Here is a 144179-nt window from a genome sequence, read left to right as displayed (position 1 = left end):
CAAACCTTATCTGGTCCACTTTATATTGTGTCTCTAATTACTGTGTAGTTACATAGGAATAACATATGCAACAACAATGTAACTAGTAATGATTTAGTCACTGTTACAGATGAATTACAGAACTTCACCTTATGTTGTTATAAATACACATCAACTTCAGTTTTGCCTGATTGTAATTACACAGGTGTATCTTGATAATTGTAACAGCCTATTTTCCATCATGTAATTACACAAAAGTAGTACCAAATGTAATTACATTTGTAATCAGACTCGAACAGTTTCTTTTCACCAGTGTTTTTTCCAGCAGTCAAAGGAAGTCTGTAATAGCTTACATTAAGACACCACTTTACATTGTATCTGCCAGCTTTCCTAACACAGTTAGCATTTTTGTTGCTAGTGCTGTCACACTCTAACCAGTTTCAGCTTTAAACCATTCTTTGTGACAGAACAGCAGAGGTACATTACTAAATATACTTTGACCTACATTACACAAAAATGGTACAGAGACAAGATCATTAAACTTCACTGTTTTTGTAAATATACACTCATTCTGAAACTGATACCTGCCAGACTTTACAAATAAAAGTCAGGACAGTGTGAGTTTAAGACTAGGATTGTTGTGAAATTGTTAAAAAAAATCTTAAACAAGTGATCGTGTAATTGTGTAAGTGTATAAAACAAGCATCATTTATGAAAAAGGATGAGTTGAAACCAAAACTGACTGCACGGGACCTTCGATCCCTTAGATGGAGGGAGGAAAAACCTTCCTGATTCTGTGAGGAATATCACCACATGGACTCAGGAATACTTTGACAAACCATTGTCAATAAACACAGCTCAAAATACAGTCAGTATTTGTGGTCTGAAGCTCATCTGAAATGGAGCGACACAAAACGTACATGTATGCCAGTAACCTGTGTTCAAAAGCCAGGGTCTGTCATAGTCTGGATCGCCATTATTGGGTAACTTGCACACATGGGAAAACATCAACACTGAAAGAAACTTACATGTTTTAGAGCATCATTTCTATTGGCTTTGCCCAGCAGGCACACTGGTCATGACTAATCAGTGTTTTCAGTTCAGTTAGCATCTCAAATGTCCCAACTTTTTGGGATTAAGGTTTCTATATATGTATATTATCTATGATGTTTGAATTGTGTGGTTTCTTAATCTGAATAAATTTTGTCCACTTACTAGCCTGAGCAGAGAGCGTCCATTTACAGATCAGAAGAAAAAGAAAAATAACAGTTCACCATAAACTTCATCTTCTGTCTGACATCAGGGACACCTGCAGGGTAACGACTGGAGGATCAGCTCAAAAATGTCAAAACTTACTGAAGTATGCATTGTTGTTCCTTAACTTCAAATCAGTTTGTAGAACACACGCAAAACAAGCAGGAAGCCAAACCACAAAGTCTGACCACTACAATCTGTACATCTGTCTCCACTTCACACTGTCAGCACACATCTTTGTTAATAACCGATGTACTGGTAGTTTATCTAGCTGGATCTCACATGAGTTTTATTAAATCTCACTAAATAATGAACAAAGTTGGATGGTGTTTTCTTCAGGGTCTTGATATATCTTTGTCTCTCAGCAGACCACAGTATTTCCCCAGAAGGAACTTCCAGAATACTCTTTATGTGTGGGTTTTATGGCATAATAGATTAACCATCATATACAAACAGGGTTCGTAATGATACACATGTCAATGGTACTCTTTTAAAGTCAAAACAGCCATTAAGATTTAATAAAGTTATACAGAAGCCTCAACAACTGAATCTAATAAATGTTCTGTATTTATTGTGTCCACATTTTACCTTTATTCCAGCCTCCATTCTTTTCAGGAGACTCACTTTCAGTTTCTCTAATAAACCTGCAGGGATATTTTCCACACCTCCAAAGTTCAGTGTTAGATGTTATTTTTGCATTTTTAAATAAATCCAAACAAATCTTCAAACTTCACAAATAAATCTAAAAATAAATTCTGAATTTCACAATAGTCTTTACATAATACTTCATTTTTTCCCCAAAGTTAAAATAGAAATTGCTCCAATAATTTGGATAGACAGGTTTACATGTTTTTAAATGTAGTTCAATTCAGTTCAGTGTGTAACGAGGAGCGATGAAGCGGACGCATATGCTGAGATAAGCGAGATTTATTAAGGGCAAATCCAAGGTCATAGTCGAGACAGTCCAGGTTCATATAGCCAACACGTAGAGATTGGGGAACAGACATGACAAAAAGGAGCAGAGCCTCAAACAAGAATCAAACACTTCAAACAACACAGCGATTCAAACAAAGACCAGCAAACACAGGGCTTAAGTACACAGGGAAAACGAGGGACAGGTGCAAACAATCAGGGGCGGAGTTACAAAACCAAAACAAAAACGCACATGGACAGGACTGGGAGGGGCCAACCGTGACACAGTTGTTTTTGGCTACAACTTGGTCTCAGAGACCCACAGAGGAAAACCACATTACATTGAGTGTTCAATGTCACAGTCTCACACTAGATCACAATCAATTTTATCTACTAATGTGATGTCTGGTGCTTTCATTGGTAAGACATGACCACAGTCCTGACCACAGCATCATTTCAGAGCTCGAGAGAAGTTACACATTTTTACTGATTATGGTAATAAATAAGGGTTTGACAGACAAACCATGGAAGAGTTTCTGGTGAGTAACTGAGCAGTCAGACCAACTCCACCAAACATCAGCACTGTTTCTACTACACTCACTCCACCTAGAGAGAGAGAGAGAGAGAAAGAGAAAGAGAGAGAATATATATTACAGAATATATTACAGAAAATCTAGAATGTTCAAATTCATTTAAATGAAAAGAGTATAACAGTCTGTCTGGGTTTAGTCCAGTTTCACTATTTTCACTCATTGAAAATAGTACAAAGACAATAAATCAAATGTTGAAACTGGGAAATTTTATTGTTTTTTTTTAAAATTAATTTTCAATTTGATGCCAACAATACATTTAAAAAAAGTTGGGATGGGGCAACAAAAGGCTGGTAAAGTTGTTTAATGCTAAAAAAGAAAAACTTGTGGTTGACTGGCAACAGGTCAGTAACATGATTGGGTATAAAAAGAGAATCTCAGAGAGTCTGAGTCTTTCAGAAGTAAAGATGAGGAGGGGTTCACCACTCTGTGAAAGTCTGCAAGAGGAAAGTTTGACAATTCAAGAATAACTTTTCTCAACATAACGCAGCAAAGAACTTTTGCTTTTCATCATCTACAATACATAATAACTTTAAAAGATGCAGAGACTCTGGAGAAATCTCTGAATGTAAAGGACAAGGCCAAAAACAAGTATTCGCTGGCGGTGATCTTATGCCCTCAGGCTGCGTAAAAAACGAATATGATTTTGTAGTGGAAATTACTGCATGATCTCAGAAACACTTCTGAAAACCACTGTCTGTGAACATAGTTCATTGCTGCCTCCACAAATGTAAGATAAACTCTAAAATGCAAAGAACAAACTGTACATAAACAGGATCCAGAAATGGTGCCAACTTCTCTGGGCCCAAGCTCATTTAAAATGGACTGAGGCAAAGTGGAAAAGTCCTGTGGTCTGATGAATCAACATTTGAAATTATTTTTAGAAATCACAGACACCGTGTCCTCCGGGCTAAAGACCACTCTGCTTGTCATCACGTTCGAAAGTTCAAAAGCCAGTGTTCATGGTGGTACAGGGGTGCATTAGTGCACATGGCATCATGACAACTGTGAAGGCATCATTAATACTGAACAATATATATATTTATAGTTTTGGCAACGTATGCTGCCATTCAGATGACAATGACAAACCACATTATGCATGTATTACAATAGCATGGCTCCATATTAAATGGGTCTATGTGCTAAACTGACCTGCCTGCAGTCCAAACCTGTCACCACTGATAACATTTGGTGCATTATAAAACAGAAAATACAACAAAGAACTGAACTGAAAATGAACAAAAAACAATAAACATTCTCAGATTCAACATTTGATATGTTGTCTTTGTACTACTTTCAGTGAAATATAGGGTTTCATTATTTGCGCATTATTGTATTTTGTTTTGTATTTGTATTAGCTAAAACACATTTTTGATGAAGTTTTCAGACTTACCTCCTGATGTCACAGTGAGCTCCACTGTAGCTCCACTGCAGTAGTATCTACCAGCGTCTGACTGAGAGACTCTGACTATAACCAGTGCTAGACTTGCTCCTGAGCTGTAACGTCTGTCTGGATCAGCAATGTGTTTGGTCATCTCTCCATTGTGAGTGCTCAGAATGTCCACACTCTGTCCATTGATGTCTCTGCTCCAGGTCACTGGGCCTTAAGTTAGTGTTCCACACTTAAGTACGGCAATGTTTCCTTCTCTCTGACTCACATGTAGAACCACTGTTAGGAAGAACATGAGAGATTTACTGTAAGTCTGTATGTTTGTCTGTTTGTTTGTTTCAGTGATGCTACTGGCAATTTCAAATAAGCCATGAAATTTAAATGTCTTTTTAAAAGAGTGCAAAGAGTGTTTTTACGTGCACTTAATAATCCAATTATAATAGGATTTCAGCAGTTATGTCATTCAGTGGGCATTTACACAGCAAACTCTGATCCTTTATCTTGGGTCTTATCAGATAAACGTGGTCACAACTTTCAGAGGAATTACCTTTCAACACTGCGACAATGTTGTGGGTACCAAAACAATAGATTGTCACAATTTTGTCACAACATAACTGTCTTTTCTGGGTACTACTACTAATATTAATGAATTATTATTTGTAGTGGTAGTAATAATAGTTCAAGTATTAATATATTAAGTCCGATTCAAAAGCACAGCACCTGATTTACAGTCACAGTAAGAGTAAGCAGCGTGACTTGTTTGATGATTCATAAATGAGGATGAGTGGTACGTTTTACTGCTTGCATGAAGTGAAGTGTATTCACCCTGTAATCTCATTTACATGTGCCAGTAGGAATTCATAACACAACATAATTATGCAAAAAAAAAATAAAATACACATGAACTACAGATTCTTCTCAAACTTTCAACTTGCACTTCATGCATCGGATTCTGTGTTTGGCGAATCCAGCAGAATGAAAGAAGACCAATCTGACACACTGAGATTCTAATTACCTGATTAACTGATTTTATTGCAGTTTTTCAATTTACGATGAATTTTCCAATGGAATTTGCACATGTGAACATGATATTTTACTAGTGAAACTGTATTTCTTATATTTGGAAACTAAATATTTACTAATCAATATTTATCATTTTCTAGTTGACAGTTTCATGTGTAAAATATGTGAATACAATTCCTGAGAAAATAGGAAATATAATCTAAATGTTAGTTTTATAGAGAATTCCCTTTTTAATATGTGACATTTTACTAGGTGGCACCCTCAGACATGTACTGGGCAGCAGTGTGGTCTGCACATGGGGTGTAGCTGTTGGATGGCTGCTGCTCCATTATTTAGATCAGAATCCCTGCATATAAGTTTAGACTCATCAGGATGTGAACATAAAATAACAAACCAGTGACGTCACATCAAGAACATCATCTTCTTCCTTTTGTATCTCCAACTACGGCTTGCCATATCTACTGGGGAAGTGGAGGGGTGGATATGATCCAGTTCTAATGTTTCTTTTATGTTATGATTCATGGCTGCTGACTCAGGAAAAGTGGGTAAATGCTACCTTTAGGTGGGGTGGAGCCTGGTAAGAGTTCTTTTGCACAGTCCCATGGGGATCCAGTATGTCCTCTGCAGGAACCCACGAGTGCTCCTCAGGTCCGTGACCACAAATGTATGTACGTTCTGTGCATATGCGTTGCGTCACAGGTATATACCATTCAACATGGTGGGAACAGAAACTGGTCTGCAGAGGAGATGAAGTTTATGCTCTGATCAATAAAAGATGGTGGTGGGACGGATGTCCAGCTTATGTGTCTCAGAACACGAAATCTACCTCTCGGCCTTCCTTAATAAGGACATGTGAAGGACATTTTTTTAAGTCTGACATCAGTTTAAAGCAATTAAAAACACAAGCGCTGCTCACTGCTGCTCATCTCACTCTGACTGGACCTCACATGCTGTTCACTATCATGATAACATTTACTCTACTCCATGCATGCACATCATTTTGCGTCAGATTACTTGTAGTGAGCATGTAAACGAAGATTTTCCATCAGACTGCTGAATAGAGTGTGCATATAAACACCTCAGTCTGAATCTTTGCACGTAAACACAGCCATTGTCACTAAGACTAGTTTGATGTCAGACACAGAAATATTTAAGCCAGGGGTCTCAAACTCAAATTACCTGGGGGCCACTAACCAGGCTGTGTTTTCAATGAGGGGCCAGATTAAAGGATCACGACAAAAAGCAATGGGAAAAGGGAAAATCGACTATTTTAATATATAATAACTATGTACACATACAGAAATTCAAATACATTTTGTTCAGTGCTTGCTTAGTGCTTGCTACCAGAAACTTGACAGTGCTTCTTCTGACACAAATGAGCCTGGGGTGGAGCCTGGTAAGAGTTCTTTTGCACAGTCCCATGGGGATCCAGTATGTCCTCTGCAGGAACCCACGAGTCCTCAGGTCTGTGACCTTCCTAGTCCATAAATAAATAGTCATGAGAGCACTTTCATTGGGTACAAAAAGAGAGGGCATGATCAGCAGCTGTTTTTCCCCTTGTTTTAACAGTAGTAGTAGTTGAAAACCAGGTTTCAAAGGATGAGTAGATTTGGTAATTGGTAAAGTCCAGGTTCCATGTTGCTGTGGCCCAAGAGAGAGCTCTTCCACTTGGCAGGGAGAGAATAAAAGCAATCGTAACATCATCGGAGGGAAATGACAAAGTTATGTGTTGGAAAACCTCAGAGAAAAGAGACCTGGTGAACCATCATACTTGTCTGGAATGGCCAAGTGAGGGACAGGGGTGCTGGTTTGTGTAACTGGCAAAGGAGTTAGCTCAGGAAGACTAGTTCATCTACTGTTTTGTTCAAATGATGCAATTGTTGTTCATGAGAGCCCAGGAGTGCACCATGTGCTGGTTTTGCTTCCCCTAATCTTATCAAGAACAACTAACAAAATAATGGATCTGATATTAATCAAAAGAATCCACCATGACATGAATAAGAATCACAGTAGCTTCTGCTGAGAGATTTTAGAGTCAGTCACTATTTCCCAGAATGACTCCGTTTGCTGGAGAAATGGGCAAAGGGTTGCAACATGAGTTACATGTAAGCTTGAACTGCAGTCACTGTGTAGGACAAATAGAGCAGTTCAGGTCATATCTCTAGGTTTTCTTGCATAATTGGAAGTGTGTTGTGGTGCTGGCAATAAAAGACGATCAGATGAAGTTAAAATAAACCAAATCGTAGCTTATAATATTGTTCCGTTAAAACTTAAAGAATTAGCATTACTAAGTCAAAATATGTTGTGCGTGCTGTTATGAGTCACCCAGTAAAGCAGGACATAGGCATTTAAAAGTCAGGTGTTGAGTTCTTCATACTAAACTGCTATTCCTGTAGTGTAGCCTTCATTAATTATAACACATCAAAAAGTGGTTTATGAAAATCTGATCTGATGAAACAGATTTACAACATGAACATCAATGTTCTATTGAGCTTAATTTATTAACAGAGCAGGTGGGTCTTCAGAACCTGCTAGCTAGTTAATGTTTAGTGGCTTAACAGATAATTATGAAGTTAGCTATGTAGGTTCAGTGCAAATAAATGACAGCTTTTACAGCAGCATATGGCTGTTGTTGGGACAAAATCTCCATTTTTATAATTTTTTATCTTTTGAGATAATTTGAAAAGGCCAGTTGCCCTTTACGTTGTTTCAAAATTTCATGATGACAGGACCGTCAGAAATATTCCAGAATGACTAAGAGAAAATTATTTCTTCATTAACTTCCATTAAAACTCCATTCCATTAAAAGAAAGCTTTTCCTTCTCCTGTGAAGTTATCTTTTTGGCGACAGAAGGTTTTTTCTGACGGCAGCATTCATTTTAAAGTAGATATTTTGTCATTTTAAAGTAGATTTATTTAAAGTTCTGTGAGACTGAAAATGGACTCCACAGAAGCTACAGTGTATTTGTTTTTAAGTTACTTACCACAGTAAGTGATGTATCAATGTCCATACAGCAGGAGACACAGTAGATATTTCAGCTCCATTTTCTACTGCAGTGAATTAATTCAAAAGAAACTTATGTTTTTAGAGCTGTTTATATTATCAGTGACAGGAATGTACACACATGCAGCAGAGACACAAAGGCTTTTTATTAAATGTATGAACAAATGTATGTACGTTCTGTGCATGTGCGTTGCGTCACAGGTTTATACCATTCAACATGGTGGGAACAGAAACTGGTCTGCAGAGGAGATGAAGTTTATGCTCTGAACAATAAAAGATGGCGGTGGGACAGATGTCCAGTTTATGTGTCTCAGAACACAAAATCTACCTCTCGGCCTTCCTTAATAAGGACGTGTGAAGGACATTTTTCTAATTCTGACATCAGTTTAAAGCAATTAAAAATACAAGTGCTGCTCACTGCTGCTCATCTCACTCTGACTGGACCTCACATGCTGTTCACTGTCATGGTAACTCTAAGCGCTACTCCATGCATGCACATCATTTTGCATCAGATTACTTGTAGTGAGCATGTAAACGAAGATTTTCCATCAGACTGCTGAATAGAGTGTGCATATAAACACCTCAGTCTGAATCTTTGCACGTAAACACAGCCATTGTCACTAAGACTAGTTTGATGTCAGACACAGAAATATTTAAGCCAGGGGTCTCAAACTCAAATTACCTGGGGGCCACTAACCAGGCTATGTTTTCAATGAGGGCCCAGATTAAAGGATCACGACAAAAAGTAATGGGAAAAGGGAAAATCGACTATTTTAATATATAATAACTATGTACACATACAGAAATTCAAAAACATTTTGTTCAGTGCTTGCTACCACAAACTTGACAGTGCTTCTTCTGACACAAACCCATCCAGCAAAAGGTGAAGTTCATGGCCTGATGTCCCCAATAGGACCACATCATCAGCAAACAGCAGCAATGTGACCTTGAGGTCACCAAACCGGACACCCTCCATCCCCTGACTGCGCCTAGGAATTCTATCCATAAAAATTATGAATAGAATCGGTGACAAAGGGCAGCCCTGATGAAGTCCAACTCTCACTGGGAACTAGTCTGACTTACTGACTTACCTGAATGGCGCGTAGCAAAGAGCCATGTACCCTGTACTCCCGAAGCACCTCCCACAGAATACCCTGGGGAACACAGTCGAATGCCTTCTCCAAATCCATAAAGCACACGTGGACTGGTTGGGCAAACTCCCATGAACTCTCCAGAATCCTGTGTTCCACAACCAGGGCAGAACCTATACTGTTCCTCCTGAATCTGAGGTTCGACTATAAGCTGGACTCTTCTCCAGTACCCCTGCATAGAACTTACCAGGGAGGCTGAGGAGTGTGATTCCCCTATAGTTTCAACACACCCTCAGGGCCCCCTTTTTAAAAAGAGGCACCACCAATCAAGAGCCAAGAGCCAATCCAGTGGCACCACCCCCGATGTCCATGCAATGTTGAAAAGGTGTGTCAGCCAAGACAGCCCCACAACATCCAGAGCCTTGAGGAACTCCGGACAGATCTCATCCACCCCTGGAGCCTTGCCACCAAGGAGCTTTTTAACTACCTTAGTGACTTCGGTCTCAGTGATGGACAAGCCTATTCCCGTGTCCCCAGACTCCTCACTGGAGAATGTGTCGGTGGGATTGAGAAGGTCCTCAAAGTATTCCTTTCACCACCCAATGACGTCTTCAGTCGAAGTCAACAGCACACCATCTCCACTATATACAGTGGTAGTGGCACACTGCTTTCCCTTTCTGAGTCGCCCGATGGTTTGCCAGAATCTTTTTGGAGCCGACTTAAAGTCACTTTCCAAGGCCTCAACAAACTCCTCCCACACCCGGGTTTTTGCCTTGGCGACGACTGTAGCCGCAGATTGCTTGGCCTGTCGATACCTGCCAGCTGCCTTTGGTGTCCCACAGGCCAGCCATGCCCGATAGGACTCCTTCTTCAGCTTGACTGCATCTCTCACCTGGGGTGTCCACCACCGGGTTCGAGGATTACTGCCCCAACAGGCACCAAATACCTTGTGGCCAAAGCTACAGTCAGCCGCTTCAACAATGGAGGAACGGAACATGGCCCATTCTGAGTCAATGTCCCTCACCTCCCCCGGTATCTAGTCAAAGTTCTGACGGAGGTGTGAGTTGATCAATCTGACAGGTTCTTCTGCCAGCAAACCTTCACTATACATTTGGGTTTGCCTGGTCTGACCCGAATCTTCCCCCACCACCTGATCCAACTCACCACCAGGTGGTGATCAGTTGACAGCTCAGCTTCCCAAGGACTCTAAGAAGGCTGGGTACTCTGAACTGCTGTTCGGTGCATAAGCACAGACAACAGTCAGGACCCTTTCCCCAACCCGAAGGCGTAGGGAAGCTACCCTCTCATCCACTGGAGAAAACCCCAACATACAGGCGCCGAGTCGAGGGGCTATGAGAAAGCCCACACCTGCCCGCCGACTCTCACCATGGGCAACTCCAGAAAAGAATAAAGTCCAGCCCCTCTCAAGGAGATTGGACCCAGAGCCCAAGCTGTGTGTTGAGGTGAGCCCGACTATATCTAGCCTGTATCTCTCAACCTCGCGCACCAACTCAGGCTCCTTCCCCACCAGTCAGGTAACATTCCAAGTTCCAAAAGCCAGTTTCAGCAACCGAGGATCAGAACGCCAACGCCCACGCCTTTGGACACTCCCCGATCCACAAAGCACTGAACCCCTGCTACATGAGTCCCCCCTCCCATTGATCCACCACAGATGGGAGGGGGGACTCATGTAACCCCTTCGGGCTGGGCCTGGCCGGGCACCATGAATAAATGCCAGGCCACCAGACGCTCACTGGTGAGCCCCTCCCCCAGGCCTGGCTCCAGGGTGGGGCACCGGTAACCCTGATCCGGGCAGGGTACACAAGTCTTTTCATAAGGGTAATTATGGATCTTTTACGATTATTGCCTGGGGCTAATCACCAGACAACGCTGCGTAAGCAGCACATACACACACAAAACACCAAAATACAAGTTAAGATAAAATATAAAAATGAACAAAATAAAGCATAAATAATTCAACTGAATTGTGGGCCAGATTTATGCTTATTTTGTTAACCCGTGAGGGGCCATATGAAACTGCTTCGATTCAAAGATTCATATGAAACGGGCCGGCACTTTGAGACCCCTGATTTAAGCAGAAATAGTACAAATACAGTGAAGGAAATTAGTATTTGATCCCCCACTGACTTTAAAAGTTATAATAAAAAAAATAATGGATAAATGAAACATCTCAATTTTATGCCAGCTTTATTTTAACAGTGACACATTTTCAAAAGAAAAACTGAGAAAATTACATGAAATGAGAAATAAAAATTTATTTGAATTTCATTAAAGGAAATAAGTATTTGACCCCCTAGTAAAACATCATTTAGTACTTGGTGGTAAAACCCTTGTTGGCAAGCACAGCAGTGAGATGTTTCTTGTAGTTTTTATAAGGTTTGCACACACTTCAGGAGTAATTTTGGCCCACTCCTCTCTGCAGATCATCTCCAAATCCTTAAGGTTGTTAGACATGCATTTGGAAACGCGAAGCTTCAGCTCTCTCCATAGATTTTCTATGGGATTGAGGTCAGGAGACTGGCTAGGCCATTCTATGACCTTGATATGCTTCTTATGGAGCCACTCCTTTGTTTCCTTGGCTGTATGTTTTGGGTTGTCATGCTGGAAGACCCATCCACGACCCATTTTCAGTGCACTGGCAGACGCAAAGATTTTGCGATACATGGCCCCGTTCATCTTCCCATAGATGCGGTGAAGTTGGCCTGTACCCTTAGAAGAAAAACACCCTCAAAACATAAAACATTTTATTATATAAAAAATAATAATACGTGAGCCTTCCTGAGTAGAGGAACCTTGTGTGCACTGCAGGATTTTAAACCTTTACATCCCAGTGTATTACCAATGGCTTTTTTGGAGACAGTGGTCCCAGCTGACTTGAGATCATTAACCAACTCCTTCTGTGTAGTTCTTGGCTGATTTTTAATCTTTCTCATGATCAGTGAGACTCCACAAGGTGATATCTTGCATGGAGCTCCAGGCCTAGGTTGGTTGACAGTAATGTTGTACTTCTTCCACTTCCGAATAATTGCACCAACAGTTGTCGCTTTCTCATCCAGCTTCTTACTTATGGCTTTGTAGCCCATTCCAGCCTTGTGTAGGTCAACAATTTTGTCCCTGACATCTTCAGACAGCTCTTTAGTCTTGCCCATGGTGGAGATGGAGTGTCACTGAGTCTGTTGGCAGGTGGCCTTCCTGGAGTAGAAATTTATACCCCAGTTGTTGTCGTCTTTCAGGTGTAGTTCACATCTGGTTCCTATTATAATAGCTTCAGCTTATTCTAAAGCGTGGGGCCCATCTCTCTCCCGGGACCCCAGAGCCCCGAGCTCGGGCTCCGTCGACACACATAGAGCCTTCTCTTTTCAGCCAGGGCTCCGTTGAAACATATGGAGCCTTCTCATAGTACTTTCAGACAGCAAACAGCTACATGTATATTAGAGCCCAATATCATATCAATATCATATATAACATTTTATCAAGCCTGATACACTTCACAAGAAAGGCAGAGTTCTTTTTTAAACGGTTTTAAAGCGACATCTTTTTAAAGATGGGCTGAAACCAAAGCAGAGTGCCTGTGACCTTTGACTCCTCAGACAGCACTGCATTAAATCCACCATGTTTCTATGATGGATATCACTACTTTGGCTCAGGAATACTAAACCATTGTGAATAAACACTACAATAAGCAAATTTTTAGCTGACTTTTCTGAGCTCAGTGGAAAAGTGTGCTGAGGTCTGAAGAACTTTCAGACTGTCTGTAGAAATAATGAACGTTGTGTTCTTTGGCCCGAAGAAGAAAATGACCATTCAGACATGTTACCATGCATGTCTTATCTGAAAGGATGTGTACCTGAGGACTGAGAAGTACTGAAAAGAAAATGCAGAGTCCAAACTAATCACAAAACCAGGAAACTAGACATATGTCTGGAGAATTGAAGTTTATTTCTTGCGCACAGGTACAAGACACCTAGCCAGCCCACAGAACAATGGACTGATGCAGTCTTATAGGATGGATGCCAAGATTAGGCCCAGCCTATCCAAGACAAGTGGTTGTATAGTGTAGTGGGTAACACCACTGCCATCTATGCTGTAGACTGGGGTTCAATCCCCACCTGGGTAAACACCCTATGCTGTACTAAGAGTCCTTGGGCAAGACTCCTTACACTGCCTTCACCTTCCTGTGTAAAAATGATCAAATTGTAAGCCACTCTGGATAAGAGTGCCTTCCAAATAATCTAAAGGACAGGTGTGACTGACATGAGCATGTAGGGTTGAACAAAAATAGGCAGAACAGAATGTCTAGATATACACAGTACTGAATATAATATATCACACACCAATATACACATTTGACAGCAGTACATTCCTTCAAAAGAAAGTGAAGAAGGAAGAAAACAAAAAAGCTGCTGGTATTCTCAGAATAATTGACTGACCACTCCAGAGTCCAGACCTCAACATCACTGAATGTGTTTGGGAATATTTGGACATGTATATGTAAATAATTTTATAATATTCTTACAACATCTCATAATGAGGATTATTAGATAGATGTGATTTCTTGCCAAAGTATTTTTTGGAGTCCTCTTAACAAATATTATAAATACATTTAAATCAACACATAGTTGTTTGCATATTGATTTCCTGTCACATGCACTGTTGCAGGCAAATGTTTAGACACCCCTGGCCACATGAAATGCAACTATTTTGCTGATTTTCTAAAGAAAACGACAACATCTGCAGCAAAGTATTAAAACAACATTTCTGAATGAATGAATCTATGAATGGATGGCTGGATTGATGGATGAATAAATGAATGAATAAATAAATAAATCTTATTATGTAGGGCCTGTTGTTCATCTCCATTTAACATTTGGCCATAGAAAGGTGGACACAGTGTGCTGTCCATCCAAACAATGTTCTAAAAATATTCTACAGTCTACTGGAATGTGATTGCTAGTCCTGGAAGTGTCTGACTCTTGAAGCAGGTGATTATCTGTAAGGTAATTATGCATTAACATTGTCATTATACACATGGGGAGGCATGCAGCTGGGCCTGCATTCAATAATGCACCAATTATTTTGTTGGCTAGATTCATTTGCCAATCAGGACATGAAAGTAGACAGTAGCCTCCATGCTTTTCTGTATATTCTCTTTTGTATTGACTCATTTGACCATTTAGCATGTTGTGCATTTTGATGATAAGTCTGTCTAATAGCTCACTAACCTACTATTCAGTTATATTAGGCTGACTGTGTTTTACTCCATCAATCCTTAGGGAGAGGATATCCATGTTTTTATTCAGCTGGCTTAATGGGTCTTCTTCTCTACTCTGAACTGAGGGCTGCATCCCTCCCTGCTGTCCAGCCTGCCAACCAGGCCTGGTGGAGGATCACTCTGCCTGCAGCTACTGTGGCCAGAAGAAACATCAAAGCAGCCAGACCAACTCCACCAAACATCAGCACGGGCTCTACCACACTCACTCCACCTACAGAGAGAGAGACAGAGAATAATATATGGTAGACAGCATTATCTAAAAACAAGAGCAGGACATGATCAGTCTATCAGGAAAAAAGACCCTAAACAACTAGATAGGAGTAGTAGGGTTGCAGTTCATAAACCCCTCATTACAAAGACTATCCATTTGAGAGTTCACTGGTGTAAACACTGCTCTACAGGGATGTGGAAAATGGTGATATGATCAGATGAGTCATCCCTCATCATATATTCCACAAATAGGCGACTGCATGAGCGGGATACAGCAAGAGAATGATACAGGCCTCAATGTTTGACCCCTACAGTGAGGGGGTCAAGTGACTCAGTTTTGCTATGGGGGCATTTTGCTGGCCTTGTTAGGATCCAGTTAGTTTGAGCCTCAGACGCTCCACCCAGACAGAAATTGACTATCAGGATTATCTCAGATGCAGTCTGATTGGCTCTCCACATGTCTGTGTGTACTTTTATAATTCTGACAGGAAACAAAGTTTTGTTTTTCAGGCTAAATTCTAGTTAGCAGTAATGAACAGCTGCCCGCACCAGGTGCTGTGATGAAAATCAAGCCTTATGGATCCCAGATGTATCTGTGGGACTTTCACAGGTGTCCACTGCGCTAAAACAGTGAGCTCTGATTGGTCGTATCCTTTGTAGTAAAGCAAAAATTAAGATTGTGACCCTTATTAGTCTTACAACAGGGAATTTTCACCTCCGCAGTCTAACCCATCTGTGCAGTGAAACACCACATACACACTAGTGAAGACACACACCAGGGGGCAGTGATCACACTTGCCCAGAGTGGTGGGCAGCCCTATCCGCTGCGCCAGGGGATCAGTTGGGGGTTAGGTGCCGTGCTCAAGGGCACTTCAGTCACATACTTTCTGCTCAGGGGATCAAACCAGCTATCTTCTAGTCACAGAACTGGTTCCCTAACCTCCAGCCAATGACTGCCCCCAAAATGACTAGTTGGTCACTTTCTTGTGCTACTCATTGCAGATGCAGATGTGCGTATATTAGATGAGACCTCTGAGGAAACAGAAGACACAAGCTGTTTATTCTCATCAATGTATGACAATACCAACAGTAGCATGGTTTTGTGTGCTCCAATATGTTGCATTTTTCTCTATTGTATTTCAATATTTTATATCCACGAGTGTCTGATTTGTCAACCCAGTGTTAAAGTAATGATGGTGTTCAGAGACAAAATTTCAAAACTCGTGTCACTGTCCAAATGCTTATGGATCTGACTTTTTTTGGGGGGGTATCTATATTTTGCTAACACCAACATTACACATAAAGCTCAGAAGCTTGTGTTGCAGACATCATGACCCCTGGTTCCTATCAGCAGCACTGTGAACAAAAAATGTTGGAATTTCTATTTAAGCAGGAAACTGTAAGACACACTAATTGAAGAAGTAAGTTTTTCTTCTTTTTACCAGTAGTATAATCACTGGAGGTCACTGAAGAACAGCAGGACACAGGAGGAAAAGTAGTGTCAGGAATATTATCTGCTACAAAATAAACAGAAAAACAAATAAACATTTGTTGAATCAATTCATTTTTAGTTTAAAACTCATGCAAACAAACACTTTCTCAGGTCAAATGTCTGAACATCTTCATTTCTTAAGTCTTACAAAATAAAACTGTTCTAATCAGAACAAAACATAGAGAAATCGATCAGCTCTAAGATGTCTGCAGACACTTTGCGCTGGTGGGGTTGGTCACTTTAGAGGATTATCCACTAAGAACTTCCTTTCAAATGAACACGGCATATATTGACATATTAACTCATGCCTTTTTGTATGAAAGCTTGTTTCTGCCAGGTAGAAGAAAAAAAAAGACATTATCCTTCTCTGATTCTGGTTCAAATTCTGATTCACTAGAAATAAAGAATTATGATCTTAAGACTAAGTTATGTCAATGGGAAATTATGTGATTAATTTGACATAATATGTCATTATTTTGAGTAAATAAGATATTATTTTAACATAATATCTCCTTAATATTTCCTTGCTGGAGATGTAAAAGGTGAGTTTTGCAGCTTAGTAGAGTTTATCACCACCTGATCTGTTCTGTTATATTCAGTAATCATTTATACCGATTTAAATTGTCATCATTATTATTGTTGCAGTGATAATGATATAATAATAATGATAATGATAAGAAAAAGAAAATTGAGACAAAGAAGTATTTTTACTGTGATTTGTTTTTTGTCATAATTAATTCAAATGGAATCATCAAGACATGAATTAATAGAGACCAGTGGTTGGTAAAGTGTAGTGGGTAACACCTCTGCCTTCTACACTGTAGACTGGGGTTCAATCCCTGCCTGGATAAGCCTCCTCCACTATACTATATTGGGCAAGACTCCTAACACTGCCTGCACCTACCTGTATAAAATGATCAAATTGTAAGTCGCTCTGGATAACTGTGTCTGCTAAATGCCATAAATGTAAATGTAAATAAATGTAAATGACCTCAATTTGAATTAGAAAAACATATTTTAGGTGCTGTACCTTGATTAAAAACATTCTTTAAAAAGTTGACAGGCTACAAATTATTTGACATTGAAATGATACATACACAAAACACAGAAAGGCACCCACCTGTTCTCGGTGCAGGACTCACTATCAGAATGGCTACAGGAAAACTGTTGCAGTAGTAAATCCCAGAGTCAGAGGGAGCAAGATTCTTTATGATGAGTGACTGATTAGCCATTACACCATATCGGTCTTCTAGATCTCGTCTGTATTTGGTGACTTTTCCATATTGAGCTGTGAGGATTTTCGATTTTCTTCTTTCACTAAAACCCTTTTCCCAGGTCATTATGCCATTATTTTTACAGGACAGGGTGATGTTGCTGCCCTGTGTTTCATTCTGATGTAATATGCCTGACAAACAAATCAAATTTTAAATATGCAAGAATAATAACAAATACACACCAATGCATGTAATAATGAAGTATTAGCAATGTATTCAGTAAGAAGATGCATCCTCTGCAGGAAACCCAAATGTTTTTGAGGCTAATTTTAGTGCCCAATTTCTACAGATTCACTGAGTTTAACATACTGGAAAAAATAAAACTTTTGCACAGAACACAATTTGTTTTTAATGGCAAGTAAAATGTAAAAGAAATATTTAAGATTCTCAGTTATTTAGGTCACTTCAGATTTAAGCAAATTTGTGACATTGATATTAAAGCCTTTTTACAACAAGGTCAGATTTATTTCCAGTCTTATCACTTCTTATTCAGATGACTCTCTGATGACTGTGGATCTGATCAACCCATCAGAGACTTTGTGACGTTCAGCTCAAGCAACACATGTGTGAGTATATATATATATATATATATATATATATATATATATATATATATATATATATATACATACATATATATATATATATATATATATATATATATACTGCTATACAAGCTGTACACTGACTACTTGAAGCTATACCAAATACATATATACACACATATATATATATATATATATATATATATATATATATATATATATATATATATGTGTGTGTGTGTGTGTGTGTGTGTGTGTGTGTGTGTGTGTATCACTGTTGTTGGAAGAAAACCTTGTATCTCCAAAATGGTAACTTTACAGGAGAAGGAAAAAACATGCACTACATTCAGCATAAGTCACTGGAACCAGATGGTTTTTCAAGTCATTTGTGGTTGTTTATTTTGGCCCAACCTTCATGAAATTTACATACAATGTGAAGGCAAACATGCACTTTAACATCATCTTAAAAACTGAAAATAAACAAAAATGGAGATACAAGGTTTTGCTCCGACAGCAGCTATATGTATACACACACTGGCATTAGAATAGGCCTGTTTTTCAGGCCTCTTAGCTCCAGTGAAGGGTGATGTTAATGCTACTGCACACAAGGATATTTTAGACAATTATTTTGTAGCCTTGTGGGAAATAGGAGTAAGATGAACAACAGAAAGGCACATATCAAGAACAGACCTCAAAGGGGTGGTCATCACTTGCCCCAGGCTTCACCTTCATTGTTGACCTCCCCTCACACCATGACCATAACTAGCTATGAGGACACTGATAAATATTATATTTACAAGGATTACATTATGATCTGCTTATGATCTGATATATACAAAATCGTTATTCATAGGATACTTGACAAGTGTCTGTCCCAAACCACACACCTCACACACACACACACACACACACACACTCACACACACACACACACTTTCTAAGCCGCTTCTCCCTCAGGGTCGCGGGGGGGTGCTGGAGCCCATGCCGGCGGTCATTGGGCAGAAGGCGGGATACACCCTGGACAGGTTGCCAGTCCATTGCAGTTGTCCCAAACCCTCAACCCTAAATTTGCACTTCTGAAAATAATCCTTACATTTTGTTCAATTTTATTTTAAAAAGATCTTTTTTTTATTTATCATGAGCTTAAATAAACTTTTTAAAGTTTTACTGTGTAGGCGGAGCCTTGTTTTAGAGCAGGAGGTGAGACTGCATCCCTGTCCCTCATGGCCACATGGTGAGCAGTTAGATCCTTTTGGTTAGATCCCTGCTTTAAAGTAAATGTTCCTCAAAGTCTGAAAATCATTGTGGAATATTACAAATTGTCACTATTGAAACACATAATTTCTGCAATTAAGTCAATTTTGTAAGTACTAGCTTGCATTTTTGTGTTCTGCTCAAAATGAGCTAAAATTGTCACTACCAAAACAGTCACCACAGAAACATTTGGTAAAGTTTAGTTAGTGTGATGATTGTTTTGGTAGTGACAAAATGGAATGTTCATTCATGTATTTTCACATAGTTAACATAAGTAAGTTATAAAGTCTCTCAAAGCAAAATGATTTTAGTCTAAAGTCCACTCAGTTAAAAGTCTAAAATGAGTTTTGAGCTCTGATTTTGAACCAATTTGATAGGTTGTTCCATATCTACATGTACAATTTGTGGTCAAAAATAAATTTGATCCATTTGATGCAACCATATACAAGTCATATGTATTTTAATGCAAATATTTTAAAATACTTTGCTTGGAAACCTGGTTCAAACAACACAAAATTACATTGAGTTAACTGTGTTTTGCATTGATTTACCAGTTTTGTAGTTACAACTAACCATCTTTCTGTTACAGTTAACCCCAGATATTTACCTATTTGTGACATGTGCCCTCTTTCCACTTTCGGCTGAATTGTTTATAAACAATAGGTGCTCAAAACCATTTATGCTCTTTTTTATAATGTGTTAATTATGTGCAGGATGCTTGTATAAAATGCAAACATCTTGCTGAAAATTTAAAAGTTATTAAGCAAGAAACATTAGGTGGTCCTGTTTTCCTGTACATTTTTCATGGCCTGTTGTTTTTACTTTTACTTGAGCAATTTTTAAGAGTAACAACTCATTTTTGTCTTTGCCTAAATCCAGCGCCATAGAAAGCATTCTTCAGCCTGATCGATAAGGTTGGTACGTTGCCCACTGTTTTCCACTGCTGATCCACCCGTGGACCACACAGATTATTGTTTGAAATGCAAGAACTAACTATTTTTTAAATGCACAAAGCCCTTTTCTGAAAGATTAACTGAGATAAACATTAAAAACAATAAAAAAGAGAGACTGCTAAGAGAAGCCATGCACCATTCTGACCAGCTGCTTTGGGTGAAAAGACACAATATTCTGACAAATACAGAAACTCCTCTGACACATAAACATTAACATATCTTAGTTAACTAGCTAGCTTATTTCAAAAGCATGACTTCATTTAAATAGCGTTAAAGATGATATAACGTATCTGCTAGAAACCACCCAGAAAATGATGAGCTTAAAGCCAGTGCGCCATTGGTGTTGGTTGCCAGTGGGCCGCCAATAGTGGCCCGATATCCTCTTGGGTCAGCGTAACCCATAGATTAACAAACGTTTTGAAAGTTTCAGAGGCGTTTCTTAAACTTAGCACTTCATACCAATACAGAATTCTGTTTTATACAAAACTGAGTGAATTCTGTCCACTTACCAAACTGAGCAGAAACCAGCAGAGAAAGCAAAATCACACAATTCATCAGAAATTCCATCTTCTGTCAGACACACAGGAGACACTGAAGGGATCTGCAGCAATGACAAGAACACCTTTCTGTTATTAGTACCATGTAGAAGATCTGTGGCAAAACAATAAGTAAGAGAAAGTTGAGTGGAAAGCTGGGCAACGGTGTGAAAGAGGAAGCTGTGAACTTCCTGTGGTCAGAGTATGCATGTGTTAGTCTTTTTTCTATGACTCGATCTGTGGTTTTCTTCTGGGTGATGGCTACACAGATGACTTTGATATACACTCACCAGCCACTTTATTAGGTTCAGTTCAGTTGCTTTTTGTCATGGTTTGTCATTGATTATGTGCATACATACACCTGTTCAATTGCTTGTTAACACAGTTAGCTAATCAGCCAGTCACATGCCCACAACTCAATGCATTTAGATGTGTAGAGGTGGTCAAGACAACTTGCTGAAGTGCAGACCGAGCATCAGAATGGGGAGGAAAGGTGAGTTAAGTGACTTTGAATGTGGCATGGTTGTTGGTACCAGAGGGGCTGGTCTGAGTATTTCAGAAACTGCTGATCTACTGGGATTTTCATGCACAACCATCTCTAGTGTTTACAGAGAATGGTCCGAAAAAGAGCAAATATCCATTGAGCGGCGGTTGTGTGGACAAAAATGCCTTGTTGATGTGAGAGGTCAGAGGAGAATGGCTCGAGATGATAGAAAGGCAACAGTAACTCAAATAACCAATCAAAATCTCTGAGGAATGTTTCCAACACCTTGTTGAAAGTATGCCATGAAGAATTAAAGCAGTTCTGAAGGCAAAAGTGGGTCCAACCTTTTACTAGCAAGGTGTACCTAATAAAGTGAGTGTATTTACCAGAGACATTTGCACAAACCTGTGGAAAGACAATGGAGAGAGCACACTAAATTGAAGCGGGTAGACTTTTTGGAGCCCATTGTTTATCTATACTATATATCCAAAAGTATGTGTACACCCCTCTTGATTGAGTTTAGGTGTTTCAGCCACACCCATTGCTAACAGGTGTATAAAATCAACCACACTGCCATGCAAGCAGGGCTGCCAAGTGCTGCAGCTCTTGAATACCTATCTTCTGCTGTAACACTCAGAATTACAGAGTTACAAACTACCTCTGGAAGCAACATTGGAACTGTGTGTCAGGAGCTTCATGAAATGGGTTTCTATAGCAAAGCAGTTGCACACAAGCCTAAGATCCTGTCTGCTAGATTGATGTAAAGCACCCTGCCACTGGACAGTGGGGATGTGTTCTCTGGAGTGATGAATTATGGTTAATTTTCTGGCAGTCTGGTGGAAGAATCAGGGCTAGGCTGATTGCCAGGACAACACTAGTTACCAGAATGCATACTGCCCAGAGTAAGGTTTGGTGGAGGAGGGATAATCATCTGGGGCTGTTTTGGATCGCTTTGATCCAGTGAAGGGTGATTTTAATGCTACAGCCTACAAATACATTTTATGATTTGTGTCAGTTTTATTTTGCTCACTTTGTCTGTGGTTTTCCTGTGGATGATGGCTATGGATGATGGCTGATCTCCACAAGTTATGTCTATATGCTAGGGTTTTGCTAAATGATGGCAAGGCAAGTCTTCCTCTTATATCAAAGAATTTGCAGAAAGCTGTGGTGCAAAAATGAAGTATTTACTTGCATAGGAATCACATACTCTAAAAACATCTGTCTAGATTTAGACCTCATCCTAGTACAGAGGTAGCACTAGTCAAAGTAGTAATCTCTTATTATACTCTGACCTGGTGAAGAATCCAAACCCTAACTTAAGGGCAATGTTTCTTTGCTGGTTCAGCTTAACCTAAGCGCTGCCTTTGATACCACTGATCGCATACTACTACTAGACAGCCTACAAAAGCTTGTGTGAGTAACAAGAATACCTCCATATATTGTCATTCTTAATCTTTCTTGTGTTAACGTTGGCAGAATAATTTGTCCAGACATCTCTGTCCATCATCATTAAATCAAAACTTTTGATTTGCTGGGCTTTAAGTTGTAACTTTACATGACTGCTAATGCAGCTTCATCACATTGCATTTCACCAAACCCAGATATGTATATCATAATATAATGAAGTAGGCAACCATTTCATATAGGCGTCCAATAATAACACTTACAGTTGACTGGTGCAGATCTAGCAGGGCAGAAATTTCTGACAGAGCTGGCATCCTATGACAGTTGTTCCACTTAACCCAAATAGTAGATGAGCCAAAACATGTTTTGAGTCCAAAATTAGCTTCTTTAGTTTAGAGCTGGAGCTGCAAGGCTAAAGCTATTAATCAAAATTAGAACTAACCATCAAAAGACTCAACATGTCTCAACATTATTTGGACTCAGTCTTGCCTCAGTCTCGACATAATTCTGACTCAGTCTTGTAATCTATTCCAACATTGTTTTGACTTGGTCTTGTTTTTCTTTACATCATTCTGACTCAGTCTCATCTGCCCCAGCATCATTTGAACTTGGTCTTCTCTCGGCCTTTACATCATTTTGATTTGGATTTCACTTGATCTTGGGGTAAAACAGCCCCAGAAATTGTGCCATGTGTATTGTTTTGATCTGAGGTATTAATTTTGAATATTACCAAAACTTATAAACAGATTGAAACAGTCCCTTCTCCTCATGTTTAAAGAAAATCTGTTTACTGCAATTTGAGGAATTAATTGATCTTTTCGTGATGGCTTTACTTGGTTTCATTTGTATGTTTATGTTACTTGGTCCCAAAAATCATTCATCTCTGAGGACAGAGCTGAATGTTTTTAATTTAACAATAAAAATGGATGCATGCTATTTGGTTTATATTCAGTTGACTTCAGGCCATACTTCTGAGTAAGTTTTAGAGAAGGACCTCACCATCATTTAGTTGCAAAAGCTATAATGCAGTTGGACTGAGACTGTAATGTAATAGTGAACAATCATTTATATGTTCAATATTACTTCATTATATTTTACTTTACGTATATATCACAGGTTAAGAATAATGACTGTCCTATGAAAATGAAGTTTTCCTCCTTTCTCCCTTTTACTATATATATATATATATATATATATATATATATATATATGTATTTTTTTTTTTTTTTTTTTAAAGCAGGCAACATCAGTTATAAAGCAGAGAGCTGAGATCAGCTCTCCTGCTCCTGAGGTGGTTTGTGGATGTAGTCGTGTGGTCTGTTGTGAGGTTTTGTTCATCTCATAGTGAGTCATACTGTATCCTAAACCACTCTGACAAATCTGAGCAACCTCAATAAGGATCGCAATGCAATTGGGCAGGTTAAGAGAAGCTCTGCTGATGTATTTTGTACAGACAGAAATATGAGGCTTTTTGGGTGACTATTGAAATCTAGTTGTGCTGCCACTGCTGGAGAGCAGTAGCGCCACCGGCCCACTGGGGGAGCAGGTGGGCGGGTTGACCTGAGTTTCTGCGGTTGAATGGGAAGGCAAGTTGAGAGAGTCTGAACTGGTGGCGTCCCGCAGGTTGTTGTTCTCAGTTATTTTTCACACAGAGCATGGGAAATATATGCCTGTAAGTATGAGTGCATTCTAAGTTCATGTAGAGTGATGTAATGTAGTTTGTAGTCTTGTTTATGTTATTACGCAGTCGCGCTCATCAATGCTAAAACTTTTGCCTCTTATTTTGAAGAACTGTTATCTATCTGCATAACTGGACATCCAAGTACAGCGAGGGCAGAATACTAGTGTTATTACTTCTACAGGTGCACCATAGAGAGCATCCTCACAGGCTGCACCACTGTCTGGTACAGCAGCTGCACTGCCTGCAACCGCAAGGCCCTTAGAAGTGTGGTGAGAACGGCAGAAGCCATCATAGGCAACAAATTACCAGCCTTACAAGTCACCTACCAGTCCCGCTGCCTCAAGAAGATCAAAAAGATCCGGTCAGACAGAAGCCATCAAGCACTCGGCCTGTTCACCATCCTGCCATCAGGCAGGAGATTCCACAGCATTCAGGCTAGAACAACCCGGCTAATGAACAGTTTCTACCCACAGGCTGTCAGGCTTCTGAACAAGCTGTGAAGCTGTGTGTCCTTCCCCAACTACCATTTCACTCAGTCACTCTGTCAGTATTATTATTATTATATCACATTACTATTATATTATTATTATATCACATATTATATATGGACAATAACACCTTAACACTACGCCACTTTAAAGAACAACACAGTCACTCAAGTCACTTTATAATAATAATAATAATAAATTACATTTATATAGCACAAACCCAAGGTTGCTTCACATAGCCAAAAAAAACTATACAGAGGAGGAGGAAGAAAAATGTGCATTATCTATCTATGTTTAAACTGTCTAGTTTCTTAATCTGAGTACATTTTGTCCACTTACCAGCCTGAGCAGAGAGCGTCCACTTACAGATCTGAAGATAAACAAAAATAACACAGTTCACCCTAAACTCCCATCAGGAGAAACTGCAGGGAAACGACTGGAGGATCTGTAAAGCTCAGTCATGTGTTGTTCCTTTGCTTCAAACCAGTTCATAGAACACAAGCAAAACAGGCAGGAAGCCAAACCACAAAGACTGACCACTGCAATCTGCACATCTTTCTCCACCTCACACTGTCTGCATCTTTATTAATGAACCAATGAATGAGTCCATCTATCTGGATCTCCAGAGAGTTTTACTAAGTTCTCACTACAGACAGAAGGAACTACCAGAATACTCTTTACATATGTGAGGGTTTTATGGAGACATAGATTAATCATCTTATACAAACAGAATTTGTAAAGATACACATGGGTACAGTACTGTTTAAAAGTCAGAGAGCACCTTCATTTATTTCATTTCCAGTCAAAACAGCCATTATGTACGAGTTATTAATTTATAAAGAATAAGCAGAAAAAAAAAACTTAATAGAAAATGACACAGAAGCCTCAACATCTAAATCTAATAAATGTTTTCAGTGTTCTTTTTTGTTTACTGAACTGGGAAAATCTGCTTTTAGTTACAGTGCACCAGCGAGCTGTAATTCATTACAGGAAACACTAAAACTCAGTGGTGTCATTTTAAACTTTTAATGTCTAACCACCTTCAGACAGCCTGTACCTGTTTTACTTAATCTTATTTATTCTTAACTTTTATTTTTTGTTTTAGTTCTTCTCTTAGTTCTTTATTTATTTATTTATTTTTCTCTCATTTTATTTTTAAAAGTTTTGTATCATTACTTTTAATTTGCATTATTGTATTATTACTTTATTAATCTCTTATCTTCTTTTGATCTTAATCTCTTATCATTTAAACCTTAAGTTTTATTTTTATCTATTTTTATCTTTTATTTATAAATTTCTTTTAATTTAAAATAATTAAATGTAGTTATTATTTTCTTTGTCATGTCAATCCCTGTTTTTGTAAATGCTCAGCTACATTTTGGGGCAGTCGTGGCCTGGAGGTTAGGGATCTGGCCCTGTGACCGGAAGGTTGCCGGTTTGATCCCCAGGGCTGACAGTCCATGACTGAGGTGTCCTTGAGCAAGACACCTAACCCCCAACTGCTCCCCAGGTGCTGTGCATAGGGCTGCCCACCGCTCTGGGCAAGTGTGCTCACTGCCCCCTAGTGTGTGTATGTGGTGTTTCACTTCATGGATGGGTTAAATGCGGAGGTGGAATTTCCCCGGTTGTGGGATCAAAAAGAGGAAAAAAAAGAGGGTTCCAAATGTGTTGCGAACTCCATTTCCCATGAATCCATGGGAGGACATGTGACTTTGGACTTACCGGACTCATCGGAGTCCATATTGGACTGCATATCCCAGGAGACAAAAGGGAATCACATGACCGGTGACGATCGGTCCCGAACCTATCAGCGTTCACAGTTGCCGGATTACTGAATGTTTTCACCTATGTTTACTTGTCATATGATCACCGTAGTTTAGTATATAAACCCGGGTTGTCGAAGGGTTTAGTTGAGAAGCATTGTTTGCCTGTGATCTTACTGAGCATTCTCCTTTGTTGCCTGTATTCTGTTTTTGACTTTGACCCATGATAGTTTCTATCGACTCTAATTTTTGCCTCATACCTTTTGGTTTTGTTTGCTGGTTTGTTGGATTTGTCTTTTGCTTGTTTCGTCTTATGTGAGTTTTGGATTGTCCTTAGAGTTCTGTTTGCCTTGTGAGATGATCACCTTTGTGATCATCAGCATTTTTTTGGTTTTGACCCAGTCAAAGCTTCAATGCTCTGTATTGGAACTTGCTGAAACCTCACACCAAAATTAGTCTTAGAAGCTGTTTAATATTTTTGGCTTCTCACGATTCAAATATTCTCAAACACAAATCCTCAAGTCTCAAAAATAAATCTAAGATGTTATTGTCCATAGCAGAGACGATATGATACAAAGTGACTGACTGAAATTGGTATTTGGGAAAGGACCCACAGCTTCACAGATTGTTCAGAAGCCTGACAGCCTGTGGGTAGAAATTGTTCATTAGCCGGGTTGTTCTAGCCTAGATGCTGCGGAATCTCTGATGAAAAGGCCGAGTGCTGGGTGGCTTCTGTCTGACCGGATCTTTTTGATCTTCCTGACGCAGCGGGACTGCTAGATTTCCTGTAAGGCTGATAGTTTGTTGCCTATGATGTCTTCTGCCATCCTCACCACTCCTCTAAGGGCCTTGCGGTCGCAGGTGGTGCAGCTGCTGTACCAGACAGTGATGCAGCCTGTGAGGATACTCTCTATGGTGCACCTGCAGAAGTTGGTGAGGATCTGAGGAGGCAGACCAAACTTCCTGAGCCTACACAGGAGGAAGAGACGCTGATGGGCAGATCTCACAATAGTGTTGGTGTGGTGGGTCCAGGTGAGGTCATCAGTGAGTTGTATGCCAAGGAACTTCACGCTGCTGATTCTCTCCACTTCGGCTCCATTGATGAACAGGGGAGAGTGACCACCCCTCTGCTGTTTCCTGTAGTCCACAATCGTCTCTTTTGTTTTGTTTTATTTTGTTTTGTTTTAGAGAAGCGTAGAGAATTTATACTGAGAATTGTTCAAGTGGTTGTGATGCAACCCTCACAGAGAGTTATTACATGGAAGGGCTATGAATACACTGCCTGATATCTATCTAAGACACTGTTTTACAGTAGTTTTTAGATTTTAGCCTAAAACATATTGTTTAGATCAACATTTCATATAAAACCAGAAGACTCATGTAGGTTTACTGGTGGATTTGAACAGTTTGAAGAGTTTCACTGATAACTGGTCAATTTAAACACTTATGCCAGAGGAAAGCTCTCCACAGAAAAAGACATGACACACACAAAACTTCCCAAAATACAATATCTTCCTTCATCACATCTCTACAGTAGTTTAACTGTAAATGTACCTGTAGATGTTGTGGTGGGTTCAGTGTGCAGGAGACTGGATTCAGTAGTTAATGGATCATCCAAGTTAAGCATATTGCCAAATATAATGTGCCTAAAATAATAACATAATAAACCATCTGTTGTTCTTGTGTGAAGAAGTGAGTATGTAAAGACAGACAGAGGAACACAGCTTCCAACTTCCTGTGTTTATTAATAGCTGTATGCGCGCACACACACACACACACAGAGCAGGTCCAGGAAGTCACTCATCAGTGTGCCTCAGTGGTGAAGCCTGGCTGAAGTGTTAATATGAGTATCACACATGTAAATTTTCAGCTCAGGTTCCATATTTCAATTAAGACAGGGTGAGGCTGAAATATAAGCTTAAAGATGTCCATAGTTGAACTGCATTTACCTAGTAATTCAGAGATCTCCTTTCATTTAGATCATTTACAGTCAAAACGACCATTAAGTAAAAGTTACGTTATTCATGTTTCAGCAACAGGAAAAAAGTAGACAATATATATTTAACAGAAATTGAGAACAACCATAAAAACCTCATAGATAGTGCTAGTGGAAAAAATACCCTTGAGTTAATGATCTCTAAAAAGCCAATTGGAGTCAGGTGTTAGCGTACCTGGAGTCTTGTTAAGAAAATGAGTTTGGAGGTGTGGACTTTGACTGATATAAACCACTCAAACCTTTTGAGTTTGCTCTGCCTAAGAAGGATATGCGTATTTAAGCCATGCCTCACCAAAAAGAGCTTTCAGAGGATCTACGATCAAAAATTGTTGACTTACATAAAGCTGGAAAGGGTTACAAAGAGACTTCAAAGACTTTACAAATTCACCAGTCTACAGTAAGGCAAACAATCTAAAAATGGAGACAATTTGGAACTGTGGCTACACTGCAAAGAAGTGGGCACCCTGTCAAAATGACCCCAAGAACACAGAGACTCATCACTGAGGTAAAGAAACAACCCTGAGTGACAGCCAAAGATTTGAAGTCATCATTGGTACAGGCTAACATCTGTGGTCATAAGTCTATAGTCTGTAAAACCTTGAACAAACCTCGAACAGTCTATGGCAGGACACCACGAAAGAAGCCACTGCTTACTAAAAAGAATATTGCTGCACGCCAGAAGTTCCTCAAACAGGAAGCACCTGGTTGATGTTATTGCTGCCAACCTCACCAAGAGGCCACAATACAATATGTAATCTAGTATCTATATGCTCATGTGATGCACACGCATGCACAGCCAGAGTTCGGCAACACCAACAGAGCACTTATTGAGCTTGAACATGTCAGCAGCTGTGGAGCTCAAAACCCCTGTCAAACGGTGGGAGTTCTGTTTCTACCCTATATCGTTTCTCTCTTATATAGTTTGCACAGGTCAAATATACAAATACTTATACGAAAAGTAATATAGGCCACCAGATACACCAAATCCACAGGCCTGATTTCTGTCATTTCTGTGATCCTTCCACACCTGCACTCTGCACATTTATTTCCACTTATAATGAGAAATTCTAAATTTGCATCATCAGACTACGAGCCTTTATTTCATAGCTGGTTATTATTATTTTTATTTATTTTATGAATGCTTTGTGATATAAAGTTAAAAAATGAACAGAAGATACATGGACTGGACATGGACCAACCAACAAAACCCAGGACAAATACAAAAACACAGGCTTTAAACAACTACAAGAACACAAAGCACACTTCAACCAAATGCAATATGAATTCAAAATCAAGAACATAGCCAAACCAGAAACAGAAACAACCACTACAAATAACAAAATGCGATTTCAAATTCAATCATATATGCATTATCTTCGCACAACGAAATTGAACGACCATCGTGCGACACAAGTTAAAGACCACTACATATCAAAGATATGAACTTTGTACACCACTAAACCAAGAAAGTCAATACCAAACTTAAACAAATACTCTTTCAACCCTACTTTATCCCTTTACATACAGATATAAAGCATTTCTGATACTATAAAGAAAGAAATTTTAATGCTCACAAATGACGTGCAGTCACATGGTAACACATGACGTAGTGAAAGTCCTCATTGAAAGTTTGAATTACTGCTTTGAAAAGCTTTCTCACGTTTTTTGTGACCTGTGGTGAAGAAATTCTGGACTAACATCCAGAAAGGTCAGCGGTTTCTACCGATTTTGTTGGCGTCAAACTCAATTTCACACGTTTTTCTGGTTTCATCACTTCTCCTACCTGCAGCACGCTATTTAGCCCCCAGATGGCGCTAGACCATTGAAATCAAAACCCCTTAACTTTCATTACCTCTGGGAGCATAATAAACATGTATCTGTAATTTGTCGCACCAATAAAATACAGTGCATCACAAAAGTGAGTACACCCCTCACATTTCTGCAGATATTTAAGTATATCTTTTCATGGGACAACACTGACAAAATGACACTTTGACACAATGAAAAGTAGTCTGTGTGCAGCTTATATAACAGTGTAAATTTATTCTTCCCTCAAAATAACTCAATATACAGACATTAATGTCTAAACCACCGGCAACAAAAGTGAGTACACCCCTAAGAGACTACACCCCTAAATGTCCAAATTGAGCACTGCTTGTCATTTTCCCTCCAAAATGTCATGTCACTCGTTAGTGTTACTAGGTCTCAGGTGTGCATAGGGAGCAGGTGTGTTCAAATTTGTAGTACAGCTCTCACACTCTCTCATACTGGTCACTGAAAGTTCCAACATGGCACCTCATGGCAAAGAACTCTCTGAGGACCTTAAAAGACGAATTGTTGCGCTACATGAAGATGGCCAAGGCTACAAAAAGATTGCCAACAACCTGAAACTGAGCTGCAGCACAGTGGCCAAGATCATACAGCGTTTTAAAAGAGCAGGGTCCACTCAGAACAGACCTTGTGTTGGTTGTCCAAAGAAGCTGAGTGCATGTGCTCAGCGTCACATCCAAATGCTGTCTTTGAAAGATAGGCACAGGAGTGCTGTCAGCATTGCTGCAGAGATTGAAGAGGTGGTGGATCAGCCTGTCAGTGCTCACACCATACATCATCAAATTGGTCTGCATGGCTGTCACCCCAGAAGGAAGCCTTTTCTGAAGCCTGTACACAAGAAAGCCCGCAAACAGTTTGCTGAAGACATGTCAACAAAGGACATGGATTACTGGAACCATGTCCTATGGTCTGATGAGACCAAGATTAATTTATTTGGTTCAGATGGTCTCAAGCATGTGTGGCGGCAATCAGGTGAGGTGTGCAAAGATAAGTGTGTCATGCCTACAGTCAAGCATAGTGGTGGGAATGTCATGGTCTGGGGCTGCATGAGTGCAGCAGGTGTTGAGGACTTACATTTCATTGAGGGACACATGAACTCCAATATGTACTGTGTTGCGGTCTATGCAATATTAATTTATTATTGCTCAAACCTTTAGATGAGGGTGTGAGGTATGTTATTTATATTAATATTATATAATATTATACTTATATAAGTCCCCAGAATAGAGTAAGAGAGAGACCCTCGCACCAAGGATGCTTCAATAAAATGGAGTTTTTTGGCTAAATATTAAACTATCTTGGACTACATTCAATGATAGATGAAAGAAAATAGAACAAAACACAACAAAAAGGATAAAAGTTAAAAGGAAAACATAGCTCGCATGAAGTGATTCAGTTAAATGATATGAGGCAGGGTGGTTCTCGGGAAGACGCGGGAAGCTTAAACTTGAAACAGTCTCTGTAAAGAGGTAACCTAAGTATGGATGGGAGTAACTACATATGCCTGAGTTAGATGTACCTGTCAAACACTGTCTTATTAAATAAATTGTCATCAGAGCTCTGACTGTCAATTGATGGAACCGGCTTACGTGGGAATCAGCTGACTTCCAAAGGGCCGTGTTTGAGGCCAGAGCTCACTGAGGGTGGCGTCTCGTGGCCGTCTGAGGGTGGCGTCTCGTGGCCGTCTCAGGGTGGTGTCTCACAGCCTGTCGCTGGTTAATCTGCTCACAGATTAGTGCGTGGCTCTAATGGTTTGGTTTGAGTTAGTTTAAACAAAGGAACATTCTTATATCATCAACTTGGTTCCAACTTTCAGAATCAATGAATGAACAAAATATTCACATATGCTTATAAGGTAGAGTTTAATCCTCGGCACCTGATACACAACACGTTAAAGAACATGGGTAATGCTTTTCCTATACTATAGAGTGTATAAATGTTAAAGAACTAAAATTGACCACAAAAGGAAAGGATCAAAGGAAATAAAAGAACCACATTCAGGATACATATTGGTCACTCCGTATTTCTAGACATAATAGTGATAATCAAATCTCTGGACTTCTTGAATGGTGGAAATTCCATATTGGTGCAGTCTAAAGAATGATTTCTGTTAATGCATAGCTTAGTTAAGGTTTGGGAAGATCTGCAGCTGGAATCCAGGCCAGGATTTATGGGGGTTGCAGGCCTCCCATTGTGTCCGTATTTTCAAGATAACATCCTTTTGACCTCTCCATGCATCACCACCTTATCGTGGTGGAGGGGTTTGCATGTTTGAATGATCCTAGGAGCTATGTTTTCTGGAGCAAAGCTCCTGGTAGGGTCTCCCATGGCAAACTGTTCCTAGGTGACAGGTCAGACAGAGAGTGATCCAAAATCCCCCCTATGAAAATAATGAAAGAACAGGACTTGTGTACCCTGCCTGGATCAGGGTTACTGGGGCCCCACCCTGGAGCCAGGCCTGTGGGAGGGGCTCACCAGCGAGCAGCCCGGCCGGGCCCAGCCCGAAGGGGTTACATGAGTCTCCCTTCCCAGTGACCCACCACCAATGGGAGGGGCAGTAGTAGAGGTGCACATTTGTGGATCAGGCAGCGTCCAAAGGCGTGGGCCTTGGCGTTCTGTTCCTCAGTTGCTGAAACTGGCTGCTTTACCTCACTGTTTTACCTCACTGTTACCAATGTTACCTCACTGGCGGGGAAGAAGCCTGAGTTGGTGCGCGAGGTTGAGAGATACCGGCTAGATATAGTCGGGCTCACCTCAACATACAGCTTGGGCTCTGGGTCCAATCTCCTTGAGAGGGGCTGGACTCTTTTCTGGAGTTGCCCATGGTGAGAGGTGGCGGGCAGGTGTGGGCTTTCTCATAGCCCCTCGACTCGGTGCCTGTATGTTGGGGTTTTCTCCAGTGGACGAGAGGGTCGCTTCCCTACGCCTTCGGGTTGCACCGAACAGCAGTTCAGAGTACCCAGCCTTCTTAGAGTCCTTGGAAGGGATGCTTGAAAGTGCTCCTCCTGGAGACTCTATTGTCCTACTGGGGGATTTCAACGCTCACATGGGCAATGACAGTGTGACCTGGAGGGGTGTGATTGGGAGGAATGGCCTCTCTGATCTGAACTCCAGTGGTGTTCAGTTTTTGGACTTCTGTGCAAACCACAGTTTGTCCATCACGAACACCATGTTTGAACACAAGGATGTCCATAAGTGCACATGGCACCAAGACACCCTAGGCCGCATATCAATGATTGACTTTGTAGTCATGTCATCGGACTTGCGGCCATGTATTTTGGACACTCGGCTAAAGAGAGGAGATGAGCTGTCAACTGATCACCACCTGGTGGTGAGTTGGATTAGGTGGTGGGGGAAGATGCCCAAACGTATAGTGAGGGTTTGCTGGGAACGTCTGGCAGAAGAACCTATCAGATTGATCTTCAACTCACACCTCCGTCAGAACTTTGACCAGATATTGGGGGAGGTGGGGGACATTGACTCAGAATGGGCCATGTTCCGCTCCTCCATTGTTGAAGCGGCTGACTGTAGCTGTGGCCGCAAGGTAGTAGGTGCCTGTCAGGGTGGTAATCCTCGAACCTGGTGGTGGACACCCCAGGTGAGAGATGCCGTCAAGCTGAAGAAGGAGTCCTACCAGGCATGGTTGGCCTGTGGGACACCAGAGGCAGCTGGCAGGTATTGACAGGCCAAGCGATCTGCGGCTTCAGTCGTCGCCAAGGCAAAAACTCGAGTGTGGGAGGAGTTTGGTAAGGCCTTGGAAAGTGACTTTAAGTTGGCTCCGAAAAGATTCTGGCAAACCCTCAGGCGACTCAAAAGGGGAAAGCAGTGTGCCACTAGCACTGTATTTAGTGGAGATGGTGTGCTGCTGATGGATGGATGGATGGACATCCTTTTGAGTAGTAAAACTTGTAGGCACCCTAATCCTGTTTGGATGACATCTGCTTGACCTTTGAAACAGTCCTGAGCCCAAAGTTCAGGAATGTGAAGTCCTCCCTAGCAGTATGATTCTGGTTTGCCTAGATTGGGGGTGTCCGCTACAACTGTGAAATACTGAAGCAGAGCATGATCCCCTCCCTCCGGAAACTTGGACGCAGGGCAGTGTTTCAGCATGATAATGACCCACAAACACACCTCTAAGATGACCACTGCTTTATTGAAGAGGCTGAGGGTAAAGGTGATGGACTGGCCAAGCATGTCTCCAGACCTAAACCCAATAGAACATCTTTGGGGCATCCTCAAGCGGAAGGTGGAGGAGCGCAAAGTTTCAAATATCCACCAGCTCCGTGATGTTGTCATGGAGAAGTGGAAAAGCATTCCAGTGGCAACCTGTGAAGCTCTGGTAAACTCCATGCCCAGGAGAGTTAAGGCAGTTCTGGAAAATAATGGTGGCCACACAAAATATTGACACTTCAGGAACTGTCTCTTGGGTGTACTCACTTTTGTTGTCGGTGGTTTAGACATTAATGGCTGTATATTGAGTTATTTTGAGGAAAGAATAAATTTACACTGTTATATAAGCTGCACACAGACTAGTTTTCATTGTGTCAAAGTGTCATTTTGTCAGTGTTGTCCCATGAAAAGTTATACTTAAATATCTGCAGAAATGAGAGGGGTGTACTCACTTTTGTGATACACTGTAAGTAGAAAGAGAAGAAAATTTCCTTTTTTATTAAGGTGCTCTCAATTTAAACCACTGTACTATTCTTAAATTAGGAATATAGAAATATTCTATATTAGTTTACACACGTTTACACCAAACAAAATCTAGACCTTGAAAAACCACATTTCCTTCACACTACACACTCAAAAATTAAAAGCTTCATATCAACAAGTGCTAAGCAAAAACTCAAGAGCTAAAAAAACACTGGCACATATTCCACAACAACGTGGCTTAGTAATTTTCATTCACCACAACAGAAAACAACATTGTGTTACATTATTTAATTAGTATTCGGTCATTCATTATATTACTTTCCACTCAGAAATGCAATTAAGTAAATATTAATTCCCCATTTGATACAGTAACCCTGTGATCAATCCAGTAGGTAATAGTCTCTCCTACTACTAAGGCACATGACATCAGTCCAGTTGGTCTAATGTGGTCGCTATTGTGCAACACAATGCATTAGGCCCTCTACCTACGTACCCAGATTTTTGACAGTAGTGATTATAATCACTAGAGTATAATCACAAATTTCTCCCTAGAGCCCAATCCATAACTCATAAATCCGTGAAACTTGGAAGTTATGTTCTTGAGGAGAGTTTAACCTCCTATAACAACAATGTCCTATGGGGACAGCACATATACAAACTTTTACCTATATTTTGAACACATTTCTGCCTGTAACTTCTGAACAGCATAACACAGAGACAAAATTCTTTTTTTCTGCTGATTCCTTGCACCCTATGTCACTTTTAGCTCCACCCATGTAGTTTTTGAGCTAGTTTGTATAATGTGAAAACCTGTTCTTGCGAACTAGTCGCTGGATATTTGGCCAATTTTCATCAAATTGGTGCCAAAAATATTCAGAAGAGATTGAACCTTAAAAATTATCAAAAAAAATAGATTCTCTGAATCTCACAAAATCTGATTCTCACAAAACTTTATAAACATTTGTAACACAATGTATTGGTCATCATGCATAAATTACATGTCTGTAACAATTAGTTCATTTTCATTCAAATATTCAAGCACATTTATACACCGGAATCTAACTGATTCAGTGTGATTCAGAAAATTTGAATTAGATGCCAGCTTCAGCCACATAGGAAGTTTTCATGTGAATCCCTGTTAGCGCTACCAAACTATATTTGAATTGGAATTTTTCCTTATGTTTTGACCAAGTTTTTACATAAATGGCCAAAATTGAAGGTCTGATTCCAAAGATCACAGCTCACCACATATATTCATCAAATTAGTGCAGTATGTATAAATAAATAAATACATAAATAAATAAGTGGACTTCAGGAAGAGCCCTCCAGCCCTGCCAGCACTCACCATCCTGGACAGAACTGTGGTGGCAGTGGAGTCTTGCAAGTTGCTGGGCACAACAATCACCAGGGACCTGAAGTGGGACAGCAACATCAGCTCCATCATCAAGAGAGCCCAGCAGAGGATGTACTTCCTGCGTCAGCTGAGGAAGTTCAACCTGCCCCAGGAGCTGATGGTGCGGTTCTACACAGCTCTCACAGAGTCTGTCATCACCACGTCCATCACAGTGTGGGGCAGCTCAGCTACCAAGCATGACCTCCACAGACAACAGTGCATCAACAGGTCTGCAGAGAGGACAATTGGGGTTGAGTTGCTTACACTGCTTGAACTGCATGCCTCTAGAACCTTCCCTCAGGCCGGTGCTTCAGCCAGATGAGGATCAGGACATCCAGGCTACAAAGAAGCTTCTTCCCACAAGCCATCACTCTCTTGAACAGTTAAAGTATCACACAAAACAATTCCAGCTCCAAGCTGCACTTCTACCTATACTCATATATAGTATCAAGTTCAACTCCATCTTCTGGAACTGCCACTCAAACGAATGTTTGTTCTAGTATCTTTTCACCTGCCATATTACCCCACCTATCTGACTGTCACCTCACTGATCCCTTTCTCTGCCACTATACACCCTTAACTGCTGCTGCACTCAGCACTAGCATCTTTTCACCTGCCATATTACCCCACCTATCTGACTGTTACCTCGCTGATCCCTTTCTCTGCCACTATACACCCTTTAACTGCTGCTCAGCACTTTAACTTTAGACTCAAGCTTTGCACAATATAAGGTTTACAGGTATGACTGTGTGTGTAGGTGTGTGTGTGTGTGTGTGTGTGTGTGTGTGTGTGTTTCTGTCCGAATAAGTGAGGTAGGAATGCAGGTTTTATTTTATTTTGTTATATTTATTTGATCTTATTCCCTATATGTGAATGTCTGTCTGATACTGTGCACTGTGAGCTCTTGTAACCAAATCAAATTACCTGGCCAATAAAGCTTGAATCTGATTCTGATTCAGACTTTAAATATGTTCTGGGATTATGTTATATCTGTTATATTTGCTGAATGTATATAAAATCATTTCTGATTTGAAGAAGCTGAATGATTTGGATTTATCACAATTTTTATTTTTGGGTAAAAACTTTGTAAATTTTCATATCACTACTGAAACACAGAGTTGTTGATGGCCTGAAAAATTCAGCATGTCCAGAGAAAACTTTACTGAAATGGGACTGTAAACATGATTCACACTGTGAGGCTTTAACACATTTTCATGATGAATTTTTCGGACTTACCTGCTGACACAGTGAGCTCCACTGCAATGGTAACTACCAGCGTCTGACTGAGAGACTCTGAATATAATCAGCATTGCATTTGCTCCTGAGCTGTAACGTCTGTCTGGATCAGCGATGTGTTTGGTTATCTCTCCATTATGAGTGGTCAGTATGTCCGCTCTCTGTCCGTTGACATCTCTGCTCCAGGTCACTGAATCTCTGTTAGGAAGAACATCAGAGATCTGTATATTTATTTATTAATTAATCAATTTATTAATTAAATAACATTGTGACACTATTTGGCCATTTCAAATAGCCCATGAAATTTAAATTGTCACTTTCACCCATCACTAAGTGTGTTTACATACACTTAATAATTTGATCATAATCAGATTTCTGCAGTTATCTGATTATTCAAATGGTCCTGTAAATAGCACACTCTGGTTTTGGAGTAAGGTCTAGAAATCTGATTAAGAAATCTGATAAAGAGAGCTGGATTTTAGCTCTGTAATCAGATTTCTCTGTGCATGTGAAATGTGGTGTCTGTTCACAACAAAGGTTTTCAATAAAAAAAAAAAAATCAGTAAAATCACTTTTCAATAAAATGAGTCAGTCAGCTCACTGATTATGCTGTGCGGAGAAGGGTTGATGATATATGACATACACTACAAATGATTTATGAGGTTTTTCTTAGATTTTACCAATGATGTAAAAAATGATTTTGAAATGATAATTTGACCTTCAGTTTCAAGTATTTTTGTCTCTCTCCATTTAAAGAGATTTCAGTCTGATCTTGTATGGCCAAAAAACACTCACCTGCATTGCAAAGATAGCTACCAAATTAACAGATTTTTTTATACAGACCTTGACTGTGCTCCTTATGAGAGCTAAGTGATGGTCTGCTAATTACAGTGCAAATGGTGATCAAAGGGGTCCAAGCAATTTGTGACTCATAGACCAGTATGGGTCTTTCAGCAGACAGAACACAAATGACAGTAAGATTTTAAAATGGACTCCACTTATAATAACTGTTGAGGAGGGATCTCAAAAGGAGATGTTAGCCAACATACATGCTAATTTGCTAACATACTACCATAATACTAACAACATACATACCAACATACATACTAAAAATACAGTTTCTTACTTGACTGTAGTTGTTGAACCACCTTGCAGAGTTTAGCTTTAGCCCTTACATAACACACCTGACCAATTCATTAATAGATGCCTTCAAAATTAGACACAGAGGTGTTGGATTTTAGCTCACCAGCATGGTGGATCTCCAGGACCAGGACTATTCCACTCTGTTCTTCAGTCATTACCTATTTTCCATTATAAATGCACCAAAATTATTTATTTTCCTTTAAAGCATCTCAAATTTAAAAATAAGCTAAATGTTCCAAGCCTTCGGACCTTGTATAAGGGGTTGGTTTCTAAACTTTTAAAGCCATTTTTCACTGCTTACGAGTTTGTTTTTGGTAGTTGTGGAACTATTAGGCTCATAAATTCTTGAAAGTGAATAATATATACAAATATATTATATACATATTGTGAGATACTTATGGAGCTCTTAGAATTTAAAAGCATTTATTTGGCCCCTGAACAGGAACTGTGGCCTCATTATGGCCCCACCTGAAAAAAATTCTAGAACAAATGTGGTTCATTCTCATAGCCCATGAAGTTCAGTTCAGCTCACTTATTCATGAAGACAACTGGGACAACCATTACTTTAGTGCAAGTTGTAGTATTAACATGTAGTTTAAGCTGACAAATGTGTACACATAATTGATTAAGTTGATTTGTAAGGAAGATATACTTGTATGCTTAGTGTACTTTATTTATCATTCCAGAACACCATGCTGTAACTCTACATACTCTGAGCCCTGCTGGCTAAAAAGAGCTCAGGCTGAATTTAAACTCAAACTGACATGAACTAGAATAACAGTAGGTTCTGCTAGGAGATTTTAGAGTTAGCCCCATTTCTCCAGAATGACTTCTTTTTACAACAAATAAGTTACACTATGTGTTTAATAATTACATTTTCTATGTTTTTTTGTATGAAAAAAGTACTTTTGTACTGTTGAGATCAGCATTAATACGTAACTGGTTTTCTACAGTTCGTAATAGTAAATTCCAAGAAATGAGCTTGAAAAATCTGTATAAATCTGTATAAATGTTCTTCTGTACATATCTGTACAGATACAAATACAACCCCAATTCCAATGAAGTCGGGACGTTGTGTAAAACATGAATAAAAACAGAATACGATGATTTGCAAATCCTTAACAACTTATATTAAATTGAATACACTACAAAGACAAAATATTTAATGTTCAAACGGATAAACTTTATTGTTTTTTGCAAATATTCACTCATTTTGAATTTAATGCCTGCAACACGTTCCAATGAAGTTGGGACAGGGGCAACAAAAGACTAGGAAAGTTGAGGAATGCTCAAAAAACCCCTGTTTGGAACATTCCACAGGTGAAAAGGTTAATTGGAAACAGGTGAGTGTCTTGATTGGGTATAAAGGGAGCATCCCTGAAAAGCTCAGTCGTTCACAAGCAAGGATGGGGCGAGGTTCACCACTTTGTGAACAACTGCGTGAGCAAATAGTCCAACAGTTTAAGAACAATGTTTCTCAATGTGCAATTGTAAGGAATTTAGGGATTTCATCATCTACAGTCCATAATATCATCAAAAGTTTCAGAGAATCTGGAGAAATCTCTGCAAGTAAGCAGCAAGGCAGAAAACCAACATTGAATGCCCGTGACCTTCGATCCTTCAGGCGGCACTGTATTAAAAAAATCAATCTATAACGGATATTACCACATGGGCTCAGGAAGACTTCAGAAAACCATTATCAGTGAACACAGTTCATCGCTCCATCTACAAGTGCAAGTTAAAACTCTGCCATGCAAAGCAAAAGCCATATAGCAACAACACCCAGAAACGCCGCTGGCTTCTCTAGGCCCGAGCACATCTGAGATGGACTGATGCAAAGTGGAAAAGTGTCCTGTGGTCTGACGAGTCCACATTTCAAAATGGTTTTGGAAATCATGGACATCGTGTCCTCCGTGCCAAATAAGAAAAGGACTGTTTTGATTGTTAGCAGCGCAAAGTTCAAAAGCCAGCATCTCTGATGGTGTGGGGGTGTGTTAGTGCACATGGCATGGGTAACTTGCACATCTGTGAAGGCACCATTAATGCTGAAAGGTACATATAGGTTTTCTAGCAACGTCTTTTTCAGGGACGTCCTGCTTATTTCAGCAAGACAATGCCAAGCCACATTCTGCACGTGTAATACACTTTTATTTATTACTGGGCTACAAAAAATATAATGTGTTTTATTCATGCTTTTGTTGTTCAGAGTCCAGATTTAGACGCTATAAAGAATATTTGGCCTTAAACACAAACTGTCTGAAAATTTACACACAAAACTTCAACAATGAGGAAATCAAAGGAAAAGCTCTCCCACACTAGCTTGCTTCATCTATTTGTTTAATGACTTGTTGTTAAGACCATTAAAAGCTTTATGTTTTGCATTTATTATAGAAATGTGCATGTTTCTTTTGTGATGCTGAAATGAATCAATCGTACTTCATGGCTCTGTAAACTGGAAACTGAATGAACTACATGTGGTCTCTGGTTACACAGTAGTGTATATCATTCTTATGTGTATTTAAACCATCACAATGCTGCTCATCTTGGCATAAACTGAACAAACGTTTAAAATACGGAATATCATCACTGTAACGCAGAAAACTTGTATCTCCATTTTTTTTGTTTTCTACTTTTTTGCATAAGTTGAGAGGTCTGGTTTATCTTTACACTATGTTAAAATATTGTGATGAACAGACCAACAGAAACGATCCAATATCAATATTTTTACATTGGGTTCCATTGAAAGCGCTGACTGTTTGTTCCTTCCCCTGTAAAATGACCATTTTGGAGATACAAGTTTTTTTTTGCTGTGATCAACGATGTGGAAGAGTAAGCTGTGAACATGCTGTGGTCAGACTGCGCAGAAAGACTAAAAGACTGAAGATAATCATTTCCTACCGAAACTCTGAAAAACCAACTGCATATCAGGGTAATTTAAGTTTTACATTTTCATTACTAAACTAGACATTGACTGAATTAAGTCATAGTTTATTTCCAGGGACCCCCCCAATTGGATTTCACCCAAATATACAGCACATCTGACACAAATTGACAACTGGATTTCAACATTTCAGCACCTGGATTATAGCTGTTTCTTTATAAAGCTGGGGCCGTATTACAGAAAGTCTTTCTATTAAGTCTGAGATCTGCTTTGTTGTCATGGTAACTTTAGATAATGCTGACTTTAGATAAGATCCCTGGTCAGATATGCCAGCTTCTTATTTGAATTTCTGTTCCACCTCCACCATGGAGCATTTGAGCTCCATGAGCATAGTTTCTAAATGCTGAAACATTTTTTATGTAAAAGAAAACATTAATTTCCTGAACAACATAAAACATTTGAACACCGCTGTTATATTTTTAAGAGCTTTTAAACTCGAGTTATAGGAGTTTAAAACAGCACCACATGTATGATGTCAGTGAGCACAAACAACCAATGAGCTGCTCCACTTGCCAATCAATCATCACTCTCTAGCAGTAAAGCCCGCCTCCTGTTGCCCAAAACCTGTTTGCTGTATAAAAAAGGAGGTAAATTTTTTTTGCTTTTTTTAGTGAAATACATCCTCCTACTGTCTAAAATTAAACCTTCTGGGCGACTTTTAACTTTTCGTTTTTAGCCATTGAGTTCCATTCACTCCCATTCTTTAAGGCTGCAGTCCTGTTTTTCATACAGGGGAAATAGGAAGTGGCCAGGTTCCTCATAAACCGGCTCTGGCTTAATTCAGCCTCTGGGAATTCGTTTGCTTTTGTCTTTTGTCAGTCTGTAAAAAGATAACTCTGAATTCATACCGCATCAATTTGCAGCTATTTCCTAATTTAGATGTTGATGTTTTAGTGCTTTCATTCACACTGGTCCTTTTTCAGCAGGGCAGTGTGATTATATTCCTAAAATAACACATTATTATTGCAGTGTATTAGATGCTTCTGCACTGGCTGTTTGTATTGTTTATTTTGTGGGCGGAGTCAGAAATATAAAACACAAGCACAGTGTAATGTGTCTATAAATGGAACAGATGCAGTGTTTGTTTATACCAATGTGCATGTATATTTTGTACTGGATGGCCATGAACACAAATTGTTACTGTTAATGTGGTTCTTTTCACTGTTATTATGAAAGAAATGAACAATAGTTTTGTCTAATTTAGCCAAATCATGCTTTTTCAGGTGATTAAACTACTTTGAAAAGGACTAAAGTAGCCAGAAGGGCAGGCCGACACAGGGAGGTCATGGTAAACAAATGAGTGGTCACTAACATGAACAGACACACTACAGTATATATAATGACCGCATGATACTTACATACACTCTTAAAAAAGATTCAAAGAGTTCTCCAAGGGACCTTTAGTAAAGAAAATGGTTCTATATAAAACCAGGACCACTCAAAGAACCCTTTGCATGATTAAAGAGTTTTTTGCATGGTGAAATGGTTCTTCAGATTGATGGAGAATTTGTTGTATATGGTTCTAAAGAGCACCAAAAAGGGTTCTTCTATTGTAACAGGAAACTAGTGGTCCCTCATGGTCTTGTTACAAGCTTGACTTGTAATTATAAAAGAACCCTTTTGGTACTATATAGAAGTCTTTTCAAAAAAAGCTTCTATATAGAACCACATACAGCACATTCTCCATTAAACTGAAGAACCAAAATGGAATATTAGAGGGACGTTCAGAGAACATCATTTTGAATGTTCTCAGAACGTTCTAAGACAACGTTCCTAGAATGTTAAATTGTTGTTGATGTGAACTTTTGGGAATGTTCTCATAACTTATAAAGAACGTTCTGAGAGCATGAAGAAAACCGGACAAAATAACGTTGAGGGAACATTCCAATGCAACGTTCCCACAACCTAAATCATGCAAAGGGTGTCTGTGGTTCTGTACACTGTTAGAAATAAACACACTATTCAGGTACTTGATTTATTCATCAAGGTACAAACAATGAAAGTGTACGCTCAAAGATATAGCAGTGGTTTTAAGGTCCAGTGGTGTACCTTCCACGAGCTTTTCCTAGTGGAAAAGTAGATATTTGTACCTTTTCATAAGCAAAGGTTTTAAAACAGAACAGTAAAATAAAAAAAAGTGTGCTGGAGCCTATCCCAGCTGTCAACTGGTGGAAGGCAGGGTACATCCTGGACAGGTCGCCAGTCCATCTCAGACAGACAGACAGATTCACTCACACCTAGGGGCAATTCAGCATGTCCAACTGACCTGACTGCATGTCTTTGGACTGTGGGAGGAAACCAGAGTCCCTGGAGGAAACCCACGCAGACATGGGGAGAACATGCAAACTCCACACAGAGAGGACCATGATCGCCCAGACAGGGAATAGAACCCAGACTCTCCTTGCTGTGAGGTGCCCTTAGGCAACATAGCCCAGCCTTGCTTAGCTTCATAGATCAATCCAGCCCTAGGGCTCCCAGCATCACAGAGCCACTGGTTTATGATTTCAGGTAAAATAAAAAATAAAGTAAAAATAAAAAATAACATTTTCAAACTAGTTAACTAGTGGGGCAGTTGTGGCCTGGAGGTTAGGGAACTGACCCTGTGACCAGAAGGTTGCCGGTTTGATCCCCAGTGCCGACAGTCCATGACTGAGATGTCCTTGAGCAAGACACCTAACCCTCAATTGCTCCCCGGGTGCCGTGCATAGGGCTGCCCACCGCTCCAGGCAAGTGTGCTCACCGCCCCCTAGTGTGTGCGTATGTGGTGTTTCACTTCACGGATGGGTTAAATGCGGAGGTGGAATTTCCCCGTTTGTGGGATTAAAAAAGTATCACTTAAAAAAAAGTATCACTTAAAAGGGGCAGATGTGGCAGATTAAAAGGCGCTATTCATGTCTTTGACCACCAGGTGTCTGGTCCACTGTGCAGCATTTTGAAAAGCGTTGAGTAAATAGCATTTTTTCAATACAGTTTAAACTGCTGATTCAAAAAGCTTCTTTTCACCATTGCTAGTCTGGGTCAGGCTTGACTGAGGGTCAGAAAATTGACCCTAAACTGGCTGGTGAACCAGTAGTCTAACGTATCCTACAGTGTATGTCCAAAAGTATCCAGACAGCCCTTCTGAGTGAATTCAGCAACTTTGAGATGCACAGGTGTTCAGTTACACCCACACAGTTGGTGTAATCTCCACAGGAAAGCAGTGACCAATAGAATGAGATGGTAGTAATGCTGACTGTAAGAGAGACGCTGAATCACACAGTGAGGTCATCAGACCTGCTGAGTGACTTTATGAAGAGCAGCAGTGTCTCTTTAGTTTGTACCTCACAGCAGGGAATAGAGTGAAATCCACTGCTCTGCCTCCTGCTCTATGGAAATATACAGACCACATTTTCTCTGGAGAGGTAGAGCTCCATTCAGTACCTTTGGGATGAGTTGGAGTGTCCAGACCTGACCATCCAACATCAGTGCCTGACCTCACTAAAGCTCAATCAAATCCTCACAGCAATGTTCACACATCTAGTGTAAAGCCTTCCCAGAATAGTAGAGGCTGTTACTGCAGCAAAGGAGGTCAAACTCCCCATTAACACCTTTCATTTCAGAAGAAACACTGGTGTCCACAGACTACTGGACATATAGAGCCAGGCGTCCAGATCCAGATTAAGTTTAAAGGGCAATCCCAATCATTTTTAAAAAGTTAGACCTGTCCACAGTGGTGGTGATAGGAACAAAGACGTCCACCTGAAAAAGATATGACATGAAATGTTCTGTGAATGTTTTGGCCTACATTTGGCCTACATTATTGGTGGAGGGATACATGCAGGATGTTGTGAGGCAAAATAGTCCCCAAAGAAAACGGTCTATATCTGTGTTGCAGAGATTGTGATGTCTGGTTCCTATCACCACCACTGTAAAGACATCTGAGTCTGCAAGTTTCTCTAAAGTGAACCATTTTACACCGAATCATGTTTTATACTAATTATAACTGACCTTTGCAAGGAAATGTGGAGAGTTCATGTTAGCAAAATGATCTTGGGTGACTAAAGAGGTTGACTAGACTGTGGGTGGGGTTCAGTTAGGGTTGCCCTATAAAATTCCTGTGTGCTCAAACAGTGGCCTGATTTATTGGCAAATTCAGCAGATAGGTATCTATTATTGCATTCTATTAAACGCAATCCATGGTCTACTGATGTCAGTTCAGCTACAGAACCGAATCGTCTCCATTATTTAGCTGCAATGTGGCCTAAACTTGTCACCAGTGCAACTTTCGCAAACAACCGTCCCAACATTGAGGGCAATCTGAACCTGTTCTCTGTGTACAAATGGTTTAACTGGACAAAAAGAAGCAGTTTTACCTTGCTGTCCTATGAAAATGCTTGGATTCTGGGACTTTTTTTGTGTCCAGGAATGAAATTAATTCCTTTCCTGGACACACAAACAAAATCCAGGACCATCTATGAAAGTCTGGCAAGGTAGCACTGGCTAAGTTGATTACAAGCCTCTTTTTTCTTACAAATCTACTAATGTGTGTATTGTGGATGGACAAATACTTCAGACAGGCTATCTAGACAGTGGAGACAGAATTTCTCAACCTGTAGAGTTTCTGCATAATTCAGTGGTTGAAGTGTAAACAAAGCCATTCAGAGTGATCTATCACGGCTTGGAGAGGAAGGCCGGTCACAGCCACAACTGGGTACAGATTTATTTATGAAGGGGGAATATGGACTAAATGTTCAAAAGTTCATAGACAACAGTGTTTCTTCTGAAATTAAGGGAATTAAAAAGGATGTTTTTTTAAATAGCTGATTGTAGAGAAACTTACAGACTCCGATGTCTTTACAGTGGTGGTGATGGGAACCAGACGTCACAATGTCTACAACACAGGTATAGACATTTTATTTGCTATACAAAACCATCAGTGAACTTACATGAGTCTTCTGAGTGTTTATATGTGATGTTGATGATGGTGAAATAATAGAAAATCTTTTCTCCAGGGACTAGTTTGCTGTACGTATGCCTCCGCCATGATTTAATTTATACAAGACGCATTTTAGACCCAAAATCTTCTCAAATTGATGCAAATGTCTCGGGCGTCAAGCAGTGAATTCATAAGCACTTAATGTAATATCTTTCTGTGAGGGAGCTTTTAGAGGTGGACATCTGGTTCCTATCACCACCATTGTTAACAGTTTTGACTGTAAGTTTCTCTAGAACAGAGCACTTCACACCAAACCACTCTGACTGACTCTGTTTACATCGTACTCAGTTAATTATTCAAAAAAGGAAAAATCGCTGGATTTCCCCTTAAATCCATGTGTGGGAGCACCCCCCTACATCCGCATGCGCTCATACAAGGCGCATTACGGCAGAATTGGACTCCACTCCTCTCGCTGACGGGGGAAGCCCTGCCCACGTGTTCCCTCTTCCTCCTCCTCCTGTCTGTCGTGCTGGGGATCACGAACTCAGCCCAAACCCAGACAAACAACGACCCTCGGTCTGCGCGGCCCGGAGGAGAGAAGGCGCTGCTGAGAGTGAGGGTCACTCGGGCGCTCTAGCCTTCCGCCTGACCAACTTTATTCTCCTGACCAACAGGGCTGCATGAAGCTGCTGCGCCTCTGCTCCTCTTCACCTCTCCAGACTTTTATGAACTCCATCTCCTCCACCTCCCCAGCCTGAGCTGCTCCCCTCTCAGCCGTACAGCTATGATCCTGGAGAAACTGTCCAGAGCAAACTTCGTCCTGCGCTCCACGGTCAGTAAACAGCAGCCCAAACTCTGGTCACGTGACCCCGTTTTTCTTTAACACTTGTTTTTATGGCACGTGTGCAAACACCAAATTAGATGCACTTACTAGTGTTAATAGCTCACTACTGGTGCTTAAGTACCTCTGGAGGGCACGTTGGGGCAGTAAATAGCACTAGCTGGCCTCCTACAGAGGCACTTGTTGGCCTGAGCTGACCTTTAATGTTCTACTTTTGGACCAGAAGTCTGAAAGTTAGCCTGCAGTTGGCCTAGTGGGTGAAATCACTGCTCAGGCTCGCTGTGACTGCTGTAGGTCCCTTTTTGGGAAGCTAAATCAAGTCTTTCCCCTCCTCCTCTGTCTTCTCCAGGCCTTGGTGAGGCAGGCCCACTCCTCTTCCTCCTCCTCTTCCTCTACCTCCGTGCCTCCTCAGCCAGTGCCCCCCCTTGCCCATACCCTGCAGAAGTACCTGACCGCCCTGCAGCCCCTCCTGCCGCCCGATGAGCTTGAGCACACCCGCAAGATGGTCCAGCGCTTCGGTAGTCCAGGAGGTCTGGGCAAGAAGCTGCAGCAGGGCTTGGAGAAGAGGGCCAGGCACAGTCACAACTGGGTACGTACCTGCTGATGGACTGCTGATGTAGACGGGACGTCTAGAAGCTCATAGACAGTATTGTTTCATGTGAAATCAAGGGCGTTTTTTTGAGATATTACTCAAAAAAGATATTTGAGATATTAATTAAGTGGTTAAGTTGTTAGAGTGGTTTGGTGTCAGAATTGTTCACTGTGGTGGTGATAGGAACCAGGCGTCCACCTCTAAAAGCTCCCTCACACAAAGTTATTACTGGAAATGGTTATGAATTCACTGCCTGATGTATAAAACATTGTTGAATGGTAGTTGTGATGTAAGGTTTTGGCCTATAAAGTGTTTAGAGGTACATGCAGGGTTTTGTGAAGCAAAGCAGTCCCCAAAACTGTTTATTTATTCAGATTTTTTAAAGAATTCACCCTAATTTACCATCATCAATATCACATACAAACACTCAGAAGACTCGCGTAGGTTCACTGGTGGTTTGTATAGTAAAAAAAAACTGGATATATTTGTGTTGTAGACATTGTGATGTCTGGTTCCCATCACCACCACTGTAAAGACATCATTTCAAACCAAACCACTCTGACTCTGTTTGGCTCAACAAGTGAATTATACAGAAATGTGGACAAAATTGGGGGAATTTAGCCTTGAAAGTGGCTGAGTTCACTGTTTAGAAGGGCTGTCTGGATGTTCTTGGACATGTAGTAATAATAAAGATAATATTAATAATAAAAATATCAATTTATTAAGAAGCTAAACAACCATGCAAAAGAACTAAGACTTGGATTAAGAAGAGTAGTGCAGTAAAGTAGAAGGTTTTAAGTTGAGCTCTAAAGAAAGGCACTGTAGCACGTTCCACTCTGAAGGCAGCTGCCTACATAGCCCTCTAAGTGGTTATTGCGTTCGGGACGGTCATCAGAACCTTCACGTCATAACTTTAAATGCGCTGTATGTATGAAATCTTATTATTCACAGTCACTCTTTAGTCTACACTCACCTCCAACTGTAGAGGTGGATCACCTCAGTGTATTAGAATGGATCCCGAATCTACAGCAGCTGTTTCCCTTGCATTGACACTATTGAGAATTATTAAGATTAAGTGACCCTTATTAGTCTGGCAACAGGGAAATTTCACCCATCTGTGCAGTGAAACACTACATACTCACTAGTGAAGACACACACTAGGGGGTAGTGAGCACACTTGCCCAGAGTGGTGGGCAGCCCTATCTGCAGCGCCCGGGGAGCAGTTGGGGGTTAGGTATCTTGCCCAAGGGCACCCCAGTCAAGCACTGTCGGCTCTGGGGCACGAACTGGCGACCTTCCAGTCAAAGGGCTGGTTCCTTAACCTCCAGCCTATGACTGCCCAAGTCATTTACTGTGTATTGCTGTTATATACTCACCCCAATAGTGCAGATAATCGAGACATATTTCACTCATGGTTGGGGCAAAAATCATAATCATGATTATTTTATTCAGTATTGAGATCACGATTATTTACCATGATCGCTCATTGACTTTGGAAACATTATGCAGTTAAATCAATCAAGGATGTCAGTCCAAGCATTGCTTCCCTGTGTTTTTCTCCACATGAAATAAGTAGTGTATGTAAGTACAATGTATGTCTATGTATATTATGGTAAATCTGTCTCAGTATATGCAAATTTACTAGTCTAAGCTAAAAATGTAGTATAAATGAAAACACAGCCTTACTTTGCTCTGCTTTAACCTTTTACTTAGCTATAGCTGCTTTTCTCAAATCTCTGGCAGGAAACTTTTCCTCAAAAGTAGAACACTTTCTTGTAAAATGTCTCTCAACATTTGACTTTTTATGAAACAGAAGTCGCATCTCATTCTCCAGCTTCTTGTTCGAATTTTCATGCTCCACCACAAATTGTTAAATTGCTATTTAAGGTGGAACGGGAGAATTAGACCAAGAAGCTGGTGTACGAGAAGCTGACTTCAGCTTTGTGACTTTTTAGTGTTTAGTATCAGTTTAACATATCAGGAAACCAGCTGCAGTGTCCATTTGTCCCCAAATAATCAGCATCTGTCTTAAATTCTACTTCGCCTTTTTGTTATCTACTAGCTGGAACAGACTGAATTAGCAGTTAAAGGCTACATTAACACCAGCGTTTAAGACCATTTAATGTTAAACTGTGTTGAACGATCAGTAGAGCTTTATTTTACTGTAAAGGAGGATTATTTTATTATTACCTACAAATCTAATCCTGCTGTGGAGCCACAACAGAGCCGTGAAAGGTCCACATGTTGCCAACCCCTCTCTAAGATATTCATCAGTCTGCGCTGGAAAAGTGAGCTGTGGCCAGTTTTCTCCCTTTAACAGCCTCTCTTCCCCAGCCCCTCAGCACCTGTAACGTTTGTCTGGTCAGACCCTGAGGACTAAAAATCTAAACTAGCAGCAGCAGCTCTGAGTGTAGAATCAAATCCATAGACTATTTACAGACAAAAAGCCCCACGAAACAATGAACAACTCAACATACACAAATATTACAGTCAATAAAAATGTCAAAGACAGAATAACTGACATTTGTAATCTGTCTCAGTATATGCAAATTTACTAGTCTAAGCTAAAAATGTAGTATAAATGAAAACACAGCCTTACTTTGCTCTGCTTTAACCTTTTACTTAGCTATAGCTGCTTTTCTCAAATCTCTGGCAGGAAACTTTTCCTCAAAAGTAGAACACTTTCTTGTAAAATGTCTCTCAACATTTGACTTTTTATGAAACAGAAGTTTCTAAATGACTGCTCCGACCTCCATGTTTATCAAACAGAAGGGAGCTGTTCAGTATTATGCGATTACGTTCGCTGAGAGGGATACATGCAACGCTGGCTACAGATTTCTTTAAAATAAGGCACCATAGCAGACAACAGAGTTATGCTACCATCTGAATGGGACAGCCTTCGTCTCAGGAGCGCAAATGCGACCTTAAAGTGCTGCTCACTTAGACAGCATCCACCTGAATAGACTGCACCACATGTGTACAGGATTTAGGTGATGTTTTGGCTCTTTTAAAAGTTGCTGATCTTTCCTGCTGATTTATGCACACTTACTGTCCACTTCACTATAAAACCCTGCTGGCTGTGTATAAACTTCCATTCACTGGACACTTTATGAGCTCCACCTCCCTCATTTGTACATACACTAGGCCCTCAAAACAGACCTCAGTTCATTTAGGTCCACACTCATGACTCTAAACTGTATATACTCTCACCATCTGCTTCATGGTAACTGTATATAATCTTCAGCTCACTGACAGCTTTATGAGCTCCACCAGCTTTATAATCCACTATATGACTGTACAGCTGCAAGGCAAGTTTGTTTATGTAGCACAGCTAATATACAAAGGCAATCCAACGTGCTTTGCTTAAATAAAAGCAAGAAGAACGTATAATAAAAATAAGAAGTAAGATGGGCTTTGTGAGTCTTGTACCACTTATAGGGTCTCACTCTGTCTTTGGGATAACAGTGCTAGCATTGAACCTCCCAGAGAGCTGAATAGAACTAGGATACCAGTTCTACGAAAAATCGTGCGGCTTTCACTGAATGAATGTCAGCCGTAACAAGATTTTACTTTGAAGTAATATTAAAAACCTCAAATCCAGGGGTCGCAAACTAAATGTTGCGAAGAGCCATTATGTCCTTTCAGCAAAAATAAATCCAACTTGGGAGCCACACCATTTTGGTCCAGTTATTTAAGTAGTGGCTTACCATCCTGGCTGTGAATGTGTCTCAGTATGTGCTGATGTACTAGTATAGGCTAAAAAAATATAAATGGAAACGCAGACTTACTTTAAGCTTTAGCTCAGCTATAGCTGCTTTTCTCACATCTTCAGCGGGAAACTTCCTCAAAAGTAGAAGTTTCTTGTAAAACGTCTCTCAACGTTCAGCTTTTTCCGAGGCTGAAGTCACTTCTCATTCACCAGCTTCTTGTTCGTATTTTCCTGTTCCACCTTAAACGGTGCACTATTTAAGGTGGAATGGGAGAATTCAACCGAAAAGCTGGCATTAAGGTTTATCAGTTCTACATTAACTCCCGAGTTTTAAACCTTTTATTGTTAAACTGTGTTGAAAGACCAGCAGAGCTTTATTTTGCCGTAAAGGAGGATTATTTTATTTTTACCTACAAACCTGATTCTGCTGTGGAGCCGACAGGTCAGTACAAGGGCTGGATGTTGATGACCCCTCTCTAAGATATTCATCAGTCTTTGGGATGGAAGTGTTGTCATGTAAGCAGGAGAGCTGATTAAACCTGGATAATCAGTACTTTAGTATCTTGTGCTTTTTCCAGCAGCATGATCAACTAAGTTGTTCTTCAAAGTACAATAAAACCTGTAATTAATCAGTGTCTGTGATAGCAGTACTGGCGTTTAGCCTCCAAGAGGGTCAGTTTAACTTGGGATAAATGCCATCTTAGTCGACAGCATACAGTTTGTTGGATTAAGGCAAGGCAGGTTTGTTTGTATAGCACCTTTCATACACAGCGGCTGTTCAGAGCTTCACTCAAACACAGAAAACAAGAGCATTAAATAATATCAATTAATAAAGGTTGTGATGTCCTGAAACCACCACCCCAGAACAGTGTTTGCAAAGATTAAAATGAAAGTTTGATTCATTAGAAATTAAAATGAAAGATATTCTCTACAGTATAGAGAACAAGACCATTTTCAGTCTCGACGTAAAAACTTCTACCTGCTAGTTTGGACTCTTACAATCACACGATACTACCAGCACTAGGAGGGCAAAAGCTAACAGGCTTCCTCTGAGACCTGTGAAACCAGCCATCGCAAACTGCCGCTCATTCAACATCATTGGACAGCCGAACGCACTCGGAGGAAAGCGCCAACCGCCAGATCTGTTACGTCCGCTTATTGTCTTCCTTCATTTCTCCACCAAACTGCAGTTGCACTGATATCTGTCCTTCACCACATCAGTCTAATATATCAAAACCCGTCAGACAGTGTCAGCTGTTAGCTACTCATGCACAGGACAAATAACACGACCTGTATCTACTACATTTATTTTGCTTGCACATGAATGGGGGCAGTCGTGGGCTGGAGGTTAGGAACCAGCTCTGTGACTGGAAGGTTGCGGTTCGATCCCCTCGGCTGACTGTTGACGACTGAAGTGCCCTTGAGCAAGATACCTAACCCCCAATCGCTCCCCAAGCGCCGTGGATAGGGCTGCCCACTGCTCTGTGCTCACTGCCCCCTAGTGTGTGTGTCCACTAGTGTGCATGTATGTGGGTGTTTCACTAATTCCTCTAATTCCACAGTGTACAAACACAGCTGATGGTTCTGAATTCAATTCAGAGATCATAGGAATGAAGAAATCGTGACCATGGATAAAAGAAAACGTGCGTACGAACTGCAAAATGATCACTCAAATCTGCCCCACTCATCACTGGTCAGTTTTTGACCACAAGACTGCTGTTGACCAAACGTGGTGTTATTGTTGATGGTGGATCATTCTCAGCACAGCAGTGAATTTCATTATTATGATTTGAACAAAAACTATATAAAAACATGAATAGCTAACAGTACTGTTAATATGAATACTATGAATTCTCTCTCTGGTTCTCTCTCTGGTTCTCTCTCTGGTTCTCTCTCACTCACTCACACATAGATAACAGACTGGTGGGTGCAGTGGGCGTACCTGGAGAGCCGTCAGCCTTTGGCGGTCCACTCCAACCCGGCCATCTCTCTGCCCAGACAGGACTTCAGTGACTGGAGGGGTCAGCTAGTGTGAGTCACCATCTCAGTCTATACGTCTGTACATACTAGAGCACACATGCAGATCTGTTCTAGCACATTCCTCACTAGAATGCGGTCATATGGGTGGCTGATGGCTGATGTTAATTGAGGGACCAGACAGTGGAGATTATTTGGAGTCTGTACGCGTCTCTCACTCTCAGTAGTCTGACTACGTCATTCTGCTGTCAGTAACATGCCCAAATAAGGGGCTGTGGGTCCAAGCACTTCATCTTTACAGGAAAAATGAATGGCGTTTTTAAAAACTGTCCCAAAGCTTTTTTATTACTGGATCCTCTGCATTGTATGATTTTTAAGCAGATGACAAGCTAATAATGCTTCGTTTTTGCAAGCTAAAGCATCTTTACATCAGAACAGTAACTACTTAAACTGCAGGCTGTAACTAGAGGTGGGTAATCCAGGTCCAAAAAGAAAAAAACATCCCCAGGATTTTGTTCCAACCGCTTGAACACCTTTGCTGTTGGTTTGAGCAAATTAGAGAAGTCAAGCAGTTGGAACAAAATCTTGGAGAGGGTTTATACTTTTTGGACCTGGACTACCCACCTCTAGCTGTAACTCAAAAGCTTTGGTTTGTTTTGCTTAATTCTGTTAGGTCAATTGTTCCAGCTGGAACATGATGATAAACGTATGGCATGATAAAGGCACTTTACTGTTAGGGGTATGTGTTTTTAAAGGGCATGGATATCCAGAGTGTGTGGTTGTGGGTTTTTTTTTTTTTTTTTTTTTTTTTTTTTTTTATGTCTTGGAAAGCAGCACTGAGGGAAACTCGCAGGCCTGGCTCAGTCATAGCCTGGTTGTGCTCAGTTCTGGATAGGTTTAGGTTATTTATGGTCCAATTAAGCTTAGCTGTGGCCCTGTAGCCCAGTTTAACTTGCTCATGGCTGGGTTGAGCACAGAACTGAAAACAAAAAGTGTTAGTTTTGTGCCAGTATTCATTTGGGTTTTATATTTCGTACCAAAGTTGCCAAAACATGACTGCAGTGGCTGATGACAACATAATTAACACAAAAAATACAAATATGCCCACACTGTTGCAGCTCGTTCCAGATGAATTGAGGGTTTTAGCTGTGTTCACAGTATATTCAGTGGAATCAAACATGCCCACGTACTGGCTAATGAAGGAGGAAACCTATGAAGCTACTACAACCCCAATCCCAATGAAGTTGGGACGTTGCGTAACACAAATAAAAACAGAATACGATCATTTGCAAATCCTTTTCAACCTATATTCAATTGAATACACTTCAAAGACAAGATATTTAAAGTTGAAATGGATAGGGGCAACAAAAGACTGGGAAAGTTGAGGAATGCTCAGAAAACACCTGTTTGGAACATTCCACAAGTTAATTGGAAACAGGTGAGTGTCATGATTGGGTATAAAGAGAGCATCCCTGAAAGGTCGTTCACAAGCAAGGATGGGGTGAGGTTCACCACTTTGTGAACAACTGCATGAGCAAATAGTCCAACAGTTTAAGAACAACGTTTCTCAACATGCAATTGCAAGGAATTTAGGTATGTCATCATCTACAGTCCATAATATCATCAAAAGATTCAGAGAATCTGGAGAAATCTCTGGAAGTAAGCGGCAAAGCAGAAAACCAACATTGAATGCCCATGACCTTTGATCCCTCAGGCGGCACTGCATTAAAAACCGACATCGTTCTGTAACGGATATTACCACATGGGCTCAGGAACACTTCAGAAAACCATTGTCAGTGAACACATTTCATTGCTCCATCTACAAGTGCAAGTTAAAACTCTGCCATGCAAAGCGAAAGACATATCAACAACACCCAGAAACACCGCCGGCTTCTCTGGGCCCGAGCTCATCTGAGATGGACTGACGCAAAGTGGAAAAGTGTCCTTTGGTCTGACGAGTCCACATTTCAAATTGTTTTTGGAAATCATGGACATCGTGTCCTCCGGGCCAAAGAGGAAAAGGACTGTCTGGATTGTTATCAGTGCAAAGTTCAAAAGCCAGCATCTCTGATGGTGTGGGGGTGTGTTAGTGCCCATGGCATGGGTAACTTGCACATCTGTGAAGGCACCATTAATGCTGAAAGGTACATACAGGTTTTGGAGCAACATATGCTGCCATCCAAGCAACGTCTTTTTCAGTCCAGCTTATTTCAGCAAGACAACGCCAAGCCACATTCTGCACGTGTTACAACAGCGTGGCTTCATAGTAAAAGAGTGCGGGTACTAGACTGGCCTGCCTGCAGTCCAGACCTGTCTCCCATTGAAAATGTGTGGCGATTATGAAGCACAAAATATGACAATGGAGACCCCGGTCAGTTGAGCAACTGATGTTGTATATCAAGCAAGAATGGGAAAGAATTTCACCTACAATTCTTCAACAATTAGTGTCCTCAGTTCCCAAACGCTTATTGAGTGTTGTTAAAAGGAAAGGTGATGTAACACAGTGGTAAACATGCCCCTGTCCCAACTTCTTTGGAACGTGTTGTAGGCATCAAATTCAAAATGAGTGAATATTTGCAAAAAAACAATAAAGTTTATTTTAAATATCTTGTCTTTGTAGTGTATTCCATTGAATATAGGTTGAAAAGGAATTGCAAAAATCATATTCTGTTTTTATTTATGTTTTGCACAACATCCCAACTTCATTGGAATTGGGGTTGTAGAAACTGATGTATGACGGAGCTGTCTAACTGTGTAATTGTGTTGTTTGCGATGAAAGCAGCAATAAATCGTCTTAAAAATCTGAGGTTGTGGCTTTGAGACCTGGCTGTTGCTTTGTCTCCTCCAGGTTTGCAGCGAAGCTGATTTCTGCAGTGCTGGACTTCAAGGCCCGAGTGGACAAGTTTGTTCTGCTTCTTCTTCTATATTACTTTTGAATAAAATAGAGGGAGATTTATTGTATCTCAGTTGGGACTGTTGGGTCCTTTAGAACCATTCAGGTTCCCACAAGTACACAGCTCTATCTGCATGTGTTTCTGTTTGTCAGCAGCAAATACGGAGAGTGATTTCATCACCACTCTCAATTTATGTTTTATCAGCCACTAGAACTGTATATAGCTCACTTTCTCTCTTCTCTCTGTCTCTCTCCTTCTGTTCTCTCTCTATGTCCCTCTACCTCGCTTTCTGCTCTCTCTCAGTGGTCATTTGCCTGTAGAGTATATGCGTGGTAGGCCGTTGTGTATGGAGCTGTATCCTCAGCTCTTTTCGTCCTGCCGCGTTCCTGGACCGAAGCATGATCACGTGGTCCATTACGGCCGGCCCCGTCGTGGCCCCACCCACATCACTGTCGTCCGCAACTACCAGGTGAGTCTGGCCTCCTTTACAGAGGAACAGGAACGAAGGAGAATCAGAAACAGAGGAAAATGATGGATCCAAAAATAAGACAGGTACACCCAGTGATGTGTTTTGGCTTTGATGAGTGGCTTTGGCGAGTGTGATACCAAGGACTGGAATAACATGGAGGAAGATTCCTCAAATATGTAAAAATGTTTGAATAATTTAAAAACTTAAAATGTAAACAGTCATTGTGAGTGGGTTAATGGGAGATGCAGAAATGCTAGCGTTCAGAAATGTTAGGAAAACTTAGTTTTTCAGATTTATCACTATTTTACCATCAACAACATTATCAACATTTGATACAAAAACTCGGACTTGTGTAAGTTCACTTGTGGTTTTGGATGGTAAATACATTGGATATATTGAATTAATGACATTGTGACGTCTGGTTCTGATCACCACCACTGTAAAGATATCTAGACTGGAGCATTTCACATCAGAGTACTCTGAATGACTTTTGCATCTCAACAAATATAGAGTTAAAAAAATCCCCTTTTACTCTTCTGGAACGCTTTTAGCTGCATCATCTGGAGAAATTAGTCCAAAAGACCTAATTTGGTCTAATTCGAATGTGTTGGGTGTAGTTCTTCCAGCTGGACGTGTACAATAGTGACGGCACTCCACTCACTCAGGGTCAGATTCACGCTCAGCTGTGCCGCATTCGCTCCCAGTCATGGAAGACTGATAAAGAGCCCATGGGTATCCTGACCAGTGAACACCGGCACACCTGGGGTCAGGCCTACAACCGCCTACTGCACGGTAAACACAAAACATACCCACACAAATACAACAGCACTTGCTTCCACCTCACATACCTTCAATGATCTCTCACACACACAAGGGAAATTTTACTATAATTTATTATGGTAGTAGTGTTGTTTAACCCTGTCAGGTCAACAATGTTGTGATCAAAGGACATTGTAGATGATAGAAAAAATGTTTTGTGAATGCTGCCTGCTGGAGATGTACTTTCATTTTGCCTGGAAAGGTGGTGGTGTTCATGAACACGGCCTCTGATTGGTCTGTGACTCAGGGACACGGCCTCTGATTGGTCTGTGACTCAGGGACACGGCCTCTGATCGGTCTGTGACTCAGGGACACTGCCTCTGATCGGTCTGTGACTCAGGGACACTGCCTCTGATCGGTCTCTGAGCCAGGGACGCGGCCTCTGATCGGTCTCTGAGCCAGGGACGCGGCCTCTGATCGGTCTCTGAGCCAGGGACGCGGCCTCTGATCGGTCTCTGAGCCAGGGACGCGGCCTCTGATCGGTCTCTGAGCCAGGGACGCGGCCTCTGATCGGTCTCTGAGCCAGGGACGCGGCCTCTGATCGGTCTCTGAGCCAGGGACGCGGCCTCTGATCGGTCTCTGAGCCAGGGACGCGGCCTCTGATCGGTCTCTGAGCCAGGGACGCGGCCTCTGATCGGTCTCTGAGCCAGGGACGCGGCCTCTGATCGGTCTCTGAGCCAGGGACGCGGCCTCTGATTGGTTAACAAGTCAGGAACATAGCAAAATACTAGGCTTCCAGGAAAAACGGAAAATAAGAGTTTTAATAAAAGATTTATTGTTTTATGTATGGCGTCTTTTGGCGTTGCATACGACATCATTGCCCTGAGAGGGTTAACATGCCTATAATGTCATCTGGGCTTTGATAGTTAGTCCGTGTCTTCAGTTCAGTGGAGAAGAGCAGGCAAAGCACTGGACTGTGCAGAACTGTGACCCCCCCACATATTTATTAGATGCTCTGCTTTCTCCTCTCTTCAGACAGGATCAATAAGGAGTCGGTGAGGCTGATTGAGAAGGGCATCTTCACGCTGTGTCTCGACTCCCCTGTCATGAGGATCTCCGATGAGAAGTATGCGCGCTGCTGTTCCCACTGTCTTCACAAACATTTGCTGGACGAGTAGTTTGAGCTTGATTATGGCTTTAGATTTGATTGATTTGCTGTGTTTAATGGATGATTGGCAGGTACGCAAGTCGAATGGCAGCTCAGATACTGCATGGAGGAGGAACTTACTCCAACAGCGGGAACCGCTGGTTTGATAAGACAGTACAGGTGGGCAGAGCAACAGTCAATGTCTGTATTTAAAGTTAACTTAATTAGCCCTGTTTAATTGGATTTAGTGTAGTATGTGAACTCTCTCTGGTTCTCTCTCTGGTTCTCTCTCTCTCTCTCTCTCTCTCTCTCTCTCTCTCTCTCTCTCTCTCTCTCTCTCTCTCTCTCTCTCTCTCTCTCTCTCTCTCTCTCTCTCTCTCTCTCTCTCTCTCTCTCTCTCTAGTTTGTGGTAGGCGAGGATGGTTCTTGGGGTCTCCTGTATGAGCAGGCCACGGCTGAAGGCCCTCCAGTATCAACACTGCTGGACCACGTTCTGCAGTACTGGTAACTACACACACAAATGTGTTCACTAAATCATGTTTGTATTGTTATATTTTTGGGGACTTCCATTTACCCATGTAATACTGTAATTTAGTAATGCTAGACCTAAACCTCACCTCAGCCTTAAGTAACTAAAGGGCAGTCTGAGGGATCAGCTACAGTTCCTCACATCCACAATATGTTCATGCTTTCCTTTCTTTATGGGGGCTGAAAGGCCAAAGGTCTATGTAGAGGACAGCATAACTGGGTCCAGGACTGGAACGTCAGGTTCATGCCTGGTTTCCACAGTTTGCGTCTGTTTTGATCCAGGTGTAGTGGTAGTCCTGCAGGGTGTTAGTGAGAATCCTCCCTGACTTTACACTTTAATCCAAGATTAGACCTAATCTGGGTCTGAGAAACAGACCGGCCTGCTATTAGCAGAGATTCTCACATTGAGGCCTGAGATCTCTCTGGTTCTCTCTCTGGTTCTCTCTCTCTCTCTCTAGTAAGAAGACTGATACAGTTAGAGCTCCTCTCATTCCTTTGCCGATGCCAAAGAAGCTCTACTTCTACATCGACCCAGCAATCAAATGGGACATTGAGATGGCCAAACAGAACCTGGACATGTGAGTTTACATCACTGTCACCAAACATACTGTATCTCTCATGGTCTCCTGTCTGGATGGTTAAAAAAGCTGCTAAAAGAGCAGAGGCTTACAGAAACAGCCAACCTAACCAGCCCTGACCCATCGCAATCATGTAATTTTAGCTGATGGTTAATGGCCATATAAATAATGGAATTTTTAAAAAAGACATTTAAAAGAACTCTTAATAAATAAATGATCAAGGTGTGAACAGAGTCATTCAGAGTTGTTTTTATATATATAATATAGTGTGTGTGTGTGTGTGTGTGTGTGTGTTAAATACTGTTTATTGTAACAAGGACGTATTGTTTTGCGTTGCCATATTGTGAGCTGCCATTAAAACCATTGATTTTCCTTAGCCTCATCAACGACCTGGACATCACCTGCTTTAACTTCCAGCGCTTTGGGAAGGAGTTCCCAAAACGGCTCCGCCTCAGCCCCAACTCCGTCATCCAGGTGGCCATCCAGCTGGCCTACTACAGGTCAGTTAACTTCCCCCCCCTCTTAACAGATAGAACAGCTCTGGGAAACGTCAGTATAGATCAAATATGGGGTGCAGTTTTGAGCTACAGCAGCAAAGCAGGTTTAAGCTGATCTGAGTAAATAAAGGAAGAAATATTGCCATCAGATGGACATTTAGACTTTATTGATGCTTTAAATATGATGGCATATTGATTAATCAGGAAGAGCGGGATGTTCAGACGATGATGCAACAAAATATCTTATAGTTCTCTGTGTTCTAATCCAGATCTACTTGAAGTTCCTAAAGTTTATGTATGTTTATGTATCGGCATTAGCAGATATGCATATGAAAAGTATCTGATCATACTCCATGTCTTGCTGTGTTTGCTTTGCATTGTTAGAGTGCACAGCGAGGTGTGCGCTGCGTGTGACATTGCCTCCCTCCGAATGTTCCGGGGGGGACGCACTGACTACATACGCTCCCCCACGAATCAGATGCTGAGCTTCATTCAGGCCTTTGATGACCCCGCCGTCTCTGTGAGTGACGCTGCAGAGAGAAATTGAGCAGCAAATACAAACGTAAAGTGTGACTTTCACATCAACAACAATGACCGATGCTCAAACTGTATGTATGTGTGCACATTTTTCAGAGAGAAGCCAAGATTGAGCTGCTCAGAGAGGCTGCGGAGGCATACAGTCAGCTCACAGATCAGGTAATGGCTCAATTCTTATTTTCCTCGTAAAATTGTATCTATTTTTGGAGCAAAATGTCCTTACCCAAAATGATTATAAGCCCTGTATTGTGTTTTGTTTTTGTTTTTTTGGTCCTCGGCCCACCACAAACATTGCATTCAGCCCCATGATTTGAAAAGAATTATAGAAGGAACTGTCATAGCTGGTCTGTGAATGAACTCACTGAAAGCACTTGTTGGCCTGTCTGAACGGTGCTCCAGGGTAATGCTTTAGGCCTGTTAATCGTCCATGTGGTTTTGTTGACCAGGCGCTTCACGGCCATGGCATAGATCGCCACTTGCTGGGCCTGAAGCTGCAGGCCATTGAGGAGGGACTGAGTGTGCCCAGAATGTTCATGGACACGGCTTATGGGCTGGCCACACACTGGAAACTCAGAACGGGACAGGTAACCAGCTCTCATATGCACAATGAGGGGAAACTAGTGTTCAGACACTTTTCATGTGTGTTGTTTAATAAACTTTCAGCGCGTATTCTTCAGTTCCTATGCTGGTAGATGATGGATGTAGTAAGAAGTTCCACTGCAGGTCTATACGTTACTCAGTACTAAAGTATAGAGCTGAAAGATTTATATCTTTGTATATTTTTTATATCAAAAATAAAAAAAAAAAGAATATAGCCTACATTATCAAATCACGTCTCAAGTTTTAAGTGGGGAAATTTAACCTAATAATACAGATCATTTGAACAGCCTGTAGATAAGTTAGACCAGTCACAGGCAGCCAAACCCCACATGCATTGTCACATCACAGCCACTTCATACTATCTGGCACACTACATTCAGGGGCTGAGCCTTAAGCTAGATAAATTGGAATATTCTGACTTTATTGGCCAAAAAAAGCCAGAACCGTAATTAGCATTATTAGCATACGTACCCACTACAAAGCGTCCACATGAGTGGTTGTTTGTGTCGATATTGGTCAGTAATAGCTGCAAAGTTCCTCCTTCTGTATTTTTCAGTCATCCTTTTGATCATGTTGTTATTAACTATGAGCCTGGAACACACCAGGAGCTGCAGAGGCTCCAACCATTCAAATATAGGGTGAGTCAAAAGTCACAGGACAAGTTATATTTTATTTTATTATTGACTTTTATCTCTGGGGTAATCTCAAACAATTTGTGTATGCTGAGAAAATCCGCAACAAACACCACCTTCAGCACTGCATCATGGAGGCTTGTGACAGCATAAAAAATAAAATAAAATAAAATGGTGCCCTGTGACTTTTGACTCATCCTGTAGAATTTTTAAAATTAGATTGTTTGTTTGATTTTTTTTTTTTTCTTTACAAAACAACAAAAGGAGACAGCAGCAATAAGATTGTGCTCCTAAATAATGCAGTCATTTGTGATGGTTGGGATAGTGTAGTGGGTAACACCTCTGCCTTCTACACTGTAGACTGGGGTTCAATCCCCACCTGGGCAGCACCCTACACTATACCAATAAGAGTCCTTGGGCAAGACTCCTAACACCGCCTTGGCCTCCCTGTGTAAAATGTAAGTCGCTCTGGATAAGAGTGTCAGCCAAATGCTGTAAATGTAAAATGTAAATTTCAGTTACAGCATGGCTTCCACACGCAAGGGGACACTATAGTCTAAGTATTAGGCCTCTTATGAGTCACCCTGTCAGATGCCTGTTACACCCCGTAAAGTTCAAAATCTTCATTCTAAAACTTCCTCTTCTAAGTATAAAATATCCTCTAAAATACAGAGAAACTTAATGATTTTAGCTAAATGTGGTGTATCTGCACCTAAAACAAAAATATAAAGAATCTATTAACAGAAACATGTTTATAGTAATGATGATAGTACATGAGGCTTAGTGAGTGAAACGATCTGAAACTGCCCAAACAGATCAAGACTCTTTCAGATGCAGACGCGTGAAGACGCCAGTGAATGTGTGTTTGTTTTGCTTGCACCAGCTCTCTGTCTAAATGGGAAGAGATTGGCTGTGTGAAGCACTGTGTAGTAAATGCTTGTAGAGAGCAGCTCAATCAGGCTTTCATCTGAAATATGGGGACATATAATGTATGTAGCTCATTTCATTCATTCAGAGCACAAAGATCATTGCAAGATGCTGAAGTAGCACTGCTGAACTATCGTTTTAGAAGGTATAGTTGATGTTGAAATGACAGAATAACACTAACATAAAATAAGATCTTTTATTAGTCCCACAACAGGGAAATTGTCAGTGTTACAGCAGGAAAGGGACAGCAAGACACTCAAGAATAGAAAAGAAGTAACAAGAAATTGACAAGCAAGTAATTAACCCTGTTAGCTACTTAAGGTTTGCAGTTCACTTGTTACTACAGTGGGGCAAAAAAGTATTTAGTCAGCCACTGATTGTGCAAGTTCTCCTACTTAGAAAGATGAGAGAGTCTGTAATTTTCATCAAAACCCAGGAAATCACATTGTAGGATTTTTAAAGAATTTATTTGTAAATTATGGTGGAAAATAAGTATTTGGTCAATAACAAAAGTTCAACTCAATACTTTGTAACATAACCTTTGTTGGCAATGACAGAGGTCAAACGTTTCCTGCAAGTCTTCACCAGGTTTGCATACACTGTAGCTGGTATTTTGGCCCATTCCTCCTGCAGATCTCCTCTAGAGCACTGATGTTCTCCACAAATTTTCTATGGGGTCGAGGTCTGGAGACTGGCTAGGCCACTCCAGGACCTTGAAATGCTTTTTAAGGAGCCACTCCTTCGTTGCCCGAGCGGTGTGTTTGGGATCATTGTCATGCTGGAAGACCCAGCCACGTTCCATCTTCGGTGCTCTCGCTGATGGAAGGAGGTTTTGGGCTAAAATCTCACAATACATGGCCCCGTTCATTCTTCCCTCAACACGGATGTTGTTTGCAGAAAAACGGCTCCAAAGCATGATGTTTCCACCCCTCCTCCAAACATGACGAGTTGAGTTTTTACCTAAGAGTTCTATTTTGGTTTCATCTGACCACATGATATTCTCCCAATCCTCTTCTGGGTCATCCATATGCCCTCTGGCAAACTTCAGAGAGGCCTGGACATGCACTGGCTTAAGCAGGGGGACACACCTGGCACTGCAGGATTTGAGTCCCTCTCGGTGTAGTGTGGTACTGATGGTAGCCTTTGTTACTTTGGTCCCAGCTCTCTGCAGGTCATTCATCAGGTCCCTCCATGTAGTTCTGGGATTTTTGCTCACCATTCTCCTGATCATTTTGACCGCACAAGATGAGATCTTGCATGGGGCCCCAGATCAAGGGAGATTATCAATGGTCTTGTATGGCTTCAATTTTCTTACAATTGCTCCCACAGCTGATTTTATTCACACCAACCTGCTTGCCTATTGTAGATTCACTATTCCCAGCCTGGTACAGGTCTACAATTTTCTTCCTGGTGTCCTATGGCAACTCGTTGGTCTTGACCATGGTTAAGTTTGGAGTCTGACTGTTTGAGGTTGTGGACAGGTGACTTTTATACAGATAATGAGTGGAAGACAGACGAGCTTCTTAAAGAAGAAGTTACAGATTTGTGAGAGCCAGAAATCTTGCTTGTTTTTGGGTGACCAAATACTTATTTTCCACCATAATTTACACATAAATTCTTTAAAAATCCTACAGTGTGATTTCCTGGATTTTTTTTCTCGTTTTGTCTCTCATAGTTGAAGTGTACCTATGATGAAAATTACAGACTTCTCTCATCTTTCTAAGTAGGAGAACTTGCACGATCAGTGGCTGACTAAATACTTTTTTGCCCCACTGTGTGTGTGTGTGTGTGTGTGTGTGTGTGTGTGTGTGTATGTATGTGTGTGTGTGTGTATATATATATATATATATATATATATATATATATATATATATATATATATATATATATATATATATATATATATATAAATACTAAAATAAAAATAAGATAAAAAAATATAAACTTTATCTATATTAACAATATAAAGAATTCTAAATAAATAAAACCAAAAATATGTATAATAATAACCATTAATAAGTGACACTGCTGACTCAAATTGCTAACTAAAAAAATAATTGTTCACTGAACAGCAACTTGTGCTGGTCTAAGCTGGTTTTCCTGGTTTGGATCTGGTTTAGCTGCACACCCCAGCATTGTCATGCTGGTTGACCTGCCTACCAGCATCCAAATCACAACATATCGCTGCTGTCACAACAAAACTTTGTATCTCCAACATGGTCACTTTACAGTTAAAAGAAAAAAAATACTTTACTTTTAATGTAAGTCAGTGGAACCAGACGTCTTTCCAAGTCATTTTGGGCCGTTTCTTTTGGTCCATTCATCATTAAATTTACACACAACGTAAAGGACAACAGGCAACATGTCAAAAACTGAAAAAGGACGAAAAATGGAGATGTGAGGTTTTGTTTAAACAGCAGCGATATACTGGTTTTGCTGTTGATGAGTCGGTCTGTGCTGGTTTTTCTAGCAGGTGAATGTGACATCCATGCACTGCTAGCTGCCATGCATGGTAACATTGCTATTGTTAGCCTTTTCTGTCTGAATGGAACCTTTATTCCCAATGTTCTTCGTTCCCTCAGCTTGGTATATAATACACCACACCTCAGTAAATACACCCAGGAAACCTATAAAAAGGTCCCTGAATTCATGATTATGGTCACTGGGTAATTTCTGCCCTTATCTAGCCTAGCTCAATGAGCTAATCAACAAACTAAGCAAACTTCGTAATTCAGACCGTTTTAAATGGTTGAAGTGTAGAACACATATATTAAATAACACTGCATGTCAGTATTGAATAATTGCTTTGTCTTTTTTTTTTTGGCTAGTTAAAGCCGTTAGCTTGCTAACTAGCAAGCTAGCAGAGTGAACGAGCAAACTAGCGTCAGCAGGCATGTGTAAACTGATAGAGCAGTTTAGTACATTTAAACTCAGTTTTAAAGTAGCAAATCAAATGTCATGGATTTGAAGTAACATTTAATGGACAGAATTTCTGTTTTGTCCCGATATCTCTGAGATAGAACTTGGGCAAGCATGATTGATGCAACTGAAACATGGAGCTGTGGGAACATAGAGCTTCCAAGAAACTGGAAACGCTTCACTGTAGAACAGTGTTCATAACATGACATTAGTGAACAGTGTTCATTCATGGCTGCATGACACCGATATAACAACTGAATGACAACTGAAACCTGCATAGACAGTTATAAACACAGGTGCCATCTTCATAAATGTTGCATTCGGTAGCTTTGATGTCACAAAGTTTTCACAAATTTTTCTGGAATTAAATTACCTAGACATTGCTCAGTGCATGCCGCAGTGATCTGATGAGCTTGACGTGGTTCTAAAGTAAAGATGTTTCATTTGACCATTTAAAACTGTCACATCGTCAGCATTACATTGTTGTGATAGACACTGAACAGCAACTGCTGTCTCATTTCACCCGAATGGGTGTCATGACAACCCAGTGTCAGAAATGATCACCTGATGCAGGTGTTTTATAGACTTGACATCAAAGTTGACAAAAGCAGCTTTTATCCCAGCATGCATTTCACGTTGGTCTGGTGCTGATTTAGCTGCACCACCCCAGCATGGTCATGCTGGTTGACCAGCATACCAGCACTCAAATCATAACACTTGCTGGTTTTGCTGGTGACCAGTCATGCCGACCTGTGCTGGTTTTTCTAGCAGGGACGACTGTCAATGCCTACTGAAGTAGGCCTTTATTAATGTTTATGTAGGTTTCTGTCAGTGGTCATGAGGGACTAGTCATGGACATGTTGTGTGGTCTTAACACCCACTGTAAAGCGTTACTGAAAATAACACTGAGGGAACTTATGACTTTGGGAAATTAGCACTGTTTCCAAAATTACAAAGAGGAAGTGCGAGAGGAACACAAACATAAAGATGACTCCCTCTGACCAACCGGTTCCCCTTTTTTGGGAAAATCAACTTCAGGTAATCCAAACAATGTAAACAATTTTGCTTTATGATTGTGACTGGGCAGTCATGTGATGGAGGTTTGGGAACCAACCTTGTGACCGGAAGGTTGCTGGTTCAATCCCATTGGCTGATGTGCCCTTGAGCAAGACACCTAACCCCCAACTGCTCCCCACTGCTTCGGGCAAGTGTGCTGACTGCCCCCGTGTGTGTGTGTGTGTGTGTGTGTGTGTGTGTGTGTGTGTGTGTGTGTGTGTGTGTGTGTGTGTGTGTGTTCACTAGTGTGCATGGACAGCATGTGGGTGTTTCACTGCATGGATGAGTTAAATGCGGAGGCAGAACACAGTTGGCTAATGGTTCTGAATTCAGTTCCATGCATTGCCAGCCACATTGGAATTTCCCTGGCAGAACAATCTGTGTATTTCACGTATGAAGGATGCAAAAACCACGTTTCCAAGCAGTCAGGCATTTTTTTACTTGATCACACATTTTTCCACATTTGTTTATTCACATGTGACTTTTTTCTGTTGGGAAAAGAACCAGTGATTTCTGCTCTGACCTGTTTTCTCACCCCAAAACCTGATTTTGCCCGCAGGTTCCCACTAACACGGACAGCGTGATGTGCTTTGGGCCTCTGGTTCCAGACGGCTACGCGGTGTGCTACAACCCGCAGCCGGACCACGTTCACTTCTCCGTCACGGCCTTCAACTGCTGTGAGGAGACCAATGCAGAGAAGCTGGCCGACACTCTGGAGAGCACCCTCTGTGATATACAGGAGCTACTGCACCCCCCTGCGTAGCGCTGTCTCGAACTTGATTGATTGACCTGAAGGACTCAGTGAACCTGTAAGAACCTCAGATAGCCTCTTTAACCGCCTTGTTTGTCATCAGGAGGATTCCCCTTCATGGAGAGCAGAGTGGTCAGGAGTATAGAACAAGCTTCAGACACCCCTTTATCCTTTGGGTTAAAGGCCCATCCATCCATCCATCCATTTTCCAAGGCGCTTCTCCGTCAGGGTCGCGGGGGGACGCCGGAGCCTATCCCAGCAGTCTTCGGGTGGAAGGCGGTTAAAGGCCCGTTTTATAATTATAATAATAATAATAATAATAATAATAATAATAATAATGAAGTGGCTTAGAAAATGGATGGATGGATGGATAATAATAAAATAAATAAGTTCAGGAGTTTAAAACAAGCATAAACTCGTGTGTGTGTGTGTGTGTGTGTTAATAGCACATTAAATAATAATAATAGTAATTAAAAAAATGAAACAAGGAATAATAAACTCCATGATAATTTCCCATTTAAAACTTGAAATATTTGTCTTGGTAGGTAGAAAGTGATATAGGTTAACACGTATTATGAGCCCCAGTTGTTAGAAAGCTGGGGAGAATGCCTTTATTTTCTACTTCCATCATCTGTTATTTGGCTAGACGCTCTAGCAGTCTTTGTGATGTTAAAAAACGACTGCTAGACTGAATAATGCTAACGTTTGTGCTTGTGTTAATGGCACGGCTAATTTAGCATTCTTGGGTTAGCTGCTTTTACCCTGTCAAACATGTTTCTGATCTCTGACCCCAAAAAAACTTCTTTGGCTTGACCAAATAATGCTAATGCTTGTGCTCATGCTAAGAGTAGCTGCTAACTCAGTGTGGCCACATTTGTGCATTTGTGGACGATGGTACAATCCATTGTTATCAATCTAGCATTTGTAGCTATTACCACTTTTTTTGGAAACCTGTTTCTTATTTGTAACCCTAAAATCCTCTTTAGCTCAACCAAATAATGTCAGCGTTCAAGTCCAGGCTAAGATTCTGTTAAATGTGACCAGCAGTTAGCCAGTAGTAAAGATTGGCCTGAGTTAAGTAGTAAGTTTTAGTTTTTGGTCATAAGCATGATGTGATTTTATTTGTTTGTTTTGTTTTGTTGCTTTTTTTTTTGCCCATCTGTGCTCATGCTAGGTGGCACTGCTAACTTAAAATGCTTGCTAGCCACTCATGTACATTTGTGGATGCTGGCATTCATGCACTGCTAGCTTTCATGCTTTGTTAGCATGCTAGCATTTTTGGCTAAATCGCCTCTGTTCCCAGACCTATTTCTAGTCTGTTACCCTAAAATCATCATTAGCTCTACCAATTAATGCAAATGTTTGTGCTATGGCCAAGTTTAATCACTTAGCCAGTAAGTTAGCCAGCTGAATTTAATTTAAATATGACCAGTTAGCCAGTTATAATGTTTGACCTGCACCCAAAACCCAACAACATTGCTTATTCCCTCTTTAAATCCTCAGTGAGGCTGATTTGAGGACCGAGTTTGAGCTCTTTTGCTATTTTTGTTCATTTTTTTTTTCTCAACTTCATAGTATAAACTGGGCCATCTGTGATTTGACTGTGCTTGCATAACAGGGTTCAACAATATTTCTAGGCAAAGCGACTTTGACGATTTTGAAACCAAATACAGACTCAGTAAAGCTGATGTATATTAAGTTATACATTTATTTAGGAATGAAAACATTGTGGAAGCTTTAAAAGGAAAGTATTAAAGAGAAAAATGAAGCTTGGAGGAGGCTTCACTGAAGTGGTTGAAATGGATATGACTCGTCAAAAGTCAGTCAGCATCCGTGAGCTGCGTCTGAGAGTTCCTTTCTGATGTTTATACAGTCATTTTTAGAGGGGAATTCCACAGATTTTGTTGTAAACAAAGTCATTCAGAGAGGTTTGATGTGAAATGCTTAATTGTAGAGAAATGTACAGACTCTGACGTCTTTACAGTGGTGGTGATGTGAACCAGACGTCAGTGTCTACAACACAAATATAGCCATTTTATTTACTATCTAAAACCACCAGTGAACCTACACGAGTCGTCTGAATGGAATATTGATGATGGTAAAATAATGATAAATCTGAAAAAATAAGTTTTCTTTGGGGACTAATTTTCCTGACAACACCCTGCATGTATCCATCCACCATGAATGGGTTTAAAAACATGTTTTAGGCCAAAATCTTCTCAAAACTATCATAAAACAGAGTCTCAGGCATCAGGCATTGAATTCATAACCATTTCATGTAGTAACTTTCTGTGAGGGAGGTTTTAGAGGTGGACGTCCTATCACCAGTGGTGGTTCCTATCACCACCATTGTGAACAATTTTGACTTTAGAATACTTCAATTCACATCAAACCACTCTGAATGACACTGCTTACATCTCCCACATTTAATTACGCACAAATTAGGAAAAAATCGGTGGAATTCCCCTTCAGACCACCTGAACTCTTGTTTTGCTTGGAAAAAGCGCAGTGCTTAGCAGAAAAAGGAAGAAGAATGCTTGTGGAAGGTCCATAGTGCACCTCCCTCCATTTGGCTGTTGTGATGGCAGATATTTTTAGCTGGGTGTGTTTTAGGAGCCACATGTATCAGGAGGGAGGTCGTGGGTTGTCGTGGGTCATTGTGGGATCTCTGTGTCTCCTACAACTGAAATTCTCTACTTATATCTGAAAAATATTCTTGGAATTATACAGTTTTGTATCCGATGTAGCTCATTTATGTGAACTGAATGCACCACTTTTTTGGGGAAAATAAAGACAGTTTTGTACACTATTTTCATAATCAAGCATATTGACATCGGACAAGTGGTCTAACAGGAGGAGAGAGTCTGGAGAGTCATCAGGCTTTGATGTGAGCCAATTTGGTGTGAGCAGACCTCCAAAGCGTCTCATTTTGTAGTCTTGAGTCATGCCCACATAAAAAATTGTTAAAACCTGTCTAAGATGTCTAAGCTGTTTTCCTTTGTGGGGAAAAACAAATGGCAATTTATGAAGATCTGTACTAAACAAAAATTGTGTACTTTTTTTTTCTTGGGATCAGTGGATCCTCTGAATTAGGAAGCCAATAAGGAATCAAATGCAAATAATAATACATGTGAATTAACACTGCTGCACATTAAACTTACAACTGATTTTTAAAAAATTAAACATAATTAAATAGGGTAAAAAAAAAACACCTTGAGTGCAAAACAAACCCCTTTTAATTAACAATGAAGTATGTTTTTCTCAATTATGGTAAAAGTCTGTAAAATAACAATCATTTAATTGCTTAGTACTGCCTGAACTGTAATTCAACAGTTTCACTAGTTTAGCTAGTTACTCTCACAGTGAGTATTTTACCATAGTAGCAATCATTAAAATAAACTTAAAAGCCTGCTAATTAAAGGTGATCATTTGATAGTGTGAATTTACAATCTGTTATACTGTGTAGACACCAAAATACCCCACACAGACCAGCAAGCTTTGACCAGTGTGGTCGTTAAGTTGCTTTAGCAGTAGCCCGTTTGGAGAAGCTGGTGTTGGCATTTGAACAGCATTATTGTCAATTCAGTATATAAGAGTTTGCTCTAAATGACCTCATAATAAAGAGGCCGCAGTGACAAATTCAGAGGAAAAATGTATGTAAGACAAGCATATCAAGTTTGGAACGTTGTGTCCAGCACTGGGTGTGTCAGCAGCCATTTTTCAAATAGGCCCTTCATTTTTCCCATATAATTAACCAGCTTAGACTCATAATTCCATATTTAGGAATGACAATGACTACAGATTGATGCATGACTTAATACACAAGTTCCTTTTCAGGGGTATTATAGGGAGCTGCTGCACAGCCTTGAAGTTGGAACATTGCTGTGAGGATTTAATTGCATTGAGCCACAAGAACATGAATGAGGTTGACTGATGTTGGATGGTCAGTTCTGGATCACTCCAACTCATCCCAAAGAACACAGAGAACACAACTCCACTTCTCCACAGCCCAGTGCTGGGGGGCTTTATACCCCTCTAGCCCATGCTTTGGTCATGGTGGCCATAGGCTCATTTGGCCATCATGAGTGTTCCATTCTGTTGGTCAGCGCTTTTCTATGGAGATTATACAAGCTGCATCAGCAATGGGTGTCTGAATTTATGGCATCTACATTCATATGGATTGACTAAAAGGGGGTCAATGGGGGATCAGGGTGGACATTTGCACTACAGACGAATTTCATACAGATCAAACAACTTTTCCACACTAACCCACTACATCTATATCACTGTCTCGTACTGGTTTCTGGCTGGTTTGTGCACGAAGGTGTACTGCTGAAGTGGCAGGACACCTTCGCTTTGTTATTTCAGCATGTTAGCAAGGCTAATACGGAGACTTACAGTGCCAATAAAGTTACACAGGCTTATAAACATATATGTTGAATCTGCTCATTTGTATGGCTGCTATTGGATGGGATTGTAATTAAAAGTTGCTTTGTTTGGAATTGAGGTGTCATTCTTTTATACACTGTCCAAATATGTCCATCTCATTAGTGATTACAGCTACATTAAACAGGAGTTTATTAATTCCCTGCCTAATTACGTGGTTATGTAAACAGTCATTCAGAGTGATTTGGCGTGAAATGCTTTGTTTTCGAGAAACAGTCAGAATTGTTCACAGTGGTGGTGATGGGAACCAGACGTCCACCTCTATAAGCTCCCTGACAGAAAGTTAATAAATGAGATGGTTATGAATTCACTGACTGATGTCTGAGTTATTATTTTATGATATTTCTAAGAAGATTTTGACCGTAAATCTTTAGTATTTTAAAAAAAATCCTTTCATGATGGCTAGTAAATAAAATGGCTATATTTGTGTTGTAGACATGACTTCTGGTTCCTATCACCACCACTTTTAAAGAAATCTGAGTCTGCAATTTTCTCTATAATGAACCATTTCACAACAAACCACTATACATGACAGTTTACATCTCAATAAGTGAATTATGCAGGACGTTTGAACATTCTGTGGAATTCCCCTGTAACCCATTAATATGAAATTGTGTTTTTTCTTTGGTTTTCCCAGATAGTCTGAGCACAAATTTGAAGAAAACAACTGAAACAAGAACAACAGAAAATCCAAAATTGAGTCTGAATAGAAGTACAAAAATTACTTGCCATTAAAAAAAACTAAAATGGTCACTGCTACACGCCTCCCAAGATATAACTACTCAAACTGTAATCAATTTAGACTGGGCTGCTCAACGTGAAGGCCAAAGTTGGCTCTTATTTCACTTGACCCAAAGAAGGTCGCCCTAACCCCAAATCACTCAACAAACATTTTTTATATGTAATGTCTTATTTTTCTTATAAAATGTGATTTTATTTACTTTCTGTGACAGAACAAAGAGTTTAATGTCAATAACATTGACCCTAAACGCCACACGGTCATCACATCCTAGATAGCAGAGAGTTCTGGGCCAATTCTGACTTACTTATGCCAGTGGTGGTTGAATGTGGCGCACATGTTAGGGATGTGGCCCAGAATAGAGCCAGATGCCAGCTTGTCCATGATGTGAATGTTGTCCATTTGTTCTACATCCATTTGTTCTACTCACTTTACAGTGTTTGGGCTAGGTCTGGGCCAAGGACCCAGCTGTATACTGGTCCAGAAGAAACCCAACGATGTGGCCCAAAAGAGGGGGAGACAGGTTTTGCTAAAACAATGCAGTGTACATATGTATTTTTTAATAATCTAATGACTGAAATGAACAGCTGGTCTTAACAGGCATTGGCAAACATATGAGGCTTAGATATCCCTGGAATGAAGAACATTCACTTTTTTGTGAATTTAAAGACAAAACAAACAGAAACCCTCGAATTAAAAGAACATAACATTAGTAAACATTAAGAAAGCACACAGACTCCATATATTTCCACACAAAAATACGGCTAACATGCTAGTTCGCCTAGCCTAGTTGGCAGTGCCCCCCCCCCCCTTTAACGCACCACAAACCATGAAACCAATACTTTAAACGAGGACTGTGGCATTTATTGCACTAAACTTTGTTGTTGGACATAGAGAGGACACGACAAACTCACTATCAATACCTGAGAAACTTTGCACGAACTAGGCTAATCATTTGGCTCAGTCTCAAATAGCTCCCTACTCCCTACACAGTACACTGCACTGGCCAAGAAAGTGGCTCCTACACCCAAACTGTCCGCTAAATGTTAGATATTAAGTCATGCAGCTTATGACTGAATATAAACAGTTTCTATTAGACATATAATGTATAATATAATCTAAATTGGATGTATTCATGCTCTCTCTAGTGCACTAAATAGGGAGCAGGGAGCCATTTGGGACTCAGCCATAAACAAGTGTTGAATAACAGTGTTAAAAACAGGAGACTGCACTGCATATTTTGGGTTATTCTGTATTTATTTATTTATTTTGCTTTATTATTCCGTTAATTTTTTTTCTCGATATTTTGTTTGCGGCTGTTGTTGTTTACTTGCGGAGCGGAAGTGACGTTGTTCGCGGTTACACGGTTGGTTAGTGAAACGGGACCGACTCAATCCAGATGTAAATATATTTGGTGGAAAGTAGAAGCAGGTTCAGTTTCATGGAGTTCCAGGGGGCTGCAGATTTCAGTCCGTATTAGGGAAACGTGGAAGTAAAGCCTCTGTTTTTATCCTTTTATTGTCGCTGTTGAGCCCGGAGAAGGAAGACAGACTGAAGAAGCTGCAGCCGAACAGAGAGAGAGAAAGAAAGAAAGAGAAAGAGAGGGAGGCCGGCCGTCAGAGGGTTTTCATCAGTCAATTTAGGGTTTAGCTCTGGTCTTTATTCCTCCTCCGTCATGCTGAACAGAGTGAATTTGACCCTTCTGCTGTGCTTTCTGCTCTCGTGCTGTCTCCTCTGCGCGGTTCGGACCCACAGACCCGTCATAATAGTGCACGGACTGTTCGACAGTTCAGCGGACTTTACCAACCTCAACCGCTTCATCAACCAGGTCAGACATCACTGTTATTAATAATAATACTCCTCAACCGCTTCATCAACCAGGTCAGACATCTCTGATATTATTAATCATACACCTAAACCACTTCATCAACCAGGTCAGACATCTCTGATATTAATAATACACCTAAACCCCTTCACGACCATGTCAGACATCTCTGATATTAATAATTATACACCTCAACCCCTTCGTCGACCAGGTCAGACATCTCTAATTATTAATAAAAATACACCTCAACCCCTTCGTCGACCAGGTCAGACATCTCTAATTATTAATAAAAATACACCTCAACCGCTTCATCAACCAGGTCAGACATCGCTGATGTTAATAATAATAACTTACACCTCAACCACTTCAGCAACCAGGTCAGATATCTCTGATATTAATAATACACCTAAACCGCTTCATCAACCAGGTCAGACATCTCTGATATTCTTAATGATACACCTCATCTGCTTCACTGACCAGGTCAGACATCACTGTTATTAATAATGACACACCTCAACCTCTTCATAAACCAGGTCAGACATCACTGTTACTAGTAATCATACACTTCAACCACTTCATCAACCAGGTCAGACATCTCTGATATTAATAATACACCTAAACCGCTTCATCAACCAGGTCAGACATCTCTGATATTAATAATAACACACCCCAACTGCTTCATCGACCAGGTCAGACATGTCTGATGTTAATAATAATAATACACCTCAACCACTTCATCGACCAGGTCAGACATGTCTGATGTTAATAATAATACACCTCAACCCCTTCGTCGACCAGGTCAGACATCTCTAATATTAATAATAATACACCTCAACCCATTCATCGACCAGATCAGACATCTCTAATATGAATAATAATACACCTCAACCACTTCATCGACCAGGTTAGACATCTCTGATATTAATAATAATACACCTCAACCCCTTCGTCGACCAGGTCAGACATCTCTAATATTAATAATAATACACCTCAACCCATTCATCGACCAGATCAGACATCTCTAATATGAATAATAATACACCTCAACCACTTCATCGACCAGGTTAGACATCTCTAATATTAATAATGATGTACCTCAACCCCTTCATCGACCAGATCAGACATCTCTAATATGAATAATAATACACCTCAACCACTTCATCGACCAGGTTAGACATCTCTGATATTAATAATGATACACCTCCACCGCTTCATCGACCAGGTCAGACATCTCTGACATTAATAATGATACACCTCCACCGCTTCAGCAACCAGGTCAGACATCGCTGATGTTAATAATAACACACCTCAACCGCTTCATCGACCAGGTCAGACATGTCTGATATTAATAATAATAATACACCTCAACCACTTCATCGACCAGGTTAGACATCTCTGATATTAATAATAATTCACCTCAACCCCTTCGTCGACCAGGTCAGACATCTCTAATATTAATAATAATACACCTCAACCCCTTCATCGACCAGGTCAGACATCTCTAATATTAATAATGATGTACCTCAACCCCTTCATCGACCAGATCAGACATCTCTAATATGAATAATAATACACCTCAACCACTTCATCGACCAGGTTAGACATCTCTGATATTAATAATAATACACCTCAACCGCTTCATCGTCCAGGTCAGACATCTCTGATATTAATAATGATACACCTCCACCGCTTCATCGACCAGGTCAGACATCTCTGACATTAATAATGATACACCTCCACCGCTTCATCAACCAGGTCAGACATCGCTGATGTTAATAATAATAACTTACATCTCAACCGCTTCAGCAACCAGGTCAGACATCTCTGATATTAATAATGATAAACCTCAACCGCCTAATCAACCAGGTCAGACATCTCTGATATTAATAATAACACACCTCAACCGCTTCATCGACCAGGTCAGACGTGTCTGATATTAATAATAATACTACACCACAACCGCTTCATCGACCAGGTCAAACATCTCTGATATTAATAATGATACACCTCAAGTGCTTCATCAACCAGGTCAGATATCACTGATGTTAATAATAATAACTTACACCTCAACTGCTTCATTGACCAGGTCAGACATCTCTGATATTAATAATGATACACCTCAACCGCTTCATCGACCAAGTCAGACATCTCTGATATTAATAATGATACAGCTCAACCGCTTCATCAGCCAGGTCAGACATCACTGATATTAATAACAACTTACACCTCAACCGCTTCATTGACCAGGTCAGGCATCTCTGATATTAATAATGATACAGCTCAACCGCTTCATCTACCAGGTCAGACATCACTGTTACTAATAATCATACACCTCAACCGCTTCATCAACCAGGTTAGATATCTCTGATATTAATAACAACTTACACCTCAACGGCTTCATCGACCAGGTCAGACTTATCTGATATTAATGTTACACCTCACCCGCTTTATTGACCAGGTCTGACATCTCTGATATTAATAATGATACACCTCCACTGCTTCACCGACCGGGTCAGACATCTCTGATATGAATAATAACACACCTCAGCCGCTTCCTCGACCAGGTTAGACATCTCTGATATTAATAACAACTTACACCTCAACCGCTTCATTGACCAGGTCAGACATCTCTTATATTAATAATAATACACCTCAACCTTCGTTGACCAGGTCAGACATCTCTAATATTAATAATGATGCACCGCAACGGCTTCATCGACCAGGTCAGACATCTCTGATATTAATAATGATGCTCCTTGACTGCTTCATCGACCAGGTCAGATATATCTGATATTAATGATACACCTCACCCGCTTCATTGACCAGGTCAGACATCTCTGATATTAATAATGATGCACCTCAACCGCTTCATCGACCAGGTCTGACATCTCTGATATTAAAAATACTGCTTCATCGACCAGGTTAGACATCTCTGATATTAATAACAACTTACACCTCATTCGCTTCATTGACCAAGTCAGACATCTCTAATTTTTATAATGATGCACCTCAATCGCTTCATCAACCAGGTCAGACATCTCTGATATTAATAATGACACACCTCAACCGCTTCATCAACCAGGTCAGACATCACTGATGTTAATAATAATACACCTCAACTTCTTCATCACTTTTTTCATTTTTAAACACTGTGTCCACTCACTGTCCACTCTATTAGACACTCCTGTCTTGTCAGTCCCCCTTGTAGATGTAAAGTCAGAGACGAAAGCTCATCTGCTGCTTCACAATTTGTGTTGGTCATCCTCTAGTCCTTCATCAGTGGTCATCCTCTAGTCCTTCATCACAGGATGCTTTTGGCTCGATATTTTTGGTTTGTGGACTATTCTCAGTCCAGCAGTGACACTGAGGTGTTCAAAATCTGCTCCATTCGTTCAGTATCTGATCCATTTGTACCAGCGCAACACACACTAACAAACCACCACCATGTCAGTGTTACTGCAGTGCTGAGAATGATTCACCACCCGGATAGTACCTGCTCTGTGGTGGTCCTGTGGTGGTCCTGTGGTGGTCCTGTGGGGTCCTGACCTCTGAAGAACAGGGTAACAAAGTATGCAGAGAAACACATAGACTACAGTCTGTAACTGTAGAACTACAAAGTCCATGATGTCTGATGGTGCAAAGCCATTCAGTGCTTTGCAACTGAAGCAGTACTTTAATATGAGTTCCCAGTACAGCATCGCTGTAGATCTGTTGTGTGAGAGATTCTCTAATGTCTGTAATCTCCTCCTAATCCTGCTCTGATAATGTTTCACTCAGCTGTATCACCTTCCTCATTTCTCCTGCCCTGACCATCAGTAGCCAGTCTTCAGTGCAGCTGTTTGCACAGCTTTCACTGTTCTAACAGCAGTATACCTCGATAAGGCTGTTTGTATTCGGCTCCTGCGTGTACTCATGATTGTAGAATGTTTATCTAACTTCGATTAAATGGGATGCTTTACAGAAATAGGCCTCTTTATGCTTTAGGGATGTGGATAAACCACAGTTTGATAACACATGTCCTAAAGGGCCTGTATAATTCTTCTCCTGTTTAATTTGGGTTTTTCCTGCTTTTGTGTACAGAAATGTATTCAGTTTGGCTGATTAATACTTGTTTTAAGCTGGAATTCCACCTTTTTTCTGAATTCCTGCATAATTAAATAACTGAGATGTAAACAATCATTCAGAGTGGTTTGGTGTGAAATGGTTGATTGTACAGACTCAGATGTCTTTACAGTGGTGGTGATAGGAGCCAGGAACCATGACTACAACACAAATATAACCACATTATTTACTATACAAACCATCATTTTAAGTGTTTCAAACCAACATGTTCTCCATCAATCTGAAGAACCTTTTCACCATGCAGCATGAAATGGCAGCACCTGGCCAAAATAGAACTCATGTTTCAAAATTGAACTATTGCCTTTACTAAAGAACCCTTAAAGAACCTTTTTAAAGTGTGCATGTCAATATTTTCAGATATATGAAAATATGCTGGTTTTTGTGAGATCACAGAGACAGTGATGGGCTGATTGTTTTGTTAGAGGAAAGTGAGGAAAGGGTGGTTTTCCATGATACGGACCCTGAAATAAGGACAAAACCGTTGGTTGTCATGAATGTACTGTTGAGTATCTGAGCTCTCTGTAGTGTCATATAACAGGGTGGTGTGAGTTCTAGGCATCAGGACGCGGTGTAGATGAACACAGTCATGTGAGACTGATGAATGTGCTGATAATGTGTTTTAGAAAGTGAAAGTGTGGACATTCTCAGCCCCGAGCAGCCATTACTGGAGAACTTGGCTGGTATTTTTTATTACTATACTCATAAACGCTTTTTCCCATCAGTAATAAAGTGATCAGTGTGCTGGTGATGATGGCCCGACGCTACTGTGCTCAGGTTACTCATAAACTGATTCAGTTATGTGTGAGTTTGTGTTCAGGGCTTTTTCTTGGAAAGTACTGGAGATGAAACGCCAGCCCTGAGTGTCTCGGCCTGGCTGTAACAACTAGACCCAGTCCCATTTCACCCCTCGCCCTACAACTCAGCCCTTAGCCCTCAGATTTTAGCGTTCATGTCAAGGGGGTAGGATGTCCTGATTCTTGTTGAGATAGAGGGGTTGGGTGAAATGTTGGGGCTACATGAGCCTCCAAACAGAGATTTTTCAGGGACACTCCAAACGGACTGATATGAGAAAAAAAAACGGCCAAAAAAAACCACAAATGTGAGAACTTTCTCTGTTAGAAAGTTATGATAAACGTTTTATCTTAGTTTAATGTCGTTTTGATGTATTATGGTCCTTTACTCCATAACAACCATAAAACATTGCTAAAAGTATGCTAACATCTCGGTAGCTAGCTATCTAACTTTGTTGTTCCACCTTAAATGGGGCAGCAGTTCTGACGCCTAACCGGTGCACCATTTAAGGTGGAATGGGAAAATTCGTACAAGAAGTTGGTGAGTATCCGGCTAAGGTAAAACTATCATAAAACAGTGTTTCAGACATTTCACTTTATACAATTACTTAAAACATGTTTTTAAAAATGTTGGAATAACTTAAATCATCTCAGCATTTAAAATGTTAGAAATATAGACTAGATTTGAGAAATTCACTGTCAAGATATAATTGTTAGAGTGCAGTCGTGTTTGCTTTGTGACCTTATTTGTTATGTTTTTAGTGTGTAAACAAGCAGAATGAGCATAATGTATCATTTTGAATGTACAACCAATGTTTCTGTTTCTCTCTCTCTCTCTATCTCTCTCTCCCTCTTCAGTCTCATCCAGGTACGAACGTGTCTGTTATAGATCTGTTTGACCGCTCTGCCAGTTTGCAGCCGTTATGGAAGCAGGTGGAAGGCTTCAAGGAGGCCATCTATCCCATAATGCAAAACGCAGCTGACGGGGTTCACCTCATCTGCTACTCGCAAGGTCAGCGTTCCTCACTGAGGTGCATACGAGCATGAAAAGCTGTGTATGAGCGCGAGATCTGCATGCGAACAGTATCTGTGACTGTGGAGTCCGAAGGACCGTCTGTTCAGCTCAGTGATGGGTGTCTGTTACACTCTGTCATACTGTTTAACCCTTATCTCGTCTCACCACTGACACATTGTCTGTGTCTCTCTGTCTGTCTCTCTCTCTCTCTGTCTGTAGGAGGGTTGGTATGTAGAGGAATCTTATCTACACTTGCAGACCACAACGTTCACTCCTTCATCTCTCTCTCCTCACCTCAGGCTGGACAATATGGAGGTCAGTCTGGTGTCTTCTCCATTCATCTTCTTTTCTCTTTTCTTCATTTCTCATCTTTTAGTTTCACTTTTCTTCTCTTCCTTTAATTTCTTCTATCTTCTCTTCTTGTTGTTTCTCATTTTTCTTCTCTTCTCTTTATTCCCTTTTTTTCATTGCCATTTATCTTATCTTCATGTCTCTTCTCTTGTCATCTCTGTTCTTTTTATTCTTTTGTCTCTTTTCTCGTCTCTTGTCTTCTCTCCTTATTCTTATTTTTTCTTCTCTTCATTTCTCTTCTGTTTGTCTCTTCTCTTTCTCTTGTCTTTGTATCTTCTCTTCATTTCTCTTCTCTCCTCTTTTTCTCTTGTCTCTTCATTTCTCTCCTCTTTGTCTCTTCTCTTCATTTCTCTTCTGTTTATGTCTTTCTCTTCATTTCTCTTCTCTTTAATTCTCTTCTCTTTGTCTTTTCTCTTCTTTTTATGTCTCTTCTCTTCATTTCTCTTCTCTTTATTTTTCTTCTCTTCCCTTCTCTTCTCATATTTTCTCTTCTCTTTGTTTCTCTTCTCTTTATTTCTCCTCTCTTCTCTCTTCTTCTCCTCAGTCTCACTCTATATAGCTGTTTTCTCTGTGCTTTCACTCAGTAAATTATTACCCTTTGTGTGCTGAATCAGTCTTGCTGAGCTGCTGGTCTTCAGGAATGCAGTCTGACCTCATTCAGCTCCAAGGACACAGTGTGACACGTCAACATGAGTTTTAATCACAGGGACTTGCTCTGTTTTCCTGTCAGACACAGACTACCTGAAGTACCTCTTCCCTCAGTTCGTCAAGACCAATCTGTATCATATCTGCTACACATCCATGGGCCAGATGATCTCCATCTGCAACTACTGGAATGGTAGGTGGATTGAGGGATGGAGGGGTGAAAGGACAAGCAGAGGAAAGAATGGATAGAGTTGAGTCTAAAAATGTGGCCCTGGGCATCAACATACTGAAAAGAGACTCATAATAGTCTTTAATACTAATGAAATCCTTACAAGTCTACAGTTAGTATTGTTTTGCTTTACTGTTGTAATAACAAAATTAGATCATGTATAACATTTGATATTATACACACTATATTGCCAAAAGTACTCGCTCGTCTGCCTTCACATGCATATGATATTGAGTGACATCCCATTCTTAATTCGTAGGGTTTAATTTGATGTCGACCCACCCTTTGCAGCTATATCAGCTTCAACTCTTCTTGGAAGGCTTTCCACAAGGGTTAGGAGTGTGTTTATGGGAATTTTTGACCATTCTTCCAGAAGCGCATTTGTGAGATCAGACACTGATGTTGGATGAGAAGGCCTGGCTCACAGTCTCCACTCTAATTCATCCCAAAGGTGTTCTATCAGGTTGAGGTGCAGGTTAGTCGAGTTCTTCCACACCAACCTGGCTCATCCATGTCTTTATGGACCTTGCTTTGTGCACTGGTGCACAGTCATGTTGGAACAGGAAGGGGCCATCCCCAAGTTTGGAGCATGAAATTTTCCAAAATCTCTTGGTCTGCTGAAGCATTAAGAGGCTCCTGTCACTGGAACTAAGGGGCCAAGCCCAATTCCTGAAAATCAACCCCACACCATAATCCTCCCTCCACCAACTTTACACTTGGCACACTGCAGTCAGACAAGTACCATCTCCTGGCAACCGGCAAACCCAGACTCGTCCATAGGATTGCCAGACGGAGAAACGTGATTCGTCACTCCAGAGAACACGTCTCCACTGCTCTAGAGTCCAGTGGCGGCACTTTACACCACTGCATTGACCCTTTGCATTGCGCTTGGTGATGTAAGGCTTGGATGCAGCTGCTCAGCCATGGAAACCCATTCCATGAAGCTCTCTGCGCTGTTCTTGAGCTGATCTGAAGGCCACATGAAGTCTGGAAGTCTGTAGCACCTCTGACCTCTGCGCACTATGCGCCTCAGCATCTGTTGACCCCGCTCTGTCATTTTACGTGGCCGACCACTTTGTGGCTAAGTTGCTGTCGTTCCAAATCATTTCTACTCTGTTATAATACTGCTGACAGTTGACTGTGAAATATTTAGTAGTGAGGAAATTTTACGACTAGACTTGTTGCACAGGTGGCGTTCTATCATGGTACCATGCTGGAATTCACTGAGCTGATGAGAGGGACCCATTCTTTCACTAATGTTTGTAGAAGCAGTCTGCAGGCCTAGGTGCTTGGGTTTATACACCTGTGACCATGGAAGTTATTGGAACACCTGAATTCAATGATTTGGATGATTGCTGTCGGAACAAAACCTCTTCTCTCCATAATTTGAAAATGGCTATTACCCTCTACATTGTGTATAATTTTCATGATGAATGGACCAAAAGAAACTGCACAAAATGACTTGGAAAACCATTTGGTTTCATTGACTTACATTAAAAGTAAAGTATGTTTTTTCCTTCTCCTGTAAAGTTGCTATTTTGGGGAGATTAGGTTTTTTTCTGAGGAGAGATCATATTTGAGAGAAACAGACAGAGATCATCCATCCAGAGTGGGCACTTCCAGCCCTGGAGGATCACAGTACATCCTGCTTTAGGTCTCTGCTGTAGAAGCCATAATAAGCCCACAGTTATAAAACTCTTTTGAGTGGATTAGACCAGAAGACAGTGACTCGTTCAGTGCTGGAATTGACCAACCAGTTTCCCACATTTAGCACAGTGTAGGCCCAGTATGTACCCTTCTTCCTCTTACCACCTTTGCACTGCATGGTTAGAGAATATACCCAAAGCACCACAAGATGCTCCATCAGGTATTTTCTGCCTTTACAAGAAGCTCAGTATCTATGAGGAAAGTACTGACCCTTCATTTCTGAAGTGTCTTTCCTGACCACTGCTCTTCTTTCCCTTGCTGTGTCTCAGATCCTCACCACAGAGACATGTACGTCAACAGCAGCGATTATCTGGCTTTGCTTAACAACGAGAGGCCGAATCCCAACTCCACCGGTAATCCAGCCCCAGCATCTCCTAAAATCTGACTCACACAAACAATAATTAAAGAGCAGCGTGTAAAGATCAGTGTGTTAGGCTGCCTGCTAATTATTTATGACCGGATAATCACATGGTGGGATGGCCTAAACTTTAAATATCAGTATTAGAAATATGGACAGGAATACAATTTGACTGGCTGTAATACTACTACTACTATTACTACTACTATACTACTAGTACTACTTTTACTACTATTACTACTACTACCACTACTATACTATCACTACTACTAGTAGTAGTACTGTTACTACTACTACTATTACTACTACTAGTATTATTACTACTACTGCCAGTACTGCTACTACTACTACTAATAATAATAATACATTTTATTTATAGAAAAACTCACAAGATGAAACTGCTTTATGAAAATCTTATAATACTGTAACTCATTTACCTCAGTCTTAACCTTAATATGTATGAAAGTAGCCATAAGCTGAGGGTTTTGCTAAAAGCTGAGGATTGAGCCACCAATTGAAGGTTAGAGGATGGGTTTAGCCACCAGCTGCAGGCTTAACCACAAGAAGAAGGTTTAGTTGCAAAGTGAAGGTTTAAGCTTTTGCTGAAGGTTTAGCTGAAAGTTGAAGGTTTAACTAAAAGCTGAGGGTTTAGCAGAAAGCTAAAATATTATTCTGAAAGATAAAGGTTTGGCTAAAAGCTAAATGTTTAGCTAAAATCCTAGGTTTTTGATAAAATCTGTAGGTTTAAATTAAAGCTGAAAGGTTAGCCACCACTTGAAGGTTTAAGTAAAAGCTGAAGGCTTAGCTGAAATCTGGAGGTTTAGCTGAAATCTGAAGGTTTAGCTGAAATCTAAAAGTTTAGCTGAAATCTGAAGGTTTAGCTGAAATCTAAAAGTTCAACTGAAGGTTTAGCTGAAATCTGAAGGTTTAGCTGAAGGTTTAGATGAAGGTTTAGCTGAAATCTGAAGCTTAAAATTTAGTCCCAAAACTAAGTTTGCCCTGCGTGTTGGGGTTAAGTTAATGCAATATAACATTTTTTTCAATCATACAGAGTGGAAACAGAACTTCCTCCGTATCAAAAAGCTTGTCCTGATTGGTGGACCAGATGATGGAGTCATCACTCCGTGGCAGTCGAGGTTGGTCAACTCTTTTTCTCACGTTTTACTGAACTGTGGTGAAAGTGTTGCTGTAACTTGTCTGTTGCGTCTCTTTTCTTACAGTCAGTTTGGCTTCTATGATGACAACGAGACAGTCGTGGAGATGAAAGATCAGGACGTAAGTGGTCTGTTTACAGTAACATGTTACTTCAACCCAATGCAGTTTTTGTCCAGCAGATGGCATTGTTTCTCTGTCTCACTTAATCCTGGGCATTTCTGTTGAAGGCATGAATTGAGGTCATGCTTGTGGTCAGTGAACATGTTGAGCTGTTGCTGGAGGTGATAATCCACAGTGCTCCACAGTCATCTGCACCATTTTCTTCAGACTCGCAGAAAGGCTCTTCTGAAACTCAGAATGGAGCAAAGACACATGATTCATATCCACTGTTTAAATATTCCACGCATGACCATGTAGACAGAGAAAACTCACTGGTCACTGAAGGTGCTGTAGTGCAATGCTTCCTTTAACACTTTCATCAAATCTAGTTACAGCTTTTAAAGACTTTTAGGTATTCACACATAAAGGAATGCTGCTTGTACAGTAAATTTTTATAGATTTAGATAAAATGCATGTTGGCATTACTTACACCCATTATACTCTAAGGGTCTGTATGGGGGTCCACACTTCAGTTCTGCACTCTCATAGCTATATAACTTACACTGTGATTTCACAGTAGTCACTGAATAATTCAAAATAGCACTAAATAATTCACAGTAGATACTGAATCATTTATAGCTGACACTGAATAGTTTATAGTAAATACTGAATAATTCATAGTAGATACAGACTAATTTATAGTAATTACTGAATAATTTCTAGTAGGTACTGAATAATTCAAAGTAGATATTGACTGATTTATAGTAGATACTGAATAATTCATAGTCGATACTGAATCATTCATAGTAGATCATTCATAGTACATACTGAATAATTCATAGTCGATACTGAATCATTCATAGTAGATACTGAATAATTCATAGTCGATACTGAATAATTCAAAGTCGATACTGACTAATTTATGTGAAAAAAATAGGACACCGTATGAAATCCTTTATAGTTTTAACATATTTGGACATGTGGATATTTAATATCAATTTTAACAATACAGTGGGATCCAAGTAATATGACTAAACAATTAAAAATTAAGAAAGGCCTTTTTACAATTTTCTGTAAAATGTCATTTAAAAAGAATGCAATTTTTGGTGAGGCATAAATTAGGACATATCTACATATTGTCCCACTTAAAATAGTTAAGATCACACACAGGTGTATCACATCAAGTGCAGATGATCAGAACATCGTTACCCAGCATTTTGAATGAGGTTTGCTCTATTTAGACCTCAGAAAATTAGTTTGGCATGTCCCTGACTGTTGAAGTGAGAATGAGCACCATGGTGAGATCGAAAGAGCTGTCTGAGGCCCTCAGAAAGAAGATTGTGGCTGCTTATGAGTCTGGTAAGGCATTTAAAAAGATCTCAAAAGAATTTGAAACCAGCCATCAGCCAGGTCTAGCCATCCAAGCAAGTTCACCCTGTAAGATGCTAAAAGAAGTCATGAAAAATACAAAAATTTCATCACAGAACCTACAGCAGGCTCTTGCTGCTGTCGATGTGAAAGTTCATGACTCAACTATCAGAAAGAGACTACACAAGTTCAACTTTCATGGGAGGTGTGCAAGGAGGAAACCTTTGCTCTCTAAGAAAAAACATTAAGACCAGACTGAAATTTGCCAGAGAGAACGCAGACAAAGACCATGACTTCTGGAATAATGTTCTTTTGACAGATGAGTCTAAAATTGAATTATTTGGACACCAGAACAGAAGACCTGTTTGGCGTAAACCAAATATAGCATTCCAAGAAAAGAACCTCATACCAACTGTGAAACATGGAGGTGGAAGTGTCATGGTTTGGGGATGTTTTGCTGCAGCAGGACCTCGCTAGCATCATAGAATCCACCATGAATTCTACTGTGTATCAGAGGGTGCTTGAGGAACATGTGAAACCATCTGTAAAAAAATTAAAGCTGAAGTGGAACTGGACCCTGCAACATGACAATGACCCAAAACATACCAGTAAATCCACCAAGGACTGGCTGAAAACTAAGAAATGAAGAGTCCTGGAATGGCCAAGTCAAAGTCCGGATCTTAATCCCGTTGGGATGCTGTGGAGTGACTTAAAACGGGCTGTACATGCAAGAAACCACTCAAACATCTCACAGCTGAAAGAATTCTGCACTGAGGAGTGGGGCAAACTTTCTTCAGATCGATGACAAAGATTGGTAGATGGCTACAAGAAGCATCTCACTGAAGTTATTTCAGCCAAAGGGGACAACACTAGTTATTAGAGGGTAGGGTGACCTAACTTTTCCCTCCATTATAATATGCATTTTTGTTCATATCTTTTGTTTCATGAGTAAAACATTTTTTAAAAACAGATTTTTGTTGTTTAATTGCAATTAAATCACATTCTTTTCCAGAAATAAACAAAAACAAGATTGGACATTGATATGTAAACATTTCTTAATAAAGAGCTGACTTTTGTGCTGCAGGTGTTCCTGAGGGACTCGTTCGGTCTGAAGACGCTGTACTCCAGAGGAGATCTGGAGATGTGCTCCGTTCCTGGTGTGCAGCACATTTACTGGCACTCCAATGAAACGGTATATAAGACCTGCATTGAGAAGTGGCTGACATAATGGCCCTCCCACACACTGAGAGAGAGAGCGAGAAACTATTTTTACAGACAGGATTAATACAGTTCACTTTTCTATCATTTCATACGAGACGGTCAGATGACGATGACATCATTCAGCACGCTTTGTTACAGTGCAGTGCTGCTAATTCAAAGCAGCACCCATGTGCATTTTTACTCCTGTGTGAGTGTCACACACAGCCCTTTTACGTTTTATCACTCCAGCGTGTTAATTTTTACCGATTTTTAGATATATAGATGTATTTATGAGAGTGTATGTATGTACGCACATACATTCACAAGCACATCATAGCTGCGCAATGCACATCAGTGCCTGAGGGATGATTCTGTCCACCTGTAAACCCCAAAAAAGGTTTAAACCACTAAATCTTTTCCCCCTGTTTTATTTACTTCTAGAGGAGAAATAAGAAGATTTTTTCAGTTTAAACTATGGAAAAACTGTATATTACTAAGAGGTACCAGGTGTGGGTCTTTACATGAGGTCCAAAAATATGAGAAATCCATGCGCATGTGCCACGTAATATGATCAAATCTCTGCTTATTTCTCCTTTAAGTACTGAGAATTGTGGTTATTGTAGTCTAGGCATTACAGTAGCAGCCAGTTGCAGTAAGAATAATTGCCTTACATTTTACATTTTATTATATTTTGCATCCCGCGACCCTGACGGAGAAGCGGCTTAGAAAATGGATGGATGGATGGATATATTTTGCATGTTTTACTCTTTAAAAGAGAAATTTCTGCATGATTCAGTGGCTGAGGTGTAAACAGTCATTCAGAGTGGTTTGGTGTGAAATGGTTGATTTTAAAGACTCAGATGTCTTTACAGTGGTGGTGAGACATCACAATGTCTACCATCACAAATATAGCCATTTTATTTACTCTGCAAAAGAGAAAGAATCAGTGAACCTATATGAGTCTGATGAGGTTGTATGTAATGTTAATGATGGTGAAATAGTCATAAATCTGAAAATAATATATTTTTTTGCCTTGCATTGATGATTGAAAAAAATACATTTCATACCAAAATCCTACATCAAGTATATGGTACAACAATGTCTCAGACATAAGGCAGTGTATTCACAGCCTTTTAGAGGCGGATGTCTGGTTCCTATCACCACCACTGTGATCAGTTCTCACTATAGACTGTAGCATTTCACACCAAACCACTCTAATGACTCTGTTTACATCTTAACCATTAGATTATGAGGACAGTTTTAAAAAGTGGGTGGAATTCCCCTTTAACAGTATCAGAGTAAGCTCTAATAGACTCCTTACTGATATCATAGAGGAAAACACTGAGGAAGGAGGGAGATAAAGGGATTTGAGGAGGAGAGAAGGGAAAAATGGAGATATAAATGGAAGGTCAGTGCTATGTTAGCATTACCACAGTAACATACCTCTTACATAGTGACGTCAAAGCCTCAGGTGTATGATAGACTGTTTCTGTCTTTCTCTTTGATTTTTTTAAGGGAAAACCTTTATTGTTGATCTAACTGCTCGTGTTACAGAGGTTTTATCCTTCATTAGTATCACTTTATTTTAAGGGAAATGTATTGGGACGTTGTTAAGGTCTGGTTCTTTAGAAGTAGACACTGTGGTTTATTACTGTGGATTAGGGTTTATTCATTATAGCCTGTAGTAATACATTACTAAAGACCTGTTAGGTGAAAATACCTAAGACTTACATTGTCAGTTGTAATAATGCACTGTAAACACCTTGCTAAGTCCCTCTTATGCAAACTACGGAATATGAATGATTGTCTAACTCAGGGTTTCTCAACCACTCTCAACAGGGCTGCAAAGCACCCTTTGGTGGTCCTTGGGCCAGTGGTGAAACCCTCTTTCACTGGCCTCCGCCAGTGCTCCTCACAAACTAACTGACCTAACAATGAATTAAAATAAAACTGTGTAATGCTTTAAATGGTAAACAGTAATGACACAAGCCCTGTGACAACAGTGCCGAAAGACTTGTTAGTCAATGTTTTCCCCATCGCCACTAGAAAGAAAATGAGCCTCCCCATTCCCCAGAGAAGTTTGTAAATTGCTTTGACACTATTCTGCCTAGTTTCTTACTCTGACATCAGCTCAGTCTGTTGGTGTTTTATGTACGCTGATATTGTAGGGTAGGAACCCGAACAGAGCTGTGTTTTTTTTGCTGTTATTTTTTGCGAGATACATCTCGCTGCTGTCAGAACAAAACCTTGCATATCCACTTTTGTCACTTTTTTTGTCTTTTTTTTGTCGTTTTTGACATTATTTGAAAATGCCTTTTGCCTTTTACGTTGTATTTAAATTTCATGATGAATGGACCAAAAGAAACGAAAGCAATTTGGAAAAGAATTTGGTTCCATTGACTTACATTAAAAGTAACGTATGTTTTTTCCATCTACTGTAAAGTCATCATTTTGGAGACATGAGGTTTTGTTCCAACAACAGCGATATATACACTACTCACAAAAAGTTAGGGATATTTGGCTTTCGGGTGAAATTGATGGAAAATGTAAAAAGTTCACGCTACAGTGATAATATCATGAAAGTAGGGCATTTAAGTATGCAGTGCAGTGGTGATTTCCTCATCTCAAACAATTTATTGAAACAAAAGCCAACAACAGTGGTGGGTATACCCCAACAAAAAATGTCAATGTGTCAATCACTTGTCATGTGCCCTTGAGCATCAATTACAGCTTGACAATGATGTCTCATGCTGTTTACAAGTCGACTTATTGTCTGCTGAGACATGGCATCTCACTATTCTTGAAGGGTGGCCCTCAGGTCATTAAGGTTCTGGGGTACAGAGTTACGAGCCTCTACACGGCTGATCCCATGGGTTTTCTATGGGATTCAGGTCTGGAGAAAGTGCAGGCCACTCCGTCTGAGGTACCCCAGTCTCCAGCGGCCGTTCCCTATTGATGCGACCTCAATGAGCTGGACCATTATCGTCCATGAAGATGAAATTAGGCCTGTGTTTTTCATGCATAGGCACATTGACTGGATTAATGATGTTATTCACTACTATGGGCCACTGGGTCACTGTACCATTCACAAAGTGTAGGGCAGTTCTGTATTGACTGGACACACCTGCCCACACTGTAACCCTACAACCACCATCTTGCCGTTAAGCTCCTTGTTAGAAAACAGCAAGTTGTGCAAAAAGTACTGGAACACTGAACAGTTGGACATGTGCATTCAAAAGTTTAGAGATGGTCACAGTAAGTTCACCTGTAAAGGTTAGAGTGCATTTTAGGTTCATCTTGAAATATCACCCAAAAGCACATATGTATGTATGTATGTATGTATGTATGTATGTATATGTATGTATATGTATGTGTGTGTGTGTGTATATATATATATATATATATATATATATATATATATATATATATATATATATATATATATATATATATATATATACACACACATACATACATACATACATACATACATACGTGTGTGTGTATATATATATATATATATATATATATATATATATATATGTATATGTGTATATATGTATATATATATATGTATGTATGTATGTATGTATGTATGTATGTATATATATATATATTGTGTGTGTGTGTGTGTGTGTGTGTATACACTGCTCAAAAAAAATAAAGGGAACACTCAAATAACACATCCTAGATCTGAATGAATGAAATATTCTCATTGAATACTTTGTTCTGTACAAAGTTGGATGTGCTGACAACAAAATCACACAAAACTCATCAATGGAAATCAAATTTATTAACCAATGGAGGCCTGGATTTGGAGTCACACACAAAATGAAAGTGGAAGAACACACTACAGGCTGATCCAACTTTGATGTAATGTCCTTAAAACAAGTCAAAATGAGGCTCAGTGTTGTGTGTGGCCTCCACGTGCCTGTATGACCTCCCTACAATGCCTGGGCATGCTCCTGATGAGGTGGTGGATGGTCTCCTGAGGGATCTCTGTCATGTCTGTCACATGGGCTCAGTGTGAACCTGTTTTCATCTGTGAAGAGCACAGGGCACCAGTGGCGAATTTGCCAATCCTGTTGTTCTCTGGCAAATGCCAAGCGTCCTGCACGGTGTTGGGCTGTGAGCACAACCCCCATCTGTGGACGTCGGGCCCTCATACCATCCTCATGGGGTCGGTTTCTAACCATTTGTGCAGACACATGCACATTTGTGGCCAGCTGGAGGTCATTTTGCAAGACTCTGGTAGCGCTCCTCCTGTTCCTCCTTGCACAAAGGTGGAGGTAGCGGTCCTGCTGCTGGGTTGTTGCCCTCCTACGGCCTCCTCCACATCTCCTTGTGTACTGGCCTGTCTCCTGGTGCGCCTCCAGCCTCTGGACACTACGCTGACAGACACAGCAAACCCGCATTGATGTGCCATCCTGGATGAGCTGCACTACCTGAGCCACTTGTGTGGGTTGTAGAGTCCGTCTCATGCTACCACGGGTGTGAAAGCACCACCAACATTCAAAAGTGACCAAAACATCAGCCAGAAAGCAGAAAGGTACTGAGAAGTGGTCTGTGGTCCCCACCTGCAGAACCACTCCTTAATTGAGTGTGTCTTGCTAATTGCCAATAATTTCCACCTGTTGTCTGTTCCATTTACACAACAGCTGTGAAATTGATTGTCAATCATTGTTGCTTCCTAAGTGGACAGTTTGATTTCACAGAAGTTTGATTTACTTGGAGTTATATTGTATTGTTTAAGTGTTCCCTTTATTTTTTTGAGCAGTGTGTGTGTGTGTGTGTGTGTGTGTGTGTATATATATATATATATATATATATATATATATATATATATATATATATATATATATATATATATATATATATATATATATACATACATATATATATATATATATACATATATATATATATAAGGTATGTGTATATAATGAGACAAAGAGAGAGAGGCTACTCCAGACATTAGTTGACACTACCTGGAACCTATAGTAACCAAATGCTGACAAATATACAATGTGATTTTAGATGATAGTTTATGCTCAATAATTTGCATAACCAGGTCTTAACACATTGTTTTTTGTGCATTACAACTAATAATGTGATTATTATTGATTATCACATAACAGACCTGTGGGTTTGCACTAATACAGGACATAATGAAGAAATCTTATTGCACAGTGAGGAGACCATTTAGAAGTGTCTGATTTGGGCTTTGTTGAACAGGACCTTAATAACCAGTTAATAAACGTGTGTTACTGTTTAACTGCATGTCTGTGGAGTCCCGCAGGAAAAGGCCAGAGACTCTGATCTGCAGAAGAGGTGAAACGCTCAATGTAAGCATATAAGCTGAAGGGAACTGAAGGGCCGAGAGTTGCACAGATCGTCTTACAGTCTGCAGCAGATGTAACTCTTACTGTTGCTCGGTTCATGTATGTGTTGAACTGTTGTGATGACAGTATTATGTGTTTTAAATGTGCTGTTTCTGTTTTCTGTGTTTTAGTCTTCATAGAAGATGTATTTAATCTGCTTTTAACAGGAAGGTTAATATCGTCAGTCCCATGTGGTGTTTAAAGGGATGTTCACCGCTGTGCAAAAGTCACCCTTCAGTCATTTCATTTACAGTCAAGACAGCCATTTAGGGGAAGTTACTCGTTCACAATATCAAAAAAGGGAATTTTTCTGTTTTTCCAAAATTTTCCGTGTCACTCTTTACCTCTATTACAGCTTTCTCTCTTTTCAGGAGACTCACTTTCAGTTTCTCTAATAAACCTGCATGGATATTTTCCACACCTCCAAAGTTCAGTCTTGGTTTAATGGTTTAATCTCCTCCAAGTAATCAAACCCATTCAGTGGTGTTGAGGTCTGGACTTTGGGGTGCTCAGTCCATTGTTGCAGGTGGTTCATTTCATATCTGATCTCCCCAAAAATCTCTCCTGAAACATGTTTGACTGGAGATTGAACAATGAACGAAGGGTGCACTCTTAAAAAGAGGGTTCTTTAGTAAAGAAAATGGTTCTGTATAGAACCACGAACACTCAAACAATATTTTGGAGGATTAAGGGTTCTTTGCATAGTAAAACGGTTCCCCACATTGATGGAGAATCTGCTGTAGATGGTTCTGTATAGTACTAAAAAGGGTTCTGTTATTGTCACAAGCTCATATCGTAACAATAACAGAACCCTTTTCAAAAAGGCTCTATACAAAACTACCTATGGCACATTCTCCATCAATCTGAAGAATTTTTACTATGCAAAGAACCCTTAATCATGCACAGTGTTCTTTAAGTGTTCACAGTTCTTTATAGAACCATTTTCTTTATTAAAGAACCCTTGGAGCACCATCTTTTTAAGAGTAGTGTGAGACTTGTGTGCATTGTCTAAGTCTGAACTGCATCTGAATCTCAGTTGTACTTTGTGTGATTTCGACCTGCTGCACAAACCAACATCCACCGTCTCCACGTCTCAGATCTGATCTACCAACGTGCTTTACGATTTTTACAAGAAGTAGAAAAAGGTCCATGTATATTTTGAATACTAAAACGTGGCTTGTGAAACCTGATCAATGCAGTTTTATTTAAATAAAATAGACTTTTAAAAAGATTGTGTCCTTGTTTTTTTTTTTTTGTTTTTGCTTTTTTGGTCTCTGCAGATTCTGATGTCGTATTACAGAAACTTCCCACCTTTTGGTCTTAACTTGACCTAAGATCTGACAGGTCAAGATAAAAATTTCACATATTCGTATTACAGAAGCAGATCTGATGTTAATTTAGGAATCTTACCGTACAGCATCGTTTCTGATGTCAAATTAGGAAATCTTCACTTTCTCTTTTGAAGTTGACGATCAACCGACTATATGTGCACAGCTGAGGTGTGAACATGTAATCGACCTAGTTAACCAGGGAGCTAACTCTAGCCACTGCTACTGGTGTAAAAAGGTCTGATAAAACTAAAGCGTTAATGTTGTCGGTGCTTCTGCTGTTTTCAGAGTTGCCGCTCCACAGTTTCAGTTTCATTTCCCAAACGCTTTAGCCAAGCACACTAACGTTCCTCCCCCTAATAAACAGACACTCATTCACACATAAGTTTGTCACACATAAGTACAGTCCTACAGGACTCTGCCGTGTGAGGTGGTCTGCATGGGCTAAAACACTTAAACAGGGCAGTAAACATGCCAGCGCAACACACACCAACACCCCACCACCACGTCAGTGTTACTGCAGAGAATGATCCACCACCCAAATAGTACCTGCTCTGTGAGGTTCCTGTGGGGGTCCTGACCTCTGAAGAACAGGGTAACAAAGCATGCAGAGAAACAGATGGACTACAGTCTGTAACTACAAACAACAAAGTGCACCTGTAGATTAAGTGGAGCTGATAGTGAATAATTAAGTGGTTGTTTAGTATTATTATTTGTTTTTAATTAATTAATCAATGCATTTTACAAATGTTAAATTGAATTACCTTCTTTATTTGTGTAGTGTCTTTTTTTGTTGTTGAACCACTGCAAACACTTCAATGTGGGTCGCCAAGACGAAAACTTTTGGCACCCCCTCTAATAATGAACGTGCGGAAATAACGACGATGATAATGTTTTGGCACCCCCTCCTGTGCGGAAATAACACTGAAAGTAAGAAAAAAAAATACAACTCCCAGAAGTCCGCCCGAACCGGAAACAAAGGGCGAAGCAGACATGCGCGGTGCGCGCCAAGCGGAGGCCCTTTCCTGTCTGAGCGAGGCGAGCAGAGACACCGTGGAGACAAGTAGGTGGGAATAAATCACCAAATTCGGTTAAAAAAGCCCCCAAAAACCAGCTTTTACCGCCCGGCCCGGGTCTGTAATCGTGTCCTGCGCATGTAGACGCCGAGCCGGAGTGGAGAGGGAGGTTAAAGGGTCGAAACGGGCGTTTATTCTTCTCGATGGGGACCATGTGGCCGCCGCTCGGAGCGGCGATGAGCGGCTCGAGGTTAAAGGCGGTTATCGTCGCTCAGAAGAGCCCCTGTATAGCCGCTCTGACTGAGAGACGCAGCCAGACCCGCTGCGTGGCGGGGCGAGGGGCTGCGTCTGAGGCCTGCCGTGTGTCCGGCGGCCGCCTGAGAGCGGAGATGGAGGCTGAGGCTAAAGCTAACGGCTAACCGGTTCTGGTGTTCAAGAACCCAAAAATAGTGAAGTTTCTCCAGAAGCTTTGTATATTAGCTAGCTATGTTCTTCAAAAAAAAAGGTTATTCAAGGTTCCTCATGGTTCCATTTAGAGCCACGAGTCCTGTATGGAGCCATTCGCCGGTTCTAAAAGGTTCCTCATGATTCTGTTTAGAGCCTCGAATACTGTATGGAGCCGTTCGCGTGCTCAGGTGGTTATTTAGCTCCGTTCTTAAAAAAGGTTATTCTCAGGCGCTCTTTAGAAAAGGAGATGGTTCTTTTTCGAACCATTTGCGCGTTGAAAGAGTTCTGCAGATTGCTGGAGAATGTTGTGACTTCGTATCGACAAGAGGACCTTTTTTGTGCTGTTTGAACCATTTCCAAAAAGGTTCTATGTAGAGCCACATACAACGCATTCTTCATTAAACCTTGAATTGCTTGGGTTCTAAATAGAACCACTGCCTTTAACTACTGAAGAATCACTGAGCCGTTGCTAGTTGATCGTTTAAGTCTCACTGATGTCACAGGTTGTCTTCTAGGGGATAAAGCTGCTCTTTTCTTTTTGTATAAGCGTTTATTTTGTGCTTCTGTTTAGCATCTGAGTATGAAATTACTTAATTACTTAATTGTAAATGTGGCTAAAATAAGGGCTGTATTTCTTTAAATAGAAAAGCTGAAGGACAGTAGTAGTCAAGGCTAAATGGGTCAAGTTGAGGAGATTTAGGTATTTCATGTGGATCTAAACTTTGCCTCGACACTTATGCTTTAAGTTTATGTTCTACAGATTTACTATGACGTTTGTGTGAAAACGAATAAACCAGATCCTCACCAACAATCCTCCCTCTTTGAGGAGTTCAGGTCTGCTTCTCAGACGGAGATTAAGCCTAGTCCTGGACTGCACAGCATTCTGAATGAAGTCTCCACTGAAAGTGAAGTATAATCCAGGACTAGTCTTAATCCCTTTCTGAGTAGTCCCTGGGGCAGTTGTGGGATGGAGGTTAGGGAACCAGCCTCATTGGTTCGATCCCATCGGCTGACGATACATGCCCTTGAGAGTGGCACCTAACCAAATGGTGAAGTGAGACCAGAGCCACATCCTGATGCTCTCCTTGTTGTGGTACTGATTTGGTGACGCTCTCGTTCCAGAATGACAGAGTGGGAGACCGCGCCAGCTGTGGCTGAGACCCCCGAGATCAAGCTGTTCGGGAAGTGGAGCACGGATGATGTTCAGATCAATGACATCTCCCTCCAGGTGAGCCTACCTTTGAGGAAAGGTTCACCTTTTCCACTAAACCGAATGTGTCTGATTGCTTTTTTAGTTACGCACTGGAAGAACAGCCTTTAATTATACGAATACTACAGCTTCATCAGAAAACTAAAGATTGGCAAATGATTCCTGGCTGATGTGCCACATTTATATTAAGGAGGGGATTTGTTTGAGTTATATTTTTCATCAAAAAAGTTTAACCCTTGTGTGGTGTTCAGGTCTATGGGACCCATTTTCAGTGTTTACCAAATAAAAAATGAAGTGATTATTATTTCATTCTCAGATTCTTGGCCTTTTGTCAATTTTCTCATTTTCTGTGGAGAACATATAAAATAACCCCCTTTCAGTGCCTTCACTCTGTTCACCCCTACACATTTATATTACACGTGGTGTTGGGCTGAACCTGTGGGGAGTAAAAATGTGGAGGTGCTGTGATCTTCACTCTGTTCTGCTACATGGCCTGATGTGAGTGTGAGGGTGGACAACATATACAGGCTGCTGATTGGCTGCTGCTGCTAAAGGAGAACCCTATGCTGTGATATTTTTAAACATCTGGTATTTTTACTAATTGTATAATGCGCTGGGTCCACCAGACCACTGAGTAACATCAACACCACTCAAGGGTCAGACATTAATCTATCAGTTTAATATTCCTTTAAAGTGTAAATCTCTTAAAAGCTACTTATGTCGAAGCCTTGTTTGTGAAACTATTCATTGACGCGAGACTAGAGTCACATCCTGATACTACTTGTTGTCTTGGTGTGCTAGAGTCCTCGCAGAGCAAACCTCTCTGCTTATTCATTGGCTGCTGCTTTCCATTGCTCAGCCAATCACCAGCTCTGAAACACCTTTAATGACTATAGGTAAAACCTAGTCCCTGTAGGTGGAACTGTGTGGTGCTGGTTGCTTCCAATTTAGTTATGATTTAGCTTTGCTTTTATCAATATATTTCACAGATAATTCGTTTTTTTTTTTTTTTTAATTTAAACTTATGGTGTCTAGAATCTTAGTCAACTACTCTGCATGAACTTCACTGGGTGCTTCACATTGTTTTGAAAACAGTTCAAAATCAATAAAAATGAAATGATGGGCAAGTTTGATATAGAAATGCAGTTTCTGTCTGGTTGATGTTCTATGTTACTGAACAAGGTTCTCTTCAGTGTAATCTCCCATCTCTGCTTGTACCGTTGGTGAATGAAGCTGGGTCTCCTTGTGTGATTTCTGGTAAAACGGCTCTAAATCTGACTTTTCTCTCCGTTCAGGACTACATTGCTGTGAAGGAGAAGTACGCCAAGTACCTCCCCCACTCCGGAGGGCGCTATGCTGCCAAGCGCTTCCGTAAAGCTCAGTGCCCCATCGTGGAGCGCTTGACCAACTCCATGATGATGCATGGACGCAACAATGGCAAAAAGCTGATGACCGTGCGCATCGTGAAGCATGCTTTCGAAATCATCCACCTGCTGACCGGCGAGGTGAGGATGTCCTAGAGAGTGAGCTGCAGACCAGAGCACTTATTAGTATTTATTTGTTTTTTGTGTGTGTGTGTGTGTGTGTGTGTGTGTGTGTGTGTGTGTATATATATATATGTTTAACATGTATATACACAGTATAATACACACAGACCACTTCCTGCTCTGCCTTTATTTGTGACTGTCCCAAGAGCGAGACTAGAGTCACATCCTGATACTCCTTGTTGTCTTGGTGTGCTAGAGTCCTCGCAGAGCAAACTTCTTTGCTTATTCATTGGCTGCTGCTTTCCATTGCTCAGCCAATCACCAGCTCTGAAACAGATCTTTGTACCAAGTGCCATAGCGAGTTACCGGTGTATGTTTTGAGATGTGGTGATAACAAAAGAGTGTAAAGTAGCAAGTCCCAGTGCAAAATACAGGCCTTAAACTGACGCACAGTACAGAAATAAACAGTGATTTGGTGCCTTGTTTTTCGAGCTTTTACTCTATTGTTGAGAGGTTGTTTGTTCAGTTGGCAATCAATGTCTGGGAGGAATGCATCTCTCTCTCTCTCTCTCTCTCTCTCTCTCTCTCTCTCTCTCTCTCTCTCTCTCTCTCTCTCTCTCTCTCTCTCTCTCTCTCTCTCTCTCTCTCTCTCTCTCTCTCTCGGTCGGTCGGTGGGAAGGATGGTCCTCAAAAACAAAAGGGTTAAAAAAAAAAAATTACACTCTTACTTTCTTTCTTCCTTTACTTTGTAAGAATAGGAAGCCTTTCTAGTAGGTGATGTTAGAAATACAACCCCTGAATTACTTTTTTTATTAAATGAGGTATTGATTCATGTGATGCATTTGTTCGTCCTGTTTTTCGTTTAGAACCCTCTGCAGGTTCTGGTGAACGCCATCATCAACAGCGGCCCCCGTGAAGACTCTACCCGTATCGGCCGTGCTGGTACAGTCAGGAGACAGGCTGTGGACGTGTCTCCTCTCCGCCGGGTCAACCAGGTACGTTGGGCATGGAGATCTTGGGCTCATGTACGATTGCTGCACTGTGTCCTTCACTGTTGATCCGTGCTTTAACAAAAGAGATTATACAAGCTGTGATTCCCTAACTCTCACAGTTGAACAGCTGCGTCAGAAATAGATTCATCTTAAAGCAGCTGAATCCATGCGTCCACACTTTGCTTCCCCCACCACCCTCTGCTATTTTACAGCGTTTTCAGGAACAGTGTTTACTTGTTCAAATACCTCATTATTTGGAAGATGGTTAGTCAAAAGCCATATTTCAGCTGGAGTGAAAACTAGAAAAATTCTGTGTTCTGATAATTTCTTGTATGGACAGAGATTTCGGAACATTTTGCCGTGAATAGAGAAAAAAAGGATGAAACAATAGTTCTGAGAAATATACACATACGTGACGCGAGACCAGCATCACATCCTGACATTCTTCCTTGTCCTGATGTGCTATAGGTCTCGCAGATTAATCTTTCTTTGTTAGTTCATTGGCTCCTGCTTTTCATTGCTCAGCCAATCACAAGCTCAGAAACAGCAGCCCTGTCAGTCGCTTACATCACAAGGTAATCCACTCTTGAGACCTGCTGAGTTTGAACCACTGTTAATTATTAAATTGATTAATGATAATAGTAATAGGTTGTTATAGTAGTTTTCATACATTCAAAGCACCCTATCGCAAAGAAACTAAACTGTCCCATGTTTTGTAAAATAAGGTTTATTTACTACGTAAAAAATATATTTTTTCCTATTTGTGTAACTATTTGTCGTCATGAAAACCAACACACTTGCCTACATCAGCCTCTTCAGACTGCAGCAGCTTAGCTCTGCCCATAGCTCTACTGAAGTTACAAGGAGTGTTTAGCTCGTAGTGCTGTTTGAATGAGGCGCAGTACAGGATAGCCAATCAAAACAGACCTCACTGTTGCAGACTGAACAAAATCTTTTTATACAGCGTTCCTCACACTTTTTAAAAAAAAAAAATTTTTAACTACATTCTTTGTGCCAGTGTTGTCCCAGTTGTTTGTTAGGGTTGGAGATCACTTAAACTGTTTGCCAGTATGTTGTCATTTAAAAACTGAAGCAAATCCTGTAATGTATATAGTGTGCTGTGTAGAAGTTTATTGTTCTCTTAGGAGCTGTTAAAGGATTGTTCTTTTGCTAATGAAATGTTGTTTTGGACAGGCTATCTGGCTGCTGTGCACAGGAGCGAGAGAGGCCGCTTTCAGGAACATTAAAACCATCGCTGAGTGTTTGGCTGATGAGCTCATCAACGCTGCCAAGGTAACCAACTGAGCTTCAGCTCTACACAGTCACGGTCCTACTTTTCTGAACAGTTAATTAAAAACAGTCAGTACAGTGACTTAAACCTCAGTCACAAAAATGTCTGATTTCAGCAAATTATGAAAGTGCTTGTACACTTGAAGAAATCCGATACTCCTGGATATGAGCTCAGTGGAGTTTCTCAACCCACGTATACAGAAAAGAGTCGCTTGTTAAATAGTAAACCACATGCTGGTGACACATTGTGCGCTATTTAGAGCTGAATTAATTCCCATATAATTAGTTAGCTGTGTTTAAGAGAACTGCAGCTAGATGTTGGAGTTCTACATCACATGCCAGGTTTAAGAGATGGTAGATAGATCATGTATTCAGGAAGAAATGGGTGACTCATGTAGAGCCAGAGATTTCTCATCACATTAATAACATGCATGTAGATGTGTTTAATACAATGTTGCCAAAATCAATTTTTCTGCATTTTAGACTAAACTCAATGGACAAAGTATTGAAATGTTTCATGAAGAGTACGGTGGATAATTAAAACACTTCAAGATGAATCATCTGTGAGCTCCGTTCTTCCAGGAGCTGATAGTGTTTTCTAATAAGTTTCTGTGAAGTTTTTTTTTTTTTTTTTTTTTGGTACCAGTCGCTTCAACACAGCCTACCAATTCACTCTTGGGCAGGATAGAAGCACAGAAATTCTTCTATAGGCACATTGCTTAGAACTTATAACACTCTAGTTCAACTTATCAGCTACGGTTATCAAGTTTTGTAGGTGTTTGAGCAGAGGAATCCCCAAACTAATGACAAGCTCCAATAGTCCAGGACCAACACTGCACTGTACTAAAGGCCTTCAATAGCGACAACTTACTTTCAGAATAAATATAAGCTGTGAATCTGTTTGCATTGAGGAGGCCAGACAAGATCCTGTAATGAGTATGCATGTGTGGGGTCCAACCTGTTAAACCAAAACCCACTGCTTTGAGCAACACTTTCACAAGGTGTTGGATTGGTTTAGGAATTTCACGCCCCATTTGTTTCTACCCTAAAAAGTCTTTATTGCAACCGTTTAGCCTAATCTTGGTCTTGGTTGTCCTGCTTCTGGCCCTGCAAGATTAAATGATCTTCACTGAGCCAGTTCAGTGTCAGCTTGACATAGTTACAGCCAGACATGTTGCCCATGTCTGCATCCACAGGCTGTCTTGTCCAGCACTGTATTTGGCCGCAGCGTAACTGGAAGTTTCCCCGAGAGCGAGACTAGAGTCACATCCTGATACTACTTGTTGTCTTGGTGTGCTAGAGTCCTCGCAGAGCAAACCTCTCTGCTTATTCATTGGCTGCTGCTTTCCATTGCTCAGCCAATCACCAGCTCTGAAATATCTTCACTAAAGACTGAGACTGCTTGCTAAATGAAGATGAGCACTGCCAGCTGTTAGATGCTCATCGTTTTGTTTTTTTTTTTTTCTTCAGGGTTCGTCAAACTCCTACGCCATCAAGAAGAAGGACGAGCTGGAGAGAGTGGCCAAGTCCAACCGTTAAAATGCCTGTTGGTTTCTATGAAAAGAAGAAATAAATTTGAAGAAATTTCAAATTGTTGTCTGAGTGATTCTTGGACCACAGTAACAAAGTGAATCCAGCTGTTTGATTAGATTGAAGCAAATAATTGATTAAATTTATTGTGGTGGGTGATTTTATTTCCATCCAGATGGGCTGTCAGTTTCAGACCCTCCACCAGATGTCAAACATTTACTGAATTGCAGATCCAAAAGTTGGATGCATTTGAAGGGTCACTAAACTATTAACACACTTGAGTTTCACCACTGACAACTTTTTAAAAGGGGTGATTGTAACAGCAGCTTATTGTAGAAGTATTGTTACATATTTACCAATGAACAAAACCAGTGTCTTTTTTTTTTTTTGGTATTTGGCAGATGCTCTTATCCAGAGTGACTTCCAAATTGATCATTTTACACAGGTAGGTGAAGGTAGTGTTGGGAGTTTTGCCCAAGGAGTCTAACTGCTAACTGGTATCGTGTTAGGGGTGGTTACCCAGGTGGATTTTTGAACCCCAGTCTACAGCAGAATTGTTGCCCACTACACACCTACATGCCATCCCAATAATGTTTGGTCACTCACTTTGTTAAAGACTTGTGTTAAATTATGAGAAAATACAGCCAACTTTGAACTCGTTCATCCTGTTGTAATTCTGTTGAGGTCTGGATGCGCAAGGTCCACAGAGGAGTGTAAATAAATGTTTTGCTGAAGTGCCCTGGTAAATTAATCCAGTCCGAACAGCGATTTGGGATGAGTTTGGGATCAGTCTAGTACCAGAGAATAAAACACCTTCAAAATACAAGGAAATATGGAGCATCTTTACTGTCAAATGTGGTTTTCTTTTCATTTAATAAACTTTATTAATGTATTCCACCTCCTTGCTGCCTACAGTTGTACGTAAATGATTGCTAGCAAACATGAGGATCCTCAGTGGGGTTAATACTACTTATAGCAGCTGTACCTGCTTTAGAAAGCTGGAAAATGGATAAAGACACTAAAATCCACTACACACTTGACTACCGCCTCGATTATACACGTGTAACTGTACACACTATAAATTGAGCTGCTTCCATGCTGACTGGATGTGAGGTACATGTTTACAACCACTTGGTCTGTGTGTTCAAGAATCTGAATATTATAAACTGAATAAAGTTTATAAGTTTGATGGCTGAAAAACATCCTATAACTCGAACTAACAGTTGATGATCCCCTCTGGTGCAGGGAGTAAGTGCCATACTTTACTCGTTGCCAGTAAATAACAGCCCAGCAAGAGGGTTTTATAAACGTATTTATTTATTAAAACATAGAGAGCCACGGGAAACGGAATATTAGCACTAGCATCTGGTACAAAGTGGTGTTAAAAAGGTTTGCGGTGGTCACTTAGATGGGAAAATGCCTTATAATATCGTATAATCTATAAAGGTTTACACTGGCTATAACAGGCTATTTAGCTAGTCATGCTAACATGCTATTGTACCGTCTCTTAAACCAGATCTGAAGTCTATTACTTTACTTACAGAAATGTAACTGGAAAAAAAGGTTACTAACATCATCGACTGTACACGCAAAGTTTAACGTATTTAATGTCATGGACACAGAAAAATATGTCGGGTTCTCTGAATGTTGTCTGTACAGTTGGTGGTAAAACTAGCCTAAAAGCTAACGGGGCTCAGAGGCTAAACCAGGACTCGACGGTCATGTTTCTGAGGCTTTAATGTGAAAAATGTTGGACTTGAATCCACATTTTTTAGAAATGAGCAGCTCAGTTAGTGTTATTAGTACTCGTGGGGCGTATTTGGTTCTTCATGGGTTCTTCAGTAAAGGCAATGGTTCTATTGAGAATCGTGAGTTCTATGTAGAACCATTTTATGCTTTATTTTTTTCTTGGCACAATGTTAAGCTTGTATAAGTGGCAAAGCCCTTTTTGGTGCTATATAGAACTACATACCCATACATCTCACCATGCAAAGAACCATTTAAGCACATAATGGTTCTATATTGAACTTATGGTTCTAAATAGAACAACGGCCTTCGCTGAAGAGCCCTTCAAGAACCAGGTTTTTCATGACTTTTTCCCACTGAAAATATTTTGACAAGTTAAAATTCTAATTACTAATTGAACTAATTTTTGATCATCAGTAATCAATTATTTGATATTAATAAATCGGTCAGTTGGTGTTGAAATGTTCAAATTTTACATGTGGGAGTTTAATTAATGAGTGAAATTGGTCTTCCAGCCCAAATCCATGAACTCCTATTAATGACAATTGAATTCTGACTAATGTCAAGTCAAATTGATTTTTAAAAATGATTTCTTATTCATTAATAACATTTTCACTTGTTCAGGTTGTATTTCTGATGTAAAAAATCTGTAGGTTAAAAGCTAAGGTGGATCTTAAGTTTTCAGATGATAAAGGATGGTAAATGAGCCCCACAGTGAGAGTCATAACTGAATATGAACATAAAGGAGGGCAAATTCAGAGAACTTGTAGAGAGGAGAATTCCCACTCTCTGCAATGTCTTCCGGTTTTCTCAAACACTAGCGGGCGCTCCCAAGCGAGTCCCGAATGAATGGGCTGATGTGGAGCATTTGAGCAAAACCATAGTTTATAAATGCTTCAACATTTTTAATGTAAAAGAAGACAATCATTTCCTGAACACAGAGTATCATAACACATTTTAACACCACTTTTATATTTTTAAGAGCTTTTAAACTTGAGCTATAGGAGTTTAAAACGGTGCCTCATGTACTTTCTGTGAGTGCGAACAGCCAATGAGCTGCTCCGCTCACCAATCAATCATCATTCTCTAGCAGTAAAGCCCGCCTCCTGTTGCCCAAAACCCGTTTGCTATAGAAAAAGGAAACATATAGGTAAGATTTCTTACATATTTTCTTATTTTTTAGTGAAATACATCCTCCAACTTTCTAAAATTAAAGAACCGTTCTGTGTAAGTGATTAGAAACTATTTTAACTGTTCATTATTAGCCGTTGAGCTCCATTCACTCCCATTCATTGAGGACTCACTTGCGGGCACCCTCTGCTCTTCTGCAGTCCTGTTTTTGATATAACAGGGGAAATAGGAAGTGGCCAGGCTCCTCATAAACTGGCTGTGGGCATATTTATGAGTAGTTGAGTTTCCTGTTGATGAGCAGGCAGAAAGAAGACAGCGCCCCCCTGAGTTTGGAGGCCTCGCTGCAGGCTGTGGGGAGGAGAGTGTAATCAGGCAGCTTCTGGAAGGCCTGGAGGAGAGAAATGGTAACTAATATTATTCATTTCATCTTATTTTGATTGATTTTATTTGTTTGATCAGACTGATCTAAATAAATATCATGAGAAGATGCAACAGACATAATGCACAGAGGACTTCTAGACCAAGCTATCATGTAGCCCCCGTATATACAGTGAGGAAAATAAGTATTTGAACACCCTGTGACTTTGCAAGTTCTCCCACTTAGAAATCATGGAGGGGTCTGAAATTTTCATCTGCATGTCATGTGCATGTCCACTGTGAGAGACATAATCTAAAAAAAAATAAAAAAATCTGGAAATCACAATGTATGATTTTTTAATAATTTATTTGTGTGTTACTGCTGCAAATAAGTATTTGAACACCTGTGAAAATCAATGTTAATATTTGGTACAGTAGCCTTTGTTTGCAATTACAGAGGTCAAACGTTTCCTGTAGTTTTTCACCAGGTTTGCACACACTGCAGCAGGGATTTTGGCCCATTCTTCCAGACAGATCTTCTCCAGATCAGCCAGGTTTCTGGGCTGTCGCTGAGAAACATGGACTTTGAGCTTCCTCCAAAGATTTTCTATAGGGTTTAGGTCTGGAGACTGGCTAGGCCACTGCAGAACCTTGATATGCTTCTTACGGAGCCACTCCTTGGTTATCCTGGCTGTGTGCTTTAGGTCATTGTCATGTTGGAAGACCCAGCTACGACCCATCTTCAATGCTCTAACTGAGGGAAGGAGGTTGTTACCCAAAATCTTGCAATACTTGGCCCTGGTCATCCTCTCCTTAATACAGTGCAGTCGTCCTGTCACATGTGCAGAAAAGCACCCCCAAAGCATGATGCTTCCACCCCCATGTTTCACAGTAGGGATGGTGTTTTTGGGATGGTACTCATCATTCTTTGTCCTCCAAACACGGCGAGTGGAATTAAGACCAAAAAGTTCTATTTTGGTCTCATCTGACCACAGAACTTTCTCCCATGACTCCTCTGGATCATCCAAATGGTCATGGGCAAACTTAAGACGGGCCTGGACATGTGCTGATTTAAGCAGGGGAACCTTCTGTGCCATACATGACTTTAAACTATGACGTGCCAGCTCTCTTCAGGTCATTGACCCGTGTAGTTCTGGGCTGATTCCTCACCTTTCTTAGGATCATTGATACGCCACGAGGTGAAATCGTGCATGGAGCCCCAGTCCGAGGGAGATTGACAGTAATGTTTAGCTTCTACCATTTTCTAATAATTGCTCCAACAGTTGATCTTTTTTCAACAAGCTGCCCACCAGCCTTGTGGAGGTCTACAATTTTGTCTCTGGCGTCTTTGGACAGCTCTTTGGTCTTAGCCATGTTAGTAGTTGGAGTCTTACTGATTGTGTGGGGTGGACAGGTGTCTTTATGCAGCTAATGACCTCAAAAAGGTCTTTGAGGGCCAGAATTTTTGCTGATGCACCTAAGATGAAAATTTCAGACCCCTCCATGATTTCTAAGTGGGAGAACTTGCAAAGTTGCAGGGTGTTCAAATACTTATTTTCCTCACTGTATATAGAGCCATATTCCCTGAAGTGGTGAGATATAGCTTGTGACTGGCTAAATTGTTGCTTCTAGGCAACAAACATTTTTCTGCAAAATGTCATGACAAAAAACATGAAAATGTTTAAAGAGATGGTTTGACCTAGCAGATGCCTTTTATTGATGTACTGAAACCCTTTACTGTTAACCCTGTCATTGTCTTTAAATATGTATAGTGTTACTGTAAAGTGAGGGAAATGAGTTTGTTGCCTTGAGACAACATCATACGACAATGGGAAGATATTATATACAGCCATATTCCCTGAAGTGGTGAGACCTGGCTTGTGACTGGCTACATCCATTCCACTCTCAAACAATGTTGCTTCTAGGCAACAAACACCATCCATCCATCCATCCATCTTCTAAGCCGCTTCTCCGTCAGGGTCGCGGGGGGGTGCTGGAGCCTATCCCAGCAGTCTTCGGGCGGAAGGCAGGATACACCCTGGATGGGTTGCCAGTCCATCGCAGGGCAGACAGACACAGACAGTCACTCACACACTCACACCTAGGGGCAATTTAGCACGTCCAATTGGCCTGACTGCATGTCTTTGGACTGTGGGAGGAAACCCACGCAGACATGGGGAGAACATTCAAACTCCACACAGAGAGGACCCCGGGCAGTGTTTAAAGAGAGGTTTAAAGAGATAGTGTGACCAAGTACATGCCATTTATTGACTTACTCAAACTCTTCCCTTTACTGTTAACCCTGTCATTGTCTTTAAATATGTATAATTTTATTGGAAAGTGAGGGAAATGAGTTTGTGCAATAGACATTGTGCAATAGAGGGTTAAGCCTGTGTGCCTGAATTATCATTCAAGCCTCGGCTCTCAGTCCCAGAACAGAAAACAAACTATTGCTCAAGCGCCTGGTGTTTTTTGGATATCATGGAAAAATGATTTTAAATTGTTTTTTTTTCACATTTGTAAAACAGTTTGTTGCCATATGTAAACATTTGTTAAACTCAGAGCATACTATTCACTAGTCTATACAGTTCATATATGGAAACCAATCTGCAAAAACAGGCTGTGTTATTGTGATGTCACAAAAACGCTCCTATTCAGCCCCGCCCACTCAGATTGAAGTTATAGGGAGTCCTGAGTAAGACAGCACCCAGGGCAATCAGAAAAGAGCTCCTTTACATATATCAGCCTTTTAAAGACACAGTAATACAAAACAGCCTGTTTAATTCTAAAATTGGTGATGTACGTATGAAATATGACATATGACATGAAATATATATAGTTTTTAATGCATAAACACAATGTTACATTTGGATCTCAGGAGGGAAATTAAATACAGTGAAGACCTCTAAAAACTCCCTCACAAAAACATAAAATGGTTATGTCTGATGCCAGTGCCTGATGTCTGAGACACTGTTTTATGATAAAGGTTTGACTTAAAATGTACAACCCCAATTCCAATGAAGTTGGGACGTTGTGTAAAACATAAATAAAAACAGAATGATTTGCAAATCCTTTTCAACCTAGATTCAACTGAATACACTACAAAGTTTATCCGTTTGAACATTAAATATCTTGTCTTTGTAGTGTATTCAATTAAATATAGGTTGAAGAGGATTTGCAAATCATTGTATTCTGTTTTTATTCATGTTTTACACAATGTCCCAACTTCATTGGAATTGGGGTTGTATTTACATCCATTTGTTTTAATCTATTCATGGTGGAGGGATACATGCAGGCATTGTGAGGCAAAATGGTCCCCAAAGAAAACATATTATTTCTCTAACTTATTATTTTTTCTCAATGACATTCCATGTTAAATCTGTGTAGCTGTGTAGGTTCGCTGGTGGTTTTGGACAGTAAATAAAATAGCTATATTTGTGTTGTAGACATTGTGACGTCTGGTTCCCATCACCACCACTGTAAAGACATCAGAGTGTGTACATTTCTCAACATTGAACCATTTCACACGAAACCACTCTGAATGACTGTTTACGGCTCAAGGGTGGAATTATGCCAAGAAAATTTGGTGGAGTTGGTGGAGTTCCCCTTTAAATGAATGGAGACTATAAAACTGCATTTCTCTCTTTTTCCACAAGGTGGTGCAGGTTCTTTTTGGTGAGACCGACCTTCACAGATTTGCCTTATTGTTACTATTAAAGTACGTGCATGCACACTGTTTTTGCAGCACACACAAATACCATAATAATAATAATAATAATAATAATAATAATAATAATAGTATCTATGGTGATGATAGGTACTGCTGTGTTTACAGTGCTATTTGACGGTTTTTGCTGTGGCTATATGAAAAATAGGCCCACCAGCTGCTCCCACCACTGTCTGCCTTGCAAACGTTTAGTTTAATAAATCATCCCAAAGCAGAAGAAACTCATAAGGCTTTAAATGAACGTCAGAGACGTCTCCTCTAAACGCTCCACTTCTCCTCTCCTCTCCCTCCTCTCTGCTGATCGTTTGTCTGAAACACTGTCTCTGCTCTGTGTTTCTCTTTTCTGTGCCATAATTAACAGCTCTTTGAATCTGTATGTTCCTCTAATTAAAGGTTTGGGAAACCAGAAACGTGGAGACTGTATGAATAATGAATTTGATTGGAGCTCATTAATGAGACTGATAGCTTCCACACTCATTAATAAACCAGTGCAGAGGTATGAACACAGGGTAGACGCAGCGAAGGAGATGAGTCTTGCAGAAACAGGCCAGGTCTTACTGTACGTGCTCTCTTAGGGCTTCACCACTATGCATTATTATTATTATTAGCATTTTTGACAGTTATTATATAGCAAAATGATTTGCACAGTTTAGGTGTTAAAATATTCTAATAATATTCAGTTTTGCTTTATTGGGTTTACCTTAGCATTCCACCAGTGGTTCCAAAACACACTAAGTCATGTTCTTCATAGGTTTCATATTTCATAAGCTACATTCAGAAGGTGGGTGTCCTATGAGGCTGTAACTCTTCTTTCCAGTCAAATAGATGGTGATGTCATTTTAAACCCTTATAATAAAAGAAGCTGATCTCAGTTTGTTTTTCTACTGAAAGTCAACCCATTTTTCCACAAATCTGGCTATAAACTATAAACAGATGGCATCTCTTCAGTGATCTGCTCTGTTGAAGTAATTTTTATTTCTAAGATGTTTGGCTTTCAGCAGTAAATTATAAGCACATTTTTTGTTAATTTGAGTGGCGCTTACAGTTATTTCATGTAGTTACTGAATAATTTGCCTTATGATTTGGGCATGTAAATTCAGAGGGAAAGAACAACATACAACAACAACAATACCCTGGTGAATAAGAAGTTTAAGAGCCCGTATCCTCCTTTTTTCCTGTATTTTACCCCCCACCCCAATAACCAGGTGACATTCAGTCATAATTCATTTTTACATGATCATTTTAAAACTGCTCTTTATCCCTTAGAACTAAACAGGCCGTTTTATTGATTGCACCCTTAATACTGATATATGTAAATTATCTCTGTCCGGATTGGGTTGAAACACTCTGTATAACTTCAGTTTGAGTGGGCGGAGCTAAACTGCTATAGGCTGAGTGGGTGAATATACAGTATGTGCACATGTTTGCTTTTGTGGCATCACAGCTCATTAAAAACCAGCAGTTTTTGAAGCTTTGTTTCCATATATGGACTGTATGTTTTGAAATGTCATACTCACATGTTAAGAAGTGTGTAAAATGAGATTTTCCATGATCTTGGCCCTTTAAACTCATTAAGTACTATTTTATGCGCTTAGGGCCCTGAAATTTTCAGAAACGGCTTTGGCTCCAGCGCAAAACTACAGTAAACTCATACTTTAAACACATATAGGCGGTTCTACATTTGAATTCATAGAGATTTCTGATTTGTCACAACACACGCTCATCCGGCTGCTTATTTAAATCAAGTGATCAGTTTTACCACCAGGGGGCAATGCAGAGTTATGACTGTACTGCTTTGCTTGTTCCTGCTCCTCCCTCTGAGGCAGAGGGATGGGGTTAAGAGGGAGATTTGAAGCACAGCTGACAGCGCAGGGGGTGTTACAGAGAGGATTTACTGTGGGTCCTTCTTTTGTCATCTGAATGTAAACGAAGAACTGTGTACATTGTTCGAAGGTCAATAACAATCAGAGAGAAACAGACTGAGGCCTTTTAGTTTACACCAAAGAGTAACAATGCCTGCCACCTCCCTCACTGGACACTTGATTAGAAACACCTACCATGTACTTCCACTAACTGGCCAATTCAATAGAAACACCTACTTTGTATTTCCATTTACTGGCCGCTTTATTAGAAACACCTACCTTGTACTTACACTCACTGATCACTTTATCAGAAATGTCCATGTATATATACACACTTCTGTGGAGTGTGTTTTGTTATTCTGACGGCAGACTAAGTTTTGTTTTTCTTATAAAGTGGATGGTGAGTGATGGCAGCACTTCAGAGATTGCTAAGCTCTTAGATCTTTACAGTGTGTAACATTTGAAACTGTAAAAGTGATAAACTGGATGTGAGACTGGACACTGCAGAGAACAAAACTCACAGGTATACTGTTGGGACATTCATTGACGGTGGGGTGCAGGAGGTAGTCCACTTTAGCCGGACCGCGCACGTACACACAGTTAGCAGCCACGTCCTCCTCCACGGTTAAAACATCATAGTGGTGGTCCGTCAGCTGCTCCATCATCTACAGCAACACAGCAGTACAGCACAGCTGTTAAGTGTAAGTGGACACAGTATATTAGAGATCACCAGCCCTGCTCCTGGAGATCTACAGTACTGTGCAAAACTCACCACCCTTCATTTATTTATCCAATCATCAGCCATTAAGTACAGCTACAGAGAAAATGGGACTCCTAACAACCACCTGGAAGAACTGGTCAACACCAAAACTGCCCCATCAGATAACAGCACTTAAAGCTTTCATCTTTGAGAGAGAGGAGAAAATCAAGCTGCTTCAGATCTGAAAACACAGGTGTTTCCACAGGTGTTTCTGTCCATCCTTCCACTGTGAGAAGGTGACTCAGTGCTATGGGTCTGAAAGGATGTGTAGCTGTTCAGTAAGAACCTCACTGAGCAAAGGAGATGGACACATCAAACAAAGAAGCTGAACAATGGACTGACAACCCCAGAGTCCAGACCTCAACACCACTGAATGGGTTTGATTACTTCAGAAAATGATCAACCAGCTTCTAAGACTGAACTTTGCTGCTAGTGATTGGTGGCTCTGTGATCTGCTAGTATTCATTCTGAGTGTTTGCTTCATCTGTTTGCTTAATCTGTTTTCTCTGGTTTTATTGTATACTAACCCTTACAAGCTGTTTTCACAGGATTACCTCCTACAGAGAGTGAAGACTACAGTTTAGCTTTCCAACAAAAGCTGGGGGCAAGAATTAAATCCACTGAAGAAGTAAGTACCTCTATCCTCTACTATGGCTGTCTTTACTTGTGTGGATTGTGGCATGTATAGTGATAATCCTCTCTCCACCACTAGTGATAACAATAGTGGTTCAGTTTGTGAGAAGTGCCAGTTAAGGTGAATCAGTTAGAGGTGCGCATTCGGGGCTTAATCAGGCATAGAGAGCAGAGTTCAGTGTTATCTACCCCGGGCGCCTCAAGGACAGTTAGTGCTCCACCAACACCAAGCATTAGAGCCCCCACAGCAGGGCGAATGGGTGACGTCTCGGCGGCATAGTAACAAAGCTAAAGCTAACGCTAAAGCTAGCCTAACTGAGCACCACACTCCACCTATTCACGTGTCAAACAGGTTTTCTCCACTCGGTGAAACACCCACCGAGGAGCCTGTCAGAGGTGCTCTGGTTATAGGAAGCTCTATTGTGCACCACTTGAAACTAGCTACTCCTTTAGGGGCACCAGCAGCTAGAGTTATCTGCTTACCAGGAGCCAGGGCGCTGGACATTAGCAGCAGCCTTAAGCTATTAGCAAAGAATAGATATTCAAGGATAGTGGTTCATGTAGGTGGCAATGATATTCATATGTGGCAGTCTGAAGTCACTAAGAGTAATATTAAAGAGGTGGTCAAAATAGCCCATACGATGTCCGATGCTGTAATATGCTCTAGCCCTATTTCAACACAACGGGGTGCTTAAGCTTACAGCAGGCTTTGGGCACTACACTGCTGGATGTCCAAGTGGTGTGCAGAAAATCATGTGGGCTTTATAGATAATTGGTCCAAGTTTGAGGGGAAGTCTGGTCTCATAGGGCGGGAAGGTGTTCACCCCACGAGGGAGGGCGCCGCTCTGCTATCGTGCAGCATAGCCCATAGTCTGTTAGTTAGTCAGCAGAGCAGGATAGATAGTTGCTGACTGTCCAGAGCCGGGACCAGGCAGCAGACAAACAGGCTAAACCGACTGTCTTTTCGCTGCCTTGCGACGTCACCTAGGTATAACTATATTGAGACTGTTTCACTGCCCTTAATTAAACACAAACTTTGTTTATCAGTTTGTTTAAATAACTTAATTAATATAAAAATATCAGATCCAGTGTCTAACTGCAGCATCTCTGAACTAGAGTTTGGTTTGTTTAATATAAGATCACTCAACTCTAAGGCTCTCATTGTAAACGATACAATAATTTATCATAAAATTGATGTATTATGTCTCACAGAAACATGGAATAAACCTGATGAATATTTCTCATTAAAGGAAGCCACCCCTGTAGGTTATAATTATGTACACAGCCCCAGACTATCTGGCAAAGGAGTATGTGTCATTTATAAAAATTCATTGGACATAAATTAGAAACACAGTATCACTTTCAATTCTTTTGAAATTCTTTTCATAAACATAACCAATCCAACCACAAATAATAGCGTACTTAACCTAATTAGTATTTATAGGCCACCAGGAGCTTATTCAGAATTCTTAAAAGAATTCAGTGACATTGTTGCAGACCTAGCAGTGAGCACCAAGAAAGTAATAATTGCAGGAGTTTTTAATATTCACTTTGAGAACACAGCAGATCCATTAAAAAAGGCATTCTCATCTGTCTTAGACTCTGTAGGCCTTACTCAAAATGTAATAGGGCCTACACATTACTGTAATCACACTTCAGATTTAGTTTTGACTCTGGGTGTTGACATACATAATCTAACTGTTCTTCCACAAACTTCAGTAGTTTCAGATCATTACCTAATTTCATATGAACTAGATCTTAGTGAAAATGTGTACATCACCCCGTTATTGCATGAAGCGTTCAATAACGCCAGATACAGCTCAACACTTTACTGAAATCATTCCAGACTTATCAACCGTAGCTTTTCCTTCATCAGACCCAACAGAGCTAGACAGATTAACAGACTGCCTAGAAAATATGTTCAACCATAGATAACATTGCACCTATAAAAATTAAAATGATGCAACAGAAAAAGTACGGAAATTAGAGCGCAAATGACGACTAACCAAGCTGGAAGTATTTCACTCTGCTTGGAAGGACAGCCTTAGCAGGTACAGAAAGGCACTTATCAAAACACACTCAGCATACCTGTCCTCACTTATCGAAATCAACAAAAACAATCCTAGAGTCTTATTTAGCGCAATCACAAAACTTACCTAAAACCAGGCAAGATCTGAACCTCAAATACCCGCCAACTATAGCAGCAATGATTTCATGGACTTTTTCAATAACAAAATCGAGAATATTAGACAAAAAGTTCAACCAATACCAGTAACTTACCCATCATCTGGTTTGGCTGAAACAACACAAAATGTGGTTATAGAAGAGAGACTGGAAACATTTTGTCTGCTTCAACAGTCAGAACTAGAAAAAATAATATCTTCCTCAAATTCTGCAACATGCACACTTGACACACTTAAACCCATTTTAACAATAATTCATTCTTCTCTTAGCCTAGGTCATGTACCCAAATAATTCAAACTAGCAGTGATTAAACTTTTGATAAAGAAGCCAAATCTTGACCTCAGGGAATTGTCAAGCTACACAACTATTTCCAACTTATCATTTATTTCTAAGATTTTAGAAAAAGCTGTAGCCCAGCAAGTCTGTTCCTATCTATATAAGAACAACATATATGAAAAATTCCAATCTGGTTTTAGGCCCCACCATAGCACAGAGACGGCTCTAGTTAAGATAAATTATCTTCTTCTTGCCTCTGATCAAGGCCACATATCTCTGCTGGTACTACTTGATCTAAGTGCAGCTTTTGACACTATAGATCATTCTTTTCTCTTAGACTACAAAACATGGTTGGACCACTGATCAGTTTCAGTTCATACAGTTAAATAATGTATCATCTAATCATACAAAAGTGAAATATGGAGATCTACAAGGTTCTGTTTTAGGTCCTCTGTTATTCACATTATACATGTTACCATTAGGCTTAGTTATAAACAGACATGGAATTAGTTTCCACTGCTATGCTGATGATACACAGCTGTACATATCAGCCAAAACAGATGATAAATCCAGATTAAATAAAACAGAAGATGTAAGAAACTGTAAAATATATAAACTGGATGCTGCACAATTTCCTTCTTTTAAACCCAACTAAAACAGAAGTTCTCCTTCGTGGTCCAAAGGCTGCTCGGAATAAATGCTCATATTTAATGTTAAATCTTGCTGACTTCTCTGTAATACTTGGTTCAGTAGCTAAAAATCTTGGTGTGATGATTGATTCAGATCTAACGTTTAATCAACACACAGGTAATATTACAAGCACAGTGTTTCTTCACCTCCGAAACATTTCACAGTTAAGAAATGCGTTATCCCTACATGACGCTGAAAAATTGGTACATGCCTTTATAACTTCAAGGCTAGATTACTGTAATGCATTGTTGTCAGGACACTTCAACAGGAACCTAAATAAACTTCAGTTAGTTCAGAATACTGCAGCTACTCACTAAAACCAGGAAATTTGATCGCATCAGCCCAGTTTTATCAGCATTATACTGGCTTCCTATCAAATTCCATATTGACTATAAAATTCTCTTATTGACGTATAAAGCCCTGCATGATCTCTCACCAGAGTACCTGCAAGATCTTATTTCCCATTATGAACCGCCTCGTTTACTCAGATCCCAGGATGCTGGTTTTCTACTGGTTCCTAAAATTCAGAAGACTTCAATGGGTGGAAAAGCTTTTTCTTACAAAGCCCCCAAATTGTGGAATAATCTCCCAGTTAATGTTCGGGACTCTGACACAGTCTCAACCTTTAAGTCTAGACTGAAAATATATTTATTTAGTTTAGCTTTTGATAATTAGCCTTCCCCTTTAGATAAAGGCAGGAGATCCAGGGGTTCATGGGCAGAGAGGCTTATAGTAAACTGAGATGTTGGTGCTGTTGACCCACCACTTCACGCGATCACACAGGTTTGTGACAGTGGAGTTGGCAGATCTCAGTGTCTCAGGGTACTCCCATATCTATGTTACCTTCTGGTTCTCTCCTTTTAGTTTATGCTGTTATAGTTAGATCTGCCGGAGTCACCAGCCACACTCTGGGGGGAATCATATTTATTACAATCATACTCCTGAGCAGAACAAATTTTGTCTCTTTACTCTTCCTGAGATAATGACTGCCCTCCCATCCTGCTGATGACTGACCATCAGGGCTTCCTCCTCACCATCAACAACCCGCACTCCTGTTCATTTGTGCCAACTGCAACACCCTCATTTACATCACTGTGCCATTCAGATGTATCAGCATTGAGATAGGATGGGACTGTTTCAGCTCACTCCCACTTTTCATAAAGACTCAGTCAGAAACTGCCTATACCAGTGCAGTTTCTAAAGCTTTACCATCCAGCGTTCAAACAGAAATCCTCTTAGATTTTATTTGGTATTTAACTTATTAAATTGTAAATACTGTTTGACCAGAGGAGGATGGGTCTCCCCTTGTGAGTCTTGGTTCCTCCCAATGTTTCTTCCTCCAGACTGAGGGAGTTTTTCCTTGCCACTGTCGCCTCTGGCTTGCTCACTAGGGGATATAACTATGTTTTCAAATTTCATTTTTTAAGCTTCTGCATAATTTTCCATTAAATATATTCCTGCAGACTTCCAGCTCCAACACCGACTGACCGCATTTGATTAACCTTTTCAGTTAGCTGAATGAGGTGGGTTTGTTTTGGTTGGAGGTGAAACCTGCAGGAAGGTAGATCTTCAGGCTCCAGACTGGTGACCTGTTGCAAGAGTCAACACCAGACTACAGCATTGTACTAATTCATCATTCAATTCAGTATAATTTTATTACACTTTCTACAAACATGATTATACTAAACCAGCTTATCTAGAACTGCAGGCTCGGCACCCTAATGGTCAAGCCATGCAAGACAATAGGGTGTGAATCTCTGACCTCAGAATGACTCAGTTTGATCACAGTTCTTACAGTAATCACTAAAATCTATCCTTGATCAAATTTCACATTGATTAGATTCAATCTGATTACTTTGATATGGTAATGAAGGTAATGAAGGCCTTCAGGAGCATCTGAGCATTAGAGCCAGGTATGATGGGGCTGAGCTCTCCAGGGTGGTAGATCTCCAAAAACAGGATTGGATAGTATAACTTTAATTTTACACAGAAAATGGCCACAAAGTACCTTCTTAAAAATTGTGCACATCTCTTTTTAATATTATTATATTCACATCATATAATTTCCATTATACCAAAATCAGTTCAGTTGAATCACCACATGCAGATCCAAGAGCATTGATGAAGAAACAATGAGAGGAACCAAGACTCAGAAGGAGAAACTCTAAAATCCCGAGGAAGAATTACTGAGAGGAACCAAGACTCGTTCCTCTCAGTGGTTCTTCCTCAGGATTTTAGAGTTTCTTCTTCTCAGCATGATGAAGAAACAATGAGAGGAACCAAAACTCAAAAGGAGAAATTTTCTAAAATGTTGAGGAAGAACCACTGAGAGGACCCAAGACTCAAAAGGAGAAGAGGGGAACTCATACTCTTTGGGCTGCACGATACGGTGGCATTAATAAATCTGGTATTTGGTAATCTTTTCTTTTTGTCCCACATGTTTCTGCAGGACTTGGCTGGAGAAGCGCTAGTGTACATACAGAGCCAGGCTGCCTCCCAGACTGACTGTTCCTGAAGGTAATGAGGTTACAACTGGACCACAACACCATATGGGCAGCGCCAGTATCACGTTACCTCACTAATGGTCATCTACAAGGGAAACTACTGTATTACCTTCTAGGTGGAGGGTGGACAACAGGGTCAGCAGTTACAACAGACATTCACTGTAAGGCTTTGAGAAGAGCTTTCCACACCTCCAAAGTTCAGTCTTAGAAGCTGGTTGATTGTTTCTGAAGTAATCAAACCCATTCAATGGTGTTGAGGTCTGGACAGTCCATTGTTCAGGTTCTTTGTCTGTCTGTATCACGAGCCCTTTGTGCTTTGTGTACAGTTCGGCTTGACCCACCATCCTTTAAGATGCGTGGAAGACAAGCATTAAGACTCTTCTGTGTCCTGGAGCCCAAGTGGTGGAATGAACTTCCACTGGTTGTCCGAACAGCACAGTCTCTCATGGTCTTCAAACACAGACTGAAGACTGTCTCTTTATACAGCAATTTAAGTATGTATTGAAATACATATTGTGTTGTGTTTAATTTTTCTCTGGGTATCAACATGGGCTTTTGTTTCTAGCAGTATCTCAGCTCAGGAGTAAGTAGCAGAGATACTTTCTATAGATAGACAAAGCACTTCTTGTAAGTCGTTCTGGATAAGAGTGTCCGCTAAATGCTGTAAATGTTAATGTCTCCTTTTCTCAGTGAGGTCCTTCTGACAGATACACACCCTTTCAGACCCATAGCACTGAGTCGTCTTCCCTCAGTGGAAAGATGGAGCGAAACACTAGGAACAGTACTATTATGTGTAATAGAATTAAATAGGTAAGTCATCTTGTTTGTATTTGTGTTTGATTTTTTGCTTTTGGTGAGAACACGCTGGTCAGTCTCTCACCCGCTGGGTTTTCTTGGCCCCCTCACTGTTGCTAAAGATAATGGTTTCAGGACCTCCCATGGAGCAGACATTCTTCAGGCGAGAACCCCCACACACAGGTACCGTGGACACAGCGAAGTCCTGACGACACAAACAGGGAAGAGAGAATTTATCTGTCATCGTATCTGCTCCAGATTTTATCATGAAAACAACTTAACCTAACCTAAATGTCTTTTAAAGCTAGAGATGATGACAGGCAGGGCTGTACGATACATTGTCTGTCAGTCATGATCACAATGCTGGCTGTTGCAGTGCTGATACTGCAGAAGGCTGTAGTTTGTAAATGAGCCTTGTTTGTGTCGGTGTGCTGTGAGAATCCCGACCAACCTCAGACGTTCCACATTAGTATCTGTGGGTAAGAAATAACGCTCAGTCATTAGAGGAAACCTCATCACACTGTCTACATAGGTTCCACAGAGAGAGTGAAGAAGCAGCCAGGTCCTCTTTCCGCACTCTGTCTGTGGAACTTATGAAGAAAGCGTAATAAGGTTTCCTCAGATTTCCTCAAATCATTTCTTACCCATAGATACTAATTTGAAAATTTGACATTGACTCATGTTAGGGTCACTGTCTACAAATTAAATAGAAATTCCACTTTGCCCACACAGCAAACATCTTTTCAGACTTATTTCACACAATACATATTAAGAATGTCCCTTCAGGTTCATTACTGTAGATCATCATTTTCTTTTTTTTTTTTACTCTGCTTTCATCATTTCTCTTCTCCACTTATCATTTTAGCATGTCTTCGCTTGGGTGAGTCAGATGTTGGGTGGGGATTTGGCTGGGTGGGTAGGGTACACAGCAGCTTTCCCACTGCCTGTAATGTGTCGTGATGCATCTGCACTGCTGTGGCAAAGCTGAGAATTGAATGACAATACAAATATATCTTCACTGTCGCACATCCACAATCTCCAAAATAATAACTATACACTACATCCTTAACTTTGAATTTATTTTAACACATTTTAAAGGACAATCGACATTCCTGTAAAAAAAAAAAAAAAAAGTCAAAAAATAATTTGGAAGATTTCATCACAGCGGCCATGTATGGTATATATGTGTCCAAAAATAGTGACTCTATTTTGAGATAATTGGAGAAAATCAGCTGCTTTTCAACTTGGGTGAAAATTTCATGTTAAACAGTCCAACAGAAATGCTCCAAACTTGCATGAAAATAAAATAATAAAATATCTATCTAAAATATACTGGGCTTATTACATACTAAGGCTTGTTATTCAGTAACTACCAGGACTTCAGTAAAAACAGGTTGAGCTATTCTTAGGTTATAGAAGTGTGTAATAAAACTCCAAAATGGTAACTTTACAGGAGAAGGAAAAAACATACTTTAGTTTTAATGTAATTCGAAGTATGGATATAAATAGAGATACAACAGCAGCAATATATATATATATATATATATATATATATATAAATAAACCTTGTATATCCGTTTTTTGATCTCTATTTATATCCAACATTGTATCTCAATTTTAGTAATTTTTCAGTTTTTGACATAATGTGAAAAGGCCTGTTGTCCTTTATATTGTGTGTAAATTTCATGGTGAATGGACTAAAAAAAATGACCTAAAATGACTTGGAAAACCGTCTGGTTCCATTTACTTACATTAAAAGTAAATTATGTTTTTTCTTCTCCTGTAAAATTACCATTTTGGAGATACAAGTTTTTGTTCCAACAACAGCAATATGTATCCTTGATATCAATCATTCAAGAGACTTGCTTCAACCAACAACCTGAGGTTCATCTTAATTGTCCGGTATGTTGAGGGTCCTGCAACCTGTATTTGAATATACAAATCCACTGAGGCCAAATCTCCAACTGCAGGAGCATTTCATTCAAAGCAGGACCTGATTTAAATTCTGAAGCCTAGTCTAACGTGGGCTGCAGAGTGAGGAGCTAAGCATGTGAAAATGTGACAATACCTGTGACATGTTTATAATACACATGAGAATGTTCCCTCTGTTTGCTATAATGTCTAAACCTAAACCTGCTCCTCATACTGATGTTTGGCAGCTCTATACTGTATGATGCTGTTCATTAGGCTACATGACATGCTAATTCCAATAGGCATCATTCACTATAAACAGTACATTTGACAGTTTTGATCAAAGTTGGCTAAAGGAACCTTTATGACAGTTGATGCCTATTGCAATAAGCATTTATAAACATTTACATAGTGTTATGCCAGCAATAGCTACATAAGCTGGTCATGCAGCCTTATGAACAGTGTTCTTGCCCATCTTCGTCCACTGATGGGACCAGCTATGGATCCTCTGCAGTTTGCCTACCAGCCAGGCATTGGAGTGGAGGATGCAATAACTTACCTACTCCACAGATCCCTCGCTCATCTTGAAAAGGCGGGAAGCACTGTTAGAATCATGTTCTTTGATCTATCGAGTATCACTCTACTAGGGAGCAAGATGTAGAGAGCAGGGGTGGATCATCTCATCAAATGGACTATGGACTACCTCATAAACAGACCGCAGTATGTGCAACTTAACGACTGTGTATCAGAAACACTACTCTGCAGCACAGGGGCCCCACAGGAAACAGTCCTGGCCCCATTCCTCTTCACCCTCTACACTGCGGACTTCACCCATAACACCACAACCTGTCACCTCCAGAAATTCTCTGATGACTCTGCCATCGTTGGCTACATCTCAGACGACGATGAAAGGGAATATAGAGAAGTTACAAGGAATTTTGTGGACTGGTGCCAGCAGAACTGCCTCCAGATCAACATGGCTAAAACCAAAGAGCTGGTGGTGGATTTCCGCAGGACTAAGTTCTCACCCACTTTAGTGAACATCCAGGGAAGAGACATTGAGATTGTCAAGAACTACAAGTACCTGGGCGTTCATCTAAACAACAACCTGGACTGGTCTGACAACACACATGCCCTGTATAAGAAAGGCCAGAGCAGATTCCACCTGCTGAGGAGGCTCTGGTCCTTTGGAATACAGGGCGGACTTCTCCACTCTTTTTATGACTCTGTGGTTTCATCAACCATCTTCTATGGCATTGTCTGCTGGGGAGGTGGCATTACAGCAGCAGACAGGAAGAAACTGGACAAGCTTATCAGGAAGGCTAGTTCTGTCCTGGGCTATGTGCTGGACCCAGTGGGGGAGGTGGCGGAGAGGAGGATGTTGGCCAAGCTTGCATCCATAATGGACAACCCCTCTCACCCACTACAGGAGGCAGTTGCAGCACTAGGCAGCTCCTTCAGTGACAGGCACCTCCACCTGCGATGCGGAAAAGAGAGATACCGCAGCTCCTTTCTCCCCACTGCTGTTCGGCTCTACAACCAAAACCTCCCCAAGCAGAGACTCAGACACTCTCTGTCAAACACACCATGGATTCACACGTCACTCTATCACAAACACACCACATAGACCTATATCTTATCCTACCTCTAATTGATGTGCAATATCTGCTGCTGACAGAGCGGTACAAGTGCAATACATACACAAGTTCTGTGCAATATCTGTAATTATTACTGTGCAATATCTACAATTTCTGTTCAATATCCAGTCATTACCTGCTGAGAAATGTGCAATATCCATACAACTGCATGTGTAAAATGGAAATTTGTATAGTATCTTAATTCTATTTTTATTTTTTTTATATTTTTCTGCTAACAGACACCTTGTTTATTTATTTATTTCTATAGTATATCTTATATTTTGTATTTTGTATGATGCATATCTTTGTCTACTTACTGCTCTTTATCTGCTTACTGTGCATTCTGCTGTAACAATGCAAATTTCCCCCAGTGGGATAAAAAAAGTCTTATCCTAAGTACCAACAAAAGTGAAGCACTGAAAGTAGTTACTAGGACCTGATCCCATTTCTTCTTTTTACCCCTACCCCTTGTTTGAACGGAGTTACAAGGGGTAGTAGTTGAAATCTTGCCCTAAAAATAGGACAACTAAAAAAAAAAAAAAGCATTTCTTTATTAACATCTACTAGCGCTGCTCTGTAGGCAACCCTGCCAGTCTGCAGTGACAGCAGAAGACAGTAAAGTTCAGCTCCTCACTCCTGGGCTTTAGTTACATTAGGGTCTCATATGCCTTCAAAGAGGGGGGAAATAATTTATTATCGCCCACCACTAACTCTTCAGTGATATGAAGCAGAAGTCAGTTATTCACTAGCTTCTTGTTTGATTTTTCCTGTTCCACCTTAAATGGTGCAGCAGTTACATTCGGGTGCTTCAGGTGTCAGCGTCAGGACTGCTGGACTATTTAAGGTGGAACAGGAAAGTTAGCTAGCTAACTAGACATTAGCATGCTGTTAGCGATTTTTTATGCTTGTTACGAAGAAAACGACCAGAATACACTGAAACATTAAACTAAGAAAATACAGTGATTATCGGAGAAAATTCTCACATTTGTGGGTTTCTTTGTTCTCTTGTTCAGCCGTCTAGCCGGTATTTCTTTTTTTCTCATAACACTCTTTTTAGAGTCTCTGAAAAACCTTAGTTTGGAAGAACATATAGCCCTAACACTTTGCCCTACCCCTCTATCTTCACAAAAAGTGGGACACCCTAACCTTAGACATGAACACACAAAACAGAGGGCTAAAGGTGCACCTTGGTGTAACACTTGACACTGGTTAATCATTTGATTTGATACAATGTTTAATGTTTCAGTACTGTTTATGTTGGATTATTGTCATGTTGTTGGCTGGCTCTCCTGCGGTTTCTTTAAAGTCAACCTGAAATCTAAACTATTTTTTACCATTAGTTCATGTCCTTAGTCCTTTTAGGCACAACCCATTGTGTCACATCATTCAAAATACAAAAATCTTGTTCCTCTGTAATCATTGACTGAAGTGGAGTGATTGTTGCCATGTCTAAACACGCCTCATGTTTGGCTACGCACCATCACAAAGAGTGGGGAAAAAACTATACTAACTAGTAATATCTTTTTTTCCCTCCCCTTCCCACCGACCTGACCTATCGACCTCCCCTACCGTCACCGCCGTTCCTTGCTACACGCACATATATGTCTGCAGACAACCTCCTCACTTTTCTCTTTTTGGTCCAGTTATATAATAATTGCTTAGGAGCTACTTCAGCTCATTCAAACTAGCAGACGTGTTCATGTTATCACGAATAAGAAAGTTAAAAAATCAGGCAGTATTTGTCTTGAGACTTCAAGGCTAGGAGTCTGTGAGACTACTAGGCTGTTAGGTTGTGAGATTTAAAGACTAAGTCTGCAAGATTTTGTGGCTGTAACGCTGCCAGGGTGTTAGGCTGATAGATTTTAAGAGTGCAAGATTTTAAGGCGTTGAGGCTATGAAGCTGTAAATCTGCAAAGCTTTGAGGCTTTATCATTGTGAGGCTAAGAGACCGTAAAGCTGTAGGCTGCGAGGCTGTGAGATTGTGGCTATGAGACTAAGAGACTGTAAGGCTGTGAGACTGTAAGGCTGCGAGACTGTAAGGCTGTGGGACTGTAAGGCTGTGAGACTGTAAGGCTGCGAGGCTGTAAGGCTGCGAGACTGCGGCTTTAAGATTGTGCGGGTCTGAGACTGAGATACTGTAAAGCTGAGACTGTGAGCCTGTAAGGCTGTAAGGCTGTGGAACTAAAGCTGTGAGACTGTAATGCTGTGAGACTGTAATCCTGCAAAACTGAAAGACTAATGCTGTGAGACTGAAAGGCTGTAAGACTGTGCAGCTTTGAGACTGAGATACTGTAAAGATGTAAAGTTGCGAGACTGAAAGGCTGTAAGGCTTTAAGGCTGCAAAATTGTGGGGCTGAAAGGGTATGAGGCTGTAAGGCTGTGAGAATGAAAGGCTGTGAGACCGACAGGCTCAAAAATGTACTCTTAGACAGAAAAATGTTAAAAATAAAATGAAAAATAAACGTGACTAAAGGGTTTTTGAGCAATGCCATACCATATATGGTTCTTTACAGTGGTGCTGATAGAAACCAGCGGTCACCATGACTACAACACAGATATAGACATTTTATTTACTATCCAAAACCACCAGTGATCCTACATGAGTCTTCTGAGTTTTATATGTGATGGTGATGATTAAATAGTTTTCTTTAAGACTTTAAGATTTCACCTCATCCTGCATGTACTCCTTTACCATGAACTGGATGGATATTTAAAAGTGCATTTATGGCCACAACCTTTACAAATGTATCATAAACCAATTTTTCAGACATCAGGCAGAGTGTATTTATAGCCTTTCCATGAATTAACTTTGCGTGAGGGAGCTTTTAGAGATGGACGTCTGGTTCCAATCACCACCAATAGCTTCATCAGTCAGAACAGAAGCTCCTCATGGTTCTTACCCTGAACGTGTCAGCCAGCACCTCAGCCCCGCGGTGATTGGTATGTTTGGAGATTCCCACGAAAAACTCCCTTCCGGTGAAGAGAACATCACTGCCCTCCAGAGTGGCCCCTCCTGAGCCCCCCTCCTCCACCCCCATCTCCACCACCGTCAGGTTCAGCTCATTCATAACCCGCCTCACTGCGTCTGCCTGGACAATACATGTACAGAACACACAGCATTAATCATTAAATCTGCAGGCATTTATATTAATTACATCAGGGCACAACACCCCCCTCCCCCCGCAACCACTGACCACGTCAGTGTTACTGCAGTGCTGAGAATGATCCACCACCCAAATAGTACCTGCTCTGTGAGGGTCCATGGGGGTACTGACCACTGAAGAACAGGGTAAAAGGGGGCTAACAAAGTATCGGAGAAACAGATGGACTACAGTCTGTAACTGTAGAACTACAAAGTGCAGCTATACAGTAAGTGGCGCTGATAAAATGGACAATGAGCGTAGAAACAAGGTAGGTGTACCTAATAAAGTACCAAGTGAGTGTACATGCAGTACATTCACCAGACAAACAGCATTTAAACCTGCTTTTCTCAGGTGCCTAAAACCTTTCTACAGTCCTGTTTGTGTCACTGACCTCTGCACGTCTCAGCTGTTTGAATGGCCGTGTGATGAGTGCCATGTCTCCCTGAATGACTGCTATGTCTTCGATCCTCCAACTCTCTGGCAGTTCTGGGTCTGCCGGGATCTCAATGAGCTGCAGGCCCACCTTCTGCCTCAGAGCCCCCGTCAGGACCCCGAACTGACGCTGCGCTTTCGCCACATCCACTTCCACACTCTCACCTCCATCCGCACGTTGACCAAAGGACTCTGGGATGCCTCTGACCACAGCGTGGGTGAAACAGCCGTACGGGCACACATTGGCCATTTCTGTGTGTGGTCAGCCACAGGAGCTCTAACAGATCAGCGAAGGACACCTCTGTCTCTGTGAGGAGGAAGAGAGAGAGTGAGAGAGAGCGAGAGAGCTGATAAAATTTTTGCACCCCGCCACCTTAGACCTGTCATGATTATGGAGTTTTAGCTGATGATTAACTGCCATGTACAAACCAGCCATTGCAAGGTTTTTAGAGATTTGTCCCTTTACAGATAAGGACAAAGCTGAAAACACACCAGAACGTCTGTTACATTTGACCCCACAGATGGCACGGCATTAAAAACTGGCATGTTTCTGTGATGAAGATCACCACATGGGCTCTTTGACAAACTGTTGTCAATAAATACTGTTCTATAAAGTCTGTACTATACACAGCGTAAGCTGCATGTCAACAGCATCTAGAAAGACTGCTGATTTCTCTGGGCTTGAGCTCATCTGAAATGGACGGATGCACAGCATCAGTTTATGGAAACAGTGGATGATGTGTTTTCCTGACCAAAGAAGTAAAAGACCATTCGGACTGTTACCAGCATAAAGTTCAAAAGTCAGGATCTGTGATGGGATGATAAGTATTAGTGGGTAACTTCAACATTTGTGAAGGCACCATTAACACTGAAAGATATATACACATTTGTGAGCAACATGAGCCTTTTAGACAGCGTCTTTTCATGACAATCTCCTGACATATTCTGGATTACAGCAGGCCTATGTAATCAGAGAGTGTGAGTGCTTGACTGATCTGCCTGGTCTTCTAGTGCAAAAGACAATAATAATACCCCATATGGTCACATGGATAAAAACCCATTTAATTGAAGAATGGCAAAAAATTCTGCTTTCAAACTGCTTTCAAAAGATCAGTTTGTGTCTTCAGTCCTCAAATGATTTCTATCACAGTGGTGAACATGTTTCTGTCGTAACTAATAAACAAACATCACTGACCACTGCCTTCTAAAGGCCTTATTAGCAAACATCAAATAAACAAATGCCACTCACTGCCACCCTCTAAAGGCCTTATTAAAAAACATCAAATAAACAAACGTCACTCACTGCCGCCCTCTAAAGGCCTTATTAACAAACATCAAATAAACAAACGTCACTCACTGCCAACCTCTAAAGGCCTTATTAACAAACATCAAATAAACGTCACTCACTGCTGCCCTCTAAAGGCCTTATTAACAAACATCAAATAAACAAACATCACTCACCGCTACCTTCTAAAGGCCTTATTAGCAAACATCAAATAAACAAACGTCACTCACTGCGGCCCTCTAAAGGTGTTATTAACAAACATCAAATAAGCAACTCACTGCCACCCTTTAAAGGTGTTCATAACAAACATCAAATAAACAAACGTCACTCACTGCCACCCTCTAAAGGCTTTATTAACAAACATCAAATAACCAAACGTCACTCACCGCCACCTTTAATTTACACAAAAATGCCTAAAAACTCATTGTGATGGTGCAGTGTATGCCCATCACTGAGATTAATAGGAATATTGTATGTACCTACCTTGATGTCCTGTGTAGAAGGGGATTGCGGCAAATGGGAGGTAAAGTGGACCGAGGCTTCTTGTCCCTGTTGGGCGGATCCACCTTCAGGAAAGGAAAGGGGCCTCAGTGTTCTAAAGGGAAAAACCTGCAAAGGAATGAATTAGTTAACTAAGGAATACTTACCGGTAATATGTATATAGTAGTCACGACTAGTCAGTAGCTGTATAGATGGGTGTGTATATATGTATGTAGATTAGAGCCCTGGGACATCGTCCCTTAAAGCAAATTATTAGTTTAGTTGGGGCGGGGCTTCGACAATAAGAACGCTCGATGTTCTTTCAACAGGGGCTTCTCAGCTACCTGTGGGAGGAGAGGTTTAATCCCGGTACGAGGCTGTTAGCTGCTTGTAACAGTTTGGGAATAAACTGTGATGAGGATTAGCCTTGCAGCGAAGTCTCAAGTTTATCTTTCGTTTTATTTCTGTTTAATTCAGTTTTTCTTTTGTTTTGAGTGTAATAAAATAAGTACGTGTGCACTTGAACTTGGAGTCTCGCCTCCTCGTATCCACACCCACGCCCATAGCGCCAATTTGGCCGTGCGTAAATCCCGGTGTCTCTTCTTTTGGAGGTTGCACCGTTACACTCATCCAATTATAGTTTTGTTTTTTTGGGTTATAAACAAATGATTGTGAGAGCGAACAGCTGGGGAGCTTACTTGCAGTCAGCTTAAATAATGGCAACCCACTCAAATAATAACTGTGACAGCCCTGCACCACTTCCAGTTCCTCAGTTACATCAACAAAAGGGTGGTCCAGTCTTCTGATTTAAAGCAGATGGCCCCCAGAAACTCAGCCCAAGATTCTGCAGTCATACTGTGTCTCATATTACAAACACATGTCAAAGGAGTGTTCCAAACTCACATTTCTCAAATTAAGACTGAGTAACGATCCTGCAGTCACACATACATACATTTATGTTTTGGAATATATTGACAGCATATTTCATTTTCACAGAAGCACAGATAAAAGTGCTGATCTAGGATCAGGATGAACAGAGATAATCTGATCCTGCGTTCCCACCCTGCTCCACATTTGAGCCTTTTCCTGCACTAACACACCTACATTAACCCAGTGAAGGGCTCAGTGATGAGCTGATGAGTTGCAGCAGGTGTGTTAAAGCAGGAGAGACTGGATTGTCCAGTGTAAGAAACATTGCCTGATGCTGAACCTCCACCCACTTCTAAGCCTGCTGCATGCCTTGAGCAGTAGCTGGGATGTGGACTTGGCAGCATCAGTGGGAAGGGAAGAGGATATAAACTTGCTGTGGACAAGAGGCTGATTGTTCAGGGCTGCATTGTTTTAGACGATCAACCCATTTTCTTTATGTTCTCGTCTCAGGATTTGCAGTGTAGCTCTCACTGTGAGAGCCAATATTTTGTCAATTAAAATCATTTCAAAACTCGTCAACATATTTAATATTTCTCACTGTTGTAAGAATATTATAAGATAATTCTACCTATGTCTACATGCAGAGTGGAACTCTTCTTCTTCTGTAGACTTTCTAGACCTTCTGAGAAGGTCTAAGGATTTCTGGAACCTGAAACATACATATTTGCAACTTTTTGTTCATTTTAATTCAATAGAATTATGCTTGTATTTGAACTCTGCAACTATCACAGCTTGTTTCTCACCCCTAGAGTTTTCCCAGTTTCCAACACATCCAGTTACCAACCAATTACTAAGAGATTTCCAAAGGGTGGGACAAATTTTGTGAGTAAAAAGGTCACTCTAGACCCCATGTGTCAAACACCTATCTGCTCCACAAACGTATTTTAATTTTCTTTTAATATTAACCCGCTTCACAGTGCACGGCAATACAGTCCCCAGCATGCACTGCAACGTAATGTGCACTCCGACTCTCCTATCTCAACAACACTCTATGGGACAGCGGTTACACCTCAATTCTATATAATTCTACTCAATTCCAGTCTTACCAACAAACTCACTAGCTGCATGTCAGCTGCATTTCAACCAACATCAACACTTAATGTCAGCTCAGCAGCTCAGAGATCAAGCATTAATGAACGTGCACCAAAGAAAAGAGACCAGCTGTCCAGTTCAAGCAAATAGCTAAGTTTAAAAGCCGGTTGTATAGTGTAGTGGGTCACACTTCTGCCTTCTATGCGGTCAGTCCCCACCAGGGCAAGCACGCTAAACTGTACAAATAAGAGTTCTTGGGCAAGACTCCCAACACTACCTTCATCTGCCTGTGTAAAATGATCAAATTGTAAGTTGCTCTGGATAAGAGTGTCTGCCAAATGCCATAAATGTTAATGTAAAAGAGTGAGCATTTAAATCTGAAATATTTTGAGTGTCCATGTAATATTTCAAGGTCTTCTACAAATGTCTGTATTTTACTGCTGAAGTTTTTGCATATTTTAAATAAATGATGTTCGGGTTACAGCACAACAATTAAAATTAAATAAAATAATTTTTTCTCTGGCCCACAGATTTGTTGAGATTTTTTTTTTACATGGCCCCTTGTGGTTGAGTTTGACACCTCTGCTCTAGATCCTCTGGAATTTCTAGATACATTACAGGCTGAATAAAAACAGCAGCCTTACAACTTTTAGAAGCTTCAAATATCTGTTTTTAATCTAGAATAGCCACAAACTCAGTGCTAACAAACTACGAGACTCGTGTGGGGGCGCTAGCAGAAATGTATGTTATAATAGAGGGTTTTTTTCTCATGTTTTCACCAAGTTTTGACATTTTTGACATCACAGTTTGAAATCACAGTAGCACATTATTTTTCTGCTACTTATATTATTTAAATATTTTATTTTAGTAGAAATATTGCATTTGTGCTCAATATTCTGGCTTCTCTGTACTAGTTTTACATCATTTTATCTGGTAAAATGGTCTTTTGTGTGAAACTGTCTTTCCATTTGCAGACGCCTCTACTAGTTTTAAGATATAATGCAACAGGCAACATTTTGATCCCATGCATGATAATTTCACCAGAGAATCTCTGGAGAAAAGTTGTAAAACAAGCACAAATCTTTAGAAATAGGATGAATAATCTTACAGCAATCTCATGATGAGTCAATGAAATACTGTACTGCCCAGATTTAAGATGCCTTCACTTGCCAAGATATCATTTTCTCACTGTATAGCGTGATAATAAAAACAATTAGCCTAAAGAGAGACTTAATTTGACTTGCAGCAACAAATGACAGACCCAGCAGGTTTGTCAAATTACAGAACAGAGCAAAGGGATGCAACGTTCAGCCTCGTCCCACCAAACAAGTGGCAACAACAGCTGAAGCTCTAGATTATAAATCTACGCAGAGCCGTCAGAACCTGCACAGACAAAAACACTCAAGTCTGCCAACTCACAAAGTCAGTTACAACAGAAATAAACCTCGAAAACAACTGTGATCGGCATGAGCAGCACACAAACACGTCACATTAGGGCTGAGCTTGGTTAGAGCCAACGCTGAGCAGTCCCACACTTTGGTGTTGTCCTCTGGGACTATAAAGAGTGAAAAAGAAGGGAAGAAAGTGAGCTCCCCGCCTTTCTAAGCTCCTTACCTTAAGACTTTAAGGCTTTGTAAGCAGGAGATTGTGTTTTCATCAGGAATGACTCCTCTTTCAGGCAGCGCAGCTCTGTCTGCTACATGTCTTCTCCCACACCCACAGTCCGTTATTCCTCCTCTCCCTCCCTCTTTGTCTCCACTCCCTTTTTCTCCTTTTCCCTTCCCTGTCCCCTTTTCAACCCCCTTTCTCTCCTCCTATCTCTCTCCCCCTCCCTCCCTCCCTCCCTCCCTCCCTCCCTCCCTCCCTCTCTCTTCCCCATCCCCCCTTTCCTCAACTCCAGCTCAACTCCCTCTGACTGGACTTCACTACTTTATCTCATGGCGCTTGGTGAAAGAGATACATAAGACTACATAACATGACTTAAGACCACAGGACCACATACATTATATATTTGATATAAGATATACATATGTAAGACTACATAAGACTACATAGGACTTGTATATGACTACATAAGACAATATAAGACATTCTAAGATGACATAATACAATGTAATACCGCATTACTCACTATAAAACAGCTTGTACTTATGTGATACCATATTCATAACATTAGGCACGATGTAAGATCATATAACACTACATAAAACTATGTATGTTAGACTATAACAATATAAGACCTTCTAACACTGGTAGACGATATGAAACTATATAGGCAAGACTATATAACACTGTAAGACTGTAGAAGTATAATGAGTAAGTAACGTTTGTTTATTAGAGTATCATGTATGACTGTATAAGACTATGTAAGACAAAATAACGCACTAAATAAGACTATATAACACCACATAAAAAATGAATAAGACTGTATAAGGCTATATAAGACAATAGAAGGTTATAACACAATTTAAGACTGTGTAAGACTACAAGACAGTTTAACACCAAGACTGTATAAGACTATATAAGACTATATATCTCCATGCAAGGCTGCTTAAGACTATATAAAGCTATATAACACCATGCAAGGTTATGTAAGTCAGTATAAGACAGTATATCACTATGCAGGACTGTATAAGACTATATAATACAGAATAACACTAAGATTGTATAAGACTATATAAGATTATATAACACAATGAAAGTCTGTATAAGACTATATAAGGTTATATAACACAATGAATGACTGTTTAAGGCTAAATAAGACTGTATAACACCAACACTGTATAAGACTATACAAAGCTATATATCACCATGCAAGACTGTATAAGACTACATAAGATTGTATAACACTCAGGCTGTTAGACTACAAGACAGCAAAACACCATGTAAGTTTGTATAGCACCATGTAAAACTGTATAAGACTTTATATCACAATGTAAGACTGAGTAAGATTATATGAAGTTATATAACAGTGTATCCCTGTGTAATACACTACGTATGTGACTGTATAACATTTAGCATTTCTATTCTATAATTTTACAAACTAGCTCTGGCCTGTATGTGGGTATGTGAAGTCCGGATTCACCACCATAATACTTCTGAAAGAAGCTCTTTTTGTCTGGACTGTTGTTTCCAGCCACGCCTGATAGAGTGAAAGAGAGTGAGAGATAAAAAGAGTTTAAAAGTCAGTCTAAATGACTTTGCCATACTAAATGCTTCAGCGCTGCGTTTCAGATTATCCTGCCGTCCACAGTCCACTTCATTTAGAATAATAATCCTCTGTTTTTCAATATGTGGGTCATATACGATTTAGCCCAGTGATGCAGTGTGTGCTTATGAGAGTGTGCGTATGTGTGTATTTATCTCTTTGTGGGGACAATAGCCTGCTCTCCACAGGGGGGAAACACACTTTACAACAAACTGCAGCTTTATAAACAGGAAAAGGGACTAAAGCTGATCTTTTTGTTGCAGAGGTTAAAGTGAAGGGTGGGATTGTGTGCGAGAGAGAGAGAGAGAGAGAGAGAGAGAGAGAGAGAGAGAGAGAGAAATGATAAGTTTATGTAGCCCTTGATTTAAAAGTTCCCCCCAAAAAATCAAAAAGCATTTTCATCATTATACGATGTGTAATAGGGTCTGAGTCCGAGAGCGATTTAATAATGTGAAGGTAATAATGTGCAGGTAATAATGTGTTGCTTATTCTTACTGGCCAAGTGTGTGAATGAAAAACACTCATCCGTTATTACCAGTTCAGTTTAGCGTTGCAGTGAGAATCTTTATTTTTCTGTTGGACAGTCAGATAGCAGATGGTACAGGACTTCAGCACAGAGGATCTGTCCTCTACTGCCACCTACTGACCACCATCACTTCATTAACAGTCTTATTCACAGAGAGCCGGTGCAGCTGCTTCTTTAGAATGTCTTCATTCTAAATAAGAGGAGCTCATCTGACTGAACACTTTACAACAGTCTGTCTCAGTCCATCTCATTCTGTACACTGAACAGTCTGTCTCAGTCTGAACAGTCTCAGTCTGCACAGTCTCAGCCTGCATAGTCCATCTCAGGCTGTCTCAGTTCGTCACAGTCTGTCTCAGTCTACATAGTCTCAGTTTGAACAGTCTCAGTCTGCACAGTCCATCTCAGGCTGCACAGTCTGTCTTAGTTTATCACAGTCTGTCTCAGTCTGCGTAGTCTCAGTCTGAACAGTCTCAGTCTGCACAGTCTGTCTAAGTCTGAACAGTCTCAGTCTGCACAGTCCATCTCAGGCTGCACAGTCTGTCTCAGTTTTTCACAGACTGTCTCAGTCTGCATAGTCTCAGTCTGCACAGTCTCGGTCTGAGCAGTCTGCCTCAGTCTGTCACAGTCTGTACATCACCTCAAAGGCAAAGAGAAGGAAAGAGGAGGAAGAAGAGAGACAGAGAGAAAGAACAAAGAGACAAGGGAAGAGAAATGGAATAAAAAAGACAGACAGGAAGAGAGAGTGAAAATTGAAAACTGAAAGAAGAGAGACAGAGAGGCAAAAACAGACAGAGGGAAGAAGAGAGAGAGAGACAGAGAGAGACAGAGAGGGAGATGAGTCTGGCGGAGGTCAGACAGGATTAAAGCTCAGACACCATCTGTACAGCACACACACACACACACACACACACACACACACACACACACACACACACACACACACACACACACACACTAATCCCAACAGTGTGTGTGTGTGTGTGTGTGTGTTCTGTTGGGATTAATGGGGGTGTGTGTGTGGATGTGTGTGTGTGAACTGTTGTTAATGTGTGTGTGTTTAAATGAAGGTCACGTGTCCAATGAAAACAGCCTTAATACAGTCTCCTCTGAAAGTACTGGAACAGCAGGCCAATTCTGTTTTTTGTTTGTTTGTTTTTGTTGTAAACTGAGGACATCTGGGTTCAAGGTCAATAGATGACTGAGACGATAGATCAGAACTTCAGCTTTTATATACTAATATTTCACATCTCAATATACTAAACAACAACAATATACTAAATACGGCAACTTTTGGTGGAACCCACCCAATTTTTTTGAGTGAGCAAAAATGTCGGACTGTGTGACTAACAGGTGTGTCTAGCTGCCCAGGTGTGCCCTGTCAGAGTGACTGTTTAAGCAGTAAAAGATCTGAGTGTTCACTCACCTGGCACTCTCTTTGTTTCACCCGTGAAGACTGCATTTGTTGTTTTAAACCAGACATCAAATCAAATCAAATTTATTTGTATAGCGCTTTTTACAACAGATGTTGTCACAAAGCAGCTTCACTGAATTTCAGAAAAGACAGAGTTTTAACAAGGATGTAAAAAATGTAAAAACCCCCTGACGGGAAAGCCAGGGGCAACAGTGGCAAGGGAAAACTCCCTCAGATCTGAGGAAGAAACCTTGGGAGGAACCAGGCTCACCAGGGGGGACCCATCCTCCTCTGGTCAAACTACCTACAAGTGATTATACTACTAATATTAATAGCAGTAGTACTGGTAGTAGGAATAGCTAGGGGTCCATGAGAACATCAGTCTAGGGTGGGCAGCTAGTCCAAGGCAGTTGGTGGTAGCTGGGGCGTGGGCAGCTGGTCTGAAGTGGGTAGCAGGAGGGCTCGACAGTCAGTCGTCCTTCAGTGTGGGACGTGGGCGATTGTGTACTCGGAAAAAAAGCAGGGAGAGGGAATTAGTTTTATTCTGTCTGTTTGTACGTAAAACAGAGGATGTAAACATTTACAGAGTGTGGCTAATGACTGGCAGATCTGACTATAACAGCTTAGCTAAAAGGAGAGTACCAGAAGGCAGAACTCTGAAACAGTTTGGCATCCCTCCGCTCCACCGTCCACAAACCTGACCGTGTGCAAGCAGCGGGACGACAGCACCAGCGTCTCAGTTTACTATAATTCCCTGTGTCCATGGACCCCTGGATCTGCTGCCTTTATCTAAGGGGGAACATTACCTACCAAAAGCTAAGCTGAACAAGTGAGTTTTCAGCCTAGTTTTAAAGATTGAGACTGTGTCTGAGTCCCGAACGTTTTCTGGAAGATCATTCCAGAGTTTGGGGGCTTTATAAGAAAAAGCTCCTCCACCAGCTGCAGCCTTATGAATTCTAGGAACTATTCATAAGCCAGCACTCTGTGATCTGAGTAGTCGTGATGGCTCATAATAGGAAATAAGGTCTTGCAGGTAGTCAGGTGTGAGCCCATGTAGGGCTTTATACGTGAATAAAATAATTTTATAATCAATATGGAATTTAACAGGCAGCCAATGAAGTGATGATAGTGCTGGACTGATATGATCAAATGTTCTAGTTTTAGTGAGGACCCTGGCTGCAGCGTTTTGGACTAGTTGAAGTTAAATTCCTGCATGTACATCCTGACAGTAGTGCATTACAATAGCCTAGCCTAGAAGGCATGTACTAATGTTTCTGCGTCACGCAGGGATAGGGCATTTCTTATCTTGCCAATGTTTGCGAAGATGCAGAAAAGCTGTCCTAGTGATGCTGCCTATGTGTTGATCGAATGATAAATCTGAATCAATTATGACGCCAAGATTTTTGCTGCTGAGCCAGGTGTAACTGGAAAGTCGACGAGATTTAAAATTAAATCTGGTAGTTTATTTCTTGCTAATTTTGGACCCAGAAGGAGAACCTCTGTTTTATTACTGTTTAGTAGGATGAAGTTACGTAACATCCTGGCACGGCCTGAATCCAGATGTATGTAGAGAAACAGACGGACTACAGTTCTGACCACAAGACAGTCACTTGACTGGCCTTCTGCTTCTCATTTAAGTCTAATGCAGTTACTTTCTCTCTCTCTTTCTCCCACACACACTCACTGAAAGGTCTGTCTAGACACTCTTTAATATACTTTGTCTTATATCATCTGTTTTAAAGGTTGTAAAGGTGATAAATAAAACATATCACCATGAATATTGTTATTATTATACTCATTATTTAGTTTCGTCTGTTATTACCTTTATGCAGTTCATGTAAATCCAGTTTAAAGCAGGTGTAGCTGATGCTCATATTCTCTAATATACCTGCAACACTCCGTACACCCAGGTTCTGCTGTGCTTCTGTTCTGTTCTGCTGCAGTTTTGCTCAGTTTCTAAATCACATTACAGATCACTGCTGGTGAAGGGAGGAGATGTCTCAGCAAGCAACTTCCCATTAACACAGAGGAGCTTCAGAGAGAGCAGGGTCCGTCACGCTGAGCCGAGAGGGCACTGAGAGACAATAACGCGGGACAGTGAGGGAGCAGAGGAACATTTACAAAGGAAAGAACATATAGAGTAAATGAGATTGAGTGTCAGATCTCAGGAGACAGGAAAACGAGAGGAGGAAATACAGAGGTGAAGAGAGAGAGAGAGAGAGAGAGAGAGAGAGGTGAGGAGAGAGAGAGAGACAGAGTTGAAGAGCTGTGAGTTGCTCAGTGAAGCTGAAGCTTATCATCATGACTGGATCACTCATCCTCCTGCTGTGCTGTCTGCCTTTAGCAGGTAAGACCACACACATACGTTCGTTGTTATACTTTGTCAGTATATGTGACCCTTTTTTGCCATATGAACACACACACACACACACACACACACACACACACACACACACACACACACACACACACACACATATATATATATATATATATATATATACACACATACAAGGATATATATATATATCCTTGTATCTCCAAATTCACACACAATGTAAAGGACAATAGGCATTTTCAAACTATGTCAAAAACTGAAAAAGAACTAACATGGAGATATGTACATATGTAATAATAATAAGGCCCCTATGTAGGCTCTTATACGCAATAATAATGTGTCCAATATGTGTAACACACATGTAAATAAGTACTTATACATAATATTAACGTGTCCTATATATATATATTTTTTTTTTCTGGTATTCTCTGCTTTCTAAATTCCAGCATTGCTCAGAGCCCCAAACAAGAATCAGTTTGGCCCTTTAAGGGAGCTGCTTTAACAATGGCAGCCTGTTGTTTATGCCCACCGAATGCTTTAACTGGCCAGGCGTGACTCTGAAAGCCATGTCTCTGATTGTGATGGAATGTTTCTCCACATCTGTAGGGATGTTGAGAGACACACATCTATCTGGGGACACACATAATTGTGGGACATAATGCTCCCTTTTCTTAGAATGAAGTCACTTATTAAGGCCATGATTTAGCACTGTTTCTGTAGGACGTGCGGCTTTTCAGCTGATGTTGAAACTGTATGCAAGTTCTTCACTCAAGTAGCAGCAGCACTACTGAAGCTGAAGTATGGTTTCCATTTATTTAGTCCAGTAAACGTATGAATGCAAAGTGAAAGAAGTGAAGGTATTTATTTAAAAAGCAACAGCAGCTCAGTTTGTAAATGAGCGTGATTATTATTGAGGTTAATTAGATGTTTGCAACTATGACGCTGAGCGTAAATAGTTTAAGCTAGACCTGCCAGCATCATCTGCACAGTCACGCTGTTATAGAGCATGGGCCAAGAATTGCTTTCAAATAATAAGCACGAGTAAGTACTTACACAACGTGGCCAAAAGTATGTGAACAACATATTTGACCATAGACATATGAGCTCATTGGACATTCCGTTCCAAAATCATGGGCATTTGTGAGGTCAGGCCCTGATGTTGGATGTGAAGGCCTGACCACAATTGATGTGAAGGCCTGGACCACAGTTCATCACAAAGGTGTTCAGTGGGGTTGTGGTCAGGGCTCTGTGTATACCACTGGAGTTTCTCCACACCAACTTCATCAAAACATGTCTTTATGGAGTTCACAATCATGCTGCAACAGGAAAGGGGCGTCCCCCAAACTGCTGCCATATAGTTAGAAGTTTGTGAAGAAAGCCTTGGAGAATGCAACCTTTCAGGCCTTGTCAGGCAGAAAGCCGTAAGAGGAGTCTCATGGGAGGTGCACACCAGTTTAAAAGGAACTGTATTTGTTGTTTATGTTGATGCTTAAGATGGTTGAAGTTGTGGGTACGTGTTGGAGATGTTTTGTTTCTGAAATGTGACTAAACAAACTTCCACATATGTGTATTATACCAACGGTCACTTTCCATTTTAGTTTTCCAACAAAATCGCAGCTCCTTTTTTATCCGTCCATAATTTTTATGCACCATTTCTTTTCATTTATTCTTTTCCCTTCTTGCCAGTCTTCAATAATCCACTGTTACTTTTCTGTAAACTTGCTGTCCTGTTTCATTTTATTTAATTAATTATTTAATTTAATTGTTTTCAGAACAAAACCTTGTATCCCCATTTTCGTCATTCCAGTTTTTTGACATAATTTGAAAATATCTGTTGCTCTTTACACTGTATGTAAATTTCAGGATTAATGGACCAACAGAAGTGGCCCAAAATATCTTGGAAAGATGTCTGGTTCCATTGACTTACATTAAAATTAAAAATTTTTAAATTCTCCTGTAAAGTTACCATTTTAGAGACACAAGGTTTTAACAGCAGTGACTGGTTAATCGGTTAAGAGTTATATTCATGCATTTTGTTTACCTCTCTGTTTCTCAGTTTCTGTGCCTCTCTTTCTGTTCTCTTCCTTCTCTGTCCTCACAGATGACTGAAAAAGCACATATTAAAGTAGAGCTGGAGTTGGAGATGCTCTGGGTAGCATTAGCATAGCACCTTGTAGAGAAATAAACACAGTGGGCAGTTGAGTCTATGGCTGAACCACCACTGCCCTGTGGTCAGCTAAGAATAAATTACTAGTGATTATGTATCTCATCACTATTTCCACACTGAATATCAGAGATGCCTTCATAAACTCCTGACAAACCAGCTTGAGGCAAGATAGCAACACTTGCTAAGCAGTGATTGAAGGGCTGAGAAAATTAAGGGGGAGCATAAGGATTTGATTGGCATAACATAGCAACAGTGCTCACAGACAACAAATCAAATGTCACTATCTTGAAAAGTGTGGCTATTGTTGCACCGCTAGGGGCTGCAACCCTGAATGGCTACCGTGTTATCAGAATGGTGCTGTTTCCACATTAAAAATCATGAATGGAGATACATGACAAGGCCTTTCTGAGACTACCGAAGTCAGGACATCAGCGTCCTCATAGGTAGTTATGGCCATGGAGGTAAAGCTTGTGGCTAGCAGTGACCACTGTGAGTTCCGTTCTTTGTATGTGCCTTTCTGCTGCCTCTGTTCATTAAAGAGGATTTTCCTGGGCACATCATGGCTTCCTCTGACTTTTCTTCCCCATAAGGCATCTTTGTATGCTGTAGCATTAACATCAGCCTGAGAAACAGCCCCAGCTCATCATCCTTCCTCCACCAAAGTTTACTGTTGACACTATGCATTCCATTAGGTAGCGTTCTCCTGGAATCCGCCAAACCCAGACTTGACCATCAGACTGACACATAGCCAAGCATGATTTATCACACCAAAGAACATTTCCACTGCTCCAGAGCCCAGTGGCGGTGTGCTTTACACCACTCCAACTGACACTTGGCACTGCACATAGTGACCTTAGGCTTGCATGTAGCTGCTTGGCCATAAAAACCCAGTTAATGAAGCTCCTGACACATAGTTCTTATGCTGATGTTGATTCCAGAGGCAGTTTGGAGCTCTCTGCAAAAGATACAGGCACACATTAACACTTGCTCTGTGAATTTGCATGGCCTACTTTGTCGTGGCTGAGTTGTTGTTGCTCCTAGACACTACCAATTTATAATAAAAGTACTTACAGTTGTCTGGGGCAGATCTAGCAGAGTTGAAATTTCAAGCAGTAGCAGACAGCTTAAAATCACTGAGCTCCTTAGGACGACCTGTTTTACTGCATGATTATGTGTGTGATTTTATTCACCTGGCAACAATGGGTGTGTCTGAAACACCTGAACTCAGTAATGAGGAGGTGTGTCCAATCTTTCGTGGATTGATTGTGAGATTTCTCTGGGTTCTCTGAATGTTTATGCACTGTGGAAAGTTAAATATATAACATCCTTGCAGTCACTGTTGTTGACTCACTGACTGACTTACACTCACTGATGTTGGCGACTCAGACGGTGAACCCATTATTTTCCTGCTAGAAAAAACAGCCTTGTATATGTAGATTTGTATATGTTGCCTAAAGGCCTAAAACATTAGAGACAATCATCCTTCTTTTTTTCCACATTTTTCATCCTTCTTCAACAGCAGAATTTGTTTGTTGTTAGTCTTTTAAAACTCTCAACTCAAAGTCTCTCTCTCTCTCTCTGACTCTCTGACTCTCTCTCTCTCTCTATGACTCTCTCTCTCTCTCTCTCTGATTCTCTCTCGCTCTCTCTCTCTTTCTCTCTCTCTCTCTCTCTCTCTCTCTCTCTCTCTCTCTCAGTGATGTCTCTGACGTGTTACACATGCATGTTTCCAGCCATCTCTCCACTTGACTGTCTTAAGTTTCCTCAGGAGTGTCCTGCTGGTCAGCGCTGTCTGTCCAGTGTTGCTACAGGGGTCAGAGGTGAGAAAACACACACTCAAACATGCTGATACATACTTATGACAGCACCACACGCACTACCACTGACAAAGCAGCCAGTTAGTGGAAGTACAAGGTAGGTATTTCTAATAAAGTGGCCAGTGAGTGGAAGTACAAGGTGAGCATTTCTAATAAAGTGGCCAGTGAGTGGAAGTACAACGTGGGCATTTCTAATAAAGTGGCCAGTGAGTGGAAGTACAAGGTGGGCATTTCTAGTAAAGTGGCCAGTGAGTGGAAGTACAAGGTAGGCATTTCTAAAAAAGTGGCCAGTGAGTGGAAGTACAAGGTGGGTGTTTCTAATAAAGTGGCCAGTGAGTGGAAGTACAAGGTAGGCATTTCTAATAAAGTAGCCAGTGAGTGGAAGTACAAGGTGGGCATTTCTAATAAAGGGGCCAGTGAGTGGAAGTACAAGGTAGGCATTTCTAAAAAAGTGGCCAGTGAGTGTAGGTGTTTCTAATAAAGTGGCCAGTGAGTGGAAGTACAAGGTGGGTGCTTCTAATAAAGTGGCCAGTGAGTGAATAAGAGCACATACAGGTAAAATATATTATATTATGTATGTAACATAATTAGAAGTGAGCACAGACAGATTTCATGCCAGTTCTTCAGGCAGACACTCTGGCTCTGTGCTGGTGCTTTAAGTAGTAACTGCCGACAGAGGGCGCTCACACTGTGTGCATGTGTGGCTGTGCATGTGAGAGTGTTTGAGTAAAAGAGAGATAAATGTAGTGAATTGTCTGAAATGGGAATTTCACAGAATTTTGCAAATTGTGAAAAGAGATAGAGAGAGAAACAAAGTCATTCAGCATGAAAGCAGGAGTCACAATGTCTACAACACAAATACAGCCTTCTTATTCACTGTCCAAAACCACCAGCGAACCTACACGAGTCTTCTGTGTTTATTTGACCTGTTGATGATGGAAAATTATGGATAAATCTGTAAACAAGACGTTTTCTTGGGTGATATTTTGCCTCACAGCGTCCTGCATGTATTTCTCTGGCATGAAATGAGGGCTGCGTTGAGTTTACGCAACTCAGATGTGCTCTTCAAGAGTTCAAGTGGTTCTGTATATACCTATGAACACTCATAGAACCATTTGCATGCTTAAATGGTTCTTTGCATGGTCCTTCTCTTGATAGAGAATGTGTTGTACACAGTTCTATACAGAACCTTTTCGAAAATGTATATCTCCAACTTGGCCTGGGAACGGCTTGGGGTCCCCGGGAATGAGCTGGAGGAAGTCGTGGGGGACAGGGTCGTCTGGGATTCTCTGCTTTCTCAACTGCTACCGCGACCCTATCTGGACTAGCGGTTAATGATGATGATGATGATGGTTCTACATAGCACCAACAAGGGTTCTGATATTGGTAAGATATGAAGCTTTTAACAATAGAAAAAATCCTTTTGGTGCTATATAGAACCACTTTTTCTCTCTGGACTACATCGCTAAGACACTGTCCTAGACTAGTTGACTGTTAGCACCAACTAGTCTAGACAACCCAGTTTAGCTCATGTTGTAAATTAAGGAGTGAATCTGTGAACTGGAATGAATGTTTGTGGCTTAAGTCTTAAGGACTTAACCGAAAGCTTGTGGGCTCATCAAGCATTCACAGTTTGGGAAACAGCAGCAAGCAGGAACTTAAACTTGCATGGTGACCAGTTTGGCATTGTAGTGGTCCTACCCACATTCTGGCCTTCATGTCTTTTGAGAACCCTGTCAGGAGTGGCAGACCAATTAAATGTCAAAACTCACTGGCATACAATTATGGCTGCTTTAGGAATATCAATCAATCAACCTTTATTTTGACTTGGAAGTACATTGAGGGCAACCCTCATTTTCAATGTAGCCGAGAATATGCTAGTCTAGTAATATGCTATCAACCCTAGTGACATTCAATAATCCGATACCTTGATCAGATTACTGTCCAACACATTTACATGCACTACAGATAATCAGAAAATGGGGAAACGTGAGTCAGAGAGTAATCAGCCAATAAACTCACAGAAGAAGACATGATGTGAATGTAATGTAAAACTCAAACTTTATACTGAGGCTTTTTTAGTTGAACATTGTGCCGCTTTATTGAAAAACTTGAATGTACAACATCTAGAAAGTGAAGAAAATTTAAATTCCTCATTTCGGTGAGAATGTATTTGGTTTCAGCATCGCTCCAAAAGATTTCGCTGCTCACTTATTTCCAGTGCTGCAGTCTGTTTTTGCACATGTGCAGACTGAGAAACCTGAAAGAAATCAGAGTAAGGGTACCCATGTGCTGAGAAATCTGACTACTCAGCTAAAATCCAGCC

The 144179-nt window shown here is 40.5% G+C and overlaps 4 protein-coding genes and 3 non-coding genes across 9 annotated transcripts; 6 read left to right on the top strand and 1 right to left on the bottom strand.

The window, feature by feature from the left end:
- The first annotated feature begins 47224 nt into the window (after positions 1–47224).
- cratb (carnitine O-acetyltransferase b) lies at positions 47225–69930 on the top strand. The gene is made up of 15 exons (XM_017711947.2): positions 47225–47559; positions 47918–48157; positions 53782–53900; positions 56695–56748; positions 57044–57209; positions 57827–58001; positions 59004–59094; positions 59208–59295; positions 59519–59619; positions 60102–60221; positions 60599–60721; positions 61103–61238; positions 61352–61414; positions 61702–61839; positions 67949–69930. The coding sequence occupies exons 1-15, from the start codon at positions 47512–47514 to the stop codon at positions 68150–68152; spliced, it is 1866 nt and encodes a 621-aa protein (XP_017567436.1). The 5' UTR covers positions 47225–47511; the 3' UTR covers positions 68153–69930.
- Positions 69931–74695: 4765 nt separating this feature from the next.
- ppt2b (palmitoyl-protein thioesterase 2b) lies at positions 74696–88958 on the top strand. Its single transcript, XM_017711948.2, has 8 exons — positions 74696–75153; positions 80922–81075; positions 81298–81393; positions 82160–82267; positions 84280–84363; positions 85420–85504; positions 85589–85643; positions 88075–88958. The coding sequence occupies exons 1-8, from the start codon at positions 75001–75003 to the stop codon at positions 88216–88218; spliced, it is 879 nt and encodes a 292-aa protein (XP_017567437.1). The 5' UTR covers positions 74696–75000; the 3' UTR covers positions 88219–88958.
- Positions 88959–95874: 6916 nt separating this feature from the next.
- On the top strand, positions 95875–102932 carry rps5 (ribosomal protein S5). Of its 2 annotated transcripts, none has more exons than XM_017711949.2 (6): positions 95875–95966; positions 97485–97590; positions 98868–99077; positions 99926–100054; positions 101246–101344; positions 102812–102932. In XM_017711949.2, exons 1-6 carry the CDS (start codon positions 95893–95895, stop codon positions 102878–102880), a joined length of 687 nt encoding a protein of 228 aa, XP_017567438.1. In that variant the 5' UTR covers positions 95875–95892; the 3' UTR covers positions 102881–102932. The 2 variants fall into 2 exon arrangements, with proteins under 2 accessions (XP_017567438.1, XP_017567439.1); XM_017711950.1 differs by having other exon boundaries at positions 95881–95962.
- Positions 98324–98455, top strand: LOC119264509. The gene has a single exon (XR_005131080.1). It is a non-coding gene; the product is annotated as a small nucleolar RNA SNORA3/SNORA45 family (small nucleolar RNA).
- LOC119264505 lies at positions 99266–99397 on the top strand. The gene has a single exon (XR_005131077.1). It is a non-coding gene; the product is annotated as a small nucleolar RNA SNORA3/SNORA45 family (small nucleolar RNA).
- Positions 102592–102723, top strand: LOC119264508. Its single transcript, XR_005131079.1, has one exon. It is a non-coding gene; the product is annotated as a small nucleolar RNA SNORA3/SNORA45 family (small nucleolar RNA).
- A 2882-nt stretch (positions 102933–105814) lies between the features above and the next one.
- Positions 105815–132146, bottom strand: ddah2 (dimethylarginine dimethylaminohydrolase 2). 2 transcript variants are annotated; one of them, XM_017711940.2, is made up of 7 exons: positions 132001–132146; positions 128428–128553; positions 126619–126966; positions 125985–126173; positions 119622–119741; positions 112216–112359; positions 105815–106136 (listed from the first exon to the last, which is right to left on the bottom strand). In XM_017711940.2, the coding sequence occupies exons 3-7, from the start codon at positions 126907–126909 to the stop codon at positions 106017–106019; spliced, it is 864 nt and encodes a 287-aa protein (XP_017567429.1). In that variant the 5' UTR covers positions 126910–126966; positions 128428–128553; positions 132001–132146; the 3' UTR covers positions 105815–106016. The 2 variants fall into 2 exon arrangements, with proteins under 2 accessions (XP_017567429.1, XP_037398266.1); XM_037542369.1 differs by lacking the exon at positions 132001–132146 and adding an exon at positions 129923–129976.
- Between the last annotated feature and the right edge of the window lie 12033 nt (positions 132147–144179).

The sequence above is a fragment of the Pygocentrus nattereri genome, chromosome 11 (assembly GCF_015220715.1).
Source record: "Pygocentrus nattereri isolate fPygNat1 chromosome 11, fPygNat1.pri, whole genome shotgun sequence".
Classification (NCBI taxonomy): Eukaryota; Metazoa; Chordata; class Actinopteri; order Characiformes; family Serrasalmidae; genus Pygocentrus; species Pygocentrus nattereri.
This window is presented reverse-complemented; position numbering and strand designations above follow the sequence as displayed.

Coding starts and splice junctions, on each gene's coding strand:
- cratb (XM_017711947.2), top strand. CDS start 47,512: ATGATCCTGGAGAAACTGTCCAGAGCAAACTTCGTCCTGCGCTCCACG. Junction 56,749..57,043: donor TTCAAGGCCCGAGTGGACAA/GTTTGTTCTGCT, acceptor GCTCTCTCTCAG/TGGTCATTTGCCTGTAGAGT. Junction 58,002..59,003: donor CTACAACCGCCTACTGCACG/GTAAACACAAAA, acceptor TCCTCTCTTCAG/ACAGGATCAATAAGGAGTCG.
- ppt2b (XM_017711948.2), top strand. CDS start 75,001: ATGCTGAACAGAGTGAATTTGACCCTTCTGCTGTGCTTTCTGCTCTCG. Junction 84,364..85,419: donor GCCGAATCCCAACTCCACCG/GTAATCCAGCCC, acceptor TCAATCATACAG/AGTGGAAACAGAACTTCCTC. Junction 85,644..88,074: donor TGGAGATGAAAGATCAGGAC/GTAAGTGGTCTG, acceptor TTTGTGCTGCAG/GTGTTCCTGAGGGACTCGTT.
- rps5 (XM_017711949.2), top strand. CDS start 95,893: ATGCGCGGTGCGCGCCAAGCGGAGGCCCTTTCCTGTCTGAGCGAGGCG. Junction 95,967..97,484: donor GACACCGTGGAGACAAGTAG/GTGGGAATAAAT, acceptor CTCTCGTTCCAG/AATGACAGAGTGGGAGACCG. Junction 99,078..99,925: donor TCCACCTGCTGACCGGCGAG/GTGAGGATGTCC, acceptor TTTTTCGTTTAG/AACCCTCTGCAGGTTCTGGT.
- ddah2 (XM_017711940.2), bottom strand. CDS start 126,909: ATGGCCAATGTGTGCCCGTACGGCTGTTTCACCCACGCTGTGGTCAGA. Junction 119,742..125,984: donor TGCTGGCTGACACGTTCAGG/GTAAGAACCATG, acceptor TTGTGTCGTCAG/GACTTCGCTGTGTCCACGGT. Junction 112,360..119,621: donor GGGCCAAGAAAACCCAGCGG/GTGAGAGACTGA, acceptor GTGTTGCTGTAG/ATGATGGAGCAGCTGACGGA.